This window comes from Nomascus leucogenys, chromosome 4 (genome assembly GCF_006542625.1).
Source record: "Nomascus leucogenys isolate Asia chromosome 4, Asia_NLE_v1, whole genome shotgun sequence".
NCBI lineage: Eukaryota > Metazoa > Chordata > Mammalia > Primates > Hylobatidae > Nomascus > Nomascus leucogenys.
This window is the reverse complement of record NC_044384.1, coordinates 78,490,988-78,601,438: the sequence shown is the minus strand read 5'-3', so window position 1 is coordinate 78,601,438 and position 110,451 is coordinate 78,490,988. Positions and strand designations below refer to the sequence as shown.

Below are 110,451 nucleotides of genomic sequence, written 5' to 3'. Positions count from 1 at the left end.
GACCAAGTATAAAACCACAGAGACAACCAAATTTTACAAAAAGGGGAAGAGAATGAAAACACAAAGGCACCCACAGCCACATACACACAATTAACCTTTTAGGGGATGGGGACCTGATGAGGTTTGTCTCCACTTACATTTGCCATCCCTGGAGACTCTGGAAGGGAGAAACTAGGCTGCTGGTGCTAAGACCATGAAAGGGAAGGTATGGAATCCCCTACTTGGGCCAGGAGAGCACAGCAGGGCTTCTGGTGGGAAAACACCGTGTGTCAAGGTAGTGGATGCACAGGGCTCGGCTGGCAGGGTTCTCACTGAAACCCAGACTGCACCTTTCCAGGTGGGCACAAGAGAAAGGGCAGAGGAATGCTCCCTTCCTTGCCTGGCACAGTGTTAGAAAGGAAGTTCAAGATCCCTACTGCCCAGAAAGCCACGCAAGAACAGCACGAGGATGAGGTAGCCCCTACTGGGCATCTGCAGAGAGGACAAGAAATGAGGCACAGGCACAATCAAAAGCCCAGGGAAAAAGGCTTGAAGGTATGAAGACGACCTCTCCACGTGGTATTGCCATGGGGACAGCGGCTCCCTTTCCATCTTGAGTCCTCTTCCTTCTGCTCCTGGCCACCCCCTTCCCCACCTTCACCTTCTTCTCCCTGACGTGGGGAAACTGATCTCTCCCCAATGCCTAATTCCATTGTGAAAGTCCGTCTTCTTTTCTTCCCCACCTCCTACTGCCTCATTGTGTCTTTCTTCCCAAGAACCCTCAGCCTGTTTCTTCACCCCTCTGTGGCCATCTTTCTGTGGCCTGGAAGTCCAGCAGATACTTGAACAGGTTGCTAAAGGCAGAGATGGCATGAGACTCTCCAAATTATCTCTGGTAACCTGGCAATGGGCATCGGTGTGACATTAAACATCTCAGGGATGTCTCTTTTATTTAGCTTAGGTGTTTCCTTGCTAAGTGTGGGGGGAAATTGCCCTGTGGTTCAGTAAGCTTGATACCATTATCACCCTGGAGGTACTTAGGCAGTCCAAAGCAAATAATTATCTCATTGATTAGTACTTTTATTACTTCAGAAGTTTTCTGTGTCTGGCATGGGAATAATTCTACCCAGTTAGTGAAGGTATCCACCCATATGAAGAGATGCTGGATGTCCCTTATCCTTGGAATATGGGTGAAATCCGTCTGCCAGTCTTTCCTTGGGTAGCCTCCTATTCTTTGTGTTCTGGGGGAAGAATCTGTTAGTTGGAGTTATTTTTAAGGTAAGTTTCACGAACATTAAGTACCTGTTTGACCATTTTAAATAAATTTTTACCTATTGACATCCTCTGATTGTCACCATCCTGAGAGCTGAAAACTATTTCCCTGAGAGGTGGTCCATTATATCTCCACAGGAGAATATTGAGAGTTTTTTCTCTTATGGAGCCCGTCCAGATCAGGGGGACCTCAAATGGATCAGAAATATGGGGCACTCTTGCTGCTAATTTAGCTTGGTCTGCCACCTTATTTCACTCGGCTATTTTATCTGTCCCCTTTTGGTGGCCTTTACAATGTATTACTGCCACTTCCCATGGAAAGAAGATTGAGAATAGTAGCCTGTCAATTTCCTGATGGTGTTCAACGGGGGACCCATTGGCTGTGAGGAAGCATCTCTCTTTCCAGATAGTGCTAAGGGCATGGGGAACTAAGAAAGCATACTTAGTATAAATATTAACTGCTGTATTAGCATTCTCTAGAGGGACAGAACTAATAAGATATATATATATCATATATGATATATATTATATATGACACATATAATATATGGCACATATATTATATATGACATATAATATATGACACATATATGATATATATGACATATAATATATGACACATATATGATATATATGACATATAATATATGACACATATATGATATATATGACATATAATATATGACACATATATGATATATATGACATATAATATATGACACATATATGATATATATGATATATAATATATGACACATATATAATATATGATATATAATATATCTGATATATAATATATATGATATATAATATATGATATATTATATATATATTATTATATATATAAAATATATATAATATATGATATATATAAAAGATATATATGATATATAAAAGATATATATGATATATAAAAGATATATATGATATATATAAAAGATATATATGATATATAAAAGATATATATGATATATATAAAAGATATATATGATATATATAAAAAAGATATATATGATATATAACATATATATATGATATATATATATGATTTTCTTATTAACTTGCATGATCACAAGGTCCCACAATAGGCCATCTGCAAGCTGAGGGGCAAGGAAGCCAGCCTGAGTCCCAAAACTGAAGAACTTGGAGTCCAGTGTTTGAGAGCAGGAGGCATCCAGCATGGGAGAGAGATGTAGGCTGGGAGGCTAGGCCAGTCTAGTCTCTTCCATTTTAGCCATGCTGGCAGTTGATTAGATGGTGCCCACCCATATTAAGGGTGGGTCTGCCTTGCCCACCCCACTGACTCAAAATGTTAATCTCCTTTGACAACCCCCTCACAGACACCCACAGGATCAATACTTTGGATCTTTCAATCCAGTCAAGTCGACACTCAGTATTAACCATCACAAGTCCACCACTTGTCAACTTGAACCCATACACATCTCCTAAGATGATACATAATCTTCAAAAAGGACAATAATAAAGCCATAATTACACCTAACATAATACAACTATCCTTCATACAACTGGAAATGCACCAATCCCCAAACCAAATACTATTACATAAAGTTAACAATACTTAAATTCTGATATGAAGTCAAAAAATCTTATGTCACATGATAAAGGAAAACTGAAATGAAATGAAGATATTTTCTTAGTACAAGTGTGTACATGCACAAACATGTTTTTAACAAAAGAAGGAGGAAATCATGATGAGAACTACGGTCCTCGTTTCTGCAGCTGATCATATGGTCGTAGCTTGTATTGATAACTACCATCTTCTACTACCCATTCTGTATTCCCTTTGCCTTCAGCAAGTACCTCAGCAGGTTGTGGATTTTTTCCTGGTGGAGTGACCCAAACCTTCATTTCTGAAGGGTCTGGGCCATTTGTAGTCCTGCCTAGATTGGACTGTTACAGTTTTCCATTGACCTTAATCACAGGGTATGGTAATACTAAGAGAGGCCCTAATGGATCTCGTGTATTCCATGCATACTCTTCCTTACCTCCACTGTGGAAGAGTAGACTGATTTCGTCTTGACCGTCTGGGTTAATCACCCCAGCCCACATGGTAACTCCCTTCTTATCCTGTTGACTTAAAAGTAGGAGGAGCCCAAAGTGTCCAGGGGCAATCTTAACTTCCAGTTTAATGGAATCATTGTTGGGTCTCCTGGTGGCAGCGTTCCTCCCTCTGGAACTAAGTCCTCTAGGCCAGCAGAACATAACATTGTGGAAACAGGAAGTAAAAATTTTGCTACTGAACACTAGGGGTGGTGGTGAGTGGTGCCATTTCCACTTTCACCCCATTGATTCCTGGACCCGTAAATCTTGGCTATGGGAGAAACATATTGGATGCTGATTCAGAGCATACACAGCCTTCTGGAGAGCTTTGCCTCAGCCCTGCAAAGTATTGTCACCTAGTTGACATAGTTGTGACTTCAAAAGGCCATTCGGCCATCCTGTCAATGCAACTGCTTCAGGATAATGGGGAACATGGTAAGACCCATTAACCCAAGATTCCAGGATTTCTGAATTTATCTCCAGGTGAATCTCCAGTGAATTCCATGAGCACGAGCCAACTGCTGCACTTCTTTAGCTATAATGTGAGTGCCTTGGTCAGAGGCAATGCTGTGTAGAATACCATGATGGTGAATAAGGCATTCTGTGAGTCCACAGATGGTAGTCTTGGCAGAAGCACTGTGTGCAAGATAGGCAAACCCATATCTGGAGTAACTGTCTATTCCAGTGCGGACAAAGCTCTGCCCTTTTCTTAATGGAAGAGGTCCAATATAATCAACCTGTCACCAGGTAGCTGGCTGATTACCCTGAGGATTGGTGCCATATTGAGGGCTCAGTGTTGGTTTCTGCTGCTGGCAAATTGGGCACTCAGCAGTGGCCATAGCCAGGTCAGTCTTGATGATTGAAAGTCCATGTTGCTGAGCCCATGGGTAACCTCCATCCCTGCCACCATGGACACTTTGTTCATGGGCCCATTGAGTGATGACCAGAGTGGCTGGGGAAAGGCTGAGTGGTGTCCACAGAACTTGTCACCCTATCCACTTGATTGTTAAAATCCTCCTCTGCTGAGGTCACCCTTTGGTGAGCACTCACATGGGATACAAATGTCTTCACAGTTTTCAACCACTGAGAGAGGTCCATCCACACACCTCTTCCCCAACTTTCTTTATCATCATTTTTCCAATTGTGCTTCTTCCAAGTCCCCAAATACCCAGCCAAACCATTGGCTACAGTCCATGAATCAGTATAAAATCGCACATCTGGCCGTTTCTCCTTCTATGCAAAGTGCACAGCCTGGTGCACTGCTCGAAGTTCTGCCCACAGGGAAGACTTCCCTTCACTGCTTCAGGGATGTCCTAGAAAGGGGTGGCAGTGCTGCAGCTCTCCACTTTTGGGAGGTGACTGCATATTGTTTGTGAACCCAGGCCTTAATCTTCTCTTCCTCTGTCAACTGATCATAGGGAACGCTCCATGAGGCCATCGGTGCAGGCTTGGGGAGAAAAGGCAGGGTGGCAGGAGTAGAGACCACGGGCATTTGAGCCACTTCCTCATGTAACCTACTTGTGCCCTTGGGACCTGCTTGTGCCCGATCACATATATACCACTTCCATTTGATGATGGAATACTGTTGTGCATGACCCACTTTATGGCTAGATGGGTTAGAAAGCACCCAGTTTGTGACAGGAAGTTCAGGTTCCATGATGACTTGATAACCCACAGTCACACATTCAGTTTCCGTGAAAGCCCAGTAACAGGCCAAGAACTGTCTCTCCAAAGGAGAATAGTATCTGCAGAAGATGGCAGGGCCTTGCTCCAAAATCCTAGAGGCCTCTGCTGTGATTCACCTATGGGGGCTTGCCAAACCCTCTGAACAGCAACCCTATCTGCCACTGACACCTCAAGCACCATTAGATCTGCTGGGTCATATGGTCCAAGTGGCAGAGCAGCTTGCACAGCAGCCTGGACCTGTTGCAGAACCTTCTCTTGTCTTGGACCCCACTCAAAACTGGCAACCTTTTGGTTCACTTGATAAATGGGCCAGAGTAACGAACCCAAATGAGAAATGTATTGCCTCCAAAATCCAAATCGTTCCACTAGGCATTGTACCTCTTTCTTGGTTGTAGGAGGGGCCAAGTGCAGCAACTTATCCCTCATCTTAGAAGGAATATCTCCACAGGCTCCACACCACTGGACCCCTAGAAATTTTACCGAGGGCTGTGCACAGTGGCTCATGCCTGTAATCCCAGCACTTTGGGAGACTGAGGTGGACAGATCACCTGAGGCAGACAGATCACCTGAGGCCAGGAGTTCGAGATCAGCCTGGCCAACATGGCGAAACCTTGTCTCTACTAAAAGTACAAAAGTTAGCCAGGCTTGGTGGTGTGCACCTGTAATCTCAGCTACTCGGGAGGCTGAGGCAAGAGAGTCGCTTGAACCCACGAGGCAGAGGTTGCAGTGAGCCAAGATCATGCCACTGCACTCCAGCCTGGGTGATGGAGCGAGACTACATCTCAAAAAAAAAAAAAAAAAAGAAAAGAAATTTTTTGATATAACAGTTAGGAGGGCTGGGTGAACTTTACAGTGTTAACAGAGGTCTGGGTTACCCTGGGCGAGCCCCTAAGAAATGTTACAGTTTCCTTACTCCTTAATTTAGCAAGTTCCAAGTTCTTGTCTCGTGGCCACGAGGAAGGAGGTATGCGGATACAGGAGGGTGGGTAAGGCAGAGTCGAGTTTTATTAAGTGACAGAAAGATAGCTCTTAGTAAAGAGAGGGGACCTGAAAGTGGGTTGCTGCTGACCAGCTCATCCAAGGGTTTTTATCCCTCCTTTCTAGAGCTGTTTTTCTCATTTGCATCTTACGTAACCTCCTACTTCCAAGTTGCTTCCTAGTTCCACTTCTTACTGTGCAGGTGCATTCTTGTCCACAGTTACTCCATTGTAATTATTACCCATAGGCACCACAGAAAAGCCCAATTGGGGGTGGGGGTGGGGGTAAAACTGCAATGTAGATGTCATGTTCATGATATTATAATAACCTGGGTCAAGTTGAGGACATTTAGTTGATTTATTGTGCTTGTGCCTAAGTTGGGACAGTCCATTCTGAGCAAACATCCTGGTATAAGAGGAAGTTCTTAACCACATCTCCACCTGCTAGCTACATAACAGGGGAAGAACATGCTTCCCTGTGGGTGTCGTTCTCTCCTGAGACTCCCCATCTCTACCTGCCTAGCCAGCCCCTAACTGCCTCCTCTCACAAAAGGTACAGTGACCGGCCCAAGGTCATGCAGAAAATTGGCTGGCAGAGGGGACCAGACCTGCATGAGGCCTAGGGACAGAACATTTTAAGGCCAAAGCCAATGCATAAAGCTGGGCCCTTACGCCTGTGCTGGATGAAATCCCTACCCTACAATAAGAAGTTACTTCCTCTGACAACAACTGGGTTCACTGAAAAAAGAGGGGACAGAAAGCCTCCCACAAACCCAGCTCAGGATGATGTGTCTTGCCTTGTAGTCAGCTTTGCCCTCCCTCAGTGGGAAAAGGGGCCAAGTTCAGTGCTGCCAGCAAACACAGGGCCGGCCTGGTGACTGCTATTTACAGCTTGCACTGGGGCCCAGGGAAAACTGCAGGGAAGGGTCACAACTGGGCCACTTTAAGAACATACAACCCCAAACACAAGGAAAGGGTGAAGGGACTTACCTGGGAATTTCTTGCTGGAGGACATGGGTTTTCTTGTTTTCCATTCTGGGGGATCTGAGAACCTGGAACTCCAGTTCATCGAGATGTGGGGTATATCGAGGAGGAACCAGCTTACAGGGGGCCAGCTGCAGTGCCTCAGTTCCCAAGAACAGGCCACACTCCTGGGCCCTTCCTTAGGCCTCTGGCACGGATGCCTCATAGCTGCACACTGGCACCTGGGAGACAATTATCCAGTTTTTCTGTAATGATGATTGCTATTCTGAAGATCATGTTCATGGATATACTGACAAGTTTTGACTTTTCTGTTTTTTTTAAGAAACTGTTTTGGGGAGTCCTGCATTAGAACAATGTGGGTGCCCTTGCTCTGGGTGGGAGGAAACCTTAGCATCTTGTTCCCAGCTGGCCAAGCTGAGGATGGACTTGGCCATGAGCCCAGCATGAGGTTGAGCCCCAGTGGGGATTTGCCAGGACAAACCAGGGAGGAAGGTTCTATCCAGTCTGTTGGAAAAGCAGCTGCTCACCTGGAATTGTATACAGAAATGGGCTTCCAGTCACTCCAACTCTGTGAGCCTCTCTCCAACGTATGTGCCTGAGAAATAAACAAGTGAGGAGACTCATCTTGACTGTGTCCAATGGGTGTCCCCCAAGCATACCTGTCACACCTGGAAGAGAAGAGAGGGACTTGTGACCTAAGTGGCTCAGAAACTTGCAGTGTAGGGTGCCGGATAGGATGGGGTTCTGGCAAGGAAGAGTAGACACGAGCTGCTGGAGGGGAAAGGAACATTGACCAAGCACCTGCTGGGCACCAGGCACATCCTGTGAGATCCTGTAATCCTCATGTCCAGTGGGTGTGTCTATGTGTATGTTTGTGTGTGTGTGCACGTGACATCCCAAGGTCAAGCCAGCATCTGTCCAACCCAACGCTGGTGTCCTATCTTCGGGCTGCTGCTCTCTACAGTTGATTGGTCTGGGCAGCTGACAGTAGAAGTTGTCCCCTGGGAGGTTGCACACACTATTTCTGCGATGTCCCATTGCTCCAAACACCTGGCATGGGCAAGAGGCTCCAGGGATGCTGGACTATGGGGTAAGACCCTCCCCAGATATGAATTTTCCCTCAGCTGCTCATCAGCGCAGCGACCTCATAAATGATTCAGTGTCTCTGAGCCTCACTCTCCTTACCTGTGAAGGTTTATCTCCCTCCCCCAGGGTGTTCATGGAAATTGAACACGGTAATGGCCTTCTGGGGAGTGATCACCCCAGGTCTTGATGCACTAGCTGATACCTCCATTCCCTTCCCTGAGTGGGAGCCACCTCGAGCCCACGATGACAGCTTGTGACTTTGCATTGATGCTTGTTTATTTATTATTTCAGGTTCAGCCAAAAATCCAGCACTTCTCAAAGGACAAAGATCCAACCCTCCAGAACAGTTCACAAACACTTCTCAGAGTCCTGTATGCTGTGCAGGTGGTAAACATCTCTGGGAGTCTTGCCAACACTGTGAGTAAGGCAGCCTTTTTACCCATTTCACAGAAGGAGAAACTGAGGCTTAGTAAGGTCAAGTAACTAATTCTGCCTCCCACACTTCACTCCCTAGAGTTTTATGTGTGCATCTGTTAAAGTTCTCCTTTTATTGCCAGTAGTGTTTATGTATAATTAAAATAGCTCACATCTGTTGAGTAACAGTCACATTACAACCTGCATTAACGCTTCCACTTAATGCCTGTTAAAGGATTAGCAACCCATTTTACAGATGAGGAAGGCAAGACACAGAGAATTAATGTCCACACCCTGCTTATCAGTGAGTGCAGCAGAGATTCAAACCTAGACCTTCTGGGTCTAGAGCCCTCCTCAGCCATCACCTCTCGTTGTCCATTAGAGTTGGTTATCGTGTGAGTTGAGGCCCAAAGGTTAATGGAAGTTATTATTCATCTTCACCACAAATTGAACTTTTTATCTTTACCTACTGTCCTCTTCATCCTTTTAATGCTTTGGACCCTAAAACCCACTTAGATATTAACTTTGCCAATTCTTTCTTTTTGGTTACATGTGCCAAACTTTGAATTTTGAATTTTGTCAAACTTTGAATTTTGGGTGTTTGTTTTGTTTTTTTTTTTTTTTTGTTAGCGAGACAAGATTCCACTCTGTTGCCCAGGCTGGAGTGCAGTGATGCAATCTCGGCTCACTGCAACCCCGGCCTCCTGGGCAAAAGCAATCCTCCTGCCTTGGCCTACCAAGTAGCCGAGACTACAGGCACGAGCCACCACACCCAGCTAACTATTTCTACTTTTTTTTGGTAGAGACAGGTCTTGCCGTGTCACCCAGACTGATTTCAAAACTCCTGGGCTCAATCGACCCACCCACCTTGGCCTCCCAAAGTGCTGGGATTATAGGTGTGAGCCACTGCACCTGACCCAATTTGTAATTTTGAACCTCTTCTTATTATCCTGTTTCAGATTTTTTTTGTAAACAACTACAGCTGGATTTTGTTTTCTAACCCAGTCTAAAGCAGTCTCAGATTTTGTTAGGACAACTGAAGGATCTGACATTTTTATGTCACTTTATTCTATGTGAATGGTTTATTTTACTCCTTTTTCCATAGTTTTGATGGTTTGGGCAAATTACTATTTATTCTCTTTCTAATTGTCAATCTGTCATTTCAGCAAAGGGTTGTTTCCTGATCATTATATAGAAACAGGGTAAGCACCTGCCTCCCCCTAGGACTCTCTCTGCTTCCTTCTGCCCTACCCGCCCCAGTAAGAGCTACCCCAAGAAGGCTTCTATCCCTGCCACCTTGCACTGATATTTTCCTATAAACTGTGAGACTCAACTAACAATGATTCCCTCTCCATCCAACTTGGGGTCTCTAATCTGATGCACTGCCATTTCATTAGAGCCTTTCTTGATGATTTCCCTCATACATAACACAAACGGGAAATATCCTCTGAATTTCTCTTGCTTGTCTGTGAAATATATTTCTTAGTCTGGTCAGGGAACGGTATTAACGCTCTGGTGAGGCTTCCTGGGCCCAGGCCAGCCAGAGTCCTCCGGCTTTCAGTGCTGCAGATGAGGAATCTGCTGCCAATGTGCTTTTTTTCTTCCTCCTTTGTCAATTATCTATTTATTCTGTTGGGAAGCCTCTTTGATTTTATGTGTAGATTTCAAGAATGTCACCAGGAGATGCCAAGGGTGTATCTTTTTCTTTAATGTAACCCTGCCTGGAACTCTAACAACTTTTTCAATGTGCAAACTCATGCTCTCTTCTGATCAGGGAAAATTTCTACTATTATTTATTGATCATATTTGCCATGTCCAGACCTGCTTCCTCTTCTCCTTCCAGAGCCCCTAACATTCACAGGTAGATGAAAAGACATCCACCAAACCTATCTTTTCTTTCGTGACTTCCACCTGTGTTTCTGGTTTTCTGGGAGGCCTTTGTTTCGCAGAAACAGGAAAACCATCCTCTTTTCCACTTAATTTTTTTGCATTTTCTAAATTTGAAAATCCTGGTTCTAGAACCGCTTTTCCTGGGCAGTATCTGGATTTCCTTGGGTTTTTGAAACCTGACACTTGTCCAGTATGTGCCGCTTGGCTTTCCTTCTCGCTCCAGCTGAAGGTCCCTCAAGGCTACTCCATGTCCCCTGCAGCCAGGTCCAGCTGTGGGGTCCCCTTCCAGTGGGTGCATGGTTATGCCTCTGGTCCCCGACCTGCCCTGGGGCAGCAATAGCTTTCAGCAACCTCTGGGACAGAGGGCAAGGGAAGGAGAGAGCAGAAAGACTCTAACCCCACCTGCCTCTGTTGGGAGGCCCACTCAGGACTCCAAGGACAGGAAGTGATTCCCACTTTCTCTTCTGACTTGTTTTTGTAGAGATAAGGTTTTGTTACATTGCCCAGGCTGGGTCTTGAACTCTCAGGCTCAAGTGATCCTCCAGCCTTGGCCTCCCAAAGTGCTAGGATTACAGGTGTGAGCCACTGCACCCAGCCAGGTGCCTTTGTAAGAGACCTTAGCCCCCTTGCCTCTTCTGCCATGTGAGGACACAGGGAATCAGAAAGTGGTCCCTTACCAGACACAAAATCTGCTGGCACCTTGATCTTGGACTTTGTCTCCAGAATTGTGAGAATAAATTTCTGTTTATAAGCCACCCAGTTTATGTTTTTATTTGGTCACAACAGCCAGAATGGACTAAGACATCCTCCCTGGGGAAAGCCTCCACCTCAGCCCCGCTGCTTCTCTGCCTTCATCACCCAGCACCTGCTGGAATGTCAGCTCCACCAGGGCAGGGCTTTCTTTGTCCTGTCCACTGGGCAGGGCCTGGCTGTGAGTATGGTGGGATCTGCGCATGGGCCTGCTGGCTGACAGCCTGCCCTTCTCTGTGCTGGTGAAAAAGAGGGTTTGTTTTTTATTTCCAGTTTTCTAAAACATATTTTTAGAATTACAAACATCAGAAACACAGTTCCTAGTAGGGCTGCAATGGGCCAGAGTAAGATGGAGCCAGGGAGACAGGAGAACACAGCCTGGCTCTCCTCTGGGTGTAGGGTACAGAGCCAGGCCCTGCCGCACCAGCTTTGCCTCCTCCCAACCCAAGTAAGCAGGCAGCCTTGGAGCCCAGCCTCAGTGAGGGGACCCAGGCTCTGGTCTGTCTTGCTGTGTGGCCTTGGCCACAGGTTCCCCTCTCTAGACCTCTGAGGCTGGAGTTGGCCCGTGGGTCCCTGTGGGGCTGACTCACTGCCTTGGAAAACAGCCAGGAAGGCAGATTTCCAGGCCCCACCCAAGACCTAAGGAATCAGCCCCAGGGAGCAGGTGGAGATGAAACCTGCATTTAAACTAGCCTCTTTAGTGGTTCTCAGGTGGTTGTGGGGACTGTGGGTTGAGATCGTCTCCAAGAATAGATTCAGGAAGATACAACTCAAACAGTTTTGCTTTTAAGTCTCAGCTCAGACCCCTCCTGGCTGCATTGACCCACGAGCCTTCTTGCCTCAGGTTTGTCATCTGTGAACTGGACTGGGGAGGATTCTAGGGGCCGGTTCATACACACAGAGGACCTCACACGAAGCCAGCAGGAAGCAGGGATAGTGCCTGCCCTTCCGTTATAGGGCAAGATGCTCTGGCTCTCTGCCCATAGCTGTCCACGCCTTTGCAGGAAGTGGATGATACGTGTTAATTTACTTAATCAGCTGAAATCCTGAAGGCTTCCTAAGGGCATCTTTTTTTTTTTTTTTTTTTTTTTTTTTTGAAACGGAGTCTCACTCTGTCGCCCAGGCTGGAATGCAGTGGCGCGATCTCGGCTCACTGCAAGCTCTGCCTCCTGGGTTCACACCATTCTCCTGCCTCAGCCTCCCAAGTAGCTGGGACTACAAGCGCCTGCCACCACGCCCAGCTAATTTTTTTTGTATGTTTTAGTAGAGACGGGGTTTCGCCAGGGCATCTTTTCAACTGTCTGGATGGGTTGGGGGAAATCCTGGCCCCACAGCGGGGTTCCCGGCCTCAGCTGGCAAAGGTTCCAAATAGCTGCTGAAGACGTAGGAACAGGTCAGGTGGCTTTATGGCCAGGGGCTGGGGCCTGAGCTGTCGGTTTGAGGCTTGGCACTGACAAGTCAAAATTCTGCCCAACTGGTCTCTTTCTTGCTATGAATAAACACTTGCTGTCATCTGGATTAATCTCCAGCCTTTCAGCCTCTCAGGAGTGGGAGTGACTCCTACTTGCCAGGGGTGCCCTCTGGGCCTCAGAGGGTGAAGGACCTGGGACCTCTTGTGGACAACGCGTTCAACACCACAGTTGCCACTATGGTGTGTGAGTTTCTTGCATTGCCATTAGTTGGGAGCATTTAGTTTCCCAGGGCTACCATTCGGGTGAGCTGCGGGCTCCTGGCAGGCTGGATGCCATGCAGAACCCGGTTGGCCTTCGAGGGGGCCATGAAGACTGAGGAGGCTTGGCCTAGATTATGAGAGGACCAGAAACTCAATGGGGAGTGATCTAAATAGACACACAGCGAGTGCTTCTTGGATAAAAATAGAGCTGATGGGAGCCTGGGGGTGGGGGCGGGGTGCTCCAGAGCCAGAAGGTCAAAGGGGTGGTGCCGGCCACCAGGTCAGGACATAGAGGGGCCAGCAGGAGGGACTCAACCTGGCATCTATGGACATAGTGGGGGTTGAGGCCTTTGGTCCTTCCTACATTGCCCAGGGCTAACAAAATTCAGCCTCTGGGCCCCTGTGGGGTCCAGCCGTGAGCTGGCCTGGCTGTGCCCTCTCTCAGGTTCTCATTATCATAGTGGGGGGTGGCTGAGTGAGCAGGCAGTCCCAGGCCTCCAGATAGTGCAACTGGGTTGGAGTGGTAAGGTGAGCTGGAGATGGCATCCCAGAGTCAGGAGTGGGTGGGAGAGGGTGAGTGGGTGGCTGGCTGAAAGGATGACTGAGCCGAAGCACGTTGGGACAGGTTACTTGCCCAGCGCGCACCAGGATTAGGCAGGGCCATGTCTTCTTGGGGCAGCTGTGTGGGGCTCTGCCACCTGCCCCTGCTTCGGGCTCTGCCCTCTGGAGTCCGGACAGTGACCTCCTCTGCTGCCTGACCCTCCAGTGTCTGTGCCACATGGTGGGAGCATGAAGGTCCAGCGGGAGCTGGGTTCACCTCCGAGGCCCCTCACACCTTGCTGTCCAAATGGAGGGTGGCAGGCAGCTCCTGTTCACTCTGTCCATGTGTGTTCTTTCCTCTTTTCTTTTCCTTTTTTTTTTTTTTCCAGAGACATGGTCTCTGTCACCCAGGCTGGAGTGCTGTGACATGATCATGGCTCACTTCAGCCTTGACCTCCTAGGTTCAAGGATCCTCCTACCTCAGCCTTCTAAGTAGCTGGGACTACAGGCATGCACCACCATGCCTGGCTATTTATTATTACTATTATTGCAGAGACAGGGATCTTGCTAAGTTGCCCAGGCTGGTCTTGAACTCCTGGCCTCAAAGCAGTCCGCCTACCTTGGCTTCCCAAAGTGCTAGGATTACAGGTATGAGACACTGCACCTGGCCCATGTGTTTACTGAGCCTCTTTGTGTGCCAGGCCCAGCTGGCAGGGGATCCTGGTGAGCCTGCCTTGAGGAGGCTTCCCTTCAAAGCTGCCTGTCTTTTCCCCTTTAAGCTGGCTCAAGTGCCTCCTGCCTGGAATTTTGACCTCCTGTGGGGTCAGAGGTCATTTTGTCCAGGTGAGAGCCCTGAGGGCCAGGACAAGCGGCCTTCTCAGCCCTTGCAGCCAGTGGACTCCGGGGTTGAAGATGGCTCCTGGGCAGGGCAGGAAGGGCTAGAAAGCGGGGAGGAATGTGGTTAGTAGGAGGTGCTGCAAAAAGCAGCCCCCAAAGGGCTTGGGGTCCAGGGGACTCTGAAGGGACAAGGCTGGGGTGTGGTGGGGGCCCAGGAACACCAGCAGCAGGGCCTGGCCTGGCCTGGTATGGTCAGCTCTCTGACTTCACCTCTGCCTCTTCTGACTAATAACTCGTTAACCCTGCCACAGGTAGCTGTTGTCCTTGTTTGCAGATAGGGAAACCGAGGCACAGGGGTTAAGTCTATTGGCCATGGTGCCATCTGTGGCAGAGCTGGGCCTCAAATTCCAGGTCTTTCCCCGAACTCTCATCTGCTGTTTCTGCCTGAGTCGTGGTGTCCTGATCAATTGTTGCCCACAAGTACTGCCAGTGGGCTGGGAGGTGGGGTTTGATGCATGCCATGAGCTCGGTGGGAAAAGTAGAGCGGGAGCTGGAGCTGGGGGGCAGCCCTGCCTTTGTGCCCTGTTTTCAGGGAGGAGAGGCAGCACAGAATGCCCTGTGATAGGCTTTGTAGCTTGGAAGTCTATCCCAGGGGCCACACAGGCTCAGAGACTCCAGACCCAGAGCCCTAAACTCTCAGGATTTCAGAGGGAGGCCAGGATGTCTGAGAGGACTGATTGGGGGCTCATCCCGCTCCACACACCAGTCTCACCCCAGAGACACACCTACCCCTTCTCAAAGTGGCTGAGACTACACCCACCCACAGCCTGGGGCTGTGTAGTCAGCATTAACCAGCTGGACATTGCACACATGCAAGCAGGCCAAGCCTAAAGCGTAGAAGTTCCCATGTCCTGGGTACAGGGCTGGCTTGTCTTATTTTATTTATTTATTTATTTTTGGAGACAAAATCTTTTCTGTCTCCCAAACTGGAGAACAGTGGTGTGATCACGGCACACTGCAGCCTCGACCTCCTAGGGTGAAGTGATCCTTCTACTTCAGCCTCCTGAATAGCTGGCACTACAGGCATGTGCTACCATGCCTGGCTAGTTTTTGTATTTTTCATAGAGACAAGGGTTTTGCTATGTTGCCCTGGCTGGTCTCAAACTCCTGGGCTCAAGTGATTCTCCTGCCTCAGCCTCCCAAAGTGCTGGCATTATAGGCATGAGCTACCACGCCTGACCCATGCCCCATTTTAAAGATGAAGAAACAGGCTCAGGTGGGCCAGCAGCTTTCTCCTGGGCACTGAGTGAGCCAGATGAGAATCTGGAGACTTCTGACTTTGCTCAGACTTACCAAGAAGCCCCATTTTCTGGAAATGCCAGGGCTGCTGATTTTCTCTGGAACCGGGCCAGTACCCCAGAGGCCACTCTGGGCTCCTGAGTCAGGATCCATTCTTTGGAAGTCTCACTGTCCCTCTTTGGCCCCTCCAAATCCCACCAAAGTGGCAAAATCTATTACAATACAAAATAGCTCAGGTATGTTTGACCCGGAAATTTCCCTCTAAAAATATGCCCCAGTTAAACATTAAAGACCCCAAATGGTGTTCACTGGGGCATTCTGCAATAAGCTGAACACAAGCCCCCAGCACATCGGCAGCAGAGCTGAGCCCTGCTGGTTGTATTCACAGAGTCTACTGCCTGCCAGGCAGGGCTGCAGAGCTTTGCAGCTGCTGACCCCGCTGTCCTCCCAATGGCCGTGTCGTGTTAGGTCATAGAATTTCCATTTTACAGATGAGGAAACTGAGGCCCACACAGGTGAAGGGATACATCCGGTCATGTAGTTAGAAGTGGCTTAGTGGAGACCTGGGCAGCCTGGCTCAGAGCCTCTGGCCACCCGTGGCTGCCTGACCAGCATGGGGTGCCATGGATATCCACGAAGGGCAACGGATCCCTCCATGCCAGGTGGGATGGCATTCAAGACACATGGGCAGGGAAAGGGAGAGGAAGCAAATGGCAAACCTGCAGCATCTCGAGGCCCAGGCTCCTGAAGGTCACCATGGGTAACATGAGGTCAGTGGGAGGCCGGGTGCAGGCTGTGGGCAGAGCTGTAGGTGCCATCTTATCCCTGCCTCCTCCTCCTCTTCAGGTGTTCCTGACCTCGCCCACTGAGGTGGCTAAGGTCTGCCTGCAGACACAGATGCAGCAGTCGCGGCCCTTGGCCTCGGGGCCTTTGTCTGTGCCCCTCGTGTGTCCTGTGTCTCCTGTATGTTCAGTGTCCAAGTACCATGGGCCGCTGCACTGCCTGGCCATGGTGGCCCATGAGGAGGGGCTGCACAGCCTCAACAAGAGCAGCTCAGCCCTGCTTTTCTGGGACAGCCTTTCCTTTGCCACCTACTTCCTCTCCTATGCCGCCCTCTGCGGGTGGCTCAGTCCCACTGGCCACAGCCAGCCAGGTGAGCAGGGTCTGGGACTTGGGAGGGTGGGGAGGCCAGTGGGATGAGCAGGCCCAGATGAGGTCATGCCACATGGCAGTACCTGAGTAGGAACTTGAACCCGGCCTCCTGCCTCCCAGGGTGTGATCTTTGGTTCCCTCAACACTAAGAGACAGCAGGGAGGGGCGAGCAGACTCATGCCAGTGCGTCTGAAGCTCCAGCCCTCCCTTTCCTGGCACCACATGGCATCCAGTGATGGGGGCCATCACGGGCCAGGGCTGGCAGGTCCAGTGTGAAGCCACCAGGTCTTCACCACAGCAGCCCCCTGGCAGGGCTGGAAGCCACCTGCCTTCACTACATTCACTCACGGACACTGATCTTGAGGTATCTGTGGGCTGTATGCCATCCCATGTTCTGCTGAACAAAACTGATTCCAGAACAAGAGGTGGACCCCCTCCTGAGCCTGCCCCTGTCATACTGGTCTCTGTATGTGTGGTGCTATGGGCACCAGACCTTATGTCCTGTGCCCTGTGCCAGGAACACCCTCTTCCTGCTTGGCCTGGCTGGTTCCACATCCCAGGCATCACCTCCTCCAGGAAGCTCTCCCTGCCTGACCACCAGGCTGCTCCCAGGTGTCCCCTGCTCTGCTCTCTTGAGGCCCTGTCTGGGCGTGTGGTCACTCGTCTACCTGCCCTCCTCCCACAAGGGCCTGTGAGCAGTGTAAGGACTTCATCTGGCTCCACGGCTGGTGCATAGCATGTGCTCAGAGGGTGTGGAATGAATGAGTGAGTGAATGAATGAATGAAGTCCTGCAGTGGATTCCTGGGAGTGTGTCCAGCTTAGGAGACGCAGAGGCTGAGATGCTCTGGCCAAATGCTGGGAAAGGGCGGCAGCTAAGAGAGGGTTTCCACTGTTCATCAAATGCTGACCCCAGTACCACTTTGTCAAGAAGACCACACCTGCTAGGGCTTGGAAGGAGGGTTCCTAGTAGCACTCCTGGCCCAGCTCCAGCAGCAGCTGCACTCTGGGAGGCGGGGGCCTTTGGCTTCCCTGAGCCTGTGTCACTGAGCAGCTGGCTCCATGTGGGTCCGGAGCGCTGTCACTGGGGAGGGTGGCGGGTTGTACAGGAGCGGCCCATGTACTCACTGTCTCTACAACCTCTACAGTAATGATCAGAGAGTCCTGGGCCTGGGGCAAGGCCCAGCCAGCGTGGCCCTGGGGAGAACACATCACATCTGCTGGTGCTGCAGGCGGGGACTGGGGGCCAGAGGCAGGCCTGTTTCTCCCCACGCACTGTCTTGGAGCAGCAAGCTGTTCTGCAGCTGTCCCTGTGTGCTCAGCCACCCTCTACCTTGGATCTCCACTCCCCTACCCAGTGCTCTTCATACACCGTCCCCTTTCAGGCAGGCTTGGCTGGTCTCCCTTCCAGGCTGGGGACCACAGGGCAGCGAGGCCAAGCTTGGTCCGTACCACATCTGTCTGACAAGAGGACATTGCCAGCTGTAGTAGGAGTGCTCTTCTGGCAGAGCCACAGTGGTGCTGGCACCCGGCCTCACACCTCATCTCCAAATACCTGCGGGGCCACTGCTCCTGTCCATCCTAATCCAGACGTGCCCTTGTCTCTCAGGGAACAATTCTCTCAGAAACCACTGGACTTTAGCAAAATGGGGGAGGTATGGGAGGTGTGCAGCCCTCCTCTGCCCTGACAAGAAGTGGCCTTGGGCAAGTCACCTGACTATTGGACCCAGGGCACTCCTCCAAATACCCTAAATAGGAGGCATCACTGCTTTTCACAGGGGAGAAGATGGAGGTCCCAGGAGGTTAAGTGACCTGTCCAAAGTCACACAGCTGATGAGGGAAGAAGCTGGTCTGTGTTGGCTCAATCCCCTCTGGGCCCACGGCCCTGCCCAGGCCCTGCCAATAGACACTCTGGCTGGGTGGACCATGACAGCAGCAGCTGTCATTGACTTCACTTGTTGTCCCTCATTTCACCTGCCCCACAGGTACAATGGAGCTACAAGAAGTTGTATTAGTTGCCCAGGGCAACATGGCTGGTGAGCTACGCTGTCTCCTGTAAGTGGTTCACTCCCACTGGCCACAGCCAGCCAGGTGAGCAGAGGCTGGGCCTGGGAAGGCAGGGAGAAGGGCTCAGCCCAGAGGGAATCAAGGCTGGGAAAGGAGGCCTACGTGAGGTCATGCTGCACTCCGGTACCCAAGTGGGACTTGAACCCAGGCCTCCAGCCTCCCAGGACTGGAACCTTAGTTCCCTTATTTGTAAAATGGTGCTTTTGTGTGTGTGTGTGGAGACAGAAGCACCAAGAGCCAGGACAGGTTCATTGTGTCAGAGTCACCCTGTGGCCTTGGACAAGCCACGTTCCCCTTTCCTAAGCCTCAGTTTCCCCACCTGCAAAATGAGGATAGTCCGGTATAGTGAGCCCAAGGCTCCCTTGCAGCTCAGACTCTGCCCTGGGCCTCATGTGAATGGGGCCTGGCCTGGCTCCCAGCCTGTGCTCCCCATCACTACACAGACCCACCAAGCACCCCATGGCTGGCCCATCCTCTGAGAAACAAGGACAACCTCTGCTTGTGTTCTCACCAGCTGTTGGGAATGTGAAATGAGGTGTGAGAGGGAGCCCGCACCAGGACACTGCTAATGGCTCTCCCAGCACAAGCCCATTCCTGGGAGCCTGTGACTTGGCACGGTGGGGTTCCCGGGATTGTGCGTTTTCCCCAGATTTTGACCCCAGCAGACTCAAGGCCATCCATGAAGAGGGGAAGGGAGGGGCCTCTGTTCCCTCCTCAGACCTCCCAGACAGAGCACAGCACCTCGTGCGGCAGCCAAAGAAGTTTGTTTACTCCAAGGGGCGACAGGAAGGCAGAGCGCTCAAGAGGAGAGACCCAGATATATCAACCAGGGGCTTCCCTGAAATTTGGAATTTCTCTTCCAAGCCTGAACATGGCATGTGATTAAATGCAGCCTGTCCATGCACCAGTGAGGGCCTCTAGGGCTGCTTCTGTGACTTTCTTCCTAGCTACGTCCACCCATCCCGGGACACAGCCAGTGCACTGCTCTCTACTGACTTCCATTGCGGTCAATTGTCAAAACCAAACATTTGCAGAGAAAATGACTGCTCAGCATCTGACACAGTCAGGGGCAAAGCCACCACTGACTGTGTGGGATGGAGGGTCTAGGATCAATTGGCGGGAAAACACTAGTCAAGGGAAGTGAGTATGATTTCCGGAGTAGAATACATGCATGGTCTGGAGTTAAGTAAACTGGAAAGTTTCACCCCAAGACTCAATTTAATAAAAACTGCCCAACTCTGTTCACTCTTCATGATTAAAAGCAGCTTCAAAGCTGGCTGATTTCTTAGTCAAATGTATAGCAAAGTTTTACCTATCAATTTTTTTCGTGATGAGTCATGGGCTGAAATACATCTTGTGCGCAATAAACTTCCCCACATCAACATTTCAAAGCACTTTTTAGGTTACAATAATGACATTTCACTCCCATATATGCATACATAGAATACATATTTTAAAATAGAGTGGGTTTTAAGAGTATACTGGGAACCCTAGGAGTCTTCTATGGACCAGAACAGGTTGGCCCATGGACTTCCCGCCAAAGGCTCCATGCCTTGGGGCTGCTTTGGGGGAGAGATTCACAGCTGGACTTCTCTATCTGACCATGCAATGTCAGCACCAATCACCCACAATGTTTTGCCCACAAGAGACAGAAATAATGAAACTCAGAGGAATAAACAGTATTGATAACATACACAGGCTTAGAGAAACCAAGCCCAGTAATTATCATGTGACGGAAGACTACAGGTAGCGGTACTTTGACTGGGCTGGGATTATTGATAAATCATGTCCTTTATAAGCATATATAAAATGAGCACGACTGAAATCATTCGTTAGTGAACTCTTTCACTAACTCGTCCATGACCTCCTTGCGCTGGGCTTGGTGCTATGTAATCACGGGCCGGAGAACCTCTATGAGCATCTTTTTGAGCTCATCAGTGAGCATGTCTCCGCTGGTGTCATCCTGCCCTCAAAAAGACAGCCATGGTGAGAGATGGCTCCACATGCCCTGAGTGGCTTCTTCCTGCCTTGGACGCCAGCTCAGCCCAACCACCCTTGCAGAGCCAGGCATGCAAGTGGCACTTAGAAGTGAAATCTGTTGTTGTTACCACGACAAACACCTGTACCTTCAGCTACACTTTTCTTAAAACAACTAGAAACCTGGCTGTGACAGTAGCCATAACTTGGTCTCTCATAGTGAAAGGGCCAATGGGGAGGGCAGTCCCCACCCCCACCGATGCTAGGGACCTCTCCCCCAAGCATAAACAACAACAATTCCTGGCAGCCTTATGGCTTCTGTAAAATCTTGCTGATTTTTTTCTTTTTCTGATTGTAGTACATGCTCATTAAACAAATTTAATAAGGTACCCAAACCACAAAGCAGCAGCAAACTGAAGAAAAAAATCACCCGCAATTCCAATGCCCAGAGGTGGGGCCCACTGCTAACATTTGGCACATTTTCTTTACATTTCTTTCCCTGTGCATTTCATTTAAACAATTAACCTCTCACTGCATTTTTCATTTGGTGTTCTTTTTTCATTATCATAGGCATATTCTCCTGTGTCACTAAAGTCTTTTTTGTTTGTTTGTTTGTTTTGTTAAAGAAATGAGTGTCTCATTATGTTGCCCAGGCTGGATTTGAACTCCTGAGCTCAAGGGATCTTCCCGTCTCAGCCTCCCAAGTAGCTGGGACTACAGATGTGTGCCACCATACCCTGCATATGAAAACTCTTTTAAAATAGTTCATGTCTCCATAATAACCTATCGTGTAACAATTCTATTTTAACATTTCCTCTGTTATACAGTTTCTTTTGAACTTTTTGCTATTATCATTTTTAATGTCTTGGTGTGGAAAGCTTTTACATATTCAGGATTATTTCCTTGGAAAAAATTCCAAGATTTGGAAAACCTGAGGCAAAGCTCTAAACATTTTTGGGCTCTTTGTACCCAGTACTAAACTGCTCACTGAGGCTGTGTGGATGAACACTCACGTGGGTGTGCCTGAAAGCATCTGATTTACAATCATTGAAAACACAGTCAAGGGCAACACAAAAACTCTGGTAATTCTATAGTGAATTGTCTCAGCTTTGATCTTGTTAACTTATGTTTCTCTGATGACTAGTAAGATGATACTGTTTTGTGTGGCTACTAAATAAATAGTAATTTATATCTGCCCTTTTGCGATTCGTTCATGAGGTTTCTGAGCACATGTTTAAAAAACATGAATGACTCTACTCAGTTTTCATCTCGTTTCAGTTGAGCGCCTGTTTCTGAGGCCCAGGCACCAGTTCCCAAGGCTCCTACAAACCCTTAATGCCCAGCTGTTGGAGCCTTTCAGGACCCATATGCAGGAGTGAGTGGTTGGAAACAGGATGACTGGGTCCTCGGGCTCCCTGCTCACCTTCCTCATCTGCTCGAGCTTGTCTTCACCCTTGAGGAAGGTGAAGTACATGAAAGACACATCCACAACACAGTTGCCCCCAAACTGCCTGTGCTCCTCGATGGTGTCTCTCTCTCCAGAAAATGCATGCTTATTGATCTGCACCAGAAGAGAACACAGAAACAATCATGAGTCCTGCTCATCCTGTGCCTGGAAACTGGCTAGGAGCCCAAGTGTGGAAGTCAAAGGTGTGAGTGCTGTCAGATTCTGGACCACAGAAAGGCCAAGGTGCACAGCCGGCAGCCCCACCATTGTTCCTTCCTGCAAAGCCTGAGTATGAGCTACCATGGGGCTCACTACAGGAGAGGCGGGGTCAGATTAGCTTTGTGCTCCCCCATCCCCAGAGACACAGGAGACTAGAGTTGGGAAAGCCAAAGCACTAATTGAACTGAAACTTGGGGGAGGAGTTTGGGAGATTCTCCTGCCTTGGCACTTTGGGAGGCAGAGGTAGGAGGATTGATTGAGGCCAGGAGGTCAAGACCAGCCTGGGCAACTTAGTGAGACATAGTGAGCCCCTGTCTCTACAAAAACAATTAAGGAATTAGCTGGTGTGGTGGCATGCACCCAAAGTCCTAGGAGGCTGAGGTGGAAGGATCACTTGAGCCCAGGAGTTCGAGGTTACAGTGTACTATGACTGTACCACTGCCCTCCAGCCTGGGTTACAGGGCAAGATCCTATTTCTAAAAAAATAAATAAATAAAAGAAAAAGGATGAGTAAGCCATCCTCAGAGGAAAGGAGATGGCAAGGAGGGCAGCCGGCTCTTTGGGACAGGTACTGGGGTGTTGACAGGGGACAGAAAAGCAGCACCCAACCCAACCGGCTTCTGCCTTCTCCATCATGGAAAGCAGAACAAGAAGGCATGAGAATAAGGCAATAAGGGAAAGCAAAACCCACCAAAAGTGAACAGGTAGAAAGGGCCTGCAGGCAGGTCTCCACTTAAAAACAGGCAAAGTTTAGGAGCTGAAAAATTCTAAAACTAACAAAATGACTTTTAGGAATCATTGAAGATAATCATGGCATAATTAGGGCTAAGAGGTGGGAAAAATAAAAGTCAGCAAAGATTGGCACAATTCCGTCAACATTCTTTCAATGAGCATTTGAGAAAGCTCTAATGTACAAAGGTCATACTAATTTTTTTTTTTTTTTTTTTTGAAGCAGGGTCTCTGCTCTGTCACCCAAGCTGGAGTGCAGTGGTGCGATCACGGCTCACTGCAGCCTTGACCTCTGGGGCTCAGGTGACTCTCCTGCCTCAGCCTCCCAAGGAGAATTCCAGAGCAGATTCTTAACTGGATAACTTGGGATCGTGTAGAAGGAGCAGACGAATGTTGGGGCAAAGGCACAGGTCTCTATCTTGGCAGTGCACTGCCCAGAGGCTAGGCAGGGAAAGCAGCAGTCATGGGAAAGGCTCAGGCAAGGCCCTGCAGGAGGGACTGGCACCATGTAGGCTGGCTGGTGGGTGGGACTGCGGGGCTGAAAAAAAAACAAACAAAAACAACCAAATGGATGTTTATCTTCCCTTTCCTTAAAAAAAAAAAAAAAGGAAAAATAAAAAGAAAAGAAAAAAAAAGAGAAGGCCTTCTCTCATCTTTAAAAGGATTAGCACTGCTACCTCCCAGTGAGAATTAAAAATGACAAAACATAAATAAGGCACCCGGTTCAGCCCCTGGAACACAGCTGATGATCAGAAATATACAAAACTCATTTCCATTGTTTAATAATATCCACATTAATTATAAGTTTAAGAAAATTGCCATGACTTTGCTTCTAGTACAGCGTTGGTAAGAAAAGCAGAAAAGGAAAAAAAAATTGTCTGGGCGTGGTGGCTCATGCCTGTAATACAAGCATTCTGAGAGGCTGAGGCGGGCGGATCACCTGAGGTCAGGAGTTCGAGATCAACCTGGTCAATGTGGAGAAACCCTGTCTCTACTAAAAAATACAAAAATTAACTGGGTGCAGGGCCTGCGGGGACATGCCTGTAATCCCAGCTACTCAGGAAGCTGAGGCAGGAGAATCACTTAAACCCAGGAGGCAGAGGTTGCAGTAAGCCAAGATCATGCCACTGCACTCCAGCCTAGATGACAGAGTGAGACTCCATCTCAAAAAAAAAAAAAAAAAAAAAAAAGAAAGAAAGAAATTCAAAATGTTAGCTAAATGAAAGGACACAAAACAAATTCACATGATACCTGGGAATAGGGACAAGGCTGCCTTGAGTTCTGCAGGGAGCATAGTTGGGAATCCTGGACTCCTGGAATTCAGCATCGCTATGGTGGCTGGGGCCCAAAGGACTGTGCAATGGTGTGTGTTTGCGTGTGTCCCCCCAGGGCATGTTTCTACTCCTACTGGCTGTCCTGTGCCCTGGACACTGCTCACTTTGGTCTTGATCTGCATGGCCATGTTGGTGAGGAAGATAAAGGAGTTGGGGTCACTGGCACTCATTTTGGTCTGGACGCTCTGCAGGGCAGAGAAGAAGGTAGGATGCAGCAGGGCAGGTTTACAATGTCCGATCCTGGGGGCAATGTCCCTTGTCATTCTAAAGTAAAGATCCTACAGGGAGAGTAAGGATGTTCAAATTTGTAACTGCAAGCCCTAATGGAGGTTTGTGGTCTTAATTCATGCTACTTGTGCAGTTCAAGGAATCTTTAGCTGATAACTTATTTTAAAGTCCCAGGTTGTAAGTTCCCTCAAACGTTAGTCAAAGCAAATGCAAATTCTCTCCAAATTCTTAAAAAAGAATCTTAAACCCAGACTCAAACGATTCTCCCAAATAACCTTCTAAGGAAAGTTGGGTTACACGAATGTTCAAGTATACAAGGAAACAAGATCTTATGAATGAAAACCAAGAAGGCATGGCAATATCAGACCCATAAAGACACCAAGAAAAGCAATTGTCTTAAATAATGAAATAGATGCTACTGACATGTCAAAAAAAGAAGATGGGAGCCTGTAATCCCAACACTTTGGGAGGCTGAGGCAGGCGGATCACAAGGTCAGGAGATCAAGACCATCCTGGCTAACATGGTGATACCATCTCTACTAAAAATACAAAAAAAGAAAATTAGCGAGGAGTGGTGGCATGCACCTGTGGTCCCAGCTACTCGGGAGGCTGAGGCAGGAGAATCACCTGAACCCAGGAGGTGGAGGCTGCAGTGAGCTGAGATTGCACCACTGCATACCAGCCCGGGTGAGAGAGCGAGACTCTGTTTCAAAAAAAAAAAAAAAAAAAAAAAAAGGGAAATGAAAAATGTGGTTAAAAGAACAAGAAAATAAAGTTTACTAAGGATTTCTGCATCATGCACAATGGTGAATTGTATATATCTAAATGACTCTCCTATCTGAAATGACCGACATGCTGGATTTGAAACAAAATCATCTTAAACATGTATTTCCACTTAGTGAAAATGAGGAATAAGCTGAGCCCCCAATGATGTGAAACCAGGAAACCAGGGGAGTAAACAAGGGCCAAAAAAGGCTTTCATTTTTGGGAGTCTTGCTGAAGCTGGAGACCTGGAGCTCCTGCTGTGTAGACTATGTGGGTGGTGAAGGGTCAGAAGATCAAATTCAGGGAACAGCCCAGGTAATCTTGAAGATAACCTGCAGAGAAAGCCCAGAGGGCTATATCTTCACTGTAAATAAGCAAGAATTCCCGTAGATTATGTTCAAGAAAATAAACAAACAAGAAAAATGTTATAGCTAAGAAAAAAAGCAAACATATAGAGTCAAGCCCCTGTAACTGAGAATCAGCAGGGAAAAAAAACAGGCCATATAAACAGACTTACAAACCCTTCAGACACTAGAATTATGAAAAGCAATAAGGCAGTTGGGGCTAGTTATAGCAAAACACAGATTGAATCTCCCCTAGAAAGAGATATGGCCTCCCCAGAGAGGGAAATACTGAGAATAGGTAAGAGATCTGGTGGCTCAGAGTATTGAAAGCTGATTAATCAAAAGAAAGAGGATGGCATATCTGTTAAATGGAATATTATTTGGCCATAAAAAGGGAATAGAGTACTGGCACATGCTACATACAACATGAATGAACCTTGGAAACATCATGCTAAGTGGAAAAGCCATTCACAAAGGACTGTAGCTTGTAACATTCCATTTCAATGAAACCTTCAGAATAGACAGATATTTCGAGACAGAAAGAGGATTAGTGGTTGCCTTGGGATACGGCTGGGGAGAGAGTATGTGACTTCTTTCAATAGAAGTTTCTAAAATTAGATTTTGGTGATGATTTTAAAACTGTGAATAGACTAGAAACCATTGAATTGCCCACTTTAAGTGGGTGACTTTTATAATATATGAAGTATGCCTCAATATAGAAGCTTAAAAAGAAAGAAATAAAGAAACTTGAAAGTACACAGGACAAAGGTGACATTCTTGGGAAGGCATCATTTCTGAGGTAGATGTTCCTTAGAGATTTTTAAATGAAAGGGAAAAGGGAAGCGAGCCATGGAAATTAAACATCCTTAGAAAAATTTTAAAATCTAGTAAAATACTACCTCGTCTCTGTTCCTGAGTAAGTCATCATAAACAACAACAACAAAACCACCCTCTTTTTCTGATAGCAATGAAAGTGGGCACCCTTAAACTAAGAAACCTAGTACACTATTGTGTGGTCCCTGCGTAACCCTGCACAGTCTCAGACCTCAAGCTCCGGTAGAGCCATGATGAACCAAGACTGCCAGGATTCCAGCCATTCCCCACCTGTTGCTATGGTGTGGTCCAAATATATCATTCATCAGCAAGACACGTATTGGGTAACTCCATGTTCTTGGGACAGAACTGAGTCAAATGATGCAGGAAAGCAAGGCAGCTCCTTAGAAGTAGAATGAAGAAATTCACCACATTTCTTTGAAATAGCCATTTCACTTTATGCATTCAAAGTATGGCTTGACTTGTACGGATTTGAGTTCTATGGATTGTTAGGAATGGACTACATGGCTGTGAAGAAGATAATTTATTTATTTATTTATTTTTGAGATGGAGTCTCGCTCTGTCCTTCAGCCTGGAGTGCAGTGGTGCGGTCTTGGCTCACTGCAACATTTGCCTCCCAGGTTCAAGCAATTCTCAGGCCTCAGACTCCCAAATAGGTGAGACTACAGATGCATGCCACCTTGCCTGGCTAATTTTTGTATTTTTTAGTAGAAGCGGGGTTTTGCCATGTTAACCAGGTTGGTCTCGAACTCCAGATCTCAGGTGATCCACCTACCTTAGTTTCCCAAAGTGCTGGGATTTCAGGCATGAGCCACAGCACCCACCCAAGAAGACCAAATTAACCAATGAATATGAGGTGGCCTGCAAAATTGAACAAAGTGTTATGTGTGTCTGGGTGTCTCCTAAAATGAGATACCACGATGTAAAAGCTTGTCAGTTTTTCAATAACCAGTAGCGGGAGGTCCATCCCAAGATGCTCCAGTAACAGAAAAGTTAACACAAAGGTGGTGGTGTGACTAGAGGTAATGATAAAACTGCCTTTCATGGGCATAACTCTTTTAAAGTTTATATCCATGAACACTTGGTCTTCATGACAGCCTGGCTATGAGCCCACATCTGATGGGCGAGGGAGTACAAGCTAGCTTGCATTTGCTGAAGATGATGTAGCACATGATCAGCAGTGGAGGGGTCAGGCATGCCTGAGCACCAGGGTCACTCAAGGAGACAGAATGTTAACACCTTTCCGCAATGGCCCTAACAAGATATTCTTTGTCTTAAATAGTTGACACTCCAGCTGGGATTATCTCTACAAATATCTTGGCATGAATGTCTGAAAGAGGCTGAATAAATCCACCTCTGCTCTGTTTCCGGAGTTCTCTTTATCCGAAGGGTTTGCAACCTCTCAAGTCAGTCCCTTTTATCTTTGGATAAATATAAACAATTTTTGACTTTAAGAAAAATTCCTCCTTGAAATAAGCAGGAAGTTATTTCCAAGTAACTGCAACCTATGACTTCTCATCTGCAAAAGGAACGTTAAAATGTCCTCTTTCTACTTGACAAGTTGCAGAAAGAGGTGACTTTCTGCGTGAAAAGGTGGGTGGAACCAAACAACCTCAATGTCCTCATTTACCCTGTTCAGGAGGGAGACTACAGGCAGAGGGCCTATCAAAGCTGTGTTGAGCTTATGACCTACAGAACTATGACATAATACAAGTCTGTTGTTTTAAGCTAATAAATTTGTGTTAATCCATTATGCAGCAATAGAAAACTAATAACTCTCAGAGTGCATTTTATTATGCTTCTCTGTAAAGCTACTCCCTCCAAACTTTGCAGCTGATAACCTGATGAAGCTATTATTTTTTAAAAGTTCCTTTGTAGAAAAGTCATCCTATTCAATTCAAAAAACAGTCACTGGGCATCTTTTTGATGCCAGGCACTGTGCTAAGCTCTGAAATAGAAAGATGAATAAGAACTTCAACCCTAAAAGACCTTGAAGAGAAACTACACAAATAGACATGACGATTATCTGAATCAGAAAGTGCTGAGAACCATGAGGGCATAACAAGTACAAGCTATGAGAGTTCAGAAAAGGGAGAAATCATATCCAGTTGAGGGTGTCAGGAAAGGTTGTCTTGAGGTGGCTGTGGGGAAGAGGATAGGAAATCAAAAAGAGGCTCAGAAAAAATTCGAGGAAGCAGTGAATGTCCTTGTGGGAGAAGAGGCCTCATTTAAATAGCTAAGCCCACCAGCAGCCTGACTAAGCTTATGGATATCATGAGAAAAAAACAACATGGTGAGGGATGGTGGTGGGAATCACTGAGGACTGGGATAATGGGCTTAGGAATTTGGGAGAGCCTGAGAAGCACCAAGTCATGAAAACCAAGAATAGATTGGCTGGGAGTTGCAGAGTAGAACAGGCAGTTTTAGTAAAGGGACATTTTAGAGTTTGAGATTTTAGAATTAAGCAATTTTCTATTATGATGAGGGCTGGAATGGGGCTGCCAAGTCATGTGACTGGGGTGGCATAGAATTTGAAGTTGGTGAGGCATCCCTTCGAGACATTGTACAGCCAGAGCACTAGAGGGATATCAACCTTAACATTGTCTGATGCATCTTTCTCATTGCCACCATACCTGGCACAGCACCATTAAACATAGAGGGCTAAACAAATGTCGACTTGAGAGGCATACAGAAAAATGAAACAATCACAGTGAGATAAAGTCAATCTAGATTTTTTTCTGCATTATGGAGCTTGAAATTTGGTCTTGAGGAGAGGCAATAAATGGGTAAGAAAGCATTCGTTGACATTAACAGCCAGGTGTGGTTGCTTTTAAATTGATTGAACTCATCAGTGAGCAACTTGAGAGGAGTGATGTCTTCAGACCTTGATCAAAGATATAATGTAGGCAGTGCACAGAGAGAACCTGGTTTTTGTTATTTTTCTGTCATCCTGCCTCCTCTGGCAGAGAAAATTTCAAGACTAATTTCAGATTTTCAGAACTAATTAATGATCAGTAAAATAAACGGATACATCATGACCTACAGCGTTCCCTCCTCTTTGCCCCTCTTCCCTTCCCCAAACCATCAACATCCACATAGACAGAGATGTCCTCACTTGTCTGGCTTTTTATGGCCTCCCATAGAAGAGGTCTTTCTCACCATCTGGGAAGCAGCTGGGCAGCCCTCTCCAGTGAACATTCACCAACCTAACTGACTGCCTCCAGCCACAACTGCCTCTCTTCCTTGAGATCGAGCCCTGCCAACAAAATGCCACTTTTGAGATCAAGCAAGTTCAGGGTAATTATACTTTTCCCAAGTCACATCAGCTCTGGATAATTTTCAGAGCTATTTCCAGGTCTATTTTAAGGGATAACTCGATGTCGCAATGCACGAGAGTCATTTGGATACATGATTCCCAATGACTCCGTGCTTGCCCACGTTCCTGGTCTCAGAAAGCTTTTTAAAGAAAAGCTCAGGGTGGGCTCTCTCAGCAGGGGATACCACATTATTATGGCTTCCCAGAAGAGGGCCTATCTTCGCCATCACTCCAAGCAGGATCAAAGAATCAGAGTCTCATCAAAGAACAGACAGCAGGCACTATGGGTGGAAGGCCACAGATGCCCTACAGATGTGGTTGGGCAACTATTTTCTAGGTTTTACCAGGCTGGTTTATAAGTCTATTTGAAGACTGAGAACAGATTTCAGAGAACGTCTTCTCCTATTTATTCTGGTTACAGCAAAATAAATAAATGAATGTTTATGTTACTTTCAATGAGCTAAAATAGTTATTTACAAAGACAGACAAGACCTGCTTTAAGCAAACGTATAAAATTCTACAATTTTGTCCTCTGTGCCACCACCTCCCTCTTTAAGCCCCTCTCATCCTGATTCTGGGTTGTTTGTTGTTTCCATTACCACTTGCCTGCGTTCTCATGCAGCTATCTTTTTCTGTGACTATAGGCACCAGCTAAATTCTGGCCCTACTAATGACTGGCTGTGATCTAGTGAGCAGCCAAGGCAGAAAACCACTGCCTCAGAGTATCCCTTTCTGAAAAGCAGTGAAGCCTTTGCAGCAGTCTTGAAACCTGTTCAAGTTTCCCCAATCTTGAAGATTCCTTAGTTTGACATTGCCAGCTGTTGTACCTACTTTTCCATTTTCTTCTCTCCTTCCACTGCTAAACTGGCATAACTTCCATCAGTACCTGGCCTTGTTCAAATCCCCTCTGAGCTCCGTTCCGGATATCCCTATCTGAAACCAATGAGTTCCACCCCTACCATTCTGTTGAAATTGTGCTGGGAAGACCACAACTTCCTTCCTTCTTGCCAAATCAATGGCCTTCTATTTATATTTTTCCCTTTTGAGTTCCATGCCACATTCATTAAGCATCACTGAGCAGTGACAGATTTGAGGATCAGGATAAGGAATTTGGATGTCATCAGGCCATCAGTGAACAAAAAAACTAATGAACGCTCTTGAGCAAAAAATGACATGATTGGATCTGTGCTTTAAGGAGGTCCATTTGCAGGTTAAGGAGGAAGGACTGAATCTGAGAGAGTCTGAAGGCGAATTATGAACAATCAGTTCAAAATTGCCTGAGTCCCCTACAAAAAAATTTCTTGGAGATGGAGATGACATGAAAAGAGGGTTCTATTGATTCTGCTGATAATGTTTCAAGTAGTATCAAAGAACAATCCATTCTGAAGGCGGGAGCAAGGGAGGCAGGAATTGTAAAGCACCATAGTCTTCTAGTTTACTATCCTTACACCCTTCAGTCTGCAATAAGGTATAAAAAAAAGAGGTTTCTTTAGGTTTAGGGTTTTTTTTTCCTAAAAAAAGGTTTAATTACAAACTACTGAATTGGCTATAGTAATCATTTCTCCAATATCTAGCCTCAGAGAGAGACCCCAAGAATGTAGGCATGATGCCCAGAGCTGGGAACTCGAGGAGGGAGTATAATTTGTTTAGCTTCACAGTAGGAGACTCTGGCCCTGGCAGAGGAGAAGCTGATGGGGTTTTGGGTGGAGAAGGGAAATTGTAACATATTTTTCTCATCTGGATGCAAGTTGAAGAGCTGCCAGCATCAACAGGGTGTGGCCACCATCTTTCACAAATCCTTGAAAGAAGCTGCAGTGTGCTGTGGGTTTACACAATGCCCACTTCCTTCTGTTTCTTGTATGTCCTCCCCAAGACACGCAAATAGACTTCAAGTATTTTCAAGATGGATATTTGATAAATCAAAAACAAAACACGAACATGAGGGAAATCTGGCCTTAGTCAAACAGCAAGAGGTTATTTTTCTTTTAAACTCCCTGCCCGCTGATCTTTTGAAAGATAAGGGTTATCAGGTGATTTTTTAAAAAAATTGCCATCCATTTCTCAGGTCCTTATAGGGGCAGTGGTGTATGGAGGAATGAGGATATTATGAAATAAAGTATTACAAGAGGCCCTATGCACACAATAAAAAATGTTAGTACATGTCAATCTCCTTTCTTCTTTCTTTTTATTTCACAGAATCAGAATCTCAGGATTTTAAGGAACCCACAAGCTCAACCAATTCAAATTGTCTTTTAAATCTTAAATCCTGTCACTGCCAAATGTACCATCTTCTGCTTACACAATTCCAGTGATGAGAAATTTAAAGCTTTCTGGGCTATCCATTCTACTTTTGAACTATACTATTGTTTTCCTAAAATTCTCTCTCTCTCTCTATCTTTGTCAGAGGGCTTCTGTAAAATATCTAGTGCTTTACAAAGGTAAGTGCTGTTGTCTGAAATTGTCACATATTTTGGAGCCAAAAGCCAGTCTCAGATTGCACTGATTCCAGGGATATCTTATCGGAACCGCACCAGGAACCAGGAATAAAATGGAAGCTGAGCCAATGGAAATCAACTGTACCCAAACAAAGCTGGCATTTTCTTTATTCCTGAGCACAGGTAGCTATCCAGGCTGCCCATAGGTGCTCCCTGGGACATGCTGTACCCCACAACCTAAACAGAACCAATGGTACCTGGGAGAGAACTGGCCTCTCTTTCAACCCCCACCAAGTCCTTCTCCTGGAGTTGGTAGCCAGTTTAACATAGCTGCATCCAAATACTTTTTATCTCTTTGTCCAAAACCTGTACTATGGGTGCTGGCAGAGATGGGTTTCATTCTTTCTCCAAGCAGCTGATCTTAGCCATCTAACTGAAATGCAGAGTGTAAGGAGCTGTAAATGAGTCTGCCCCTTTTCCTTCCTTGGAATCATTACTGCCCAATCATAGAGTCACAGAATGGGAGAGTGAGAAACACTCATGAAGGTGGGGAAGTTGGAGCAGGCAAGATGCTGGGACCTTCTCTCCTGCTCCTCTGACTTTGACCAGAAAGCTGGACTTTATCTATTTAATATTCTGAAATTCTGCGGAAAAAAATTTGTTTTTACATTTCTTCTATTTACAAACAGAAGTAAGGAATAAAGGAATGTGGACTAGAAAACACAAATCTAAGCTAATCCTTTTATAATCCTTTTATACAAGAGATGAGAAGATTAAGATTCAGAGAGGGAACTAATTTTTCCAACAGTCACATTACAAAGAAGCAGGAGAAACAGAACTTGAAGAAGCATTTTTTTTTTCATTTAACTTTCAGGCTATTTTTTTTTTTTTATTCTAGACTCATGGGTATATGCAAGTGTGTATCTGCCATTTTTGAAAAATCATCTAGTTTACTTGGGGTCCTCTTTAGCTACCTTTGACACTCTGGGTTTTCGAATAAGGTAAAGCAGAAAGAGCTGCTCTTGAAGATATAAAATATAGAAGCTACTTTTTATGTCTGGTACCAATAAATGGTACAGATCTTTACTTCATGTCTTTTTGTTTTAGTTTTATTACCTATGATGGGAAAGGCTAGGCTTGCTGGTTTCTAGCTCTGATATTGCATTATTTTAGTGTTTTAGATCTATCCCAGAATTTTCTGGACATCTATGCAATATTTAAAATAGGGAAGGCCCAGTGGTTTTAGGATTAGGACAAGTTTACAGTATCTACATAGTAATGATTTGATAACCCTTTATTTAAGCAGTGAACAAACTATTCATCGGACACACGTAATGTGCCAGGCACTGTAACAGAGGAGGGGACAGAAACCATCAAGGTAGACAGCACATTTCTTTTCCTCATGTCAGTCTTTCTATATTTCCTTCATCATACCCTAGAAAATCATCTGAAATATAAACGCCCACCACACTTCAAATATAGTGTTCATCTGGAATTACCACATTAGAACTTCATTCCTCTTTATCTTGGTATGTGGCTCAACCCTGCTAAATGTAAGTAGCCCTGCTGAGGTTGAGGACAATAAAACTCTCCACGATCATTTTCAGAATTCAGATTCCACAGAACCAGTCTTGTTAGTCACTTGGAATGGGAGAAGGATCATATGTATTGCAGTTATATCTTTTCTTTTCTTTTTCTTCTTCTTCTTATTGTTTTTGAGATGAAGCCTCACACTGTCTCCCAGGCTGGAGTGCAGTGGCACAGTCTCGCTCACTGCAACCTCCCGCTCCTGAGTTCAAGCGATTCTCCTGCCTCAGCCTCCTGAGTACCTGGGATTACGGTGCCCACCACCACACCTGATTAATTTTTACATATTCTTTTAGTAGAGATGGGGTTTCACCATGTTGGCCAGGCTGGTCTCAAATTCCTGAACTCAAGCAATCTGCACTCCTCAGCCTCCCAAAATGCTGGGATTACAGGCATCAGCCACCATGCTTGGCCATTGCAGTTAAATCAATAACATAGTCCTATTATAACCAGTGGAGGGTGTCCAGGTTCTTAGCATTTTGAACAAAGAATTAGACAAAATGCACAAACAAAGCAATGAAAGAAAACTACAGATTTGTTGAAATGAAAGTACACACCACACAGTGGGAGCTGGTTAAAGCAAGTGGCTCAAGAGCGCTGGTTACAGAATTTTCTGGGGTTTAAATACCCTCTAGAGGTTTCCCATTGGTTACTTGGTTTATACCCTATGTAAATGAAGAGGATGAAGTGAAATTACAAAGTTATTGACTTAGTGTATACCCTGTGCAAAAGAAGAGGGTGTTTCCTGACATAGCTGAAGTCAAGTTACAAAGTTATTTACTTGGATATAGAAAGTTGGGGTTTCTATTTGATTTAGTTCTAGGAAGTCCTTAGATTCCCTGACTCCAGACCCTATTCTCCTGCCTCATTTCCCCCCTGAGAGACATGATTCCCATAAACCTTTATGGGAGGCAGAGGAACCAAGGGTCTTTCTTCTGTAACTGCTTCATGCTGACTTCGGGAGCAGTCCCTACATATTGGGGATCACAGAACTCCCATCCTGCTCTGTCTGGTGGGGACAGGGTAGCTTCTTGATGGCTGGTGGTGTCTTCACTTGGAACTGTGTGGAAACCTTGTCACATGATCATCTAAAGTTTAATGGTCTCTAGGTGAGAGGAAAAGAATTTGCTTAAAATATTTAACAAATGGCCAGGCACGGTGGCTCACGCCTGTAATCCCAGCACTTTGGGAGGCCGAGGCAGGCAGATCACAAGGTCAGGAGAGCGAGACCATCCTGGCTAACATGGTGAAACCCCGTCTCTACTAAAAGTACGAAAAATTACCCGGGCGCGGTGGCGGGTGCCTGTAGTCCCAGCTACTCGGGGGGCTGAGGTAGGAGAAAGGCGTGAACCCAGGGATGCAGTTAGAAGATCTAGTCTCCTTCTATTTTGCAAAGCAATCACTGCCAAGGGGTTTATTTGTTTTCATAATGTTACAATACTCTGGGCAATGTCATTCAAGCTTTCCATAAAACCCTTGGACAAACATTGGTAGTAGGATAGGGAAGTTGCAATCCCGCTAACTTCCAATCCTACTCCTGCTGTTATTAGTAGCCCTACAAAAAGGGGTATGAGTTGGATGGCTCATTTGTATCTGATGGTTGCAGTTAAATGTATAATAAGGAGTTGGTTGTTGGGAGCTATGTTAATTTTGAGACATACAATAGTTCTCTCTCCAGTCCACCACTTCCACCAAAGACAAATCACAGCAGAACCAATCTACCTGCAAAATAAGCTTCAGTCCCATGTACTTGTCCTGATTACCCACACAAAGTGCAACAAGAATCGTTGTCCATATAGACTCCTCTAAACTGGCTTTCTTGGAACATCTCACAAGGCCATGTCAGTGAAAGCCCTGAGAAAATAACCAGTTCCTTCAACTGTGTTACATTACAAAAGAAAACATGTGGTTATTTACTGTATGCAAACAAACACATTGCCATGAATTAATGATATTCACAAATAGTTTACAAATTTTGGAGAAATTAGAGAGAGGGAAATGACTCAAATTCTGTTTAAAAAAGCATACTCAATACACTTAAAGTATATTTCAAGGCTATAAATAACTCAAAAGAAAAAGATTCTCCAGACTTTAGACACAAAACAAAAAGAATTGCAATATTTGGAACAACAAAAGCCATAAAAATAATTTCTGTCTTCCATTAGTTCAGTCCATGCAATCAGCTCCTGCTCTACTTCATATTAGGTTAGCAATCTTTATGAACACATCAGCCTTTCAATTGGTACCCTGGAAGTTTTCTCTCTAATTCAACGACACAATCTCCAAAGTTATCAGAAACTTGTATTCAAGAGTCCTTTCATGATTTCCTCCAGAGAAGCAAGCATTGGACTCCTTATTATAAGTCACATTTATTGAGAAGGATCAAAGCAAAACATCAATGATGGATGACAAAAGTCTTAAGACAGCCATAGATAAAAGACATAGCTGACAAGGAAATGTGGTATACAACAATATGTGATTATTTTTTATTGTTACTGACAGCCTATATTAAGACATATCAGAATTTTAGGAATCTCATATAATCCTGGAACACATATTAATAATACATCTGTATAAATACAACTCAAAGGAAATGAAATACCATCTCAGATTTGATAATACTTCCTGTATAATTCTAACATTACAAATAAGTCTAATAAGCCCAACATGTCTCTCTTGAACTTCAGGAAACTTAAGATCCAAAAAATTCGAAGTCAAAAGACTGAATTTAATACTCGAAAATTTGCTGTTGGAAAGTCTTTCAGATTTTAAAGATCTCACTGACACTCAAGATCACAAAACAAGATCACAAGTTACTATAAAATTGTCATTCAGATGGCCAAAATTATAATACAAAAACATTTACTCTTCCATAGAGAGGAAACACAGTTTCCCAAACAGTAAGACCTAATACTTAAGACAGCATGAGGCCAACTAAATCTGTCTATTTCCCTTCCATTTTCTCCCTGCAGTTCACTCAAAAGGTAAACAAAATTTTTTGTCTCTTAATATTACACAAACACTTTGTTCAAAAGTGAAAACCAAAATTTTACCTTCAGGTGGTGCATTACTAATCTTAAAGCTAATTTTAATAAAACCTTGTAAACAAATATAATTTTAATCTTTTTGACCTTGAGGTAAGATTTCCATAATTTTTTTATCACTTTTTTCAAATTTCTATTAAACATGAGATCAATGCTCCAAGAAAGCCCTGTTATTGTAACACATGGACCCAGATTCTGGTCTTTCATTACTGTCCTTTTTATATTAATGTTTAATTATAGAAAATCTTTGAACTAATCTAGTCCATCAGATGGGCCCTTACAATCTTACAGGCCCACCTCTTCCATGATAGTCCTGGGGCCTAGAGGGATCGAATAGTTTAATTTCTAGTCTTGTGTTTCACAAAAGCAGTTCATTTTGACGGCCCCCTTCTCCTGAGTCTGATGATGATGCTTCAGCTGGTGTTAATGTTCATAATTTAGCAGGGGTCATTGCCTTTTTCCAACCCAGGAATCAAAGCCCTGTAACTTACCAGCACAAGCATTAGTTAATAAGATATTTGTACTACAGAAAGTCTGATTATTCTCTTTAACATGTTACAAATTGAAACACTGTAAATTTGGCATTTAGGAGTTACCGCCTGCGGTACTTCAAACCATTGTATTAAAGTAGGTTACTCATTGCATGTATCTAATTGCTAGCATTCTAGTGACAGAACTGTGACCAAAAACATCAAAAGCGTCATAGGTTCTATGCCAAACATATCAAAGTAAGACAACTAACTTTTCTCTCCATCATTAAAAAATGGTAAATGCAAATACTAGTATAAAGATAAAAAATCTCCTTTCCCTTAAATGCTATACAACCAAACAAGAACAAAGTAAACACAAAAAAAAAATAATTTCTTTTCAGCTATTTTAAAAGGGCATTATCACATATTTCCAAGATTGGCTTCTAGACAGAGCACTGACATCTAATTAGCTAACTTTCACCACCCAAATCTTCAAACCAGTCTAACACTTGCACATGTTTTGTTTTCAAGCACACACATGAAGGCCCATCAGTAGTAAATGGCTTGGAATAAAAAAAATCACTAGAAAGTCTCACATTTTTATTGCTACTTAGTCCAAGTGAGTGCCACTTAATTTTAATAATGGTCAATACAACTAGATTAGTTTGAGAGAAATCCTAATCAATATAATTTCTTTAATGACAAGGCCAATCTTTTTTGAATATTAAAACTTTGTAGCCATATCATAGTATTTCTTCATTACCTAAAGGGAAAGATGTGAAACCTACTCAAATTATTAATTGAATTGAATTACCTTGGAAATAAACATCATTTAAACATTTTTATTCTCACCTACTTTTTCAAATAATAAATAATGTACAATTTCTGTTCAGAACTTATTTAAAAAGTCTTTTATGTAATTTTCTTTTGCCAGGAGCCTTAAAGCTCTCATAGCTCTCTAGATCATCAGAGGCAAGTAAAACCAAGTAAATTCTAAATGGCTGTCATGCTCCGTCAATTCCTGCAGGCCCAACAAATGTAGCCTAGGAATTCCAGATGAAAAGAACAATTGATGACTTGCTAGAAATGCACAGTAAACAAAATAACTGTTCACAGAACAAAATAAAAGCCTTCCACCAGAAACTAAAAAAAAAACACAATGATTTTATATATATGAATACACAAGCCAAACCAAAGGAGAAAAAAACAGCAAACAAATGAAAATTTAGAAGCAAAAACAAATAAACAGCAAACCAACCCTGAATTTTTCCTACTCAATTTATCTTGGAGGCTAACATGTTACCTAGAGCCTATAAAGCCTATATAATGAATATTTTATTCCTGATACACAATTCAATATCTTTAAGTCTACCAATATCACCAGAAATCCTGTGCAATCAAGAAATTCACTCTAGGTACATGATCAGTAAATACTCCAGTGCCAGCAATATCAATGCAAAACAGTAAACATAGTATGAAGCAATGCAAGCAGATATGTGAAATTTGGCTTTACACTAAATCTGGCTTCATGCTTATCTGTACTGAAAAAGAATCACCAAACTGCCAGTGCATTTCTTTACAATATTTCTTATTTTACTTTAATCGAGACTAAGAGTTTTAAATACGAAAATGTTAATTAGCCAAATTTCTACAAATCCTTACCATGTTTTAAATAATATTTTATTATCTAAACTTTTTCAGCTTTCTATTTTCACTCTATCTGCATGAAGATAGACACACAGAGAAACAGGAAAAATTACATATGTCTTACATAGACCATCCATGACAGGCCTGGGCTTTCTGTTCAGTCCCACATTTTCTTCTTCTTTAGATAACCCATCATTTTACTCTAGTCCAAAAAAATTTACCATACAAGATCCTTTCTCATAAAAATTATTATATTTTCTTAATAACCTTCCTTACCAAAAATATGTCTTTGTAAGCATAACTTTCTTTATATCTCTTTGCCCCACTTACAGATTTGTTACTACCTTGTGTCATAAATAACTTTTTCAAATATGTAATTTGAACTAACTTTTAATTTTTATTATTTTTCCCACTAATAATACATCTTTTGGCACATTTTATATACAAAATTATATATTAACTATAATTCTTGTCCTTAGTAGCCTTAACTTTTAGTGAAACCCTAAAAAGCAAGAAATCTTGAACTATCAGATATGAGCATTTTATAGATAAGAACAATTCCACAATTTTTAGAAACATATTTCCCCATATCACAACCCTTTCTTAATTGGAAATGATCCAGATATTCAATGAGCATCAAAAATAATTTTCAGATTTTAAATTACACAAAAAGTTTACCTAAAACATTTATCCCATTTATATGTACTCAATTATTTCATTTTTAACAGTTTATTTAGGTTACTTCTGAAAACTGAGATATTAGACACCATCATTTAAACTCAGACATTTCCTTGTTAACCATTTTATAATCTGTGAGTATCAGGCGTTCACTGAAATAAGAACCTTAAAGTTTATTACATAGACATTTTCACCAATAACAGAGAAGATTCAGCTGTTTTATTTTGTTTTACGTTATTGCTTTAAGTTCTAGGGTACATGTGCAGGTTTGTTACATAGGTAAATGTGTGCCATGGTGGTTTGCTGCCACCTAGCAACCCATCACCTATGTATTAAGCCCAGCATCTATTAGCTATTTTCCCTAATGCTATCATCATCTGTGTCCTCCCCTGACAGGCCCCAGTGTGTGTTGTTCCCCTCCCCATGTTCGTGTGTTCTCATTGTTCAGCTTCCACTTATAAGTGAGAATATGCAGTGTTTGAGTTTTTGTTCCTGCATTAGTTTACTGAGGATAATGGCTTCTAGCTTTATCCATGTACCTGCAAAGGACAAGATCTTCTTTTGTTTATGGCTGCATAGTATTCCATGATGTACATGTACCACATTTTCTTTATTCAGTCTGTCATTGATGGGCATCTGGGTTGACTCCATGTTTTTGCTATTGTGAATAGTTCTGCATAAACATACACATGCATGTATCTTTATAATAGAACTGTTTATATTTCTTTGGATATATATCCAGTAATAGGATTGCTGGGTCAAATGATATTCCTGGTTCTAAATCTTTGAGGAATCACCACACTATCTTCCACAAAGGTTGAACATTACATTAAATTCCCACCAAATGTGTAAAAGCATTCCTACTTCTCCACAATTTAACTGGCATCTGTTGTTTCTTGACTTTTTAATAACTGCCATTCTGACTGATGTGACATGGTGGTTTTGATTTGCTTTTTGATAATCAATGATGAGCTTTTTTCATATATTTATTGGCCACATGTATGTCTTCTTTTGAGAAGTGTCTCTTCATGTCCTTTGTCAAATTTTTAATGGGGTTGTTTGTTTTCTTGTAAATTTGCTTAAGTTCCTTGTAGACTCTGGATATTAGACCTTTGTAAGATGTAAAGATTGCAAAATTTTTCTCTCATTCTGTAGGTTGTCTGTTCACTCTGATGGTAGTTTCTTTTGCTGTGCAGAGGTTATTTGGTTTAATTAGATCCCATTTGTCACTTTTTGCTTTTGTTGCTATTGCTTTTGGCAATATCATCATAAAATCTTTCCCCATGCCTATGTCCTGAATTGCATTGCCTGGATTTTCTTCTAGAGTTTTTATAGTTTTGGGTTTTACTGTTAAGTCTTTAATCCATCTTGAGTCAATTTTTGTATAACATGTAAAGAAGGAGTCCAGTTTCAATTTTCTGCATATGGCTAGCCAGTTTTCTCAGCAACATTTGTTAAAAAGAGAATCATTTCCCCATTGCTTGTTTTTGTCAGGTTTGTCAAAGATCAGATGGTTGTAGATGTGTGGTTTTATTTCTGAGTTCTCTATTTTTTTCCATTGGTCTATGTGCCTATTTTTGTACCAGTACCATGTTGTTTTGTTTACTGTAGCCTTGTAGTATAGTTTAAAGTCAGGTAGCATGATGCCTCCAGATTTGTTCTTTTTGCTTAGGATTGTCCTGGCTATACAAGCAGTTTTTTGGTTCCATATGAAATTTAAAATAGTTTTATTTTCTAATTCTATGAAGAATGTCAACGGCAGTTAAATGCGAATAGTATTGAATCTATAAATTTCTTTGGGCAGTATGGCCATTTACATGATATTGATTCCTTCTATCCATGAACATGGAATGTTTTTCCATCGGCTTGTGCCCTCTCTGGTTTCCTTGAGAAGTGGTTTGTAGTTCTCCTTGAAGAGGTCCTTCACTTCCCTTGTTAGCTGTATTCCTAGGTATTTTATTCTTTTTGTGGCAATTCTGAATGGGAGTTCATTCATGATTTGGCTCTCTACTTGTCTGTTGTTTGTGTATAGGAATGCTTGTGATTTTTGTACATTGATTTTGCATCCTGAGACTTTGCTGAAGTTGCTTATCAGCTTAAGAAGCTTTTGGGCTGAGTCAATTCAGTTTTCTAGAGATAGGATCATGTCATCTGCAAACAGAGACAATTTGACTTCCTCTCTTCCTATTTTAATAACCTTTATTTCTTTCTCTTGCCTGGTTGCCCTGGCCAGAACTTCTAATACTATGTTGAATAAGCGTGGTGAGAGAGGGCATCCTTGTCTTGTGCAGTTTTCAAGGGGAATGCTTCCAGCTTTTGCCCATTCAGTATGATACTGGGTGTGGATTTGTCATAAATGGCTCTCATTATTTTGAGGTATGTTCTTTCAATACCTAGTTTATTGAAAGTTTTTAACATGAAGGGATATTGAATTTTATAGAAGGCCTTCATTGCATCTATTGATATAATCATGTGATTTTTGTCTTTAGTTCTATTTATGTGATTAATTACATTTATTGATTTGTGTATGTTGAACCAGCCTTGCATCCTGGTGATGAAGCTGACTTGATTGTGGTGGATAAGCTTTTTGATGTGCTGCTGGATTCGGTTTGCCAGTATTTTATTGAGGATTTTTGCATCAATGTTCATCAGGGATATTAGCCTGAAGTTTTCTTTTTTTGTTGCATCTCTGGTAGGTTTTAATATCAGGATGATGCTGGCCTTATAAAATGAGTTATTGAGGAGTCCCTTCTTTTCAATTGTTTGGAATAGTTTCAGAAGAAATAGTACCACCTCCTCTTTGTACCTCTTGTATAATTCAGCTATAAATCTATCTGGACCTGTGCTTTTCTTTTTTTGATTGGTAGGCTATTCATTACTGCTTCCATTTCAGAACTTGTTATTGGTTTATTCAGGGGTTCAACTTACTGGTTCAGTCTTGGGAAGGTGTACATGTTTGGGAATTTATCCATTTCTTCTATATTTTTTAGTTAATTTGCATAGAGGTGTTTATAGTATTCTCTGATGATGGTTTGTATTTCTGTGGGTCATTGGTGATATCCCCCTTATCATTTCTGATTGTTTACTTGAGTCTTCTCTCTTCTTTATTAGTCTAGCTAGAAGTCTATCTATTTCATTGATTTTTTCAAAAAACCAGCTCCTGGATTTGTTAATTTTTTGAAGGGTTTTTCATGCCTCTATCTCCTTCAGTTTGCCCTGAGCTTGGTTATTTCTTGTCTTCTTCTAGCTCTGGAGTTTATTTGCTCTTGGTTCTCTAGCTCTTTTAGTTATGATGTTAGGGTGTTGATCTGAAATCTCTCTAGCTTTTTGATGTGGGCATTTAGTGATCTAAATTTGCCTCTTAACACTGCTTTAGCTGCATCCCAGAGATTCTGGTACATTGTCTCTTTGTTCTCATTAGTTTCAAAGTACTTCTTGATTTCTGCCTTAATTTCATTATTTACCCAGAAGTCATTCAAGAGCAGATTCAATTTCTATATAGTTGTTTGGTTTTGAGAGGGTTTCTTAATCTTGAGTTCTAATTTGATTGTACTGTGGTCTAGGAGACTGTTTCTTATGATTTCAGTTCTCTTGCCTTTGCTGAGGAGTATTTTACTTCCAATTATGTGATCACTTTTAGAGTAAGTGCCATGTGGCACCAAGAAAAATGTATATTCTGTTGTTTTGGGGTGGAAAGTTCTATAGCTATCTATCAGGTCCACTTGGTCCAGAACTGAATTTAAATCCTGAATATCTTTTCTAATTTTATGTCTTGATAATCTAATACAGACAATGGAGTATTGAAGTCTCCCACTATAATTGTGTGGGGGTCTAAGTCTCTTTTCAGTTCTTTAAGAACTTGTTTTATGAATCTGGGTGCTCCTGTATTGAGTGCATATATATTTAGGATAGTTAGCTTTTCCTGTTGAATGGAACACTTTACCATTATGTAATGCCCTTCTGTGTCTTTTTTGACCTTTGTTGGTTTAAAGTCTATTTTGTCAGGAACTAGGATTGCAACTCCTGCTTTTTTCTGCTTTCCATTTGCTTGGTAAATTTTCCTCCATTCCTTTATGTTTAGCCTATGTGTGTCTTTGCACATGATATGTGTCTCTTGAATACAGCACACCAGTGGGTTTTGTCTTTTTAGCCAGCTTGCCATTCTGTGTGCCCCATTCATTGGGGCATTTAGCCCATTTACATTTAAAGTTAGTGCTTTTATGTGCAAATTTGATCTTGTCCTCATGATGCTTGCTGGTTAATTTTGCAGACTTGTTAATGCAGTTGCTTCATAGTTTCATTGGTCTGTGTACTTCAGTATCTTTTTGTAGTGGCTGGTATTTTTCTCCCTGCCAACCATGTTTAGTGCTTCATCCAGGAGCTCTTGCAAGGCAAGCCTGGTGGTGATGAAATCCCTCAGCATTTATTTGCCTAAAAATGATTTTATTTCTTTTTCACTTATGAAGCTTAGTTTGGTCATATATGAAATTCCAGGTTGAAAATTATTTTCTTTAGGAATGTTGAATGGCCCCCAATTTCTTCTGGCTTGTGGGTTTCTGCTGAGAGGTCTGCTGTTAGTCTGATGGGCTTCCCTTTCTAAGTGTAAGCCTTTCTCTCTGGCTGCCCTTAATATTTTTTTCTTCATTTTGATCTTGGATAATCTGAAGATTATGCGTCTTGGGGTTGATCTTGTGGAGTTTCGTATTGGGGTTCTCTGGATTTCCTGAATTTGAATGTTGGCCTGTCTTGCTAGGTTGGGGAAGTTCTCCTGGATGATATCCTGAAGTGCATTTTCCAATTTGGTTCCATTCTCCCCGTTTCTTTCAGGTATTCCAATCAGTCATAGGTCTGGATTTTTATGTAGTCTTGTAGTTCTCAGATGTTTTGTTAGATCCTGTTTTTTTGTTTTTTTTTCCTCTAATCTTGTCTGACTGCCTTATTTCAGCAAGATAGTCCTCAAGATCTGTTATTCTTTCTTCCATTTGGTTGATTTGGTTGTTGACACTTGTGTTTGCATCATGAAGTTCTCTTGCTGTGTTTTTTTTTTTTTTTTTTTTAGCTCCATCAGGTTATTTATGTTCCTCTGTAAACTGATTATTCTAGATAACAGCTCCTGTAATGTTTTATCATGGTTCTTATCTTCTTTACATTGGGTTAGAACATAATCCTTTATCTCAGCAAAATTTGTTATTACCCACTTTCTGGCACCTGCTTCTGTCAGTTCATCCATCTCAGCTTCAGCCTCATTCACTTGCTGGAGAAGTGTCACCAATCATTTGGAGGAGAAGAGGCATTCTGCCTTTTGGAATTTTCGGGAATTTTGCACTGGTTTTTCCTCACCTTCATGGATTTATCCACCTTTGATCTTTGAGGCTGTTGATCTTTGTATGGGGTTTTTGTGGGGTCTTTTTTGTTTGTTGTTGTTGTTGTTGTTGTTTTATGTTAGTTTGTTTTTCTTGTAACAGTCAGGCCCCTCTTCTGCAGGTCTGCTGCAGTGTGCTAGGGGTCCACTGCAGACCCCGTTCACCTGAGTATCACCAGTGGAAGCTGCAAAACAGTAAAAATTCCTGACTTTTCCTTTTTCTGGAAGCTTCATCCCAGTGGGGCACCAACCTGATGCCAGCCAGAACCCTCCTGTATGACGTTCTGGTGACCCCTGTTGGGAGGTCTCACCCAGTCAGGAGGCACGGGATCAGAGCCCTGCTTATGAAAGCAGACTGGCTGTACCTTAGCAGAGTTGGTGCACGGTGCTGGGGGAATCCCCCTTGTACAAATTACCCAGACTCTTCAGAGCCAGCAGGCAGGAAAGATTAAGTCTGCTGAACCTGAGACTGTGGCCATCCCTTCCCCCAGGTTCTCTGTCCCAGGGAGATGTGAGTTCTGTCTGTAAACCCCTGGATGGAGTTGCTGGAATTCCTGTAGGGAGGCCCTGCTTGGTAAGGAGGGATGATGGATCCAGGTCCCACCTAAAGAAGCAGCCTGGCCACGATCTGTCACAGCCACTGTGCTGTGCTGTAGGGTGTACCACCCAGTCCAGACCACCCAGTGTCCCTAGCACTGATAGGGGAAAACTGCCTGTCATGGCAGTCACCCCTCACCCCGAGAACTCAGTCATCTTAGGCAGACTCCAGGCTACTGTGCTGGCCAGCAAAAATTCCAAACCAATGGGTCTTAGCTTGCAGGTTTTTTTTGTATTTTTAGTAGAGACGGGATTTCACCGTGTTAGCCAGGATGGTCTCGATCTCCTGACCTCGTGATCTGCCCGCCTCGGCCCCCCAAAGTGCTGGGATTACAGGCGTGAGCCACCACGCCCCGCCATGAATTTCTTAATGGAGAAATTTTGTAAATTTTTTTCATAAATGACCATAAAACAAGGAGGAAACCAAAATGTTAAAACATAAACAGAATTGAATTAATAATGAATAAGTCATGCTTTCCAAAGTTAATGATAGCAAGGAGGCTCTATCCAGCTTACAGCCCCTGTCTACACTTAGCGAAAGGACCGACCAGCTGTGCTATAGGCTCTAGCAAAGGAAAACAGTCTTGAGCGTCCATGTACCAAGTATCAGGGGTTGGGGGAGCAGTTAATAAAGAGAGGGATGGATGTTTTAAAGTCTACCCCTGGATTAAGCCACGTAAGAAGAGACTGCCACACAGCATTGCATCAGAATCCACAAAGAATGATTTATACTGAAAGACTCTAGAAGAAATAGACTCTCTGACAACTGTCTTCTTCACTATAATTTTCCTGTATTCATCCTATTAACAATCTGTACTGTATCACTGAACATGGAAACATAAACTCTTTCCACATTGTCCACTAAGAATTTTTGAGTGAAATTTGTGGGACATCTGTAGCAAGAAGTTTTGTCACTCTGGGAGCACTTTTTTTTTTTTTTTTTTTTTGAGATGGAGTCTCGCACAGTTGCCTGAGCTGAAGTGCAGTGGCGCGATCTCGGCTCACTGCAACCTCTGCCTCCCAGGTTCAAGCTATTCTCCTGCCTCAGCCTCCTAAGTAGCTGGAATTACAGTCACCTGCCACCACACCCGGCTAATTTTTTGTATTTTTTAGTAGAGATGGGGTTTCACTATGTTGGCCAGGCTGGTCTCAAACTCCCGACCTCATGATCCATCTGCCTCGGCCTCCCAAAGTGCTGGGATTACAGGAGTGAGCCACCGCGCCCGGCCTTTTATTCTTTTTTTTTTTTTTTTTTTTGAGACGGAGTCTCGCTCTGTCGCCCAGGCTAGAGTTCAGTGGCGCAATCTCGGCTCACTGCAAGCTCTGCCTCCCGGATTCACGCCACTCTCCTGCCTCAGCCTCTCCGAGTAGCCGGGACTACAGGCGCCCGCCACCACGCCCGCTAATTTTTTTGTATTTTTAGTAGAGACGGGGTTTCACTGTGTTAGCCAGGATGGTCTCGATCTCCTGACCTCGTGATCCGCCCGCCTCGACCTCCCAAAGTGCTGGGATTACAAGCATGAGCCACCGTGCCCAGCTCCTTTTATTCTTATTACTGGCTCTTCTCTGCATCTCTGTTTTTGCTTTTATCATTCTTTAATTTTTTTTTTTTTTTTTTTTTTTGGAGATGGAGTCTTGCCCTGTCGCCCAGGTTGGAGTGCAGTGGCGCGATCTCGGCTCACTGCAAGCTCCGCCTCCCGGGTTCATGCCATTCTCCTGCCTCAGCCTCCCGAGTAGCTGAGACTACAGGTGCCCGCCACTACACCTGGCTAATTTTTTTGTATTTTTAGTAGAGACGGAATTTCACTGTGTTATCCAAGATGTTCTGGATCTTCTGACCTCATGATCTGCCCGCCTCGGCCTCCCAAAGTGCTGGGATTACAGGCCTGAGCCACCGAGCCTGGCCTAAATTTTTTATTTTGTATATTTTATATATCTTTCCAGGAAGCTTGCTTAAACATTTTGGAGCAAAGTAGAATATAATAAAGTCCAAGATTTTGCTTTACCCAGAAAGATGATGCATTAGAAGGAGAATGTGTCATGGTTCTTTTGGTAACAAATATCAGAAATGTCAATCCACTGCCACCAGAAGAAAAGAAATAATAAATGCCCACTTTAGAAAGTCAATTAGGATAGGAATTCGAAGAATTGTGCTTGGTTTCTTGCTCAAATTGTGTGTCTTTTTAGATAAAGTAGACATCCCACTGTCTTCATGTATATAATGGAAATATTAATAGCTGTTCTTCCATCATATAAATTACCTGTACAAGTTTGAGTAAGGGTCAAACTAAATAATGTAAGTAAAATAAATTTTGTGAACTATGAAATCAATGAAACTTCTAATACATGTAAAGTGAACCCTCAAGTGTGTTTTGAATCTCTCTACATTTTGTGGTTTCTTGGATCCAATTAAAATAAGAAGGAAAATCATTTTTTAAAAGAAACCACAGAACAGCATCATAACCTAATTTTTGGTAACTCATCCATGTAATGTGGAACCACCCCCTTTCTATCAGGATGATGACTTTAGTACTTCTATTTATGATCATTTTAACAGGACCACAACTCCCTTTTTGTGACAAAAACTGCTAAAACTGCAGGGAAAGATAGACTGCTAAAAACCTGAAAACCTATGGGGATAACTCCTAATGAAGATGGTCTCTAATATCTGCTCAAAAATACTAAGTCCTTTAATCCATCCCTAAATCAAAGCATAAAATCAAATTGTAAGGGAGCAAATGAATACCCTCTTCCCTTTATCAATTGCTCAATGGCAGTTTAAGAGATTTTGACAAACACTTCGACAAATACTTTTACCTTCAATGAAACCAACACATTCTCCTACCTATAGAGATGTGGAGTAGAGTCAGGAACAAAAGAATAAAACAATAGTAAAACACACATGTTGTTTTACTACTTTTCCATGTGCTGAGATATAAATAACATATCATACTGTTGTTCTCACTGACAGTTTGCTGAGGAAGAGAATATACCAGGTGAAGGTGGTTATTATTTGAAATGGAAAACTACATACAGTGATAGTCAAGAATACAGTATGGGCTCAATAAACAATGTGGAATGAGTTGGCAGGTCTTAGAGGACATTCCAGACAGCTTTTCATATTTATTTTTACTGTCAAGTATTAGCACTGTTATTTGTAAAGAATCACAGGAAATCCTACCATCCACCCTTCTGAGGGCACTAAAGGGCATATGTGTTTGAAGCTTTGACCATCGCCTTTCAATAATGATTGTGGTCAGCTGAAAAATAAGCCCTCCTCTCCCAAAGATGTCTACATTCTAACCCCCAGAACTTGTGAATGTGTTACCTCATGTTCTATAAAGGAGTTGGTCATGGGGACATGACGACAGAAGCAGAAGTTTGGAATGATATGGAGAAGGGGCCACGAGCTAAGAACACAAAAGCTGAAAGAGGCAAGGAAACATATTTTCCTCTGAAGCCTCCAGTGGGAATGCAGCTCTGAAGACACCTTAATTTTAGACTTCTGACCTCCAGCACACTGTTGTGTGTCAGACTTTTCTTACCTGGCTTAATCCAGGGGTAGACTTTAAAACATCCATCCCTCTGCTTATTAACTGCTCCCCCAATCCCTGATACTTGGAAAATAAATTTGTGATAATTTGTTGAGACAGCCATAGGAACCTACTGCAATGATACACAAAATGACTCCAACCCACCCCCATGGAATATCCTGAGGGATCTTATAAAAGAGAAATTGTATCATTTTACTCTCCTGAATAAAACCTTTTATTAACTGATGAAGTCCCCAATTCTTATCATATACAATGTACGATAAAATCCACTCCTATACCTGTCTCTCCAGCCTCTGCTCAAACCACAGCTACCTGTGTAATCTGTAGTCATCCTAGACTTCCCAACATTATCTCCATTCCCTTTCAGTATGTCTCAGTCTCCGTCTCTCTATCTGTGATATGGTTTGGACGTGTGTCTCTTCCAAATCTCCCTTTGAAATGAGATTCCCAATGTTGGAGGTAGGGCCTGGTGGGAGGTGACTGGATCATGGGGGTGAATCCCTCATGAATGGAAGAGCACCATCCCCTTGGTGATAAGTGAGTTCTTGCCCAGGTAGTTCACCTGAGAGCTGGTTGTTTGAAAGAGTTTGGGACATCCACCTTCTCTCTCTCTCTCTTGCTCCCACTCTCGCCATGTGATGTGTGATGCACCTGCTCCCCGTTTGCATTCTGCCACGATTCAAAGCTTCCTGAGTCCTCTCCAGGAGCAGATGCTGGTGCCGTGCTTTGTATAAAGCCTGCAGAACTGTGAGCCAGTTAAACCTATTTTCTTTACAAATTACCCAGCCTTAAGTGTTCCTTTACAGCCATGCAAAATGGACTAAAACAATCTGTCTCTGTCTCTGCCTTTCTATCTCTCTGTCTCTATTTATGACTCACTCTGTCTCTCTATCTCTGTCTCCCTGTCTCTGTATCTCTATCCATGGTCTATCTCTCTGTTTCTTTTTTCTCTCTCTGTTTCTGTTTCTCTGTCTCTATGTCTATCTCTTTGTCTTTCTGTTTCTGTATATATCTCTGTCTCTATCTCTATATATGTGTCTATTTCTGTCTCTGTCTCTGTCATTCCTCTCTGTTCTTCTATGTCGCTATTTTTCTCTCTGACTCTGTTTTTGTCTCTTCTTTCTCTGTCTCTCTCTCTCTTTGTGTCTGTTTCTGTTTCTCTCTGTATCTCTGTCCGTCTCTCTCTCTGTTTCTCTGTCTCTGTCTCCATGTGTGGCTCTCTTTGTCTCTGAATCTCCATCTCCCTCTCCGTCTGTCTTGGAGGGCCATGTTGATCCCCAGGGCTACATTGAGTTCCCTGCTATGTTCTCTCAGCATCTTGAACTTCCCTTTCACATAGTGCATCGTGTTCAATGTCTGTCCTTGAATGACTCTATAATCTTCATGACAAAGCAACTGATGCCTGACTCAGTATTTGCTCAACAAATTTGGGGAAGAGTACATTATTAATTTGACTGTACCTCACAACATTTTTAGGCTATCCATGATCTCCTAGTGGCTACTCTACCCACTCTCCTCTGTTTACAAGCAAATAACTGGAGCTCCCAGTGGGGAAATAATTTGCTAATGTCTCACAGCTGGTTAATGAAAGCACTCTTTTTCTGGCCCAGCAATCTTTCCACTTATCACACAACAGCTGAGTGTTGCTTGTTGACAACTTACCCAAGAGGAGGTGAAAGGTTCTAGAAGGAAGAAGGCAGTACGGTCTGAAAACCCTTGCTCCACTGTTTGGCGACTCTAATTTCCTGTTTTCAAGGAAATCATGCTACTTCAGCTCTATCCCATGAATCCTGTGGCTTGGGAAACTTCTTCTTCTCATCGTAATTATCATGCCTCAAATGGAAGACACTGTAAGAGAATATATGGACTGGCAATTTTCAGATTGTGTTCCAGGTATCCCAGGCCTGCTCTGAGAGGTGAGGAGGAAGTGAACCTCTGGGCTTTGGCACCCTGCTTCCTGCTGAACTGAGGGAGCTCCTCTTTTATATGTTTTATATTTTTGGTTTCCATGTAAGCTTACATGGAAAAGAAAGGCTCTACAGCAGAATAATGCTTATAATCCACAAATTTAATATAATCCTCTAATTTTGTAAGTGAGAAAATGAAAGCCCAGAGAAATGAGGCCATTCGCAAGATGGTGGCAGAGCTAGGATTCACGCCGACTGCTCCTGACTCCTCATGTGCTGACCATAACCTTTCCTCTCTATGAAGAATTCCTTCATATTATCTCACCCACCATGAAAGTAAAGGAGAAGAACATTGCAGAGATCTGGCTCTTGTTAACATCCCACTGGCAGTGAAGTTAGTCTCCAGACCTTACTCCACCCTAAGACCTCAACTCTCTTTGTCTTTTTCTCTCCCCACCTCACTGATGCAATCACCAGCTGCTCTTTTGCCCTCTCCTGACTCTCAGGAAAAGTTCCGTTGTCATCGCTTGGTGAAATAGCAGTTCTTCATCTTTATTCCAGTGGTTCAGGGAGAGGGAAGGCAGATTACGTTTGCAGCCTGAGCTCTCCCTATGGAAAGAAAGTTGTTAGTTCCAGAACAAAAGGGTTTTAGACTTCTGTGAAAGTATTATTTTATTCAGGGCAGGGGTGTGACAGCAGGAAAGTTTGTTTCCCACAGCCCTGAAACCACAATACATGCATGGTCACCTGTTATATCTATGAAAAAGTTAACCATTACAAGATAATTATAACAAAAGAGAACTTGGCTGGGTGAGCTGATGCATGGAAACCCCGCCATGCATACACTCAGGTATAGACACATTTCTTCAAACACAAAGATTCAAGCTCAAAACCAAGAAAGGGAAATCCTGAAGGCCAAAAAGAGAGAATGCAAAATTAGAGCAGTAAGTGGGAGTTGAAGCCCTGCGGCTAAGGAGCTTGCTGGGACTTACACAGACTTAATGGCAGAGTCTTGGGGCTTTAAGGGCTTTGGGTGGGGATCCAGGCTGCTGGTCCTGTGTACAGGGTTCAAGGGGGTGATGGAACTGTCTTGGGAGTCAAGAAGGCTTATGACCACATAGATGTGACGTTTTTGTTCACATTTATCCCAAACCAAGAAATTACCATAAACAGAGGTTCAGCATAAGGCCTCATATACTCAGCATATTCAGTATAAGTTTATTCAGTATATGGAGTCTAAGGCCTCATATACTGGTAGAGTAGGCCTCAGCAGAGGCAAAGCTAAAACCATCTTGGAGGGACAGTTCCATAAACCAGAGCAAACCAGCTTCCCACAGCAAACAACCCCAGAGGAAATGCAGCTCAAGATTCATAAGTTACAAACCACACAAGGAAGCAAGTCATAAGGGGGAAGTATCAGCAGAAACAAAACATGGGAAAATTTCCACACCATGACCTGGATTCAACAAGATATTCTTTTTTTTTTCAAGTAAAACATCATGGTCATAATTTTTAGTTGAAGAAGTTTGTTATCACTGGATTGCAGAATCCTAGACCGTGTGTCATTCAGATGCCGGAGAGAATCTCAAGCTTTTTTATTTTACAGATGGGGAAACAGAGACTCAGAGAGGGGAAGTGACTTGTCTAAAGTCACCCTTAGGTTAGTGGGAGAATAAGGAATAGAATCAAAGTTGCCAGGTTTCTAGCCCTGTGCTACTTTTTCTGTCCCATGAGGCCCTAATTTCTCAAGGTAAAAATTAAAAATCTAGCTTCAAGAGAGGACCAATGGAAAAGACAGACAGAAAGACCTATCAAAGATCCAGGAAAAGCTGGAGTGAGGACCCTAGTTCTAGTTAGCAAAGCTCCTATTTGGCTCTCTGATAACTAGAAATTTTAAATAAATGTCTCCTGTCTTGTATTTGCGTTATGCTGACCTGGTTCTCTTTCCTAGTTTCCCCCTACTTAGTCCTTCTCCTGCTGTTGGCATAATGAAAGTGTTATTACAATTGGGGCAAGTCAGGTTCTGTGATAGTTTCTCCTTCCTTCCCAACCTCTGCCCCACCCGGCTTCTATATCTATGTAGGAGGGTTAGGAACAGGGAGAGGGGTAAGACCAGGTGCATTTAGGACAGCCTCATTAGCTGCAGATATCAGGCAAAGATGGGAAGCAAGGTGGGTATGGAACTGGCTATGGGTTCAGCCTTGCAGGGTCAGAGCCTTGAAGACCAGGTCAGATGTAAATAAGGCCAAAGCTTTTGGCATAGAGGAGCACTGTCTTTAGGCTTTGTAATTGATTCATTATATAAGACATCAGGTTTACACCATCCCAGGTTTACCAAGGATATAACTTCAGACCAGAAAACCAATTCTTTTATAGTAAGAAACACAAATAGCACAAACTGGACGCAGGGTAACTGTTCAAAAATATTGAAGTAAATTGAGATAAAAATTTCATAATAATGTTACTTAAGCTTGAGTAGTCCATCTCAATGAGTCATGGCCTACTTTTCCAGGGAAACGTTTGACAAACACTGTCAGATTTGTCTGTTTTATTCACGTCCTTATTCATTCAATATAAGCAAACTATGTATCAAACACTGCTACATTCCAAGAAGAGAATGATAAACCAGTGACACAGTCCTCTGCCATTAAAGAGCTTACATTCACTAGAGGAGAGAGTCAAACAAAAAGTCAATTGAAATACAGACTAATAATGCAAGGGGTGCTATTGGAGCATGTAAGAGGAAGATTCTGGTATTATTTAATACCCTATCATTTAATAACGCTTTATTGGGAGGTGCAATCCAAGGGCAGCAAATGTGAGGGAGCAAGGGAGATAAGGTAAAGAAGGAGAGGAAGCAAATCTAAAGGGGTGTATTACTGAGCTGATCGCAGCTCAGTGAAAAACACAGGTGGTTAATATCTTTAACCAGACCATATGTAACCACCAGGGCTCGGGACAGTCCACTGGAGGAAGAAAGGAGAGCAAATTGTCTGCTGGATCTCTCCTGTATCTCAGCTCTAATTCATCAATGTTCACTGCCCTGTGGAATTAAGTCCTCTTAACTTCTGGGCTGTGCAGCACCTCTGGCCAGCCACTGGAGAAGCCAGATGCCACACGCGATGACTTGGTGCTTCAGTGGAGTCCAGATATGATGAGAGGAACCAGAATCTCTTTGAGGTCCTTCATGTTTAGGGTCTTCAGATAAAGTACAGGATGCTCAGTTAAAATTGAATTTTCGATAAACGATGAATAATTTTTTTATTCCCCAAGTATTACATGAGACATTTTATACTAAAAAACATATTCATTGTTTATGTGAAATTCAAATTTAATTGGGTGTCCTGAATTTGTATTTGTTAAATCTAGCAACCCTACTCTTGCTGGACTTGCATAGGAACCACTGGAGAGGGGGAGACGATGCCAGAGCCCAGGCCTCTTCCTGGGAGAGAGGCAAGTAGTTTTGGAGGTGAGGGGATGGAGGACAACCTGGGAATCTACACAGAGGGAGTAGCCAAGGGCTTGCAAAGCTGGTGCTGCTGATGGAATCTAGGGAGGCACATAAATTGTTATCTTACAACATAGGCCTATGGATTCAACAATGGATTCTAGGAAGAAATCATGTTTAAACTGAAATATGAGGACAAGCAGAAATTAGCCTGGAGAATTTAGGAAGTAGCCCAATCTGGATAAACAGCATGCACTGCCCAGGCGCTAGAGAGAGCACTTCAGGTTTGAGTCACTGCCCCCACCCATCTTTTCGCCTGCCCCTGAAAAGATAGCTCTTCAATTGAGGTTGCCTTTACAACCCTTCCTAATGCTCACTGCAAAATTTTCTTACATATTAAATTGTCCCTAAGTTTGTAAATATTTCCCACTTATGTTAGGTTGAAATTGAAGAAAGCCTCATAGCTCTCCCAGGAAATTGGGCATCTCCTGCCTCACAGTTATCATGTAGGGCAGGACTCTCCTGGGTCATATAAGACCTCTTCAGAAAAAAATCCCCACATTGAGGAATTGTGGAAATATTGAAATATTTTCTTCTTGAAAGTCAACTGGTGTTTCTTCAAGCACATTAATTGCCCTATTCATATTGATCTCTGACCTGAAAACCACTGAAATTCTCCAGTAACAAAAAAAATAATTGACCCAACAGGAGGCCTCTGGGACCCTTTCATTGTGGTCCTCATTCATTCCAATTAGTCAGTAAACAAGATAGATACAGTCACATCCTCACAGGACCTCTAGGCTCATGGCCATCTAAAGCTACCATCTTATTATGCTTGGATACGATATACAACATCACTGCCAAGACAGTCACAGCATAGAAGAAGAATGCGATCAGCCACCAGAAGATCAAACAGACCATCTGAGATCAGTTGAAGCAGGAGGATTTTAAGATCAGAACTGTCTTCACAGGAGCTAGGGAGCCGCCATGCTCTGGATGCATCCAAGCAGAGGTTGGATGACCACTTTGTCAGACTTTATTGGAGGATGTTAAATCATTTGCTGGGAGGACATGTCCTTTTCAATTATGGGATTCTATAATTCTATCATTCTAAATTGAGGGTCAGTAAACTACAGACTATAGTCCAAATCCAGCCTTAACTTATTTTTAAAAAGATTGATTGGAACACACTCATGCTCATTGATTTTCCTATCACCTACTTTTGTACTACAGTGGCAGAGCTAAGTCGTTTCCACAGAGACCATTTGATTGCAAAGCCCAGAATATTTACTAGCTTCTCATTTATAGAAAAAAGTTTGGCAACCCCATTGTAAAGCACTCCTAAGATGAATTTTTTGATAAAGCAACCAATCACTTCTCATTTACCTACGTCATTAATTCAGATGACATTGCAACCACATTGTTTTTCTTAAAGAGATTCATACCTTTGTTTAGGATATTAGTAAACAATAGTCAGGTGGTCTGTCTGAGTCAATGTGACTTCTCATACTGTCAAATCCATAATTGGGGAAGAAAGTCAAGCTTCTGAGATGCTCTAACATGCCTTTCCCCCCACTCCTATCCTGAAGACTGTACAGCAAGCAAAGCTGAGAGCTGGTATACATTGAGCTCCTGCCTGCACCATGTCGAGATTTACATGGATGATTGTAGTCAGTCCTCTTAGCAACTTCATCTACTGTATAGAGGAAGCTCCTATTGTTTGTGTTTCACAGTTGGTAAGATGAGGGCTTAGGGAAACTCCAGGACTTGCACAAAGTCATCTATTGAGCCAGAATGTTGCCTGTATCTCAATTCTGAAACCTCTATTTTCCATCTATATTTGTCAGTCTAGCAGTTGAGATATTTGAGTGACTAGCAAAGCAAGAACAAAGTTTAGGGACTGAATAGACTCACAGTCCAGGCTTTGCTCTTCATCTCATATTAAGATTACCAATAAATAGAAGAGGCAATGTGAACATTTCAATAGGACCCAAAGCTCCAAATTCTTTATAATTCTGTGATAGAAGAATCACCTCACGTAAATTGCTTGTTTTCACCTTAACTTATTCATGGTTATTTCAGGCACAAAGAAAAATGGTGGCAATTTTGCTTTGCTTCTTCTCAAAGTTTATCTGAATATCCCAGCATAAAAGAAGAAAAGATTGAATGTGAGACTGGTTTTATGTTACCTAATAATGAAACAACTTTAGAAATATGAAGCCTGACGGCAGTTAATCCAGAGAGACCGAATGCAACTCCATAACTCCATCACTGCTTTTATTCACATCTTCCTTAAGAAGGAAGTTACATGAGAGAGAAGAAGTGGAGACAGAGAAATGAAGATATAAGAGAAATTCCACTGTGTTTCCAGTCCTGTGTGTGCAAAGCTCTTCATACTAAACTGTTTTCAGCTGAAGGATAATGCAAGAGGTACTTTTTATGTTAGGCTAATGTTATTTGGAAGCCTGAAGGCAGATGGGCAGGGGAAGTGAGTTGGTCCTAAAGCTCAATCTTTGTAGAGCGTAGCTTGGAGGATAGATGGAGAGGAAACAATGGCTCTTAGGGCTTAATCTGCCTCCTAGACCCTTCAAATGACCAATAACAGATGCTCAAGGAGTATTTATTTAATGGATTGATGAATTAGGCTTTCACTAGAATGTCCTAGAGAACTGTGTTGATAACGATGTTGAGGCAACCTCAGGGCTCAGTGGAAACCAAGGGTATGACTGCTCAGTGGTGTCTGCCATGACATGGAATAGGAGTGTGGAAGCCTACAGGCTAAAAAGGCTAAGCTTTTGCCACAGGAGGGTGTCCTTCTTATTTTTCTTTTCTTTTCTTTTTCTTTTTCTTTTCTTGTCTCCCCTCCCCTCCCTTCCCCTCCCCTCCCCTTCCCTTCCCTTCCCTTCCCTCCTGCTTTCTTGCTTTTTTTTCAGTGTCTCACTATGTTAGCCAGGCTGGCCTTGAACTCCTGGGCTCAAGGGATCCTCCTGCTTCAGCTTCTTGAATAGCTGAGACTACAGGCTCACACCCTCAAACCAGCTCCTCTTTAGTCCAGTGGAAGTACCACCTCAAATCACTGACATGTGTCCTCCAAATCTAAATTTGCAAATGCCAAAGAGAAAAAAAAGAGGAGAAAGGGAATAACTGATGATGAGAATATGGATCAAGAAAAGCGGAAGAGAGAGGAAGAAAAAGAGTGCTAATAGAGAACAGAAATGAAATGGCTTAGGCCATCAAATTCTGGCCTAGCTTTTAATGGGAATATGCAACATTTCACATGGGCCTTCTGTTTTCACCCTCCAGATTAACAGAAGTCATGAAATCACTATGTTCTTAGTTTTGTGGTCAGATCACCAAATGATCCTGGTGGAAAGAAGAGCCTCTGAGGGGAAGAAGCTGACAATGCAACTCTTAAAACATCAGGCTAGGAATCAACTGTTCAGAAAGGAAAATATTGCCACTTTGTTCACTGATACTTTCCAGATTTTCCATAACAAAGTTTACTCCAAAGTCTATAAAAGCCATAGTTCTCTGATCTACTTAGTGATTATTTAACTATCAGTTTTCACACTGGTCTCCTAGATTCCCGCTGAAAGGGAATTGTCCCAGCAAATACAACTAGACTTTCCTCCCCATTTTAGACCACAGGTGAAATGCAGAAGTAGGAAACACCTGGACTAGTTCCAAGCCCACACAGAAGCGAACCTCAGACATGAATCACGGTTTGGCTCTGAATGAGATGGTGTCAGAAGGTTGCACGGGATCAAACAGAGAAAGAAAGCAGATGTGGGACTTCCTTCTTGCCTCTTTTTGGAGGAAGTGAAATCGCCCTTCAGCAATGCAGATGCAAAGGTTTTGTAGATGAGATGCCTCTTTCTTTTAGAGATCAGTGTTAGCCACAGGCCATTATTCCCCAAGTGTGGCCATCTGGGGAGGTTATGTGACTGCATATGTATTCTAGTACAAGAAAAAGCAAAGGAAATTTCTGGTGAACAGAATAAAGCAGAAAAGTTGTGGGTAAAGCGCACTGGTCACCACTTCCTCATATGTGACTCTTATGAGCAGTTCTTCTGCTCCTGGTATGTAAAATTAAGTTAAGCCAAATTTCCCATCATTTGCACTTCTCCTTTCACTGTTTCCCAGAGAATTGGAAAGAGAACTTCCTTGAGCACAGCAGTCACAGAATCCATAGGCTTTGGGTCATTTCAGGAATATAACAATTCCAGAACTAAGGTTTTTTGTTTGTTTGTTTGTTTGACAGTCTTACTCTGTCTCGCAGGCTGGAGTGCAGTGGCACGATCTTGGCTCACTGCAACCTCGGCCTCTTAGGTTCAAGCAATTCTCCTGCCTCAGCCTCCTGAGTAGCTGGGATTACAGTTGTGTGTCACCACCACATCTGGCTAATTTTTTTGTATTTTTAGTAGAGATGTGGTTTCTCCATGTTGGCCAGGCTGGTCTTGAACTCCCGGCCTCAAGTGATCCATCCACCGCGGATTCCCAAAGTGCTGGGATTACAGGCGTGAGCCACCCTGCATGGCCTGTTTCTTTTGTTTTTTACATGGTTGTGCATTGGTTATTTTCCTGAGCACAAAAGTGATGATTAGCCAATACCCGTCATTATTTGGTACTTAATAGGCTCTGAATACAAATTTCTCAAGTTAATAAATACATGCTCATTGTTGAAAACTCAAAAAACACAGAAAAGAGGAAAAAATTAAAATAATTTAGAAAAACCTCTCAACTAGATGTAATTACTGTCTATGCATTGGCGTACATCCCTCTAGTTATGTACATAGTTGGGGTCATGCTGAATGTTTATCATTCTTTTTTTCGTAATATTATTGTCAGAGATATTTGAACCAGAATAACTCCATCTCGAATAGGGGCTGGGTAAAAGAAGGCTAAGACCTGCTGGGCTGCATTCCCAGAGGGTCAAGTATTCTAAGTCACGGGATGAGAGAAGATCGGCATAAGATACAGATACAGATCACAAAGATCTTGCTGATAAAACAGCATGCAATAAAGAAGGCAGCCCAAACCCACCAAAACTAAGATGGCCACAAGAGTGAACCCTGGTCATCCTCATTGTTCATTATACACTAATTATAGTGCATTCGCATGCTAAAAGATATTTCCACCAGTGCCATGACTGCCAATTTCCAGAAGTTACCCTGTATAGTCTAAAAAGGAGAGGAACCCTCAGTTCTGAGAATTGCCCACCTGTTTCCCAGAAAACTCATGATTAATCCACCCCTTGTTTAGCATATAATTAAGAAATAACAATAAGTATCCTTAATCAAGCAGCACATACTTCTGCTCTGCCTGTGGAGTAGCCATTCTTTTGTTTCTTTACTTCTCTAATGAACTTACTTTCACTTTACTCTGTGGACTTGCCCTGGTCCTTCTTGCACAAAGTCCAAGAACTGTCTCTTGAGGTCTGCATTGGGAACCCTTTCCAGTAACATTATGGCATAAGAATTTCTCATGTTATTAAAATAGTTTTAAATAATTGTGATGGCTATAAACTATTTTGTCTTATGGGTACAATGTAATTTTACCCTTGTTGGCTCTTTCCGCTATTTTCAATTTTTTTTTCCTATGATAAAATGAAGACAAAGGCTATAGAAGAAATAAAAAATACAGTGACTAGAGGTCTGGAGACATAGGAACACCTGAATATAGAATTGTCTGTATTAACCTTGCTTGTATTCTCATTTCAGGAGAGTGAGCTCTCAACAGGGTCTACTAAAGAGAAAGCAGAGGGTAACAAATTGTCAGCTTGTCTCCAAAGCAGTGTGAGAGTATTCTAATTTTGATGAACCATCCCAGAAATAGTTTGAAGAGAAGTATGTAGGTATTTCAAGAGACTTATTGGAAGTACTCAAGGGCATTCAATTCTCATTTTTCTAATTCTGGGATCATGTTGCTGAGGTATAAATTTATGGCTAACTGATTTATAAATTAACTAGAACATCCTGTGCAAAGGTTTGGTCCTCTAGCCAAATACAGACTAGGCACTGGTTCATAAATTAATCCCTCTTGGGTGGCTGGTGTCAGTTCCCAGAAGCATGATAACTGTGGCACAAATAGACCCAGAATGGCCAGGCGTGGTGGTGCATGACTGCAGTCCCAGATTCCTGGGAAGCTGATGTGGGAGGATTGCTTGAATCCATGAGTTCTGGGCTATAGTGTGCTATGCCAATTGGGTGCCTGCACTAAGTTCAGCATCAATATGGTGACCTCCTTGGAGCAAATCACCAGGTTGCCTAAGGAGGGCTAAATGGGTCCAGGCTGGAAATGCAGCAGGTCAAAACTCCCATGCGGATTAGTAGTGGGACCATGCCTGTGAATAGCTACTGCACTCAAGCCTGGGCAATAAGCAAGACCCTGTCTTGGAGAAAAAATAGACCCAGAATGCAGTATTTCTAGATTTACAGAACACCATCAAGGTTTTGATAATAACTTGTGAAGCCCGGCCTGGGAAGCAAGGTAACTAGCCTCATTCTTTCTAAAAACACTTCTTAGCTGCATTAATAACCAACAGAGGAATTCAATTCCTTGGAACCTTCCTTCCAGGATGCATACAGGTGATGGTGTAGTGATACCTGTGAATTGCAACATGACTTTTTCAGTCTCAGTACTGTATCTAGTTTATGGTATAATCTTGGGAATGTTAAGGATGCAATTGGGAGCTTCATTAAGTCCTCTGGATTCCCTGGCTACCACTAAGTGTATTAAGACACAGCCTAATTGTCCCAAAGAATTAGCAGAGTTGGGTTTCAATCAAGCCTGGCACCATTGTTTTAAATTATGGGCTCTAATACAGCTGGCATTGGAACTTGAAAAGAAACTCATGTAATTATATTCTTCTAATGATATATAGCAAATGAATTTTTGCTTTTAGAAAAGATATTGGGTAATGAAGAGCCACATTCTTTTTTATGCACCTAAACTGATTACACACACTTAGCAATGGAACAAAAAATTAAAGGTATAACAGATACCAACTTCAAGGAAACTGCACACACACAGAGGATATATAAATGTGTGTACACATACACATATATTCCTTGGCCCCTGTCTGCCGTTGATAAATCAAAATCTAGATAATAGTGTGGTTTTGTCTTGAACATTTCTATCTGAATGAAAACAACACAGTGTAGGGGTTCCTTGCCCTAACTTTGAGTGCTTAGGACAATACAAATTGGGGTTTCCCAGCATATTGCAACCAAATCCTCTTCAGGCCCTGTCAGTTGTGCTCCAGACAATGCCATCCCCAAAGACAGAATTGCTATGGCTCATAACAGTGAAACCCACAGGACAAGTGTCCAAGAATTTCACTCCTTTCTTTTGTGGAAACAGTCTCCACCCTCAAGCAAAGGGGAAACCCAGGGTTGGCCTTGACTAACAGCTTGCACAGGTATGGTGGAGCCAGGGTGTTTCAGTAAGGGTGGTGTGGTCATTTGCCTCTGCATTTATAGTAAAAGGAAACTGACATTGGAGTCCCAGGAGACAGCAGTCAGGGAAAATATGAAACATCAAGTCCAAGAGAATGAGCAAAAAGCAAAGCCAAACTTTCTGGTGGAGGAAGCAGTAGGGTGTGGGGTCAGGATTTTTTTCTAAGTGCACACCCCTGCAGCAGAGTAACCAGCCAGAGCTGAGGGAAAATTAGGATAGTTACCCGTTAGGCACGTAGGGCTGTGTTTGCATGTTTAGTATGGCATAAATTCTTCAAAGACCTGATGGTCTTTAATATTCCAACCAACTCTCATTTCCCCATTTTGTAATTAAATTAGCTTAAAGAGGAACTGGTAGCTTTTAGAGAACTGATGAGTTTTCTGCTTCATCATTTGCTTTTGTTTTCTCCATTTTAGTTTGCCTAAAGCTTGCTGGCTGCTGTGTAGGACTGGTGAGTGGCTGGGGTTGTCTGAGCCATGAACAGCTTCAGGGCCACCATCCTTCTCTGGGCAGTGGCAGCATGGGCTAAATCAGGCAAGCCTTTGGGAGAGATGGATGAAGTTGGAGTTCAAAAATGCAAGAATGCCTTGAAACTACCTGTCCTGGAAGTCCTACCTGGAGGGGGCTGGGACAATCTGCGGAATGTGGACATGGGACGAGTTATGGAATTGACTTACACCAACTGCAGGACAACTGAGGATGGACAGTATATCATCCCTGATGAAATCTTCACCATTCCCCAGAAACAGAGCAACCTGGAGATGAACTCAGAAATCCTGGAATCCTGGGCAAATTACCAGAGCAGCACCTCCTACTCCATCAACACAGAACTCTCCCTTTTTTCCAAAGTCAATGGCAAGTTTTCCACTGAGTTCCAGAGGATGAAGACCCTCCAAGTGAAGGACCAAGCTATAACTACCCGAGTTCAGGTAAGAAACCTCATCTACACAGTCAAAATCAACCCTACTTTAGAGCTAAGCTCAGGTTTTAGGAAGGAGCTCCTTGACATCTCTGACCGTCTAGAGAACAACCAGACAAGGATGGCCACCTACCTGGCAGAACTCCTGGTCCTCAACTATGGCACCCACGTCATCACCAGTGTGGATGCTGGGGCTGCTCTTATTCAGGAGGACCACCTCAGGGCCTCCTTCCTCCAAGACAGCCAGAGCAGTCATAGTGCCGTGACCGCCTCTGCTGGACTTGCCTTCCAAAATACCGTGAACTTCAAATTTGAGGAAAACTATACCTCGCAGAATGTCCTCACCAAGAGCTACCTCTCAAACCGAACCAACTCCAGGGTGCAGAGCATCGGAGGGGTTCCTTTTTACCCAGGCATCACCCTCCGGGCCTGGCAGCAGGGTATCACCAACCACCTGGTGGCCATCGACCGCTCTGGCCTGCCACTGCATTTCTTCATCAACCCCAACATGCTGCCTGACTTGCCAGGCCCCCTGGTGAAGAAGGTGTCAAAGACGGTGGAAACTGCTGTGAAGCGCTATTACACATTCAACACCTACCCTGGCTGCACAGATCTCAATTCTCCCAACTTCAATTTTCAGGCCAACACTGATGATGGCTCCTGCGAGGGGAAAATGACCAACTTCTCTTTCGGTGGGGTTTATCAGGAATGCACGCAGCTCTCAGGGAATAGGGATGTCCTCCTCTGCCAAAAGTTGGAGCAGAAGAATCCACTCACTGGTGATTTCTCCTGCCCCTCTGGCTACTCCCCGGTGCACCTGTTATCCCAGATCCACGAGGAGGGTTACAACCACCTGGAGTGTCATCGAAAGTGCACTCTCCTCGTCTTCTGCAAGACAGTGTGTGAAGATGTGTTCCAGGTGGCAAAGGCTGAATTTAGGGCTTTTTGGTGTGTGGCCAGTAGCCAAGTACCTGAAAACTCAGGACTGCTTTTTGGGGGCCTCTTCAGCAGCAAGAGCATAAACCCCATGACAAATGCGCAGTCATGCCCAGCCGGCTACTTTCCACTGAGACTCTTTGAAAACCTCAAGGTATGTGTTTCTCAGGACTATGAGCTGGGAAGCAGGTTTGCGGTCCCCTTTGGCGGGTTCTTTAGCTGCACAGTTGGGAACTCCCTGGTAGATCCTGCTATATCCAGAGATTTAGGGGCACCATCTCTGAAAAAGTGCCCCGGGGGCTTCAGCCAGCACCTAGCCCTCATCAGCGATGGATGCCAAGTGTCCTATTGTGTCAAATCCGGGCTCTTTACAGGAGGGTCCCTGCCCCCTGCCAGGCTCCCACCTTTCACCCGGCCACCCCTCATGAGTCAGGCTGCCACCAATACTGTCATAGTGACCAATTCTGAGAATGCGAGATCCTGGATTAAAGACTCCCAGACCCACCAGTGGAGGCTGGGAGAGCCGATAGAGCTGCGGAGGGCCATGAATGTCATCCACGGGGATGGTGGTGGTCTGTCAGGAGGGGCTGCAGCTGGAGTCACAGTGGGGGTCACCACCATTCTGGCTGTTGTTATCACCCTGGCCATCTACGGCACCCGGAAGTTCAAGAAGAAAGCATATCAGGCAATTGAGGAAAGGCAGAGTTTGGTTCCAGGCACTGCAGCAGCTGGAGACACCACTTACCAAGAGCAGGGGCAGAGTCCAGCTTAAATCTCTCCCCAAAAATGGTTTCTCTCATCTCCAGTGTGGTCATTGCTGACCACTCTGTTTTCCTAAGCATTGAAATGGCAAGTGCAACCAAAAGTAGGTATATTCGTGACTTCTTGTTTTACGTCTCTGGGCCAGGAAATTCATACTGTTACATGGATAAGGGTGGGATTGGGGAGAGGGAACAGTTGGGACTAGAAGCAAAAGCGATTCTGGGACTAAAATAGAAAGCAGATGTCCTTTCCCAATGTGTGTTGCTGTCTTCACCTGAATGCATTTGTGTAAAAATAGCGGAGGGAGAATGTGAACATTTGTATTTGGAAGCTATGAATTTACTCTGAAGTTTGCAGTTGTTTCCAATTTGTGAGCTCTAAGAGTTTCTGCCTGTAAGAGCTACTCGCCCTTTATTTTGATTTTTAAAAAGCTGTCTGAATTTCACACTCTTAGAGCCTGGAAGAGCCCTGAAAAGACATAAGTCTTGCCTGGCTACTGCTTTTTAACTTTGAGGGCTCTATGTTGACAGACTGTTATCTCCTTGGGGTGACCTCAAACATCTGAAAAGAAAGATGTTGCCTGTGCCAATTCCACTTTTTCCAGCTGCCCCATGATGAACACTCCCTTATACCAGACCACTTTTGGACTTCTGACTAGTGTCATCAAGTCCTCAGAAAATATTTTAAGTTATAAACTTCTATTAGTGGGTCAAAGAGGAAGGGATGATTTGGAGACAAGGAGTAATGAAAGATGGGTAAAAACTGAAAAAGATTCTGGTGCTAAGTACTACCCCTTCATCTTCCATGGATGGTCATTACCTTTCCTGTACTCCTGTTCTATGAACACACACACACACACACACCCCACATTTCAATGTCTTCATTGTTCTAGGTCCTTACCTTTCCTGTCCCCGTTATATGAACACACACACACACACACACACACACACACACACACACACACAGTCTGCATTGTTCTAGGTCCTTACCTTTCCTGTCCTCCTGTTATATGAACACACACACACACACACACACACACACACACACACCACATTTCAATGTCTGCATTGTTCTGGGGGTAAAAAAGGCAAGAAGTAAGACCATATTTGAGTATTACTTACTCTGTAGAATCAAAACAGAATAGTTAACACCAATTATGCAAGCTACTTTTTTTTCCAGCAGAAAGGGAGCTGACATGATCAAATCCACGTTTTCAAATGAACTGAAAAAGGCATCCAGCACACTTATAACACATTTATTTCAGTTCCAGGCTGAGAGCCCTGGGGCATCTAGCAGGATGCATAATTGTCATCTGGCAAGAGTTGCGACTTTGCTCAATTTTAATACCAATCTCTCCTGATTGTAATTACCTCCACCACTTTCATGATCCCCCTACAATATTTTTTTAAATGATATATTTATTCACTGAATCAAATGTCATTAATGAGTTATCTTCTGTGGAGGATGACTGTTCCCTTTGTTAATGTTCACAATCAAAATCTTGGGCTGAGAAGAGGCCCTTCACCCAAGGAGTTTGAAGCATCACAGCGTGTGGGAAGGTGGGAACCAGGATACCCATTCATTTCCAACTGAGACACAGAGAAGTGAGTCACAGAATTTGAGCCCTGCTCTCTTGACTGCCCAGCCAGAGACACTGATTTCTATAACCTCTTCACTTGATCCTGCCTCTTAAGCATTAAAACATTCTCCTAAACCTCTAAGTGTTTTGTGGGTTCTGGGTGTTTTGTACGTTTTAGCCAAGCTAACCACTTGTCTGCAAATACTGACTTTCCTATGAATTCTTAGAAGATTATTGAGTCAGAAAGGGAAATATAGCCCCAAATTCCCAGGCTTTTAATGCACTAACTGCGTATTGAAATGAAAAGTTCCTTACAAACTTATATTCCTAATAACAAAATTGCACATAAATATGCAGTAAAATATGAACTAAGTAACTCTCTGTCCAACAGCTCATGCATATGAAGTTAGAACATGGGAGTTTGCAGGTTGCATTCATCAAGTCGTTTTGCAGAGTCAGATCCCTGATGGAAGAGCTCACAGGCTCTGCCTTCCAAGTCCTGGGTCCCTAACTGGTGACCTTAGGCTGGGGTCTGTGGGGAGACCAACCCTGGCTTCCAAGAAAACCACATTCCATGGGCTATCAGAAATAGACACAGATTTGGGTGACAAAGGTGGCTCTGTATTTGCATTTTATTTTTGTGTTCTTGTCAGTTTGGGGATGATTAATATTAAACATTTATTTGAGAAACAACAGACTGTAAATGATTTAAACACACACTATATTGCAGTCAGGCAAAGAGACCTTTAAAAGTGAATATTCGTGATTCTAAAAGTGCTTTTTCTCCCACACGTTCACTTACTCATTTTCCCAGCCATGTGGTCTGTTCCTTTAGGCAAACAAAGAGTCTAGCCAGGTCAAATGTGTGGGTGGGTAATATGTGGAAAATTTGTTTTTAAGTGGTTGGGGAGGGACTTCCCCCACCCAGTGGCAGGGCTTGTGGTTGCTTACAGACTCAGGGAGGTAACCCAAATCCCTCACAGATAGGTGCACTAACCTACAAACAGCAGAAGGCCAACAACAGCAACAATTTTGTGGTTGTTCATTTGCCATTTATTGTTCTGCACAGACACCTCATGAGCACCAGGTGGCGATGTCCTCTCACGGAGCAACACCAAAGACTTCAAAAACATTCCAGTTACAAACAGAACAATTCACTTAGCACATTCACCTGCCTTTCCCAGAACCCCCAATCTAATGCTGGGGACCACAGAGAAGGAAAGGGGTCAGGGGTCCTTTCTTGTACCAGTGAGCCTTCCCCCAGTTTTCTCATGCACACAACAGTGCAATACCAAGATGAGTACTTTTGACCAAGTATAAAACCACAGAGAAGACCAAAATGTACAAAAATGGGAAGAGAATGAAAACACAAAGGCACACGCAGCCACAAATACACAATTAACCTTTTAGGGGATGAGCATCTGACGAGGTTTGTCTCCAATCCAATTTGTCATCCCTGGAGACTCTGGAAGGGAGAAACTAGGCTGCTGGTGCTAAGACCATGAAAGGGAAGGTATGGAATCCCCTACTTGGGCCAGGAGAGCACAGCAGGGCTTCTGGTGGGAAAACACTCTGTATCAAGGTAGTGGATGCACAGGGCTCGGCTGGCAGGGTTCTCACTGAAAGCTAGACTGCACCTTTCCAGGTGGGCACAAGAGAAAGGGCAGAGGAATGTTCCCCGCCTTGCCGGGCACAGTGTTAGAAAGGAAATTCAAGATCCCTACTGCCCAGAAAGCCACACAAGAACAACACGAGGATGAGGTAGCCCCTACTGGGCATCTGCAGAGAGGACAAGAAATGGGGCACAGACACAATCAAAAGCCCAGGGAAAAAGGCTTGAAGGTATGAAGTCGACCTCTCCAAGTGGTATTGCCACGGGCACAGCGGCTCCCTTTCCATTTTGAGTCCTCTTCCTTCTCCTCCTGGCCACCCCCTTCCCCACCTTTACCTTCTTCTCCCTGACGTGGGGAAACTGATCTCTCCCCAATGCCTAATTCCATTGTGAAAGTCTGTCTTCTTTCCTTCCCCACCTCCTACTGCCTCATTGTGTCTTTCTTCCCGTGGACACTCAGCCTATTTCTGCACCCTTGTGGCCAAGAAGCTCAGCAGATACTTGACCAGTATGTGAAGGCAGAGATGGCATGAGGCTCTCCAAGTAATCTCTGGTGCATGGTAACCTGACAAAGGGCACGGGTGCGACATTAAACACCGCAGGGATGTCTCTTCCATTTAGTTCAGGTGTTTCCTTCCTAACTATGGCAGGAAATTGCCCTGTGGTGCAGTAACCTTGGAATCAGTCTCCTGGTCTGCTGGTGAGATACAATGGCTGCCTGGCGACAGGAGACGCAGGGTCAAGGGTGGCAGAACAATTCCTCCCATCAGAGCTCCCTCTGGTGGAGCCGATCAACATCCCTGTAGCCATTTGGAAAGGGAGCAAAGGCTCAGCACCAGCACATCCACAGAAATGGGTGACAGGCAGGTGAATCGACTGACAGGCAGGTGAATCGACTATCCACCCCAATGTCAAAATGGCTGGAGGCCTAACAGCAAGCAGCTATGGGGCTGGCTTTTATGAAAGAATGGCCTCCGGTTCCCATCTAAGTACCATTTTTGAAGGTTCTCTTGTTTCCATTTTTCTAGCATCAAAAACCTTCCAAATATTATGAAATATATATGCATATATATATATATATATATGTCAAACCTCCAAACATGAGGTATATAAATTCAAATTAGTATCCAGAGGAACTTCCCCCAAACACACAGTTCAAAGAACCCACTTTCAAAGGGGGAATTGGGTTTCCCTTCTTGATCCCCCCTGTTCTCCTCCCTGGCCCCCAATTCATTCCTTACTGGGAGCCAAAGGCAATAAGAATGTTCAGGAGGAGATAGGGTCTTGGGACACAACCAAGATGCAGATTGGACCAGACCATATCGTGATCCCAACCCCATTAGGAATGAGCTAAAGAAATTCTCTCCCTACTGTAAGTCAATCTATAACAGATGAGGGAGATGAGGGACCCAGCAGCTCTGGGCTCTGATTAGCAAATTTGCATGGAAACAGATTGAAGCCTTCATAGAAACAAGACTGGATGGAGATGAGCTCTGATCCAATCTTGAAAAGAAATATAAAAGGATGAGTCCAGCCCTCACCTCATTGCATCTCCCCAGGCACAGTTCTGTCTCCATTGGGGTTTCAGTTAACTACGGGATAGGTTGGCAACAGGTGAGGAATGTCAAAGGACCACAGCCTGGCTGTTGGAGCCCCATCAGAACTGGGGTTTGGCATCTTGCAAAACAGAGTGCAGGGACATGACGGGCCTTCCCATCAAGCTGGCCCAGCAATGCACACACGCCCACACACACACACGCATGCACAGACACAGAGGGCACAGAGCCCAGCATGGGCTCCACTCACAGTGACTTGATGAAACTCATGGAATCTTCGAGCTGGTCTAGAATGAGTTGGGAGGAAGGCTGTGGGCTCCTCTCCCTGAGGACAGTTCAGATGCTCAGTGGGATGCAGGCTCTGGTTTGATCAGAGAGGGGCTAGAAACAGCATCATGGGATGCCACCCCAAAGAGGAACCCCAGAGTCCATCCATCCACATGAGAGAACCAGATGCCTCTTTGGACAGGTCAGAGCTGTGAGGAGGAGAGGAGGGCCCAGAGAAGCCAAGGACTGTGATGAGAGCAGAATGTGCTCCCAGAGGCTTTTCCTTCTTTGACTCTCTTGGGAAGAAGTGCTTCCTCGCTCTACACCAAGGCATCAGTTTCTGATGTCACAGCAGTTTAGTGGTTCACCCCTTCGCCCACCCCCCAACCTTACACAGTGAGAGCTCCCTGACTCCAGCAGAAGGAGAATAGCAGAAACTCCAGTCTCAAAGCAGAGTGGAAGTAGCAAGAAGCCGGCTGAGGCAAGAAACCCTGGCTTCCCAAAGCCAGGATATGGAGTGCCTAGGCACTGCCCACACCCCAGGTGTGCTGACCATGCCCCTACTTGGGAGGTTGGGTAGGGAGGGGATTCTTGCCTATCCAGCACCAAAAACTCCATGGGAACAGACCCAGGATGGCCCTCATCCCATCTCCCTTTGTGTTGGATGAGATTTATGAATGATGTCGCTATATTCAGTCTGGCTCCCACTGTGGTTGGGAGGGATGAGGGATGGACACAGGGCAGGAGGGGAGGATAGAAAGTTGGGAGGGCAGGACACCAACTTCTTCTACATCGACTCACTCTCCTCACTTCCTGTCCTGCAGTCTCCACGGGCCCTCCCACCTCAAAGCTTTTCTGGCCTCAGTCCTTCTCCTGGGCAGTGCTGTCCTCAGAGATACCCTGGGCAGCCAGTTCAGCCAGCACATTATCCAGGTAATTGGCATCTGGGTAGCCATGGCCAGTGAGATTAGAGCCAAACTCTGTCTTGTGGTGGACCTCATTCCAGATGACGGTGTCTGACTCGCCCGTGGTGCTGGAGGTGCCAATGGCAAAAATGAGGCGGCGATCCCAGGCCACGAGCAGCAGCTTCAGGACCTAGAGGGACAAAAGTGGGACATGAAAGGCAGACATTAATTGGCGGTCAAAGACTATCCCTTGGATGGTAGAGAATCCTCCCAAGGGCCCCATCCCTTCCTGCATCATGATAACCTAAGCAGCCCAGGGGAAAGAAAGAGATTTGGACTTGGAGTTCGGGAGCTACAGGCTGAGTTCTGGCTCTGTCACTGAATAACTGTGTGACCTTGGAGAAGTTATTGCACCTCTCTGAACATTAATTTTCTTATTTACGAAATGGCAATGGTACAATCTGGCTCTAAATGTTGTGAACATCTTACTGGACACTCCGTGAAATGTATTTTCACACCAGTGCCTACAACGCATTAATTGATAAATGTTATCTGCCAACATAACGGCTGCATTTTGAAAGATAGGATCTAGGAGTTGAAGGCGCTTATGATCTGAGAACTTCTGAAGTTCTGCCCTTCATTACCGCCACCACTACCTCAATGTAGTATTAATTTATCCAAAGCTGAAGCTGTGCAATATTTTTCTAGTGACATCTTGGAGCACTCTGACTTTCTCGAGGTGAGAAAACTGAGGCTCAAAGAAAGTTTTGAGGCTTGCAGAATGTTCTAAATCAGTTAAAGTTAAAAAAAAAAAAAAGTTTGTTGCGCAAGACTAGTGGCTAATGCCCTGTTCCAGGCCTTGGTCAGAGTAGTGTCCAGCATGAAGAAAAAGCATCCAATGAAAATGTCTTGGGTTGAAAACTGAACTACTGTAAACATGGTATGAGCTGGAGGAGAGGAAACCATAATCATATTAGTAATAAAAGCAGACATTAGAAATATGAGCTGCTATTTCCTTAGTGTTTACTTTCTCAGCGTTGGGCATTGGGACATATAATCATTACAGTGATCGGATGATACAGGTATGGCCACGTGCCACACATAGTGACATTTTGGTCAATGACTGAACACATATGCAATGGTGATCTCACGAGATTACAAAAGAGCTGAGAAATTCCTATTGCCCTGTACTTACTATACTGCACTTTTAATCATTATTGTAGAGTGCACTCCTACTTATTTACAAAAAGAAAAGTTAACCGTAAAACAGCCTCAGGCAGTTTCTTCAGAAGGTATTCCAGAAGAAGGCATTGTTATCATAAGAGATGACAGTTCCATTCCTGTTATTATCCCCAAGGCCTTCCAGCGGGATAAGATACGGAGGTGGAAGACAGTGATGCTGATGATTGTGCCCTTAGTATGTCAAGGCTAATGTATATGTTCGTGTGTTCATTTTAAACAAAAAGTTTCAGAAGTAAAAAAAAAAGGTTTTAAAAATAAAAAAGCTTATAGAATAAGGATTAAAGAAAATATTTTTCTACAGCTGTATAATGTGTTTGTGTTTTAAGCTGTGTTGTTACAAACAAGTCAAAAGTTAAAAAAGTTAAAAGGTTTTTAAATGGAGAAGTCACAATGAGCTAAGGTTAGTCTACGATTGAAGAAAGAAAAGTAGTTTTAATAAATTTAGTGTAGTTTAAGTGTACAGTGTTTATAAAGTCTTTAGTAGTGTACAGCAATGTCCTAGGCCTTCACATTCACTCACGGATTCACCCAAAACTACTTCCAGTCCTGCAAGTACCATTCATGGTAAGTGCCCTATACAGATATACCACTTTTATCTTTTATACTGTGTTTTTACTATACCTCTTCAATGTTTAGATTCACAAATACTTACCATTATACAACTACCTATAGTATTCAATAAAATAACACGGTGTACAGGTTTGTAGCCTAGGAGCAATAGGCTATACCATATTGCCTAGCTGTGTAATAGGCTATTCCATCTAGTTTTGTGTAAGTACACCCTGTGATGTTTGTATGATGATGAAGCCGTCTAATAATAATGATATCCCTGTCATTAAATGACAGAAAACTGGACTCTCATTATCCCTTTCAAGGAAACAAAGGCTCAAAAGGTAAAAGACTTGCCTTGGTCTTATAGCTAGTAAGTGGCTGGGGGCGGTGGGGTTAAGGGATTGATTTCAGGACTGCCTGACTCCATAGCCCATGGTCTGAATCACCATTCTGTTGACTTTCAGATGGGTATCAGTCTAGAATTCATGGAGGAGGTTGCTTCTGAGCTGAGTAGTAAAGGAAGGGAAGGATTTGGGGCATATCAATAGAGAAGGATGTATAGACATAGTAAACAAATATAAACCCAAGGCATGGATAAATTACAATTGCTGTCAGTATGCTGTGCATTTTACAAATGATATTTTCATTTAATTTTTCCAACATCCTGTCCATACAGATGGAAATCATCACCACTATTTTACGGATTAGGAAACTGAGACTTTAAGACATGAAGCCAACCAGTTCCCACAGCTAGTAAACGGCAGAAATGGGACTTGAACCCAGGCTGGTCTGGCTTCAAAGCCCATCCTCTAATTATACTTCAATCTACAATGAAGCCCAAGGTTAGGGTCCTGGAACAGCAGATGTGAAGGATAAGGATGAGAAACTGGTGTGAGGAGAAGGTCTAACTCACACTGTAGTAGGTCTTACATGTCAAGCTGAGAAGACTGCACTTTGTTGTTTCTTCGTTTTCTTTCTTTCACGCACAAAAAGCTTGATTCTAGAAACTGAGATAACTAACCTGGTAGCAGGTAAAAGATGATCTATGTTGGCAGTGGCAGGGTTAGAAGAGGAGTCTAGTGGTTTGGAAGGCAGTGAGTGCAGGGAGGAATGAGCTAAACAGATGTGGTGGATAAGAACAGGAGTCCAAGAAGGTTAACGTGCCCATCTGGGTACCAGGGACTCTGAGTATGTCATTAACATAAAAAGGGGAGGCCTGGAAGAAAAGCAGCTCTTGGCAACAGGATTCTAGTTTTAACTGCAGGACTTTACAGTGGAGATATTTTACCAACAGTTAGGATGTAGCTCCAGGGCTCAAGCACATAAATCTGGCTCTTCAAGGTAAACAGTATCACAGATGGTCCTGACCCCTAATCTGGGGACACTGCACTCTCACCTCAGTGTGGTTGATTTTCCTATTCTTCCAAAATACCTGCTTCCCACCTGTAGGGGGAGACCATATCCATACCCTTTGACATGAAACCCAAAGTGCCTCCCTGTAGAAAGGTCACTGTCCCACCCCTTATCTGGCTTGCCCAGGACTTGTTGGGGCCAGTGAAGGGTGAGTGGAAGTAACAAGCATCCAGGAGCTCTAAATGCGATTACACACTTCCGCTTGGGTTCTCTGTTTGTCCTCTGCCCCCTTCCATGGGGAGGACACGGGCCACTGAAGGGCTGCTCCTTCCACCTGGCCTCCAGAACAGGAAGCCACATGGAGCTGACTGAAGCTGCTGCTATGGTCTGAATATGTGTCCTTACCAAATTGCTATGTTGAAATCCTCACCCCCAAGGTGACAGTATTAGAAGGTGGGTCCTTGGAGAGGTGATTAGGTAATGACGGCAGAACCCTAATGGATGACATTAGTGCCCTTATAAAAGAGGCCCCAGAGAAACCCCTTGCCCCTTCTACCATGTGGGGACACAGTGAGAAGGCACCATTTACGAACCAGGATGGGTTCACGTGAACGAGTCCTAGCCAGACACTAAACCTGCCTGCGCCTTGATCTTGGACTTCTCAGGCTCCCGAATTGTGAGACATAAGTGTCTATTGTTTATAAGCTACCCCATCTATGGCACTGTGTTACAGCAGCCAGAACAGACTAAGACACTGACCCACAGCAACAGCATAGCCATAGCTGCTGACATGCAAAGTGTATGACAAATAAATACTTGTTGAAGTAAGCTGCAGAAATTTGGAGAGAAAGCTCACTAAAATACATCTTGTCCAATATTCCCCCCAGTACTCCCTTTAGATCAATGGTTCCTACTCCTTTTGAGATCGGGAAAGATTTTGAAAATCCAATGATTTTCTGGCCTCATCCATAGAAATACAAACATAAATTTTTTATTCTAATTTTAGAGTTCATAGAACCACTGAAGCCTAATCATGAATCACTGGGAATCCAGAAACCAATGATTGTTTTCTCTGCCCTTTTGGGTAAAAGTCAAATAATATGAAAGTATATAAAAAGAAAATAATCTACATATTAAGATCCCTATCCCAGACCAGCGTTTCTCAAGCTTCAATGTGTTGTCAGATCAGCTACGCATCTCGTTACGATGAAGTGGCTTCTGGTTCTGCATTTCTATCAAGCTTCTACATGGTGCCACTGGTGCTGGTCCCAGGACCAGTGTTTAAGCAGCAGGGCTCTAGACACAGGATCTTAAAATAGATGAATTATTGCCACTAATACCCGAGAGAGGAAACAAACTGATATGGTTTGGCTGTGTCCCCACCCAAACCTCATCTTGAATTGTAGTTCCCATAATTCCCACATGCTGTGGGAGGGACCCAGTGGGAGATAATTGAATCATGGGAGCAGTTTCCCCCATACTGTTCTCGTGGTAGTGAATAAGTGTCACAAGATCTGATGGTTTTATAAGGGGTTTCCCCTTTCACTTGGCTCTCATTCTTTCTTGACTGCCACCATGTAAGAGTTGCCTTTCATCTTCTGCCATGATTGTGAGGACTTCCCAGCCACGTGGAACTGTGAGTCAATTAAACCTCTTTCCTTCATAAATTACCCAGTTTTATTTGTGTCTTTATTAGCAGCGTGAGAACAGGCTAATATACAAACTAAATGTCCCACTCCCACCAAACTGCAAAAAAAAAAAAAAAAAATTCTGATCGTAGCCACCCCACCTATGGTTGACTCAAATTTGACCTTGTTACTGTGTGCATCTAGAGTTAAAAGAGACACAGTTCTCTTTGGTCTGTGCATTGTAAGAAGCAAAACTTTGGGCCTTGACATAGAAGTAAACTGCCCGATCTATTCTAAAACCTAGTTCTATGTGGAAACCTCCAGTCTTACTTTTCTCCCTTTCTCGCTGTCTGGAAGGTAACAGTGTCGTGGGAAGCCTCGGGCGCTGAAACTCTTCCCAGGATTCGGGTGTTCTGGTCCCTGAAAACAGAAAGCAAGCAAGCAAATGGCATTTTTCAAAATATTTCTGACAAGAGCGGGGTTAGGCTGTGACTAATTTCAATAATAATGACAATAATAATTCCCATAGAGCCTCAACAGAGAACGGACCCAAAAAGCACTGTGACTGGTCATTTAACATGTGTTTCTGTGTCCTTAGACCTGGGTTTGGATGCAGAGCTGCTACCTCCCACTGTATTAGCTGGAACCCTGTCTTGGGGCTTTTGTTCCTTGTCTCTCTAACAGGAATGATGCAGAGTCCTTCCTTTATGGGGCTATTATAAATGTTAAGTGAGCGGTGCCTGATGAGTAGTAAGAGCTCAGTAAATGTTTAACTTAATTGTCCGTCATCTTCATCATCTATTGTCTTACAAAAGAAGAAATCTGCAGTGCAGAGAAGAGACGTGGCTTCTGTAATATTAGTGGCTCTGCTAAAATTGAAGCCCAGGTTTCCTGAGGCACACTCTGGATTTTCAAGTACTCAGGATAAAGAAAGTGCCTTCAAGCTATGAGCTATGCCAACAGAATTTTCTGAATGATTCTTGTGGATTTTCTCCTTTGTCCTCATGGGTTTTTGTTTGTTTTCTTCTTTAACAATAGGAATTGGGATAGTCAGGACTAAAAATCTTCTAACAGCATTTCGACTATCGCCACCCAATACCCTATTAAGTAGGCAGTCTCAGGCCACTTGGCGAGAAAAAAACTGAAGTACGATTGAGTGAGAACAGGTTTTCTAATCAGTGCCCAGAATGGGTCCACAGGCCCCTTTGAGAAGCTCATGAAAAGCGGCAAATTTCCTCCTGGTAACAATGACCAAATCCCCTCCTCCGCATACAAAGGTTTGTCTATAATTTCTGAGTATCCCTGACCCCCTGAGGGATGGAACCCTCTTTAAAAACCCCTTCTAGATTCAACCAGTATAAAACTGATACTTCCATGCAGCTCTTGGCACAAGTTCTCATGTAGATGATCAGCAAATATGTCCTGCCTGAATAAATGAATGAGTACAGAAGAACAAATGAATGAAAAAACTGCAAGAAAAAAAAACCAGATTTTTCTTTTTCTCTTATTATGGACCATGGTTCCAAAACAATAAGAAATTCTGTGGCTTTCCATTTTCTTAAATAGTTAACATGATTCAAGATCACCTATGGTTTGACACGGTAAATGCAGTGGGGTCTCAGAGAAGGGAGCGGTCACCGTGAGCTGAAAGAAGCAACAACGCCTTCTCGGAGATGCAGAATCCAACATTTATTAATTTGACATTCACAGGAAATCACTACAAATTTACAACCTTCCCATGGCCCCGGCTGTTTCTAAATCAAGTTGCCTGACTGAAAGGCCAATTCTAACCATGGCTCTGACTGCTCCTGATCTGCCTTCGACTGCCGCTTGTGTGGCCAACTCAGACGCCTGCCTGGCACTGACCCAACGCGGCTGTGCCCTCCCAGCTCGTTGCTAAGTGGAGCAGTCACGACTCTGCCTCAGCCCAACCCAGAGTTTCTCCCCAAGGGAATGGTTCTCTGCAGTGAATGCAGAGCTTGAAGGTCTCGACTCCTCACAGAAGCGCATGCCTGTGTGGTCCCTGGAAACTTGAATGACATGGCACTGAGTGTCCTGTTACTTACACTCAGGGATGAATGTAGATCCTAACAGTGGAGAGCTGCATTTCCCTTGATACGAGCTTGGGTTTTTCAGGAGGAGCCACCGCGGCACCCGTCAAGGCAGCGTGCGCCACCTCTATCCCCCAGTGTGGGCTCTCTGCTTTTTAATCCTGGAGGAAATGGTAGCCCCACGTTTGTCTTTGCAAGCTTCAGTCTGTTCTACTGCTCACCAGAACATCGGCTGTTTCTCCCAAGTCCTGTTTTTTCATTCATGTCTGTATCACCTTGACTCACTGCCTCTGAGACACTCCAGAAGTCTCACCTGACCCCATATCCAACCATATCTCTCTCTTCCTTATCCCGGCCTTCCCTTGTTCGAGCCCCATTCCTAGGGCCTGGACTGTGGCAGTGGTCTTTTAATTGGTCTTCTTTCCTCTGGCCATCCCCAACTCTTTGGCCTGACTAGCCTTCCTAGAGCATAATTCCATTCACACAATGGTCCATATTCCTAACTGCATATCCAATAACTGATGATTAAAATCCAGGACCCTCGCCCTGGTATTCAATGCCTTCTATGATCTGGCTGCAACCTCCCTCACGGCCTAGTCTTCTCCCTCCACCTCCTTCATGCTTCCTCCCTCTACTTCCTTGCGAGTCTTGAGCCCCAAATTAAACCCTTCCTTCTTGCCCTTTGATACTCAAATTTTTCCTCTACAACCCTCTTACCTCCTCCCACTAAAAACATTCTCCTCCATTTTTTTTATGTCTTTCTAGACTCAACTAGACAATTCCCTGCACTAGAAAGTCTCCTCTAACCCTCCCAGACAGACAGACAGATATAAGCCCTCCTCTTTACCATGACAAGCAGGACCTAAAATGATGTTGACAACCAGGTATTGAGCACCTTGGTACTGTGCTCACCCTTCAATACACATAGGCAAACGTTATCTCCCATTCTCGCCAAACCTCTGCCAATTGGGCTCCTAGCTGTGCAGGTGAAGAAATCAGGCTCCAAAAGGTCAAGGGCCTGTTGTCTAAAACAGCTGTCCCCAAACATTTTGGCCCCAGGGACTGGTTTTGTGGAAGACAACTTTTCCATGGACCAGGGTGGTGGGGGGTGGTTTGGGGATGATGCAAGAGCATTACATTTATTCCGCACTTTCTTTCTATTGTTATTACATTGTAATATATAATAAAATAATTATACAACTCACCATAATGAAGAATAAGTAAGAGACCTGAACTTGTTTCCCTGCAACTAGATGGTCCCATCTGGGGGTGATGGGAGACAGTGACAGATCATCAGGCATTAGATTCTCATACGGAGTGCGCAACCTAGATCCGTCACATGCACAGTTCACAATAGGGTTTGTGCTCCTATGAGAATCTAAGGCTGCCACTTATCTGGCAGGAGGCAGAGCACAGGTGGTATTACTGGCTCACCCATCACTCACCTCCTGCTGTGCGGCCCCTTCTGTGGCTTGAGGGTTGGGAACCCCTGGGCTGAAGGCACCAGCTAATAAAGACTCAGCCAGGAAGGGGAACCCAGGTCCGCTGGACTTTGAAGGCCTGTGTTCTCACTTTGTCTACATTGCATCTCAGAGGTTTTATTAGTGATGTACATTTATCTTCCCCTGACTGGCTGGTAAGCCCCTCCAGGAAGAACTGTGATTTATTCACTTCTTTTACAGGCCATCACAACTTCCTGTTTTATTTCCTCCACATCGATGATCACCATCTGGAAGTACCTTGTTTATTCATTTGTTTCCTTTACGGCCTTCCTGGCCCCACTAGAATAGGGGCTTCAAGGAGCAAGGATTGCGTCTACTTTGCTCATTGCTTCTCCAATGTCTAGAACATGTCTGGACCATAATCCGCACTCCATGTTTGTTAAATAAAAGACAAAATGGAAGAAGAAAACTAGGAGGGAGGAAAATAATATAGAAGAATTAATATTTGCTAAAGAAATGCATACAGTCAATGGCCCAGAACACTCAGAAAAAGCTTCACTGTGTGAAGGAAGGTGCCACATTTGTATTTACTGGCAGGAATAGTGTTCAGATTTGTTCTTCAGGACTGTCTTTCAAAGAATCAAAAGAGGAAAGAAATGCCCACCAAAATCAAAGCCAAGTATAGCTATCAAATTACAAGTGCAAATACCGTTTGATACAGAAATTCCCCTTCTGGAAAATTATTCTACAGATATATTCACATGTGTACAAGGTTATTCATTCCAGCATTATTTGTTGTAGCCAAAGATTGGCAACAATCCATATGCCCATCAAATGGAGACTGCTGAATGCAAACAGTGGTACATTTATACAATGGATGATTACACAGACACAAGAACAAGGACGCTCTCTCTATACTGATGTGGAAAGATCTACAGACTATATTGGTAACTGAAAAATGCAGGGTGCCAAACAATGTGCCTAAATGTCGCTGTTTGTGAAAAAAAAAGGGAGGGGTGGATGCAATTTTCTGTTGCGTGTGCACAAAGAATCCTGGAAGGATACATAGGAAAGTCAGTACAATAGTGTTGAGTCGGGGGATGTAGTGTCAGCGGGCGAGGCTGGGTAGATGGGGGAAAAGTGTGGGAAGGAGACTCTTCGTATGTAACACTTTACCTACAAACACATAAAACAATAAAATCCAAGGGCTGAGGGAAAGGCTCAACTGAGAGAAAGGCTCACCTGAATGCCAGGGGGGATGCTGTAGATGATCCGGATGGTTTTGCAGTCTGGGTGGCCAGGCAAGGAGTGGGGGATGAGGTGGTACTCCATCTTCCCCGGAGGTTGGGTGCCTGTCTTCACCCCATAAATGGTCTTGCAGGTTGGACACTGCAAACTCCCATCCTGAGGGGCCAAGGCCAGAAGAGCCAGATTGGGAAACAGTTTTGGTAATAACTTCCCCAGCCAGTCCCAAAAGGTACCAGAGATAAAGGGCCAGGGGAACAAAATGCGCCCCGGTGAGTGATAGATCTTAGTTTTTCCCTCCCAGCCCAGTCACCTAGGCTATTTCTGCTTTCTCCAAAGTAATAGGAGGTAAATTCCACAACTTGTCCCATGCTTCATGCTGAGGGATATGTAAGAGAAGCCCCTGTCCCTGAGGAGGGACCAGCTCTCTAGGGCAGGAGCCTACACAGGGAGTCATTATTCAGCCACTCACTACCAAATGGGTGGAACAGACAGCAAGACCTGGAGAGCAGCAACTGCCCAGTTCCTGAGCATCAGAATCACCCACAGAGCTTGTTAATCACACAGATGCCTGGGCCCCACATCAGGTCCACTGAGTAAGAACTGGGAAGCTGCAAAGCATAATGGTTCAGGCTGTAAATGCGAAAATCAGACTGCCTAGACCTAATTCTTAGCTCTGACATCTGCCTGCTGTGTGACCTTGGACAAATTAATTAACTTCTCTGAGTCTCAGTTTCCCTTGTAGGAGAAGGATAAAAAATATCTGTCTCATTGGGTTGTTGGGAGAATTAAATGAGATAATCTATAGGAAGATTTTAGCATGTGGTATATCTAAATGTTATTAGCATTTTTATAATTTCCGTGGAAAGACTGATGCTCATACAGGTTTGGAAACTACTGCTATGAAAAGAGAAATTGGCCATTAAGAGCTGGAGTAAATGAGGATAACTTTAAGAAAATAGTCCTTGAAGAATAGCTATGAATTTGCTTAGAAGGATAGAGTGTAAGGTCTGCACAAATACCTAGAAGAGGGAATGATGCCAGTAATTATAGTGCTTTAAATCATACTATAAAGAGAGTTTAACATTTCTTGTTTCATTTAGGCCTCAGCTTCTGACACTGGCCTGGAAGAAATTATTAGCCCCTTTTTATAGAGAGGAAAATCAAGGCACAGCAAGATTAAAGGACTTCCTGCTTGTCAGGGTGTGGGGTCTGTTTAAACCCCCAGCTTTGCATTGCGGCTCCATTCGTGGGAAGAGGCAGTTCTGGATGCAGGGGTGTACAGGGTTACGGTTTCACTGCAGGACCTGGTGAGGTGCTGCCTGGAGGAGGGCCTGGACACCAAATCCTATTCCCAGGCTTGCAAAAAGGAGGCGCAAAGAGAAGGAAGGCGCACGGGCTGGGAGCAACGTGTGTAAAATGTGCTGCTGCGCAGCTGGGATGAAAGCTTGCCAGGACATCCCCAACTCCTCAGGAAGACAGGGATCCTCTGCTGAGCTATTTAGGGACTTCTCCAGTCTACTCACTTAAAGCAATAGCTCGTATTTAGGGTGACTATTCTCTGAAACCAGGTTCCCACTGTCTGCTTTGGCCTTGACTTGCTTCATGACCTAGGGTGAATCACTCCCTTCTTCTTGGGCCCTTTTCTCTCATGTGTTTGATAAAATAAAAACACATGCTTCAAAGTATTAGTGCAAAAGAGAATAAAGCATAGACTCTTGAGAAACATTTTTGAAAGCCCCATGGAAATAAAAGTAGAGTTACCATATTCTTCTTGAATATAGACATCAAATAGGGAACAAATGTGCCAAGAAACCCCTTTAAGCCCAAAATAACTTCTTGAAATGCAAGATCCCAGTGAAACCTTTTAGCCCAGGGTTGGGAAAGTGAGCAAGTGATCCAGATTTGCATCCCCCATCAATGACTGACCACCACTATAAGCATGTCTCTCAGGGACACCAAGAAAGTACTTTGGGAACTTCAGTCAAATAGGCTACATGAAGATGAAGGAAAAAATTACAGCCTTTAATACAAAGGCGATATCAATTTGAATAATAATAGCATAAGACCGCATAAAGTAGGTATAGTTTTATCTCCATTTTCCAGATGGAAAGTGAAATCTCAAAGAGATTGGAAAACCTTGTCCAAGGTCATTCAGCTAATAAGCCAGGATTCAAGCTCAGGTCTCCCACCTTTCTTGCCTCTACTTCTTTCCCACAGTAAGAGATGTATAGACCAGACCAGACAGACGTATAATCCAGACATACTTTTTGCTTAGTGAGAGATTGGGAACTATCAGGGATATCTCAGACTCTGATGTAATCTAAGCTTGGCCTGGAGAAATAAGTAGTACTCAAGCTCATGGAAATAGGGAGTAAAAGTTATCTCAGGTACATGAAAGAATATGAGTCAACGACTTAGGAAATGCTCAGACATTGCAAGGAGAGAATTATCACCTATGGAGCCTTCCAGATTCCAAAGAACCAGCTCTAATGAGGGGATACCATTGCATTGTCAGATAATAGACAAGACAAGCATCCCAAACAGCCTTCCCCTCTTCCAACAGTGGGATTCTAGGGCAGGGATTACCAGGTGTACTTTGGCAACAGTCTTTAGTACCTTTGAAGGGCCAATCAAGGGTGTTTTGAAATTGTCCAGAGAAAATTGTAGCTGAAAATCACTGTTGCTGGAGAAGAAAGGGTGATTGGGAAACCCATTTACAATGGTATGAACGAATACTCACCATAGGTCTAGCGCTGTGATAAGAACTTCCTTCTCTCTCACTGATGGGAGCACACTTCACCTAGCAATGGGCCATGACAATGGGCCACTCCCCTCAGAACCCTCATGGGCAAAACCTACCCCCCTCTTAGACCTGACACCAAAGATGGAGAGTTAGATAGCACAGCCCAAAAGGGAAGGTGAAGACGAGTCTTACCAGCACTGTAATTTAGTAAAGAACTGATCCTGCTGAGAACAGCCAAGATCATCACTCTTGCCTAAGGGTAACCTCTAAGACTTCCCAGATCACTTGAGCAAGGGCCCTACAGGGCCTTCACCATCTTGCTACTCCATAGCCCAGTGTGAAGGGTGGCAGGAGCCCCACAGGCTGGCACTGACCTTGTTCCCGTTGTTGTACATGGCAACCAAGCAGTAGATGTGGTAGATGTGGCCGCATCTGGACAGCTTCCCTACCAGGTCAGGTTTTACTGTAGGCTGCGGGCCCTTGTAGCCTGAGGGGGCCGTGAGGCGTTCCATACAGATGGTGCAGTCCTGGGGAGGGAGGAGACACAGCAGAGAGGCCGTCAGCTGTCACCCAGCCTGGAAGATTTCCAAGTGATCTCAGAGGTCAGATGAGCTCTTACCACTTCTCTTCTAAAACACCCACAAATAAGGGTGTATGTGCTTTCTGGAATCTAAATATCGTTTTGTCTTACTTTACACAACAACGTCCTGAAATAATCCCTGGTACTGATTAACTTGGGCTCATCATCTAAATTATCATAATCGTGAGGGCTATAACAATGCACTGTCCTTCTGTTTTGTCCTTCAATGGCTTATGGAGGAAACAAATGCTGGCAACAAGCCCACTGAGGAGCTTTACTTAAGGTGAACTTGTAAAGAAATGTAAAAGAATTGTATTTTAACTGTACCAGAGGGACTGCTATTGAAATAAATGTCTAACAGGGTTTCTAAACCTCAGAACTATTTACATTTTGGGGAGGACAATTCTTTGCTGTGAGGACTGTCCTGGGCATTGTAGGACGGTTAGCACTGTCCTTGGCCTCTGCTCTACTCACAAGGTCCTGAGAATAATGACGACCAAAAACGTCTCCAGACATGGCCAAATGTTCCCTCAGGGTCCAAATTGTCTTTGGTTGAGAACCACTGTTCTGTATCAGACCCATTTTAAGGTGAGTTCTTGTGGCTTATCACATTGTTTTTCTTAAATTGAGACTGTCATGTTAAGGTAGCTTAAAAACAACCAGCACTATGCTGAAGGGGGAGGCGGGAGAGATTGAGGTGCAGCTGCAGCTCTGGCCCATGGACCTTGAACCCTCAGTGTCAGTTCTGACCAGTTCTGTACCCATGAGAGCTTGGAATGCAGCCCCTGCCATATCCTGTAGAAACCAACAACGGAAGAGGAAATGCTTGTGGGTGATGGAGAGGTGAATCCCGCTCTTCTAATCCTGAACTCACCTCATCTGGTGGGTGCCGGACTTTTTGCAGATATTTTTTTAGCACTTCCTCCGGGGTTTTACCTGCAGAGACAGGAGGTTCAGTGGGCCACCAAGGCAGAGGTAAGAGATCAAACAGCCTTGTCGTGCTAGACATGGCAGAGGAGGAAGTTATCAGGCAAGTTAAAAGCAAAAAGGGGAGGAATTCCTTCTGCAATTTAAGTTAAGAACATGGAAGAGAGTATGGATTGTGGAAAAGCAAGTGAGATGGTTTGACGAGAAGGCTTTATTTCTTGCAGTCCCTTTTCTGCCATCTCTGTGCCTATTTTCAACAAACCCACTTTTTTAGTTGAGAAGAGCTGAGTGGGTTTCTCTTCCTTATAATGAAATGATTTGATAACAGCACTTTGTAAACTGTTACACATTAAATAGATGTTAGGCAGTCTTACTACCTTCATTTTACAATTTGCTAAGTGTAGTCTCAATTTATAATGTGGTGTCAAAGTGTGATTATTTTTATGGGAAACAAGGAAGTTATGACCCACGACTCCAGAACAATCTTTCCTGGTTGTGGATGGCACAGTCACTGCCAGCCAGCACAGTCCTGCAGCAGGGGAAGGGTGATCCTCTGGGAAGCCTCCTGATGGGCTGCAATGATTTAGGGATTTTTTTGGGGGGACTGGACTCTTAAAAGGTAGCCCAACCTGAAGGTAGTGGATGGGATGATACAACCTGAAAAATGATCAGTGCTACCTTGGGCCACTCCCTTAATTTCTCTAAGCTTCTGTTTTCTCACCTATGAAATGGGGATAAGCAATAGCACTACCTCAAAGGGTTGCTTTGACAATCGAATGAGCAAATGGATGTACTGCCCTTTAGCTCTCTGCCAGATAAGGCCCTGATATGCACTATTAATAATAACAGGAAGAGTGGGAAAGTGTAAAATGCTGTTATTTCCGATAAGACTATGAGCAAGGCAATTGAGCTCATTTAAGCAGGGAAATCTTGATGGACTGGAAAAGTAGGACAAGGGTTTCAGGAAGTGGATCATGCAACAGCCAAAAGCTTCAATGCAGGCCCTTTCCTCCGGTTGCCCTGCTTCTCTTGTAAGAATTAAGCTCTAGTAATGAAGAGCCTATTTCTTGCCAGGCCCTGGGCTAAGTGCAACACACACATGATCCAATTTAAACTTCACAAGCCTGCAAGATTGGGGCTTAGGGAGACGGTCAAATTTAACAACTAATGCCAGTGACCAGAAAGACCAACCACAGAGCTAAGCTGGGGTCCTGCAGTGCTAGGAAGGTACCGATATTGACCCCTTACTTGCCGGATTGTGTGCAGGTAGGAGGGGGTTCCTAAAGGAGGATTTCAGAGCATCTGTAGGTTCTAGGGAGAAACAGGACAGGGACTACTTCCTGTCATCGATGCATTCCAGGATATACCTGCTGGATACCAGTTATACTAGTTGTGACTATTTTTACTTCATTATAAAGATGAGAAAATAGGGGCTCCATGTGGTCACACAACTTGCAAGAAACGAAGGTACGATTTGAATCCAGTCTGTTTTGGTTCCAATGCCAAAGTTATCTTTCTCTTCTAACATATTTTCTTTGTACCACACCTTATATTTTTATGTTTCTATACTTTTGCATTGTATATTTTTATTTCTCAAGGTGTTTCCATCTGATCCATACACATCAGCTTTGGTATAATCGTCAAGATTTACTGGTTAGGCCCACTTAGCAGATGCAGAAATTGAGGCACAGAGGGTGAAGCCGTGGCTATGACCCTTGGAGGTGGAGGCAGACTCAGGGCTGACAGCCAAGTCTTTGACTGTCAGTACCCCATGAGACAAGAGGCTGGTACCTTTCTTGGCTTGTTTTTTGGTGGTCTTGCGGCTTGTGTTGGAAACCCCTGGGATGGATTTTATTTCACTCTTGCTGACGGGGGGTGGGTGTAGGACCAGCTTTGGTGGCCTGGTGAGACACACAGGCAGCCCCGCTGCACTCATGAGGATGCCAGTGATTCCTGGAAGGGGCAGGGCATGGGTGAGGAAGGACTGGAGACTTAGCTCTCAACATTCCCCAAATTCCTCTTTCCCCATTAACCTACTCTCCTCCTTTCCAGCAGAAAGTTCTCATAATTCCTGGATTCTCTACCCTGTACTTTCCCCAGAAACTTATTCATTCACTCACTTATCTTCAATTGCATGCTTTCCTTTTAGTAATCAGTTCTCTTCCAAACTCTTCATACCATTCCCATGCAATTCCTAAAATCACCATTTGCTTTCATTAATATCCAGATTCTCTCCTTTTTTTCCAGAAATGCTCACGACCTATTTCATCACTCTGATTTCTCTACCTTAACCCAGAGCATCCTGGGGTTTCTCTTACCTGCCAAGGCAGGGTTGACAGGACTTGACCCATTTAGGTTCTTCACTGGGACTGTGGGGACCCTGTGAAAGGAAAGAGCAGATACAATGTCATTTTGACACGTGGAACAAAATGGACCAGTATTTAATTCTAATAAAATGCAGTAACTGCTTAACACAGCAGACAGCAGGAAGTGATATCCTCAAAACCTAAGTCAGGCCATGTCACTCCGCCACTCAGAACCTCAGAACTATGTTCCTCAGTTCACTCAAAGTTAAAGTCCTAGCAAGGCCTACGGAGCCCGCACGATCTGCCAACACTGCCACCCAGCTTCTCTTATTCATCTTGCTTCCTCTCATATCACTCAGCTCTCAAGGAGCCAGGTGCACTCCTGCCTCAGAGCCTTTGCATATGCTGTTCCCTGTACCCAAAATGCCCTTCCACCAGACAACTGCTTAGTTTCCTCCTACAACTCCTTCAGCCCTTGGTTAAATCCTACCTACCAGGTGAGGTTCCTAAGACCATAGTATTGAATATTGCTACCCACCCCTCCATCCCACGCCAGGACTCCTGCTCTACTTAGGATCCTTTAAAAGAAATTATTGCTTATTATGCCCCCTTCTAGAATCTAGGCTCTACAAGGGCAAAATATCCTTGTCTGTTTTGTTCAGAGCCAGGCACTAGTAGGCATTCAATTGATATTTGTTGAAGGAATGAAAAAACAAAGAAGCAAGTTCAAACCAGGGTGTACAAAAGAGTCACCTAAGATGCTTTTAGAAGGACAGAGACCCAGATCCAGACCAGAATAGCCACCTGTGGAGCAGGAGAAGCTCATTTCCCAAAGCTCCTGAGAGGCTGCAGATGCAGCAATCCCCAGCCTAACATTTGGAACCACTGCTAGAACAGCTGTCACTTCTCCTTTTCCCTGAGACATATATAAATATTAGGCAAAGCCTCCTCCCCTTTCTGTCCTTCTCCCCAGCAACTCCAGCCAGGCTGGAGAGGAGATGGCGCAGCTGCCTGGGAAAGGCGCGGCCCTCCCACAGCGCTGACTCGGAAAATATGGGACACATGGGTCTGGGTCTTGCGCCATCCTCTCTGCCACCCACACTCCTGCAGCTGGGCTTGGAGAGGCTAATGGACCCAGTCACAGATGACTCCAGGGGGCAGACAGCCTACAAAGCCAGCAGCTCTGCTGTGGGGGCAGGATGGTGCTGGGTAAGCAAGAGGAGGAAAAAAAGAATATTTATGTATTGATTTATCCATCCAAAAAGTGTTTATTAAGCCCTACTTTGTGTTGTTTGCTATTCCCGATGCTGGGGGTCAGCAGTGTACACATGGCTCATGGCTCTTCTTCACTCACATGTTATAGTTACCAACATGCACAGAGCTCACCTCCTCCCAAGAGTGGCTCCAACTGCTCACAGCATATAAACCTGTCTGATCCTTCCAACATCCTATGCAAGAGGTGCACTTATTAACACCATTTTAGAGACAACTACATTGAGGTACAGAGAGGTTAAGGAAACTTGGTAAGATCACACAGCTAAGCCAGAAAATCTGGCACAAGAGCCCATTTACTATGCCACGATCTTGTGTTTATGTAATCCTTATAACATCCCACACTGCAAACATAGACCAGAAACTCAGAGAGCGTAATGAATAAACCCACCAATAGGAATGGGGAAAGCTGCAACGGGACCTTCTTGCCAAGCAGTGGGGTCTGTCTCTGCCCCTCATGCCTGTAAGGGAGGTGCTTCCCCAGCTCTAAGCTACTTTGAGCCTGCCTGGGGCTCTGTCCCTTCCCAGGGATGATGACATGTGCACCAATGCTGGGAGATGGATGTGAAAGAACAGATGTGGGAATGGGAATGTCTGTGTCTCACCAGGCCACCCAAAGCCACTTTTCTTCTGAAACTGTCCCCAGGATAAATCAAACCAGGATGAGAGGATGGAGGAGAAAGCTGAATACAAAACAAGGGCCACTGGGCTAAGAAAAGAAGAATGGACTTGTTTCTGGACTCTGTGACCTGCTCCCCAGGGCCAGGCATGGTATGGTGGATGGGCAGTCAGGAAAATCAGGTTCAAGTCCCATCCCTGCCAGGAGTTTCTCCCTAAGGTAGTTAACTTTTCTGAGCCTCAATTTCCCCATCTGTAAAACTGTGAGGGTCTTGGGTTAGAAGATGCCACGGAAACTGGCTGACAACTTCCCACCAATATCTGAGAACAAAATGGCCACCCAAGCCCTGAGTCCTCCACTTATGGCCGATTCTCCTCGCCCAGCCCTTTCTGGAGAGGTTTGGGGAAAAGACCCGGCTTCCTGTGTCCTGCTCCCATCTCCCCAGCAGGGGGCAGCACTCAGGGCCCAGCCCTGCACCTACCTTCACCCTCGCCATCTTCAGAGCCCCCACCCCAGCTGATAAGTAGCTGTGATCTGGGTGACAAAAGCCACCTTTGTTCCCATAAACTGGACTGGCAGGTTTCCACACCCAATCTGGCCAACCAGGAAATAATCCAATCCCCAGAACACCACACATTTCAGGCAGCTCAAGAACTCAGGGGCAAGGTGTGGAGAGAGGGAGGGAAGGGCCCGCACGTGGACCTGGGACACACAAGAAGATTGTGAGTTCAACAGGTGGGAGAGATACATGTCCCTGCCATTTGAGGAATGACATGGCGGGTAGGCTTGTCACTGGGCTCCGGGAAGGAGGGGTCTGGGGAGAAGGGGGATATTTGCTTGTGAAATCCAGAACTTTGTAATGGAAGGAGCTCTGCACTGGAGTCAGGGAGTCTTTGTTTTAGCCCTGCTCAGCACTGACCTGCTTTGCCTTTGGGAGAGCCACACAGCCTCTCTGCGTTTTGTTGACCATATCTAAGTTACCACAGCTGTGAACAGGACATCCTAAATGTCTGCCCCATGGGGTCCCTGTGAGGATTTAGGAACTAGGTCAAATAACTGTAAACAACTGAGCCCTGTGCAAATTTGGGTGACTGTTTCTGCTTTTACCTCCCAAGTATAAAAGGGGCATTGGGCTGAATAAAGACGTTTTCTGCTCTAATATTGCAATTTTCTGATTCTTGAGGTCATGGATATCCAGCATAAAGTTGAGTCCTGGGCAGTACTTGAGACTGTTGAGTTGGCAACACCTGATCTCACCTCCCCCACTATTACTGGTTAAACCTTGGAGAACAGCCCATGAAGTCCCAGCTGGTCACACCCTGTTGGGACCCCAGCTTCAAAAGCCTGAGCTCTCCTAGAAAACTGCAACCCAATGGCAGGCATGCATCTCACATCCTTCAGGCAACTCCATCAGCCAAAACTGTCTGTCCTAACCACTTCTTGGCCAATCATAAGACATCCCCTGCTCCCATTCAGTTGGGCTGTTCCCTGATATGGAGGGTCTTTTGTTTCTGTCGCTAAAACATAAAACTAAGACAAGAGAAGAGAGCTGGCAAGGTGGCAGAGAAAGGAGTTTTGAGGGAGGGGGGGAAGGAGGATATCTCTGCAGGCACCATGACGAGAAGCAGTGCTTTTCTCGGAGTTATGCACCAGCCCAGGAATCTTCCAGCAGGACAAGGATCTTGTCTCTACGGCAACTGAGGCCTAGCTGGAGACAGAATCCTCAGAGGAGGGGGCTAGAGGGGTGACGCTTGCCTCCACTGCACAGCCCCCTTCTTGCTTCCCTTTAGAAACCCCCTGCTTCTGTCTCTGAATAATTCACAGGATCTTTTGTTCCTGCCCCCAAACCTTTCTCTTCATCCCACTCCTCCCGCCCTCCCTGGTCTTCCTTTTTCCGTGGGAAAGTTGCTGGAAGAGGTCATGGGCAGAGAGAGGAGGGGGAAAGGGGCCCTGCAACGACAGAAGGTCGATGGCAATGCCAGACAAAGGGAATAAACACGCTAATTAAATGGCCAAGAAAGGCTGGAGGAGAAGATGGGATTGGGGGTGAGGGAGGTGGTAAGAGGTGAAAAGCAAAGGGCTGGAAGATCGAGAGGAGTAGGCAGGGGCCTCCCTTGTCAGGAAAACAGAGTAGAGGAAAAAAAAAACGAGTTGTTTCTATAGCCCTTTTGAAACTGTACTGCCCGGACCTCCACCCATTCTCTAGCCCCAATTCTATTAGCGGGCAGAGGAAATAAAGAAGATAGATAAAGCTGCTGACTCCACTCCCTCATCTAGATTCAAAGCCACCTGGGTGCCTCTCCCTCAGTGATGGCATGAAGTCACTTGGCATTTGTCAAGGGCACCAGAGACAAGGTGGGATGTCAGACCCTACTCAGCTTTGACTTCAACTACATGGATACCTATTAACGATAATAACAGCAATCACAATGACAGCAGCCTATACTGACTGAACTCTTATTACGTGTCAAGCACTGTGCTAAGTCTATACACTTAGTATGTCATTTGATCCTCAAGACAACTGTAAAAGGAAGTTACTATTACTATCCCATCTTACAGATGAGGAAACTGAAGACAGAGGATGCAAATCTTGCCCCAACTGACACAGCAAGGCACTTGGGTTCAAGCCCAGACAGTCCTAGTTTCTGGAGGACGGGTTCTTATGCAGCACAGGAGCCACCCTCCTCCATGCTAGCAATCACCCTGGAACTCTGTTAGAGGCCCCCAGGATGGTGCTGTATGAAATCGGGGAGAAATTAGGCAGCAGCAAGGTTTAGCCATCCATTCTCCACTCCCAAATACTTCTGCCATCTCAGGGGAAGTCATGAAAATCTCATGCATCTCACCAGCATTTTGCCTTTTATAAACTGCCTTTGTGTACAATGAGGAGCTGGGCTTTAGCCAAAAGAACGTGGATCAGGAGACCAAAACCTGAGTTCCAACTTAAATTAAGTTTAAACACATGAGCTCTGTGTTTCTCCTTGGGAAATCAATTCTGAGCAGGATGTCTGTGCTTAACACTTAGATCACAGAGTAAGAGAATGCACTGCCAAGGGGCCAACTCCCTTAGTGGAGGTTCCCTTAGTGGAGGAGCACAGCAGAGTCAGAATCTGGGCTCTAGTGTCAGATGTCCTAAAGTCTGAATCCCATTCTCTGCCAATGATTAGCTACGTACCCTTGAACAAGTGAACATCTACTGTCTTCATCTGTAAATGGGATAATGCCTACTTGCCTACTTCATAGAGTTGTTGCAAGGATTAAATGAGATGATAAAGCCCCAAACTACAATATAGAGGGAGTTCAATTAATGTTATTAATGTTGCCTATTATTGCTTAGTAGGCACAATCTCATTCTGTCACCCAAGCTGGAGTGTAGTGGTACAATCATAGCTCACTGCAGCCTTGACCTCCTGGGCTCAAGAGATCCTCCAGCCTCAGTCTCCCAAAGCGCTAGGATCACAGGTATGAGCCGCCACGCCTGGTCACAATCTTCTTTAAGCCTCACAGCCACCCTAACAGGAGTATTACTGCCAGCATTTACAGATGAGAAAGTTAGGACTCCATGACGTTAGGGATCTGGTCCTAAATCATATGGCTAGTAAGAGCCAAAGTCTCAACCAGAGTCCAGATCAGAGGCCAAGCATCAAACCCTCCCTTATCCACCACACCATGCTGCCTTCACCTGCAGCCAGGGGGTCAGCACAAGAGGAGGAGAAACTTAAGTCTTGGCAGCCCCTCCTTCTTCTGATCCGAAGATCTGCTGTAGCCTATCTCTACTGTGAGTAAATGCTCTGAGGCAGCTGTGGAAGCACCTACCCAGAGGCGATCAGCACCCGGGACTGGGCAATGGCCAGTCGCTGCAGGTTGGTACGATTCAAGGTGGCCAGGGCCACCCTTCCGGTCTTGCCGTTGGGTCCTGGGGGGCTGGCAGGAGAGCCCACGGTTGTCCCAGTGGGCATGCCGGAGGCTTGTCTCCGGATCACCTGCGACGGGGCGGTCTTCAGTGGGCCTCGAATGGTGCCTGTGCTGTCCAGTGGCTTGGCCCCAGAGCCTGGTGGTGGGGGCAGCTTGACCACTCCAGGAAGGGGCATGTTCTTGCTGGTCGCCGGCGGCTGTAGGGGCCCAGTGCTGCCATTGACCATGGCTGCCTTAACACTCATCACCAAGACACACTGGGGACACGAGCAGGGGGACATGGGGGGCGAGGCGGCTGGCCCAGGGCTGACTGGCCAGGACTGAGCCTTAGGCAAGGTCCCCGTGACCATGGGGTAGATGAGGTCGAGGCGCCGGCGGACGCGGCGTTGGCGCTGGGTCTGACGGTTGATCTGGCCCATGGTGTTGAAGTCAATGACGTAGCTAAAGCCAATGGAAGTGAGGTCGATCCAGGGGTGCTGCTTCTCATAGGCATGCTGGATGGTGATGCCCACTTCCATGTCGTAGGGTGTCCAGGAGCCATTGTCGTTCTCCCACTCCCACACCACACCCTTCCCAGGGGCTGAGGAGGGGTCGTAGTAGTTGCGGCGAACTGGGCGGAGAGTTCCTGCCAGGGTGGGATAGGGGAGAGGTCAGAGTCAGCATGCAATTACACTGAATGGCATTACATTAACAAGTCATGCCATTGCCATAATGGCAAACATAAAACAAGTCCTACTGTGTACTGGGAATGACACTGCCGGAAGTGCCAGCTTTGAATGAAACTCATTTCTCCCTTTAAGATGTCTATAGTCCAACCAGGATAGAAGCAGATGAGTTACGACATGAAGGATATGGGTGGCAGTGTAAGGTAAGGTAGCAGAAAGACTGCCTCCTGGTTTGCAGTCGGGACATCCCGGTTTGCAGACAAATTCATTCCACTTACTAGCTAATATAAAACCTCTCGGCCTCCCTTTCCCTCCTGGGGAACAGGATAACTCCTTCCTAGAGTTTTTGCACAAACTAAATATGACTCACTTATCTATTCAGCAAATATGCATTTGTACATGCCAGGTTCTGGATTTCATGTGAACCCTATGAATGCACTAAGGCATGTAAAGCCCTTGACATACAGTAGGTGCTCATAATGATCATATTCCTTCTCCTCTGTTCCTCTAAATGCTCTTGCGCCAAGAGTCATGAGGAAAAGAATACAGGGCTGTGGAAGCCTAGAAGACTGAGGGAAGACTGCCTCCATGCGGGAAGGCTGCCCAGAAGTGGCTGTGAGGGAGCTGGATCTCTATACATCTATGAATGCTGTCCAAAAAAAACGGTGTGTTACTATGAGAAGAAGGGAAATCAGGTTAGGAGAGCTCTCTCATATTTCCCAACATTAAATCTTATATCAGTAGCAAAAGTAACATTCTCAATGGTCATGAGAATAATTTTATATTTATCTGATGTCTTTCTTTAAGAAGCTAAAACCCTCCTAAAGATAGGATTGTCTTAATTTTCAGAGTCTCACTTTGGGGCCGGGAAGAGGTAGGTTTATTACAGGGTAATGGTACAGCAGATATGAACTGGCAGGACTGTAAGGGAACTGAACCTGTAACTGTTGCCTCTTTCTCCTTCACTCAAAACCTGAATCCTGACCCATCCTCAACCAGGGCTCATTTCATGGTATCAACATTAAGGCTAAAGATGTCTGGCTCAGGGCAGGGTGGGGAGGTCGGGGAGGGCCCCTGCAATGCTGGAATCTCTGCATCTGTCAGCTTAAGCTCTATCCATCAAAGTGGTGAGAAAAGGCTCTCTTCACCAGCCTCTGACCCACCCCTCCTCCAACCCAGAGGGATACACCAAGACTGGGGACAGAATCCCATTCAAGGGGGGAAGAAAAGAAACAATGGCTATTCAGGCCTTTGCCAGGGTCATAACCCGCCCCCCCACCCCATCTCCAAGCTCCTTAATGACCCAAAACATCAACATTCAGAGGCACAAGGGAGAAGCAGAACAATCCCCTATTCATCACCAGGGCCTCTGCTGGGGAACATGGGGGTATTGGGATGGTGGGGGCAGGAAAGGGGGAGGCAATCGTTCCCTGGTTTGCCTCCATTTCCTTCCTAAGTGCACAGCTTGCTGGGGAACAAAGAGTATGGGCTTTGGGGCCAATAGGGGTGGTTTTGTCCCTTCCAGCTGTGTGATTAAGCCTCAGTTTCCTCATCTGTTTGGGTCCTGGGTAGCGACTTCAAAGGGTGGATTTGAGGATTAAATGAAGAAACGAATGTAAAACTCAAAAATAGCACCTGTCACCATGGCAAGAGCTCAGTGAAAAGTGGTGATTATTTTTGTAATTTATTTTCTATTATATGTCTAAGCAGGATGGAGAAACCATGGGGAAGGTTTAGCTCAGGGTGTGTGAGGGTGTGTGTGTGTGTGTGTGTCTCTGTGTGTGTGTGTGTAGGGTGGTAGGGGGTGTAAGAAAGAGAGACAGAAAAAGTTTCTATATAACTGACACAGGATTTTCTTCTCGGTCACTTTGCAAGCCAGGGACCTCTGGCTGGCAACACCCTGCCTAGGCCTCACTTGGCCACACAACCTGCTGCAGGAGATGGCAGGAGATGACTCGCCCACTCTGCCCACCTGGGCCAAGTTTGGCTGCACACCAGTTCCTAAGTTCTTGTCCCACATCCAAGAAGAATGAGGATATGCTAACAATCGAAGAGTGAGCAAGGTGGGGAGTTTTATTGAGTGACGAAACAGCTTTCAACAGAGAGGGGACCCAGGGGTGGTGCCCCTACCCAAAAGTGGGAAAGTCCCTGCAATGTGGCTGAGTCCAGGGCTTTTAGAGGCTCAGAATAGGGGAGGGGCAGGCTGTAGGTAGTACTGGAAAAGGCAACATTTGATTGGTTAAAAGGCATTATTCAGAAAGAATCAATTGGGAAAGGGTAGAGAAACAGGAACAGAAGTTCTCACTCTGGGTTGCGGGTTTCGTCCTGGACAAGCAGTCCAGTCTTTCAGCCTTCAGGCTGTTTTTGGCTTAAAAGTGGGGTTTCACTGGGGACCTGCCCCTATCTGCCTAGTCATTTGGCTGCCTTCTGCTGCTCTCAAATTGGTATTTGCACAATCTTTATTACTTACAAAGCACCTCACATATCCCATGTAAATTTCATAGCAATCCTAGAAATACCTTTCACAAATGAGGAAATTAAGTTTAGAGAGTTTAAATGGCACTATTTTATATTCTCTCCAGGGTGGCAGGGACAGTGCAATTAACCCCCTCACAGATGTGCCTAAAAGACTTTTTTTTTTTTAACACAATACCATTATCAATCCTGGAGATGCCTAAGAGTTGCCCAGAACTTCTGGAAACTATGCCATGGATCTATAATATACCTTTCTAGGTTTGTCTTCCTCAGTCTCTGTGTTTTCTTCTATTCCTGCCTGACAGAGGCCCCTTTTATCCTCATGCATTCCCCCAGAGTTCTGACTCCCTTCCTCACAATTTGTTAGGTCCCTTCTACTGAAATGGCCTCCTTTGCCATTTTTGCCTATTGAAATTCTCCTTACCATTCAGGTCTTAAGCCATTTTCCATCCATTTCTCAAAATGTTCTGCCAGCCCAGGCCCCACCCTCAGGAAGCCTGAGCTGTGTAGCTTGGCTATGCTGATGTGCACCAATGTTTCAGCAACATTTTTCATACCATCCCGCCTTAAGTTGGGGCGGGAATGCCACTGTGGAGCTCTTTGCATTCTTAGCGCCTAATGCAGCGTCTGGCAGTTGCAAGGGCTCCAGAAACTGCTGTGACTGATTGAAGACTTCTGGCTACTTTAATATTTAATCATTTATCACATATCACTGAGCACTCATTAACTGCTATGGGGAATGCAGATTCAAGCATTCCTCAAGTAGCTTTCAGTCTAAAACAGGGTTAGAAGACAAGTGTGTGAGTGACTATTTATGAGGCAGAAGGTATCCCAAGGAGAATGCCAACAAAATGCATGTTGGCAGGAAAATCGACCATGTCCCCTCCCTGCGTAAATCCCTTCCATGACTTCCCGTTAGGTTGAAATCTAAATCCTCTCTACCCACCAACATACATGGCCCCCTCATAGCCTAACTCTGCCCACATTTCAGCTACACTGGCCTTCAATCTCTCCTCGTTGCCAGGCTTCTCTGATTCTGGGCCTCTTCACAATGCTGGTTCCTCCCCAAAACTCCGGTATTTTTCCATAGCTCTTCCCACAGAAAGAGCTTATTTCTTCAAAGAAGCCCCCTGGGCAGTCCTGGCCAGGTGAAATTCTTGTTCCTTTAAAAAATTTTTTAATAGCATTCATCTCAATGTGCAGTTACATATGTATTTGTGTGGCTAATTTGATGAATATCTGTCCCCTTCACTAGAGAGTGAATCCCATGAGAGTGGGCATCAAGGTATGTGCTCATGGCTGTATTCTCTATGCCTGCATGTCCTAGGCACTCCAAAATATTGATTCAATAAATGAAGTAATGATGGTTTGGAAAGCATTTCAAGGTGTGGGGAATGTTTTAAGAAATGAATAACAAATGGCATGGACTTGTATAACAAAAAGAATTTTGACAGGTAAAAATGGCAAAGGACAGTGTTTCAGAAGAAGGGATCTCAAGGCTAGTTGGGGGGTGAAGAGTGTCAGAGAACTCTAAAGGAATGCATGAGGATAGAGGTGGCCTCTGTTTGGCAGACTGGAGGGAAATATAAGGCATAGAAGAAGACAATCCTGGAAAGATATGTTAGAGCCAGAGAGGGTACAGAAGGTCTGAAATGTCAGGCGATGATGGATTTAATTGGTAATCAATGAAGAGCCAGTAAAGTTTGTTAGGAAAAGAGGGGCAAGACCAGAGCCACTCTGTCCCTTAGTTCCAGGTGAGTGGAAAGGTGTTAGCATAGAAAATGACAAGAAGGTGACAAACTGGAGAGACCTTACAGAGAAAAAAATGGGTAAGACTTGATCATGAGTAGCTGAATGCTTTCCAAGTGAGGTTTGAGGATCGCCTCCGTCAGAATCTCCTGGGGTATGAATTTAATCAGCAGTGCCCTTGAGAGACCTACAGGCCAGCATCTCCAGGGCCTGGGCATGGGAATCTGCATGTGAATGGCCACCTTGAGTGGTGCACGGGTACACTCAAATTTCAGCCATTGGGCTACAGGGTCTATGTGCCTGTACCTATTAGGTGCCCAAATAAGATTCTAAATGACAGAATGAGTCAAAGAATCCTGGGTTTGGACCATGGGGAAGTGGTAAAATGGTGTCAGCGGGATGTCAAGAGGAAGAGCTGGTTTTGGAGGGAAAGTTGTTGCGTTCAATTCAACGCTAGAGGAGAGTCAGAGATAGCATGCAGACGTCAGAACCAAAGTGTTGAGACAATAGACATGGTGGGATTTTACTCTCTGATTATTTTCAGAGACCACCCTATTTTGGATGTGCTAGTTCTCGACTTTTCTAGAATCAGGATTATAAACCAGATAATCTGTAAAGTAACCCAAGGAAAGGGGCTCCAGTAGGATAGGGATTGAGGATGTTTATAAACTAAGGATGAAGAAGGGGAAAGAAAATCAGTTTTTTACAGATTTTCCACCTGCATTACAAAGCACCCAAAATCTTTCAGCTTCTGGGAAGTGGAAGGCAATGCCTTCCAGGCATGCACTGAGGTCTCTGGGGCATGTTACACATATCTATGTAAGTGACTCACTGCCGTTAGGGCATGCACTATGTCCAAGAAATCCCAGGCTGCTCTTACCAGCATCTCCCATGCCCACCAGAATATTCCACGAGGACAAAGAAATATTTGGATGCTCTATTATTGCTATATCTCACATGTCTGGAACAGTGACTGTGCTAAATAGTCACTCCATAACTATTTACTGAATGAAGAAATAGGACGTAGGGCACCTAATTCAGAATGTCAGCCCTGCCATTGACTAGCTGTAAACCCTTGAGCAACTTAATCACTTTCAATTTGTTTCCTTACTTATAAAATGGGGATAATAATAGGTTCTTCACAAGATTGTTGTGAGGATTAAACAAGATAGTGTGTGCAATGTGCTTGGCATGATGCAGACACATGGTGCATCCTGCACATTGTAATTATCATGTGGTCATCATGATGCCTGCCTTCTCCACTTCTATGCTAACATAGGGTAGAGGGTTTTGTGGGGGGGCTAAAACTCAGCATCTGTCAAATCATTTAATTCAGCCCACTCTCTTTCTCTCCATCTGACACTTCTCACCACTTTAAAAGACATAAAGAAGGCACAACTTGCACAGAAAACTCAGAGCTGGAAAGAACGCTCCTTCACCCTGTGCTTTTATCAGTGTCATCACTGGCACAGGGGCCAACCCATTCACCTGTTGTTCTGCATGATGGGAGGAAATAAAAAGAGGGAAAGAAGAAATCTTAAGGCTGCTCTTCATTCTAAAAAAAAAAAAAAAAGAGGCCTGACCATTTAGAGACTTGCTCAAGGTCACGGAGTAAACAGTGAGCCTGGAATGAGAGCCACAGCTGTTTCTCTCCACTCTCAGCCTGGATCTTTCTCATCCTGCTACTGAAACCCTGGAGTTGGTAGGGTCAGGCATGTTGAAAGGTACAGGGGAAAGTGATGCTGAAGTAAAGCTCTTCAGTCACTGCCCTACAACAGAAAAAGGGCAACCTAGTCAAGGTAAATGATGGCAGGTGGAGAGGGCCCCACCGAGGCTTTTGGAAGTGGCCAAGAGCCAGTCCCATCTATCTCACCCCATCTCTTCCCTTATTCCAGATTCTCTAGCCCAAAATGCCTAGAGGAGACTGGCACAGAATGCAAATAAGATCAAACCCCTAGGCGGTCTGGGGAAGGAGAAGGGCCCAGGGCAAACAGAGGCGGGCAGACGGGTGTCTGCAACCTCCCAGCCATCTCCCTGGAGACAGGCTGGATGAGGTCAGGAGCCCAGGCGAGTGGAGAGCCTGAGGACTCTCTCAGCAGCAGAGCAAGCAACTTCTAAAAAGACAAAGCTCTCATGTCAGGAAATGTCCCCATATAGAAGAGGCAACAAAAAAGGAGAGGAATCGCCTCTGGGCAGGGGACTTCCAGCTCTCTTTTGTTTATGGGGATGTTTCTGGTTCCCAGCTTTGAATTATGGCTTAAGGATGGTGGGCAATTTAATTAAACATTGCGAGGGCTTGGCTGAGGTTGCCTGGGAGCCACTGGTTTAAAGTTCCTACCCTGTCATGGCCTCATCAATGAGATTGAGAGAAACTATGTGTGTGTTGGTGGAGAAGGGAGAGGAGGGGGCTCAGAACTCAGAAACCCAGAGATTCTTCTATTCTTCTTTGACGAGCGACCTGACAGACCCAGCTTTTCTGGGAATTCAGCCCAGTATCTGCAGCACCCAGCACAGGGCCTGGCGCACAGGAGAGAGGTATTCAGGATGGCTGACTGACTCTAGCAATGAGCGGATGAAACCACAGCTGTCTGATGATAAACACACCCTGAGGCAGCCTTTAAAATGATTCAGGGCAAGTTCTCTGCCTGAGGTTTAAAGTCCAGGGAGCGCCATCCTCTGACTAAATTGCTCACCACCAGGCAGTCCTCAGGTAAGAGTGATCAGACCTGGGAAATGTAGCTTCTTTCCTTCCACCCAGTTTTCTCTACAACTTCACTTCTGTGGAAAGGGTCATGAATCTTTGCAGATACCTTGCCTATCCTAAGTATCCCCAAACACAGATTCCACCTTTGCCCTTCCCAAATGTGGGAAAGGGGCTGAGACCTTTCTGTCACCAGGGTGGTTTTCCAAATGCTGCAGAGATTTCCTCTGAAATAGAAAAGCTAACACCTGCTTTTTTATATTTATTATTATTATTATTATTATTTTTGCAGGACTGGAATCCCCTGTCAGGTGCTTTACCTGCTGGTCTCTCTCTCTCTCTGCTCCCACCTCCATGGCTCAGCTTCCCCCAACACACACCCCCTCCACCCTCACCTTCACAACCTTTACCCAAGTTGCACAATGACATTCTCTCCCTCCCCCTCAGCCACACTTAATCCTCTCAATCTCCCCACATTCCTCTCTATTCTCTCCTCCTCCCAGTCTCCCTCAGCTCCACACACGGTTAAAGCCCCTCCAGATTCTAACACTTCCAGAATCCTCTCCCCAGAAAGCTCTCCTCAATCAGCCAGTGTCTGCAGAGTCCTTGGCAAAGGGGTTGCTGGGAGTTATGACTAAAGATGGGGACATGAGGGTGGAAAGATACCCCTTTCCCATGACAATCCTAATTAGCACACAGGATGTGGGGGCTTTCCAAGGAAGCAGAGAGACTCTGCTCAAACAGCTGTTCACTGGGGAGGGCCTTTCCGAGTCATCTTCTCTACTTCCTCCCCGCACACCGGCCTCTCCAGGCTCCTGGGTTGCACTCTTGGGAAAGCTGAGCTAGAATTCCAGAAACAATGGCCCCCTCCCCACCTGTCACTGACGGAGGCAGAAACTCTTCCCAGGTCATCGATTAAGCAAGGACCGAGCAAAGAGGGGCAGTTCTGCTCTCCCTCGGCTAGCACCCCCACTCCCCACCCCCGACGGCCCCATCCTGGAGGCTCCCTTCCTGGCTCTGACCTGGAAAGGCAGGTCAGCTGGGAAGCAGGTTTGTGCTGGCTACAGTGACAACTTGATTCTCACGAAAAGATAGGAGTTTGGCGCTCCAGGAGACCATGTGTTCCTTACAGGTTATGGTTTCAAGAGGAAGCCTGGGGACAGTTTCTCCTTAGGAATCTGCCTCCTCCTCCTCCGCAGACAAAGGGAGCGGCTTCCCTGCCTTGCATTCCGAAGCCCCGAGCCTCGCCCTCCTCTCTCCATCTGCTCCGGCCTGTTGCTTCCGCGCTTGCAGTGTGTAGCAGAGGCATTCGCCAATACCACGGCGTCCAGGGTACCCCAGCCCCAGTCTCTCCTCCCAGGCAGCCCGGCGCTTCCCTTACCCGACTGTAGCGAGAACCTCCGGGGAATCCCTTCTTCCTCCCCCAGTTCCCACACCCAGGACCCAGCTGCGAGGAGGCATCCCACACAGGAGACGCAGAGGCAGTGAGATAGGCGGTGAGGGGATGTGTGGCAAGCCCCAGCGTGCCTGAAGCAGAACAGGGTCAGGTCAGCCAAGGTGCCAGCCGCCACGGGATGAGGGCAGGAAGCCTTTGCGAAGGGCTGGGATTGCCTGTAGTCTGGGGCGGCCCTAGAATTTCTACATGGAAAGACTTAGGGCCACCAAGTGCTGAAAAGGGGGGGCATGAAAGGGCTGGGGAGTGGATTGTTACCGGCTAGGTTGAAGCTGGGTTTGCAAAACCACAACACTGATACTATTTGCATGGATGTTTAAGGGGGAGGGAGGATCCTGCGAGGATCCAGGGCAGTGAATCGCCTCCCACCACCACCTCTTCGTGACACTGCTGCACAGAAGTGCCGACTAGGTGGCCAAGGTGGGTTCACAGGGAGGGAGGTACCTTGGCAGGTTGGGCAAGTGGGAGCAGGCGGGGCGGGGTCAGGGGCGGCTGGCTCACCCGTGTCTTGGCGGAACTGGTTCATGGACTGCAGGTCGATGATGTAGGGCGCGAGACGGCTGTCCACCTGGCCCAGCACCACGCTGCCCCCCGCGCGGGGGCCGGCGCGGACCACCGCCTCGATGTGGTGGCTCACCGCTGGGCTGTAGGGACGCCAGCGGCCGTGCTCGTTCAGCCATTCCCAGACCACCACGGCCGAGGCCAGGAGCATGGCGAGCCCGGGGCTGCGGCGCTGCGCGGCCCGCCTCCCGGGCCCCGAGCGCCCGACCTCCTCCGCTTCCTCCTGCGCCGCCGCCTCCGGGCCTCGACCGCGCCCCCTGCCCCGCGCCCCGCCGCCCCGGGCAGCCTCAGCTCCGGCCCATGGGTTCCCCACCAGCCGTGCATCCAGTGGGGCCGGGACACCGGGGCCTCCTGGCTGGGACCGTGCGCCGCCGCCGCCGCCGCCGGGGTCCGCTGCTGCCGCTGCTCCGTGGGGTCGAGTCGCTTCATGCAAATGTCCGGCTCTCTGCAAACAGGCCCCCGCCTTGCAAAAGCCACTCGGCGGGCGCGCGGCCCGAGCCCCGGCGGCCGCGAGTTGGGGCTGACGGCGAGGCGAGGACCCAGCCCTCGCACCAGTTGCGCCTCGGTCTCTGCAGACGCCGGGGTGGGATCTCGCCGCACGGCAGCGCTCGGAATGGCACGCTCTGGTCCACCCCCCCCCTCACTCCCTCCCTCCCCACCCCTTCGCCGCACGAATTGCAGTCGCCGCCACTGGGAGAGCTCCCCCTGCCTGTGGCTCTGCTCAGTCCCTTCCAGAATGAACCGCCCCTCCCAAGCGGGGCGCTAAGGCAAACCCGCGCCCGCGTGTGTTTCCCTGGTTCCTTGATGCAGAGAAGCGACCCGCCATGACACGGCCCCGGGACCACCACTGTCGCCCAGCCGCAACTTTGCAGCCTCCTTCCCCAAAATGTAATTTTCTGTCTCTCTCTCTCTTTTTTTTTTGCCTTAATGCAGCATGATCAGTGTCCGCAGCGCGAAATGGAGACACGCATTGTCTCGGGGCTTGCGCACGCACTGGCACACTCACAGTCGCACACACACGTGCGCGCACCCCCACGCCTTCCTTGCCCTGGCTCCTATTACCTCATCCTCTCCCGCATCCTTAGCTGTCCGTCAAGGAAGCAGAAGACCCGCCCCCTGCTGCTCGGGCGAGTGCCCTGGAGCTTACTCGCCCCCTGCTGGCTTAAAGTGTCGTGTGCCGGCCAATGGCCACTCCAACCTCTGCTAATGAGACCCAGTCCAAAGGGATGCAGCAATTTGGCTAATGATGGATTTATATTACCTATGTAGAGAGCAAATGTTGTTTTTCTGGCCAGTTTCAACGCACTAGAGTCAGGAAGACGCATGTTAAATTAATTTTATCTGCATCGTTTCTGTAACTAAAATTATGAAACACTAGGACAAACACAAGCTAGACTTATTTTGATCATCAATAGTTAATATGGAAAATAACCTTAAATAGGTAGGTTCTGAAAAGGGAAGATTGAAGTCAGGATTCTGCATTATCCTTGTCAAAGAACACAAATTTTGTTTTGTTGAGATTGCAAACCACATAAAACAACGAATCGAGTCTATCAAGATCCAAGATATAGGATGTGGGAAAGTAAAAATAGATTATGTGTTAGAGAATGGGATTGCGAATCTTTTTGAAATAATCGATTTTTTCACAAATATCATATGACCCTTTTATGTTTTAGAAGAGTTGCTGTCATTTCTCCCATTGTTAGAATTTTCCATCCTTCTACCTTTATCTTTCTCCCAACAGAGTTCTAAATACAAAACAAAAGAAAAAGTGTGAAATCTGTTCTTCTTCAGGCCTCTAAAGGCACCAGGCTCAAGGTACCTCTGAGCTTTGTTCTTTCTGGTCTTCTTGCACAGCTTGACCTCCAAAATGCCTAGTCAGCCTCTCCCTTAATTGGGGACTGTTCCTAATCCAACCTAAACAACACCACTGATTAAAATGTCGAGTTTCAGAATTAGAAGAACAAAAAGAAAACAAGTTAAGAATACCTCGACTAATTATATCATAGGCCATTATTATTACCATTTTACAAATGACAGGACTTAAGGAATTTAAACTATTTGCCCTAGATTACATATCTAGTTAGAGGGGAAACCAGTATTCAAAATTTAGTTGGGCTGACTCAAAAGAAAATGCCTGTTCCATAGCATGTCCTATATGACAGAGGTGGCACAATACCAGGCAATGTAGAAGTGTCTCAGAGTGAAAGAAGGGAAGGGAGAAAATGGGGGTAGAACTTTCTGGAAAAGCAACAAAAGGCAAACTGAAGAAAAAGTAATTTAAAAATTTATTGGACTACTTTTATTTCTAGTCATAAAAATGGAAAGTATGAAAACTCAGGAAACTTTCTTATAGTCTTGGTAGGTATGAATCAAAAAGTGAAGAGTAATGATTCAAGGGGATATTGGAAGTACCAGTGAAAATATAGCACCTGACCAGCTAAGCCAGAAATTCCCAGGTGAAAAAAATCTAAACTAGTAAGTGGGCTACTAGCAAATGTTAGATGAGCTGTTTGAAAGATGAATGGAAGGTAGAAGGAAACTGACGCCTACCTGCCTATGTCCAGCCTAGTGTTGTATCTGGTCTTCTTGTATCTTCCATGTTAAACACAACAGAGTATTACAGCAGAATAAAAATATCTTATGACATGTGAGAAGGTTTGTATGTAGTCTGATTCATTTGCAAGAGGAAGTGAATACACACACACATATACACATATACACACAAATGAGAGGGGTCTTTAAAAGTTTATGGAAAATGCTTATTATGAAAAAACTAGGCAGGTAGTTCAAATTGTTTTTTTGCACCCAAATAAACTCATACTAACTTGTTGTAACATGTCTGAACAGGATCTAGTTTGAGACACTAAGAAGGGTAAGACAATGCCCTTACTGAAGAGGATCAAGGATGAACAGTCAAAACAATAGCCTACACCATAGATATGTCAACTGGTTCAGCTTACACAATTCTGACCAAGAAATTAAACTTTCCACTCCTTGATAGGTGCCAAAACCATTGCACCCAGGTTGGCTACAGACAAGAGCAGGCCTTTCAATAGAGATTTTAAATGGGTGGGATCAAAATCATGAAACATTTCTTTGAAGAATTGTAACAGGAGATGAAACATTACCAGTATAATCCTGAAGACAAGGAACAACCAAAGCAATGGCTATCAAGAGGTGGAAGTGGTCCAGTCAAAGCAAAAGTGCACTGGTCAAAAGCAGAGACCATGGCAACAATTTTTTGGAGATGCTCAAGGCATTTTACTTACTGACTTTCTGGAGGGCCAGAGAACAATAACATCTGCCTAATATGAGAGTATTTTGCAAAAGTTAGCAACAGCTTTAGGATAAAATACCTGGGAACACTTCACCAGAGTCATTCTCCACCATGGCAATGTTCATGCTCATTCCTCTCATCAAACAAAGGCACTTTTGTGAGCATTTTGATGGAAAATCTTTTAATCTGCTGTACAGTCCTGATTTGGCTCCTCTGACTTCTTTTTGTTTCCTAATCTTAAAAAAATGCTTAAAGAGCATCTGTTTTTCTATAGTAAAGAAAGACTGCATTGATATGGTTAGGGTCCCAGGACACTCAGTTCTTTAGGGATGGACTAAATGATTCGTATCATCACCTACAAAAGTATCTTGAACTTGATGGTGCTTATGTTGAGAAATAAAGTGTACATTTTTTATTTTGTTTTTTAATTTTATTTTTCACAAACTTTTGGAAGTCCCCTCATGTGTTTGTGTGTGTATGACTTGACATTAGTAGTAAGTTATAGATGTAAATTATCTGTATTTTAATAATCCATGATAATTTATAGTTCATCATGACCTACTTAGAAATAATTTATAATTGTGTATAAATAATCATTATATATGTATATACATTTCTTAGATCTTCTAACACAATCTTAATTTCAAATAATCTGTACTGTAAACCCTGAAAATCTCAAAATTCCATTTTATTTATTTATTTATTTGAGACAAAGTCTTGCTCTTGTACCCTAGGCTGGAGTGCAATGGCGCAATCTCGGCTCACTGCAACCTCCTCCCAGGTTCAAGCAATTCTCCTGCCTCAGCCTCCCCAGTAGCTGGGATTACAGGTGCCTGCCACCACGCCCGGCTAATTTTTGTATTTTTGGTAGACATGGGGTTTCACCCTGTTGGCCAGGCTGGTCTGGAACTCCGGACTCAGGAGATCCACCCACCTTGGCCTCCTAAAGTGCTGGGATTACAGGCATGAGCCACTGTTCCTGGCTGACATTCCATTTTAGTATCCAAACTATGTCTCCCAAATTGCCTCCTGTACCCATAAATGGCATAAAAATCTTTAACCAAATGATATGCCAAATTTTTAATTTGAACATATGATGGCTATAATAAAACCTCACTAATTGAGACTATGAAGCCAGTTTTGAACTGTTCAAAGGTACAATTTGATGATACTTCAAAAAAGGTCGTCATTGTCTAACACAAAGGTTCAGTGAAAAAGCCGCTTGTTTTCTTTTTCTGTGGAATGTTCATAGACAAAGACCTTTTTTTCAATTACCTATTATTATGTAATAAACCACCCTAAAACTGGTGGCTAAAAACAGCAGCAAGCGTTTATTTTTCAAACACATCTGCACTTTGGGGAGGGCTTCCAAGGACAACTGGTCTTTGCTCCACACAGCATTAGCTCAAGGGAGCTCTCAGGAAAGCAAGTGGCTGGAATCGTCTGTAGGTTTGCTCATTCATAAGTCTACTGCTTGATACTGGCTGTTATCCGGGCACTCAACTAGGGCTATCAGCCCAAGTACCTACACATGGCCTGTCCATGTTATTGATGGGCATTCTCACAACACGGAAGTTAGTTTCCAAATAAACGAGAGGGAAGAGAAAGAGCCAGGCAGAAGAGGCATTGCATTTTAATTTTTTATTTTAAAATAATTGTAAGTTCACATGCAGTTATAAGAAACAGACAGAGAGAGCCTGTGTATCCTCAACATCGTATAAAACTATAGGAAAACTATAGTGCAGTACCATTGCTGATATTGACACAGTTAAGATACAGAATGGTTACAATTCTGCTCCTTTATTGATAAAATACCATTGTGTCACACATTTTACAATATATATTTTGTATACAATATACATTTTCCACACCACAAGGATTTTTTATGTTGCCCTAAAAGGTCACACCCACTAATTCCTCCCCACTACCATCCTGTCCATAACTCCTGGCAATAACTAATATGTTCTCCATATTTATGATTTTGTCATTTCAAGAATATTATGCAAATGGATCATAGAGCATTCAATCTTTTAAGACAGGCTTTTTCCACTCAGCATAATTCTCTAAAGATTCATCCAAGTTGTGTGTATCAAGAGAAGTTTGTTTCTTTTTATTGCTAAGTAGTGTTCCATAGTATCCATGGACCACCTTACTGTTCATCCATGGAAGTTCATAAAAGTTGTTTCTAGTTTGGGCTATTATGAATAAAGCTACTATGAACACTCTCATCCAGGTTTTTGTGTGAACATAAAGTATCCATTTCTCTGTGATAAATGCTTAGGAGTACAATGGCAAGGTCATAGGGTAGTTGCATGTCTAGCTTTTTAACAAACTGCCAGTTTTCTAAAGTGGCTGCACCATTTTACATTTTCACCAGCAATATACCCATGAACTGGTCACTACATCTTCACCATCATTTTTTAGTCTGTATATTTTATTTTGGCCATTTTGCTAAGTGTGTAGTGTTATTTCATTGTTTTTAACTTGTTTCCTTATTGACTAATAATGTTGAACATCTTTCCATGTGTTTATTTGCCATATATGCTCTTTGATATCTGTTCAGGTCTTTTGCTGGTTTTTGTTTTTGATTGTTTAAATTAGAGAGTTCTTTTTATATTCTAAATATTGGGCTGGGCACAGTGACTCAAGCTTGTAATCCTAGCGCTTTGGGAAGCCCAGTCAGGAGTTTGATTGCCTGAGCTCAGGAGTTGGAGATCAGCATGGGCAATGTGGGGAAACCTTGTCTCTACAAAAAATACAAAAATTAGCTGGCCATGGTGGTGCAGGCTTGTAGTTCCATCTACTCGTGAGGCTGAGGTGGGAGGATCGCTTGAGTCTGGGAGGTTGAGGCTGCAGTGAGCTGTGATGGTGATGTTGTACTCCAGCCTAAGCAACAGAGTGAATCCTAGTCTCAAATAAATAAATAAATACTCTTGGTGGATATATAGTTTGAAAATATTTTTTCTCAACCTGTAGCTTATGTTTTCCATGCTCTTCATAGCGTCTTTCACAAAACAAAAGTTTTTTAATTTGATAAAATACAACTTACCAAATTTTTTTTTCTAAATGGCTTCTGTTTCCCATGTTAATTTTAAGAACTCTTTGGCTAGTCCTATGATTTGAATATTTTTTTCCTCTGTTTTGTTCTAAAAGTTTCATACTGTTACAACTTACATTTAAATCTATGATCCATTTTGAGTTAAATTTTTGTGTATGGAGGGAGGTTTAAGTTGCGTGTCTTTTTATGTGTTTGTTTGCCTATAGATGTATTGTCCTAGCGCCATTTGTTGAAAAGGCTTTTCTTCCTCCTTTGAATTGCTTTTGAGGCTTTGTAAAAAAATCAGTCTGGCATATTTGTGTAGATCTATTTCTGGTTTCTGTAGTCTGTTCATTGACCTGTATGTCTATCCCTTCACCAGTACTGCACAGTGTTGATTAATAAGCTGTATTAATAAGCTATGTAATGTCTTATTGTAAATTGGGTAGATTGATTCATCTCACTTTATTCTTCTTCAAAATTTTTTTAGCTATTCTGGATCCTTTGATTTCTACATAAATGCTAGAATAATCTTGTCTATATGTGCAAAAATTCTTGCTGGGATTTTGATAGGAATTGCATTGAAGCTGTATATCAGTTTGAGGAGAATTGACATATTTTTACCGTGTTAAGTCTTCCAATCCATAAACACGATATGGATATGCTTCTCTATTTATTTAGATCTTCTTTGTTTTATGTGTTTTCTAGTTTTAAGCATACCTATCCAGTTCATTTTTTTCTCAATGTACACTTAAGTAGTTCATTTTATTCAGTGATTATATTAATAAATGGCATTCTATTTTTAATTTTGGTTCCACATACTTATTGCTGGTACATATAAGTACAATGGATTTTTGTGTGTTTATTTAGTATCTTGTAAGCTTGCTAAGGAGTCCAAATCTGGGTCTAAGGGTTCTTTTATAGATTCCTTGGGAGTTTACATGTCATCTCCAAATAGGGACAATTTTGTTTCTTCATTTCTGATCCTTATGCTTTTCTTTTCTTTTCTTTTCTTTTTTTTTGAGATGGAGTCTTGCTATGTCGCCCAGGCTGGAGTGCAGTGGCGCGATCTCGGCTCACAGCAAGCTCCGCCTCCCGGGTTCACGCCATTCTCCTGCCTCAGCCTCCCGAGTAGCTGGGACTACAGGCGCCCGCCACCACGCCTGGCTAATTTTTTGTATTTTTAGTAGAGACGGGGTTTCACTGTGTTAGCCAGAATGGTCTTGATCTCCTGACCTCGTGATCCACCCGCCTGAGCCTCCCAAAGTGCTGGGATTACAGGTGTGAGCCACCGCACCCGGCCCATCCTTATGCTTTTCATTTCCTTTTCTTGCCTTACTTAGAATTGTATTACCTGGAATTTCCAGTACTATGTTTAATACAGCTGTGAGAATAGATATTCTTGCCTTGTTTCTGATCTTAGATAACATCTAGTTTTTCACTATGAACTGTAATATTAGCTGTAGGTGTTCATTTTAGATGTTCTTTATCAAGTTGAGGAAGTTTCCCTCTATCCTTATTTTTCTGAGAGTTTTTAAAATCATGAACAGATATTGAGTTTTATTAAATGCTTTTTTGGTATCAGTTGATATGATCATGAGATTTTTTTTCTTCAGACTGCTAATATGGTGGATTGCATTGGTTTTCAAATACTTAATGAGATGTGCATCCCTGGAATAAACCCCACTTTGTCATAGTGTATAATTCTTATAAAATATTGCTATATTTTATTTGTTAAAGTTTTCAGGGGGCTGGGCATAGTGGTGCATACCTGTAGTCCTACTTACTTGAGAGGCTAAGGCAAAAGCGTACCTTGAGCCCAGGATTTCAAGGTTACAGTGAGCTATGATGAACCACTGCACTCCAGCCTGGGTGACAGAGGAAGAGCCTGTCTCAAAAAAAAAAAAATTGGGGGGTGGTCTATATTTATAAAGAATCTTGGTGTATAGTTTTCTTTTCTCTTTCTTTTGTTAAATTAAGCTTAGCCTAAAGCTACCTCCTTACATACTTTAAGTTTGACCTAAACATTTCTCAATACATAGTGAACTATAACCTAACTGAATGTGGAAACA

At 44.5% G+C, this 110,451-nt stretch overlaps 2 protein-coding genes across 4 annotated transcripts; one reads left to right on the top strand and one right to left on the bottom strand.

Moving 5' to 3' along the window:
• The first annotated feature begins 62,440 nt into the window (after window positions 1–62,440).
• On the top strand, window positions 62,441–66,613 carry MPEG1 (macrophage expressed 1). Its single transcript, XM_003275349.4, has one exon. The coding sequence runs from the start codon at window positions 62,521–62,523 to the stop codon at window positions 64,669–64,671; it is 2,151 nt and encodes a 716-aa protein (XP_003275397.2). The 5' UTR covers window positions 62,441–62,520; the 3' UTR covers window positions 64,672–66,613.
• A 657-nt stretch (window positions 66,614–67,270) lies between these two features.
• Window positions 67,271–102,698, bottom strand: DTX4 (deltex E3 ubiquitin ligase 4). 3 transcript variants are annotated; one of them, XM_003275348.4, is made up of 9 exons: window positions 102,003–102,698; window positions 92,360–93,083; window positions 86,665–86,726; window positions 86,138–86,299; window positions 84,294–84,355; window positions 83,214–83,366; window positions 80,091–80,252; window positions 75,686–75,775; window positions 67,271–70,770 (listed from the first exon to the last, which is right to left on the bottom strand). In XM_003275348.4, exons 1-9 carry the CDS (start codon window positions 102,211–102,213, stop codon window positions 70,537–70,539), a joined length of 1,860 nt encoding a protein of 619 aa, XP_003275396.2. In that variant the 5' UTR covers window positions 102,214–102,698; the 3' UTR covers window positions 67,271–70,536. The 3 variants fall into 3 exon arrangements, with proteins under 3 accessions (XP_003275396.2, XP_030666714.1, XP_030666715.1); XM_030810854.1 differs by lacking the exon at window positions 75,686–75,775 and having other exon boundaries at window positions 102,003–102,499; XM_030810855.1 differs by lacking the exon at window positions 86,138–86,299 and having other exon boundaries at window positions 102,003–102,499.
• Window positions 102,699–110,451: the final 7,753 nt, after the last annotated feature.

Coding starts and splice junctions, on each gene's coding strand:
- MPEG1 (XM_003275349.4), top strand. CDS start 62,521: ATGAACAGCTTCAGGGCCACCATCCTTCTCTGGGCAGTGGCAGCATGG.
- DTX4 (XM_003275348.4), bottom strand. CDS start 102,213: ATGCTCCTGGCCTCGGCCGTGGTGGTCTGGGAATGGCTGAACGAGCAC. Junction 80,253..83,213: donor TGTACAACAACGGGAACAAG/GTCAGTGCCAGC, acceptor TTGGCCCCTCAG/GATGGGAGTTTGCAGTGTCC. Junction 70,771..75,685: donor ACAGCGAGAAAGGGAGAAAA/GTAAGACTGGAG, acceptor TTGTCCCTCTAG/GTCCTGAAGCTGCTGCTCGT.